The sequence below is a fragment of the Acomys russatus genome, chromosome 12, assembly GCF_903995435.1.
Source record: "Acomys russatus chromosome 12, mAcoRus1.1, whole genome shotgun sequence".
NCBI lineage: Eukaryota > Metazoa > Chordata > Mammalia > Rodentia > Muridae > Acomys > Acomys russatus.
The window spans coordinates 43,835,607-43,951,924 of NC_067148.1; the positions used below are offsets into that span (position 1 = coordinate 43,835,607).

The 116,318-nt window shown below is 51.5% G+C and overlaps 2 protein-coding genes, 1 non-coding gene and 1 pseudogene across 3 annotated transcripts; 2 read left to right on the top strand and 2 right to left on the bottom strand.

Moving 5' to 3' along the window:
• The first annotated feature begins 1,310 nt into the window (after positions 1-1,310).
• Positions 1,311-2,315, top strand: LOC127196083 (endogenous Bornavirus-like nucleoprotein 1; annotated as a pseudogene).
• A 3,383-nt stretch (positions 2,316-5,698) lies between these two features.
• Positions 5,699-5,846, bottom strand: LOC127196781 (small nucleolar RNA SNORA48). The gene has a single exon (XR_007831548.1). It is a non-coding gene; the product is annotated as a small nucleolar RNA SNORA48 (small nucleolar RNA).
• A 2,241-nt stretch (positions 5,847-8,087) lies between these two features.
• LOC127196084 (aquaporin-12) lies at positions 8,088-13,815 on the top strand. The gene is made up of 3 exons (XM_051153672.1): positions 8,088-8,694; positions 10,237-10,353; positions 13,649-13,815. Exons 1-3 carry the CDS (start codon positions 8,088-8,090, stop codon positions 13,813-13,815), a joined length of 891 nt encoding a protein of 296 aa, XP_051009629.1.
• Positions 13,816-20,544: 6,729 nt separating this feature from the next.
• On the bottom strand, positions 20,545-106,043 carry Kif1a (kinesin family member 1A). The gene is made up of 49 exons (XM_051154373.1): positions 105,910-106,043; positions 86,824-86,989; positions 81,461-81,537; positions 80,378-80,557; positions 79,654-79,719; positions 78,846-79,024; positions 77,699-77,810; positions 76,558-76,635; positions 75,771-75,836; positions 75,058-75,075; positions 71,056-71,131; positions 69,510-69,588; positions 68,537-68,679; positions 66,650-66,783; positions 65,084-65,163; positions 64,709-64,784; positions 62,859-62,938; positions 62,338-62,444; positions 61,228-61,311; positions 58,731-58,911; positions 58,583-58,655; positions 58,311-58,404; positions 57,511-57,659; positions 56,952-57,130; positions 55,180-55,317; positions 54,185-54,457; positions 49,421-49,539; positions 46,364-46,449; positions 45,378-45,516; positions 45,108-45,276; positions 44,857-44,947; positions 44,364-44,482; positions 43,472-43,527; positions 42,610-42,718; positions 42,069-42,135; positions 41,887-41,971; positions 39,658-39,763; positions 37,421-37,447; positions 28,735-28,849; positions 27,587-27,720; positions 26,394-26,455; positions 25,868-26,013; positions 25,265-25,465; positions 24,669-24,746; positions 24,024-24,148; positions 23,298-23,450; positions 22,770-22,962; positions 21,879-21,997; positions 20,545-21,396 (listed from the first exon to the last, which is right to left on the bottom strand). Exons 2-49 carry the CDS (start codon positions 86,927-86,929, stop codon positions 21,354-21,356), a joined length of 5,370 nt encoding a protein of 1,789 aa, XP_051010330.1. The 5' UTR covers positions 86,930-86,989; positions 105,910-106,043; the 3' UTR covers positions 20,545-21,353.
• Positions 106,044-116,318: the final 10,275 nt, after the last annotated feature.

Consider the following 116,318-nt stretch of genomic DNA (forward strand, 5'->3'; position numbering starts at 1 on the left):
CTGGCCCACTTCTTCCCCCAGAGGCACTTTCTTCCTTAATAAACTGTCTCTGCTTCTACTACCAGTCACATGCTCCTGTCCTGGTTCTTTTCACAGAAAACAAGAACCCGGAAACCCCAGTGAGTGCTGATCAGATTCCAGTAACCCCAGTGAGTGCTGATCAGATTCCAGTAACCCCAGTGAGTGCTGATCAGAGTCCAGTAACCCCAGTGGGCGCTGATCAGATTGATTCCAGTATCTGCCAGTAGCATGATGGCCCCGTTGCCAGTACCAGTGCCTGCTAGCCAAGACCACTCAGGAGGTCTTAGCAGCAGCAACTCTGGTTTGTTACTTGCTGTTGGAGGTGTCTGAACACCGGGGGTGGGGGTGGGGGAGGAAGGATCCTGGCTACCTGGAGGCTAGCTGTGAGGAGCCTGAGGTGGGAGCCAACAGAGTTGGTGTCTGCTCTGGACTGAGTATCAGAGCATGACTGTTGGACGACAGGTCCTCTGGTGTCTTTGTTGAGCAGGTGGAAAGAAGGTAGGTTGGCACCATCCATGAATGGCATGGTGCAGTTCTTCTCGTGAGTGCTGTCTGTAGCTGTGTCATTTTCTTTTTGGCCTTGTTCCGTCACATGCCAAGAAAGTGTGGCAGAAAGCAGGAGGAGGCCCACGAGAGAAGCTGGGCTGTGTACAAGGTGCCAGCTGAGAAGTGAAGAGAGTAGGCGCCGCCTCAGAGCCCCCTTTTGCCAAGGCCAGTTGAAGGCAAATGGGGAGCACCCATCTGTCACGTCGGCTCCCCACAGTGGGAGCTGTGCTTTTCCTGAGGCCCTGACCGGATGTTCATTCCTCATCCCCTTAGGTTCATGTGGGATCGTTGGCCTGGAGGTCTGCAGGCAGCTAGGTGGTTTTTGTTTTGGTTGCAGGTTGCAAAGCCAGGGCTCTTCATGAGCATTGGCCAACCTTTTCTATAGAGGGCCAGATAGTAAACATTTTGTCTCCTTGGTAACCAGTCAGCTTTGTACTTGCTGTGTGAGAACAACCATAAATCACAAATCATCAGATGCCTTTGAGATCCAACAGACAGCAACTTGCAAAGGAAGCCAGGAAAAGTGCCCGGCCTGGTCCAGAGGTCCATAAGAAATGCTGGGCTGATTCCTTGCAGCCAGTCATAGTCTGTTCTACTTTAGCTCTAGTGTTTAAGTGCTGCAAGCGGTCTCGGCTATAGTTCAAGATCTTTACTTGCGGAACCAATTACAATGGCAACCAAGCAGAAAATGCCAGACACCACTCCTCACGAAACTCCCTTACCACAGGATGACATCAGAGGATATGGAGATGGATGTCCCTGATCTCGAGACTCAGTTCAAACTCAATGGCGAGTTCAGTCAGTATCCCGGAGATGCATCCGACCCCCACCCCGGAATCGGGCGGAAGCCAGATCTTGAGCTCAATGCTCTGTCATGCTCAATGCGGAACACCGCGCTGCCAAGTTCCACTCAGCAACTGCAAGCCTGATATTCATGTGTCACCTGGTTCCGGGACTATGGGATGCCTTTGCTGCTGTCAGTGTTCTGGAGAGGTCTTTCCTCGCATCTCCTGTTGCAGCTAGAGATGGAGCAATTGCTTATGACACACATTCAGTCAGGCTTGACGGCCTCAAGGGTAGAGCCTTGACTTCCCTTGAGATGTCAGCGATGTTGGGCCATTGCTGCACACTAATTATCGGAGGAGTGATTGGCTCCTCAGAGAAAATGAGCGGTTCTGATCAGATTAAGCGGAGATTCAAGACACTAATGGGAGCGCAGAGCATGGAGACGCAGCTACTGCACTGGACATGTGTCAACCAAGTGCAGCAGTTGATTGGATCAACACTCACAATCTTGTGTCGGCAGTTTAATTGTAGGACTGCTCTCCAACAAATTCAAGTCACCCGGGCAGGAACTCAGGGACCAGATAAGGATGGTAGCTTCGGATGCGCGCATGACCACCTTCGCCAGGATCAAGCAATATCTCAGCCAGTGTGTGGATGGGACAATTGCTTTGTCTCAGGTTGCATCTGAGATACCTCTCTTCTCATCTGTTGAGAAGGATCTTTGGGAAACTCTTGGCTCAGTGGTTTGAGTTCGTGGGAGCAATTTGTCACCCAGATGTCATTAAGCTCGCCCCGTCCCAAGGTCGTTTCCGAATCTGGCATCTCCAGCACTCCATTGGAGTAAGAGGGAAAGCACCACAATGACTGCTTTTAAGGCTCCAGTGATCCAGCCAGGTTCATCCTTAACTGAATCTCTCCTTAGAAGAGCACAAGGGCGCATGGTCAGGAATAGGAGGGGATAGGAGTCCAGGTGTCAAGGCGGTGATACTTAAATTAGTGGGTGTTACAGGATTCCAAACTGATCAATGAACCAATCTTATTTAAAAAAAAAAAAATCCTTACTTGGAAAGAAGGGGAAGACCAAGTCCTGCCATTATAATATCTCAGCAGGGATAAGAGGGGGCTGGACTTGCAGAATAATTGGCCTCCAAAAAGGGAAAGGGGGAGGGGTAACCTTGTGGCTACAAAGGACCCCAGGACTGAGAGTAGCACAGAAGAGTAGGGGCAGGAGATTCCTCTCCTTGGCCCAGCAAGGCCTTAGCCAGCTCCTTATGCTAATGAACTTGCCTTTAGGACACAGCTAGATCGAACAGCACATGTTTTGCCCACAGAGGGCAAGCTCAAAGTGTCTTCAATAGAGAGGTTGTGTGAAAATACAAGGTGAGGGGGAAATCTATGCATCACAGGCAGTGAACTGTAGACAAGACTCACCTTCTGAGGAGGGGTGGGGTGGGGGTGGGGCTTCTGTCGCATAGTGATCAGCAAGCTATGAGTCCATTCTGGGTAGGACAGAAGAGGCCCTGGGGCATGGGGGTGCCTTGGGGGAACCACCTTACAGTACAAGGGCAAAAAGAGGATGTCCCACAAGATGGGAAGGGGCTGGGTGCCCTTGTGCTCTGTGAGCTATGGACCCTCAGATTGCAGCTGCAGATGCCCAGGAAGAGTTGCTGGCTAGGGACAGCAGTTAAGAGGGAGTTCAGATGAGTCTCAGCATATATGGAGGCATGGCGAGCTTCAGGGAGATGCATCTCAGAACCTCAGTTAGGTTCTCTGAAAAGGACAGCAAGGCAGCAATGTCCGCTGGGAGCAGGTGGCGACCACAGAGGACACAGGAGCAGTCATGTTCATAAGCAGCTTGACCAGGCACTTCAGGTTGAGATCAGGACTGTAGGCTAGAGGCTGAGGCCTCAGCCAGTTTAGCCCTTGATGCTCTGTGTTGCACTGTACATTGAATACAGAGAAATGAGGAAGCAAACAGCTGTGGGTGGAGTTAGAGGAAGGGATCAAAAAGATGCTGCTCTTGATGGGAGAGGGAAGGCTGCCCTGCCTCCCTAGTGGGTTCTCCTTGTGTCCACAAAGCTTGGCATGCTTTTAAACCCCAATTCGCCTACGCTGGAGCATCAGCCTATTAGAGGCTGTGAAAGATGGGACTGCACCAGCACCCCCAGAACACAATGCACAGAAACCATTCTCTTGATATCAAACATGAAATGATGCTGGGCAGGAATTTAGCCTGCGAGGCAGAGAGAGCTGGGAAGTCCAGGTTGCAAGTAAAATAGGAACAGAAACGGACACCAAAGCAGGCAGGTGAGCCCTGTGCAGGCTCCTCTGATTCCTTGGAGCTCAGTGGAGATAGTAGCAAATGCCAGACTCGGAAAACAAGCCCTTGGTTCTAGCTGCAGGGATGTCAGGGTGTGTTGTGTCGTGAGGCCCACCAGGGTGAGGCGCTATGAGTGTGTGTTTTCTCAGATAATGCAGGCAGTGGAGACATGTCTGTGGTCTTTGTGGTAGCTTCAGTGGAGGCTGTAGCGTTTGTCTATAGAGCTAGAATCTTCCACAGAACACTCAGGCCTGTGGACGGAGACCTGGAGGAAATGCCAGACCTGTCTTCCCAGCATAGAATATCCTTCCCCAGTTGCTGGTAGCTCCAGTTGGGCCATCTCAGTGACCAAATGGACAGTCTGAGGCACCACCTCTATAGGAGAGACCCTCCTCCATATCAGATGAGAAGGCTGCATATCCCCTCACGCAGAGGCCACTATCCCGGAATAATCACTCAGGGTAAAGGAAGAGCTATTTCCATTGATGTGGATTAGTGCCAGCTGGTGTGAAATTCTGACCTTGTTTGTGCTCATGCACGCCTGAGTTCATGATAGCCTTACCCAGCAGCGGTGAGGGGAGGAGAGACAACGCTGGCTCAGGATGCTGTGGCCATCCAGCAGGGTCTCTGCATGTTCTTGTGACTGGGCCGCTGCTCCAGCCCTGCCTGGGAGGAAGCAGAATTCTAAACGGTCCACTCTGGGCAGTTGTAACTGTCACTGGGTGTGGCCAACCATAGCTAAAGATGAGAGTGGAGGGGCCAGAATGAGGCCAGGAGTGAGGGCTGAGAGATGCTCACCTAAAAGAGGAATGTGGAGAGTTCTGGGAGCCAGAGGACACAGAGAAAGCAAGGACAGCCAGAATCCTGGAAAATTTTGGTTTCAGGGCTGGCTGACAAGGGGTGAGTCCAATTTGGGAACACCCCAGTGGCTCCATCCTGCCTAGAGGAAAACCCTGAAGTGTGCCTTGATAAGCCCTGGCTCTGAGATCTGTTTCAAGTGAAGGCTGGAGAAAGGTATTGGGGAGACAAGTGTGGGAGACCAGGTACCAGTCAAGGACCCACCCCAAGAAGGATTTAAGGATAAAGAGAGAAGAGGCAAAGCCCATGACCGTACCTCTGGAGTCACCAGCATGCCAGCATCTGGGAACATTATCATGCAATGTGCTCCCCAGACCACAAACATCTGAGTGCACACGAGTCCTGTCTCAGGAGTGAGGCCATCACGGGCTCCACAGAGCAGACCCATGCAGGCATGTCTGCTGCATCCCTTACTGGCCCCAAGGTGGGGCAGAGGTCACACTTCACTCACAACTTCCCTCCAGACAGGCTTCATTTGGAGTTGCTGTCTTCAGATCTCGGGCTCCATCCCACTTCACAGTGCAGATGTGCAATCACCCTGTGTCACTCCATGACAGCCATGAAGCCAAGTGAGAGGAACTTCGTTTATGAGAGTGGTAGGGAAGCGATTCTGGGTCATTGGAGACTCTCCAAATGATCCACACAGCCGCGAGGCAAAAAAGAAAACCATTTGCTAATAGAATGTTATTAAGCCAGGCCTGGTGGTGCACACCTGCAACCCCAACACCTGGGAGGTAGGAGCTGGAGGACCCAAAGCTGAATGTCATCCTGAGCTACATCGTGAGTTCAAGGCCAGCCTGAATTCTATGAGATCCACTGCCAAGCAACACAACAATTCATATTAATATAATAACGTACATCCATCAGACGCCCTCAAGTCTCCAGTTCTATCTGCCTCCATATGCTCAAGCTGCTCCACTTCTCTCTCTTTCCCATCTGACCACATATTTGCACATTGTGGTGGCTCCTGCTGCAGGCTGGCCAAAGCGACTGGGGGACCCCTGGGTGACGGCCTCCATCTATGCTGCCTGGCACGGCAGCAAGTGGATGTCTATGACCCACCTGTGCCATGCGCTAGAGGGCAAGTCTGTGGGTAGCATGGCGGTCCTCAGGTCTCTGTCTTCCCCCTTCTGAGCTGTGCTGCCTGGGTTTGGTTTGATATGATTTTTATGAGTCTCAGGCATAAGATAAGATACTTTGGCCAACACGCCAGGCATCAAGCTAAGACAAACAAAGGACTGCCATCTGTTCCACCCCTGACTGATATTAAGAACACCGCCACCAACAAGATGTCTCTTGCCCATTGCTAGGGGTGTGTTTTTCAATATTAATTCTCAAGTTCAGTTTCCAGCACCCATGTCAGTCTTCCTACAAGTGCCTGTAACCTCAGCTCTCAGGGATCCATCACCTCTGGTCTCTGTGGAAACCTGTCCACATGGACAAAAAAAAATCACATACAGATACACACATGTAATGAAAATAAAAAATTAAAATATATTAAAATGGGAACTGGCAAGCTTATTTATTTTATGTATGAGTGCTCTATCTGCATGTATACCTGCATGCCAGAAGGGGGCATCAGATGACATTGTAGATGGTTGTGAGCTACCGTGTGGTTGCTGGGAATTAAATGCAGGACCTCAGGAAGAGCAGACAGTGCTCTTAACCACTGAGCTATCTCTCCAGCCCGGCAAGCTAATTTTTAAGTGTGTTTGATAACACAAAGATGTCAGCAAATTATTTTGAAAGAGGTGGGAGCTGGAGACCTTCAACTACCTGGCTCCAGAAGCAAGTGTGTGCGTGTGTGTGTGTGTGTGTGTGTGTGTGTGTGTGTGTGTGTGTGTGTACGTGTGTGCGTGTGTGTGTGTGCGTGTGCGTGTGCGTGTGTGTGTGTGCATGTGTACGCATGCACGTCCACTGTGTAGCATTTATGCTATCAGGACTCAACTGGCTGGAACCATGATATCTTGGGAACACTTTCAGACCTCAATCTGATTTTTGATCATAGCATCTTCTGGAAATGTTTCTTCTGTAGCTGGGGACATGCTTTGTCTGAGCCTGTTTCCTCCTTCTCTCAGGACAGGCATGTGGGAAGGACAGCCCCAGCAGCTCCTTTGAATGCATACTCATCCTTTTGTCCTACTTGTGTCTCTGTGGAGTCTGACAACCGCCACCAGAGCCATGAGGCTTCCTGCTCTACAGCCTGACCAGGATCCAGCACTGAGTCCCCATAGTGCCCACAACTCCTCTGGTTTCCCTAGTCCTGAGAGCCACAGCTCACCACATGATCTCAGGAAGGTCCCTGCCAATGTATGTCTCTCTGTACACAATGAAGGAGCAGGGTGTCCCCCAACAGGTGACACAGGTCCTTAGCCTATCCTGGCCCAACAAATCCTGAGGTTTGTAGGAAGCAGCAGTGCTACCCAGTCTGTCGTTTTGCTCAATGCTTCCTTGCAGCCTTTCTTTTAAAATGCAGTTTGTTTGATGTACATTGTCAGAGGACCCTGCTGTTTGAGGTTGCAGCCCACCAGGTCCAGAAAACTTTTCTGTGTGTGAGCTAAATGGAGAACTCCCTTTGTCAGCAAGGCTTCCTCTTCTCTGCCTGACCTCATCTTGAGAGGGTCCCTCAGCACAGATGCCTTTAGCCTCATCTGGAATATGACCTTTGACATAGTTCGGAATCATATGAGAGGACTCTGCTGCCAAATGCAAATAATGCATTCTTGACACGTCTAGCCCCAGCCAATAGTGTACATTTACCCTGGGGACCCTCCACTGGCTCCCCAAGAACTATATTGCCTTTGTTCACCCCGAATAAAGTTGAGCAGTCTTGCTGAAGCTAGTCCTGATGGTGTACACATTCTGCTTCTTTTGTCCCTGGGGACAGTGACCAAGGATCCTGGCGGGGGAGGGAGGGGAGCCCCACAGTATATGTCCAGGTAGAAAAACCACAGGCACAGTAAGTAGCCCACTTCTGTAGGCATAGTGTCCTGCAGCCCGGAGCTCCCTGTGAGGGGCACTGGTTTTTTGTTTTATTTGTTTGTTTTTTGCAGGGGGTCCTGCAGATCTGAATTTGATGGCTACTCCTTGGCTAATTCTGGGAGTAAATAACCCAGCGTGCTCACAGATCTAAGGGTCCTACCCAGGAAGGGGATGTAGAACAGTTGCAGGAAGATGAGGGGTCAGGTGGGGCACAATGCTGATGTTGGGTTGGGAAAAGGTGTTGTGGTCTTCTTGCAAGGAGGCGGAGTATAAGTCAGACCTCCTGGCGGCTTTGAAGAAGTTGGTCTGTCTCTAGTGCCCCAGGCTGGTGAGAGACAGAGCAGTGTGCTTCAGCCCAGGGAGGGCGCCAAGCAGGGCGGGTTCCTCTGTGTCTGTTGCTTGCAGCACTTGGCTTTGTGACCGGTGGTGTCAGTTGTAAGGAGCACAGGTGTGGTGTTCCCAGTGGCCAAATGTAATCTCTTACAGCCCCTCTGTCCTTGGGCTGTGGAGCCAGGCAGTCTCCCACGTGTCACTAGGTCCTTGCTCAGCACGGCTCCTTGTAGAACCCAGACTGATGGCCAGTCTGAATGTATCGCTCTCTTTCTTTATTGCCACCTGTGCCCTCTGTGAGGCCACTAGGAGAGCATCTAAAGCCCTACTCCCAGCGGGCACCTATGCCAGTTTTGCCCGGGAGGCAGTGGGCACAGCCCAGCTGGCAGCCTGCTGCCTAGAGATGCGAGTGTTGGTGGAGCTTGGCCCCTGGGTTGGGGGCTTTGGACCCGACCTGTTGCTGACCCTGCTCTTCCTGCTTTTCCTGGTGCATGGGGTCACCTTTGATGGGGCCTCTGCCAACCCGACTGTGGCCTTGCAGGAGTTCCTCATGGCGGAGGCATCGCTGACCAGCACCCTGCTGAAACTGGTGGCCCAGGTGCTGGGTGCACAGGCTGCCTGTGCCCTGACCCAGCGCTGCTGGACCTGGGAGCTCAGCGAACTACACTTGCTACAGAGCCTCATGGCTACACACTGCAGCTCAACCCTGCGCACATCTGTGTTGCAGGGCGCACTAGTGGAGGGTGCCTGTACTTTCTTCTTCCACCTTAGCCTCCTGCACCTACAGCACAGCCTTCTTGTCTACAGGGTGCCTGCCCTGGCACTGCTGGTCACTGTCATGGCCTACACAGGTGAGACCTGCTCCCCTCTCTGCTGGATCTGTCAGGACCCCACCACCTTCATTGGGACCCTACAGGGTGGGAGTCTGCTGGCCAAGGGGCCAACAGAGACTGGGGTAACCATTTCTTGGGCTCCTCACAGGAACACAGGGACTGAAAGGCTTGACCTGGGACTCTGTGTGTGTGTGTGTGTGTGTGTGTGTGTGTGTGTGTGTGTGTGTGTGTGTGTGTGAGCCCCATCCCTTATATTTCTCCCCAATTCCCAGCTGCAAGGTTTGTTACATCTGGCGCACCTGGCAGAGCTAGGCATTCCCCGGCTTGCTTGGTCTGGGCCGTGAAGCCCCAGAGTACTCCAACACCCCATAAAAGGTGACAAGTCTTATGAGTTCTTTCTCCTTTGGTCTTCCCACCCTCCTCACTCAGTCCCGAGACAGCAGCAGCCCCTCACACCTGTGGTCTCTGCCCTGGACAAGCTGGCATCCTGACTCGGCTCTTTTGGTCCCTCATACTCTTTTAGAGGCTGCTCTGGGCCCAGCTCGGTGGACGCTGAATTTGAACAAGGCCCAGGTCTCATTTTTCAGCACGGGGATTCACCCTGAGGGAGGCATCCCTAGATAGGATCCCAGGACAGGGAGCATTGTAGGCTGCTGACCAGCTGCTCCTCAGAGCTGCGGGCTCTGTGGATGTTATGTAGGTGCCAGAGTCGAGGTTTCTCAAAGGCTCGTCCCAGGAGGCCAAGGGCCCAGGAAAAGGAACATCGTAAGTAGATGCTGAGCCACTTTGTGACCCATACTGGCAAGAGCATCCTGATGAGATGGGACATGCTGAGGCCAGATACACAGAGAACACAGGAGGGTAATGACTTCTGGGAGGCTGAACAAGAGCAGCTGTACCCTACCCGATGGGCCAGGGTTCCCAGCTCCCACAGCTGAGCTGCCTGTGTCCTGCACCCAGGTCTAGCTCCACACAGCGCTTGCTTTTCTTGAGATCCAGGTTCTGCCCTGGCTGCCCAGTGTCATTGCTCAGCTTCCTGGTGTGGCCTGAAAGATGTGATGTATCTGGCTCAAGAGCTCCCCTTACCCCCTTCTCTTCTGTGGTTGTTCCGCAGGGGAACTCCTCTGTAGTTCTCCCAAGACCTGCAAGTGATGTCTCTGTCACTGTCGCTGGTTTTATCTCACTCCCATTTTCAGCCTTGCGCCCCCCTCCTCTCCCTGTCTTCTGTTCTTGTTTCTTCTTGGTTTCCCCCCTCTGGGACACCTCCTGGAAGGTGTCAGATCAGAGGAATACTGACGCAGGAGTCTCAGGGTGAGGTATGGGGTACTGTGTCCGACATCCTGGTGAGACTTTGGTGACAACTCTTCCGTGACATTTGGCCTTGGCCGCACCAGCCTTGTTTCTTTGCCAGCCATCAACATACAGCTGGGAGGACAGCTGTCCCCAAGCCTCCAGTGCCAAGATCACAGTTCTGTGTCTAGCAGTGTGGTCTCAGAGGCGGGTCTTTCCCTCGCCTGTTCAGGTAGCTTGCCCTTGAGAATTCTGTGCTTTTGTCCACAGCTGGGCCCTATACATCTGCCTTCTTCAACCCTGCCCTGGCTGCCTCTGTCACATTCCACTGCTCTGGGAACACCTTGCTGGAGTATGCCCATGTGTACTGCCTGGGCCCTGTGGCAGGTGAGGAGTCGTGGGGGGTAGGGCTTGCCTGGGTAGTGTCTGTGGCAGGGGTCAGACACTGACACACAGGGCACTGCTGGATACAGTTACACAATGCTGTCACCCTTCCTGGCTCCCTGGGGTCTTGGAGGGGAAGGAGGTTGGGGGTTGGGACAATAAGGGTTTTGGATCAGTTCTCTTAATCTCCACAGTGTGGACAGTTGGAGGAGGTGACAAAGATGGGCATGCACTGGTTTGGATTGTCACAGAGGAGAGGAGATAGTGTTGGGCACAGAGTGGGGTATGGAGAATCGGGCTCTCCTGGGGTTCTGTATGGGAAGAAGGCACAGGCTGCCATAGGTTCCCTTGTGTCTGGGGTTCCCTTTTCCCTGGTGCATCTTCACACACCCAGTTAAAGGTGTCTTTTTTCAGTGCTGCTACTATGGAGACCCTGAGACACAGAGGCTGTGCTTGGATGATCCCATGCCCTCCAGGGCTGCAGACCTGGGCAGTCAGGGCCCATAGCTCCTAGCAAGCAGGTCTGCCCTGTGATTCCTTGAAGCACAGAGGGGACCCTCTCCAGGCATCTAAGCTTTGAAAAAGGAATAGCAGTAAAGTCCCTGAGCTGGAGTGACCCAGAGAAGGCCACCAGATGTCCCTAGCTACAGAATCTGGGCAATTCTGAGGTCTGGCAGCTTTGACCTAGGTAGAGGCCTCTCCTCTCTGGCACTGGTCCCAGGTCTCAATTTTCCCATACTGACCATGGCTTTATCAGATGACTAGGCCCACCGGAACCTTGGAAGCTTTCCGCTCCTTCCAGGTCCACACTTGGCAGGACTCAGGGCAGAGCTGCACCCAAGGGGAAACAGCCAAAAGCCCCGGCTCTCTCCACATACAGACTTCAGGGCTTCTCAGCTTTAATTAATTTGTATATAGGTGTATACGTACATATGTGTACATGTGTTCATTTATGTGAATACACACATGGGAGTCAACCTTGGGTGTCATTCCTCAGGCCCTATTCATTTAACCCTAACCCTGAGTTTGTTTGCTTGCTTTGAGAGAGAGCTCTCTAAGGTTGTCAGGCCAGCACACTCCAGGGATCCTTTTGTCTCTTCCTCCCCAGTGCCAGGATTATGTTTATGTGCCATTGTGCTCCGATTCATGGGGAGAGGAGCAGCTTGGAGACAGGCTCTCTCCGTGTAGCCCTGGCTGTCCTGGAACTCTTAATATAGATGAGGCTGGCCTCAAACTCACAGAGTTCCACCTACCTCTGTCTCCTGAGTGCTGGGATTAAAGGTGTGCTCCAGCGCTATACCTGGTCTGTCTGGCTTTTTATACATAGGTGTTAGAGTCTAATCTAAGGTCCTCTACTTAGCCCCTTACGGGCTGAGACATCTCTTCAACCCCAATATTTCAGTTTTTGGCATAACTTTGAGTAGGCTGCCTCAGTGCTCACCCCTCGTGATGTGGGCTTTACTTTTGACCTGGTGAGCCAGGCCTAGGACTTGTGACTCTCCTGCCTGGTGTGACAGAATGACAGGTGCGTGCTCAAGTAACCATCTTCATCTAGAAGTCAGCAACACAAAAACAAAAGCACCTCAACCCTGAGGAGCTGGGGAGGTGGCTCTGTATTGTAAAATACTTTTGTCACACATGCGTGAGGAACTGAGATCAAATCACCGGAATCTATATGTGCCTGGGCATAGAAACACAGACAGACAGACAGACAGAGACCCAGACCCAGACAGACATACAGAGACAGAGAGGAGAGAGAGAGAGAGAGAGAGAGAGAGAGAGAGAGAGAGAGAGAGACGAGGTGAGAGAGCGAGAGGAGAGGAGAGGAGAGAGAGGAGAGGAGAGAGAGAGAGAGAGAGGGAGAGAGGGAGGAGGAGAGAGAGAGAGAGAGAGAGAGAGAGAGAGAGAGAGAGAGAGAGAGAGAGAGAGAGAGAGAGAGTCACCATTAAGAACAAGGCTGTCGTGAGGTAGCGCCCCCTGGCGGGGAAGATCAGAAACCACTGTATGTTGGTCCTGCTGTTTGGGAGCCCCTGAACAGGTGTCCTCTCTGCCTCTGGACTGAGAATAGCACTGCATATGCTTCAGGGGATGACCAAGGCCAGCAGTGGAATGAGGGCAAGGCAGTTCATTGCCACAGGAGCTTTTCTCTGGAACAAAGCAGCTGACGTGTCACGTGGGTGGGACCAAGGGAGTTTCTAGGTGGGAACACTACACTACACATTCAAACCCTAAACAGAAAAGTCAGATCTCCCCCTCTTCCCTGGTTGCCTGACCCCTTGAGGACTTAGAATCTCAGAGAAAACAAGGATATTGAGCCAGACCCCTACTCCTTGTCCTTCCCAACCCAGGTCTAAGCCTGCTCTTCTCCCCTTGTTTTAGTCAGGGTTTCTATTGCTGTGATGGAACACCATGACCAAAGCAACTTGGGAAGAAGAGGGTGTGTTTGGCTTACACTGTTGTACCAAAGGAAATGATGACAAGAACCTAAACAGGCCAAGAACCTGGAGGCAGGAGCTGATGCAGAGGCCGTGGAGGGGTGCTGCTCACTGGCTTGCTCCCCATGGCTTGCTCAGCCTGCTTTCTTATAGAACCCAGGACCACCAGCCCAGGGATGGCTTCACACACAATGGGCTGCTCTGCCTCCCAGTAAGGAAATGCCTTACTGCCAGATCTTTTTTTAAAAATATATTTTATTAATTTATTCATATTACATCTCAATTGTTATCCCATCCCTTGTATCCTCCCCTCCCTCCCTCCCTCCCTCCCTCCCATTTTCCCCTTACTCCCCTCCCCTATGACTGTGACTGAGGAGGGCCTCCTCCCCCTACATATGCTCATAGGGTACCAAGTCTCTCCTTGTTTACTGCCAGATCTTATGGAGGCATTTTCTTAATTGAGGTGCCCTCCTCTAGATGACTTTAGCGTGTGTCAAGTTGACATAAAACTATGCAGCACTCGCCCCTCTCAACCTCCCCTCACTGATAGCAGCCCTGCCCAAAATGCCACACTCAGAGGTAGCCTGAAAGAGAGATGGTAGTATAAAATTGGACAATGGTGTGGGGCATTTCTGTGGGGCATCCTGAGTCCTGGGTACCCAGAGCACAATCTAGAAATATATTAACGTCCCATGAGTGCTCCCTGGACTCTAGGCAGCTTGTTCTCAGCCCTAAGGGGCAGGGCCAGGGAAAGGGTGTGGCTAAGAAAGAGCCAGACCAAAGCTCAGGTAGGAGGCAGCAGGGAGGGCCTGGGTGACAGTTTATGTTCAGGTCCCTCTATGACCTGACCCCATCTCTTGCAGGGATGATCCTGGCTGTCCTACTGCATCAGGGCCACCTTCCGCGACTTTTCCAGAGAAATCTGTTCTACCGACAGAAAAACAAGTATCGAACTCCCAGAGGGAAGCTGTCCCCAGGTTCTGCGGACTCCAAGACGTCCACAAGAGGAAGTAGTGCCAAAGGGCAGTAGCCTATGCATACCAGGGTGGTAGCCACTGGGGTCTGGTTGAGCTGCCTCGCTCACCAAGGCTTCGGTCACCACCAACCCCACCCCCCACCCCCCACCCTGAGACTTCTGGTCTCCTCACCATAAAATAATTTGCCAATAAACCATTGCTAAAGACACTCCTGTCTCCCTGCCTGATGGAAGCTTCTAGAAGGACAGGTGAGGGTAAATCTTTTTCACCCACTACACGTTCTTTCCTAACTCATGTTTATAGAGTGATAACAAAAAGTAAGGCAGCAAACACTGGCCAAAAGTCCAGGGTGAGATAACCTGGGCCTGGATCCCTGGACTCATGCCTGGGAGCCCACAGTCAGGACTAATACTTGCTGGGGACCCCAAGGAAAGCCGTGGAACCTGCAATGGAGACTTCAGTGAATGCTTCAGGGGTCTTGCTAGATGCATCAGGGCTTGGGGGAGGGCCTCAGAAGCAGAGGAAGCATCCGGGGAGCTCCTTGTGGCCACACTGGACCCTGGGAGGCTGGCAGCCTGGGGGTCCTCATGGCAAGCACAGATGGCTAGGACAGGAATCAAGCACAGATGGCTAGGACAGGAATCCTGCTAGGGTCTTGATGCCCTGATGCCCTGATGCCCTGATGCAGAACTTGGGCCAGATGTACAGAGTAAGGCAATACTACGTTGATGTGGAGGGTGGCTGTACAGGGTGATGTAGAGGACAGATGCAAGAGCTGTGTTATCTGTGCTGTGGTGATGATAGAACACTTGGGAGCTATTCTAGAAGCTGTGTGAGGGTTGCACACACATGTGTGTACGCATACACACGTGCACATACATGGGGGTATCCACACACAGTTCTCAATAGGAATTATTCCCAGAGCATGCACCTAGTCTTTGGTGTGTGGATGTTTGCCGCATCATTGTTTTCAATACTGTTGAAAGCTGATCATTTTCGCTATGGTAAAAATGTCTTTGAAGTGACATGTTGAAAAGTCTCTAAAATGCTATTGATTAAGATTTTTCAAGTCTGGAGAGATGGCTCAGAGGATAACAGCACTGGCTGCTCTTCCAAAGGTCCTGAGTTCAATTCCCAGCAACCACATGGTGGTTCACAACCATCTAGAATGAGATCTGGTGCCCTCTTCTGGCATGCGTGTACACATACAGGCAGAACACTGTATACATAATAAATACATTTTGAAAAAAGGATTTGTCAACAAAATTAGTTTTTTTTTTCCTGGAAAAAATATCTATTTCTAGCCAAAAAAAAAAAAAGTGCACACTTGCTTGTCAGAGTAGCTTCACTTGTCCTCCCCTCTTACTTCTGAGAATCAGTTTGGAGAAGGCAGAGAAACACTGACTTGCTCTCTAGGCGAGAGGAGGTGGGTAAGGGATGCAGGTTAGAGAGGCAGCCTAGGAGAGAGCTGTGTGGCCAGGGGCCATCTCCTCAGGAAACACACCTGGCTGTCTGTGAGGACCATCCAACCCCACCGTCTCCTGCAGAACTGTGAAATCAGGATGTTGGTGTCCAAGCTTGGGAAGTGGGTGGGCCAGGCTGGCAGATGCCCAGCCCGTGTGGCCCTCTATCCCAGTGGGACCCGTCTATAGGGTCTCTCTCTCCCTTCTAGGTGCTGGGACAGAGCTTTCAACATCTGATGGACCAGGAGTAGGGACATAGCCACTCTATAGTGTTTGGTGTTTTGTTTGTTGCAATTTTCCATGAATCTGCCTATTCCTCCAAAGTTGTGAAAATTGCCTTACAACAAATTTGCATTATTGTGTAATTCTTTTAACATGAAAAGGGAGACACGATTCAAGTCAGGAATCTGAGCCCAGCAGAGTCAAAACTGCTTCCTTGTGGCTTGGGGTAAGGAGGAAGTGAGCTCACATTCTCAGAAGGCTTAGCCTAGGCCTGGTATAAGCTCTTTGCTTTCTGAAAAAAAAAAATAATAATAAAGGAAAATGTAAAACTTCAAAGTGAGTGTACATAGCTGGGGGCAGTGGTGGTGCACGCCTGTAATCCCAGCACTCAGGGAGGCAGAGGCAGGCAGATCTCTGTGAGTTCCAGGCCAGCCTGATCTACAAAGTGAGTCCAGGACAGACAAGGCTACACAGAGAAGCCCTGTCTTGAAAATCAAAAACAAACAAACAAGAAGTGAGTGTAGGTCAGTTGTAAGAAGAAACTTGTGTCATTTCTGCTCTACTCCAGCCCCCTGACTCCATTTTAGAACACCCACACTGCACACACAGATTATAAGTGACTGACCGCACACTCTGGAATACCTAGGAGTGGAGCCATGAGCCAGGCCACAGGGTCACTGGATGACCCTGGGCTCTGACAGCTCGAGCCATCTTCTATGTGGCTGTCTTCTGGAGTCTGGGGCCACTCGTGTCCCAGATGACGTTCAACAAATTGAATGCTGCGATTCTGTACCCCTGTGGCTCCTCTTTCTCTTTTTTTGGGCCACGGCCCCTCCTGACTGGACAATTTCCTCCCTGCCCACTTCATGCTGGTTTCTTAGTTTGTGCCCCTGGTGGGTAAGTCCTCTCAGGCCAAGGGTTCAACTCTTTTGACTCTCATTTCTATAGCCCAAGGTAGCTGGCAGCAGACACCCACCCTAACTCAGAGGGAGGCCACTGTCAGCCCTGACTGTGGTCCTCTATTTTGTGCCCAGCAAGAGTCTAGACTATACCTTTCACAGCCTTTAGGACACTCAGGGGAGCAGAAGAGCCCACGATCACCACTCTGAAGCCCCAAGCTACTCAGGCCATCCCAGCCAACCAACAGGGATCTCTCGGTTCCCTTCTGCCCCAGCTCGGCCTTCTCTACCTCCCTTGTCCTGGGCCATCTTCCAGGGCCTGATTTGGGCTACAGAGAGCCTGGTTCTGTTTTGATCCTCTGTGTACAGGAGTCAGGGCCCAAGAGGATCCTGTCACCCATTCTAAGCAGTAGAACCCTGTGCTTAGGCCCCTGCCCCAAGATGACTCCAGATCCTGCCTGGCCCTAATCTATGAAAACACCTGTCACTCTTGATGTCCAGGGACCTCAAAGCTAGCCTTGCTCAGTGTGGGAGTGACCAAGTCACAGTGTAGCTTTCCACAGCGTTAGTGTCCCAGGGCTATGTGGCATCTCTGGGAATCTGGGCCCCAGTTTTGGAGCGCCTGGGAGGGATTCAACAATATCCTCATCACACTGGGACACACTCAGGCCGGCCAGGCCCAAATGAACTCAGCTAGAGGATAACACAGCGACCAATCCACAGCTCAGAAGTGAAAGCAAGGCCAGTCTTTGCCCTCTGAAGCCTTCTTGGTCTCCACCAACCAGGCTTGAGACCCAACACTCCCACAGCAGCATGATGCAGTCCCACCTGCAGACCGGTGCACTACCATCTGCATCCAGAGGGTGGCACCACAGGAGACTCCAGAGCGCATCTCTGCTTCCCCTCACCCTTTCTCCCCCCTCCCCTGAGCATCCCAGGCAATCAGGTGTCCTTCGGTGGTAACTAGCGATCACCTGTAGCCCACACAGATTCCCACCCTCTATAGCAGTTAGAAGCAAAACGAACTCTTTTCTCTCAAAGGGTTAAATAAGACAAAACTTCACCTAAAAAAAAATGTAAAGAAGCCACTTGGCAGAAATCCAAAACTCCTACATGATCAGCAGCACTCTTTTTGGTTTGTTTGTAGTCCTGGCTGTCCTTGACTGGTTGTCCTCGAACTCACAGAGATCCCCCCTGCCTGTCTCTCCCGAGTGCTGGGATTAAAGGCATGCACCACCACGCCTGGCGATCAGCACTTCTTGGAATAAAAAACATACGCTCCAGTGTTATTTCCACCCAGAAACTGCAGCTCTGCGTTAGCCGATCACCTAAGAACGCTAGGAAAAGTGATGGCCACCAGAGCGAGGCAGTGGGCTCTTGACTTGCCGATATGCTTTGGATTGTGTCTTCACTCATTTCTCACACTCCCATGAATTACCAGTGCAATGGCGACCCCAAACTCCCAGCCCAATGAAAGACTAGGGCCTTGTGAGTGAGAGCCTCAAGTCAGTACCTCAGGGCACGCTCTGAGGCCCTGAGGGCTCCACACACCCTGTGGGACAAAGGTTCTGAGGGACCGAAAAAGCTTCTCAGGGGAGAAGTGAGGAACAGGCTGCCTAGAGCCTGGTACTCACAGACACAGATACCTGGAATAGGTTCAGTCAGTACTGAGGGAAGCGAGTGGGCTAGTATCATCTTGCACCTGTCACCCTTAAAGCTCTCTAACCATCTGTGTCGTGGACCCCCAAGAAGCCACCTCCTCCCTTCCTCACTGCCAGGGAGCCAGTACCATCTGTGGTTGGATAGAGGCACCTGCGAGCATCTTTCAGCTGCAGCCAACAGACAGAGACGTAAGTAAGTGGGGGTGTGTTGCATGAGAGCCACGTTTATTTCTTAATTGGACAGAGCCCTAAGTGCACACAAACAGTACAGGAGCCTACAGCTAACACTCAGGTGTAAACAGCAGGATACTAGTCATTACGTCAGGTGGTTATGACACGGGGGAGGGGGGCGCAGGGGTTGCCCACAGCAATCACATATGTACAAGTTAGGGACACGGCCTCTGGGTTGCAGGGGCCCCTCAGTATAGACAAACTACAGGAGGGTCCAGGCTCAAGGAGAGACTCGGGTCAGCCATAGCACACGTCCATCCTGGAGGACTGCACGGCTCCAGTCCCAGGAGCTCCAGTCCCTGGGGGGGGGGGGGCTGTAAAGGAATGTGTCTTCTGAGGTGCCCCATGCTGGATGGAGCAGAGGACCAACACCTTAGCCTTGCTTACACCTGAAACATCAGCTGCATTCAACAATCCCAACATTTCAGGGGGTCTCCAGGGACCAGGATAGACAAGGAGGGTCTTTTAATACAGCTGTCATCTGTTTTGTGCGTGTGTGTGTGTTGAATAAGATGTTGGCATGATTGCTTAGAGAGGGAAGCCTTAGATGTGTTATCCAGACACAAGCAGAGTCCCGTGGGAACCTAACAAGAACTCTCCCAGGATGCAGAAACAGCCCACCCTCCCCAGGAAAGATGACTATCCCAAACTAAATTGAGGCGATAGCCTGGGCAGCATCAAGTATCAAAAGCAAACTTATGGAGGTGGTCCTCTGGATCCATCTCTCTCTGCATTTAGCAGGAAACCGGCCTTAGCTAGGAAGACTTGCTGCATCTGCCTGAGGACATGAGCCCCCACCCCCACCCCCCACGGCATGCCTCCGTGTCACAGCTGCTGGGTGACTGACCATCAAGCTGACATGATATACATACAGGTAATTTTGGGCAAGGAGGGCATGAAGAAACCAGGTTTCCTGAGCTGTGGATGGATTTCTTGGTCCGTCAGTTCTGGTTATTAGGTTCTGCCTCAAGACCTCCCATAAAAACCAAGAGCCCTTCTTGGTTCCCAGGCAAAGCCAGGACAGTACTGGGCCAATATGGAATGGCCCCCTGAATGGTGTGTGTGTGTGTGTGTGTGTGTGTGTGTGTGTGTGTGTGTGTGTGTGTGTGTAGGGGCGCTAGAACTCCCAACCTTTCTCCAACCCCACCCAGCCACAGGTGCTCTGTAGGTTGGCTGGCCTCAGACACCCACATGCTGGGTGGAGCTGGACTCTCCCAAGGCCTCCGCTTCAGGTTGGCTGACCTGAGCAAGCTTGGCAGGCCTGACTACCTCTCTGCCTGCTGGGGGCTGGGTGGCCCTGTGGTCCGGTGGCCCTTGGGAACTGAGATATTTAAGCAACTCTTTCCTTCCTTTCTTTGAGTAGGTCATGAGTGCCAAAGTGAGCTTGCTAAAAACATTGTCTCCCCTCCACTCTAGATCTCAGCCTCTTGCCTCTAAGGTCCATCCGGGGCAGCATGAGTCACCTGGTTTCTGGTTAGGGTTTAATCTTGGTCTTGGATGGGTACTTTGATCTGGATTCTTAGAAGTAAGTCGTATTCTCCGCTTCATAGATAGGGTTTCCTGAGACCTGATGCCTGGGGAGGAGGGTGGCCAGACATCATGGTGACTACCTATATGACATCTGACCCCAGTGATGGGTGAAATCTCAGATTCAGATGGTCTCACACTGGCTGGCAGGTTCACACCCTACTGCCAGCACAAGCCCTGCCACCACCCTGGATCTTTATGTCTGGATGAAGGGCAGGGCCCTTGATGACTATGCTAAGGGACCTTGAAGCCAGAACCTTCTATGCCCTTCCAGTCAGTAGAGATGCTGTGAACACTGGCTTCAAGAGTGTCCTTGTCATGTCAGTGTCATGTGGAGACAGCCTGAGATGGTAGGGAGCTCAGATCCAGCAGCTTATCTAGAATGGGGAGAGGCCGGCCAAGATGGGAGGAAAGGCCTGGAATACTTGGCTGCTCAGGGTAACCGCCTCTGATGAGCCCTGGGGACAATGAGGCTTGGTTTCTGGTTTTCCAAATGGGCCTGTGGTATGAAAATTCCCTGGTAGCCTAAGAGTCCATCTGCCAAGACCACCACAAGGTCACCCTCATCTGCTTGACAGGGACACATCACTCATTGAGTTCTCTTGCTGAGACTTACAGGAGCATGACCCTCTCGGCAGACTGTAAGGGACTGCCGATCACAGAACCTTCCCAGAGCTACATCTTTGCTTCTCTTCTCACTGACACCCAGGGCTACAGTCAGAGACCCCATCCTGAACACCCACAGTCCTGTGTATACGCAGCCACCAACCCCACAGCCTGTATATGCCCAGCTGGAGCCAGTCTGCACTGCCTACCAGGGGTGCATCTTCCTCCATACACCTCACCTGATCCTCCTCAAAGCTGCCTGCACTACCCTTGGCGCTCCAACTTGGGGACTGTCCCCTCAGAAGTACTGCACAACAATTTCTGAGTTGCCAAAGTCCCAGGACTTGCAGACACTCATTCATACACATACCCTGCTAAGGTGGATCTCAGATAAAACTGGCCAGGGTGGGGCTATCCTGTGCCAGCTGTGAGGAGCTATGCCTTGCTCAAACCCCTCCTCCACTCTGCTCCTGGCAGGCTGGAGACATGTGGAAACCAACAAGGCCAGACTGGGGTCAGGGCAGTGTGTTTGGGGACGGGGAGGGGGAGAGGAGCTCCACATGAACCTTACAGCCTTATCTGGAGGCAATTAGAAATAAATACTTATAAACAGAGCACAGTCTTATAGTTAATGTCTCAGAGGACTGTTTCAACGCCACTAACTAATGTATATTAATTATAAGTCTGTCTATGCTTAAAAAAATATTAGAACAGCGGCAATACCCTGGGTCTTGTGCCCTCTGACCTTCCTGGCATTCCAAAGTTCCCACCAGAGCAATTTTGGAAGAAATAACACACACAACCTCCAGGGGCACAATTTGTCCTGTGGCATAGGCCTCCGGCCAGAGGTGGGATTGCTGGCTGGGCCCAGCACAGGTCTCCTGGTGGGGGAAGGGCTTGAGTGGCAGATGACAGGACAGATGGTAAGGACAGGGGAGTGAGTGGTCTGGGCCACCCGAAGTCCGCCCGGAAGGCTTTCAGCTCAGACCCGCATCTGCGCAGATCTCCTTCGGGAGAGCTTGGACCTGCAAGGGTGCAGAGAGGGGTGGGGTGAGAGAAACTGTAGTCAGAATCAGGAGATGACCCCACCCTCAAACCCTCCAGCAGCCAAAGGCAGCTCAGCAGACCTCCATACCACACCGTACCACGGGTGGTCTTGATATCTGATACACCAGTGCTTTGGAGAGGCCCCTTAGCCCCCGCCCCCCCTCCATGGCCCTTCATCAAGTCTGTACATAGAAGGGGTGGGATCTCGGGTTCATCCTTTAGAGCCTGCATTCAGAAAGCCTTCCAGCTGGCTTATTGCATGCTCAGCAATGACACTGACATGGGTATCAGCATGCTCAAGGATGTCCCAGCCCCAAGAACATGGACCCTGTGTGCCCCAGCCCTCCCTCTGAAGGGTTGGGTATCCACTAGGTCTCCATGTGGTGTTTCCTTATTTTTATTTTAGTTTTTATTTTTATTTATTTATTTATTTTTGTCCCTCTTCCTGCCCAGCCCATACCGAATGGTCCCAGCCAGGAGCGGGTTGAAGGCATACAGCCAGTCATGCATGTCCTTGTCACTGTTGGCCTGTAGCAGGATGCCTCGGTGTGCAGTGCACACAGCGAATGTGTTGGGTGTCTGAAACGGGAAGCCACTGGTGAGAAGGCTCTGTGTGATGTGGCCATTGCTACTCCCAACAAAGAGCCCTTTAGGAATGCCTTAAGAGTGGGTAAGTTGGTGAGAAGGCCAAACTAACACAGAACAGCACCCTGAGGGCTGTAGGGGGTCAAGCTTCTGTGTGAAACCCACAACCTGTCCTGACCACCCTGGGATGTAGCTCCATTTTGGAAGCCTCTGAGGTCAGGAAACTAGCTCCAGGCCTTTGTTTATGCTGCTCTATAGCCCTGGGACATGAGTCTGACCTTCGTGGGCTACATCCCTGCCTGGGAACCTAGATGAAGTGCCCCATTCATCTGTGTCCTCTCTATTGGGTGTGCATAGCAACTGGGTTCATATAGCTCCCTCTTACCACAGGGAATAAAGTACCCAGTGGGCACTGTAGCCTCCTTCCTTATGGCTTGGAGAGCCTTTCCTCCAATCAGCTGTATCCCCACACTCCTAGGGCACTGTTTACTTGTGGGGTGCCATGAGGAGTCAATGCCTTCACCAAGAGAGCTTGGTGGGGCTGTGAGGGGCAGCCCAACCTGCCAGGACCTCCAGGGACCCCAGGACAGGACCTAGCTGTTGGCAATTGCATGGACAAGTGGCAATACTTGTCATCACCAATAGCTGTTACTAGGAGCTTTGCTGAGGCTGAGACAGGGGCAGGTCAGAGGCTATAGCCAAACAGGTGGTGCCTCCCTGGGGCGCGGCGCAGACTCAGTACATCAGAGTTGGGCCCTGGCCATACCTTAAGCATGGCCTGCTGGTCCTCGCTGTACTCCACCTGGGCAGTGGAGAGGTTGAGCACAAATCTTTCCACGGTGTCCTTGTCACTGTTGTACATGTAGGCATAGGGACGCCTTACTACCACAAAGCGCTTGGCCCAGCCAGCTGTGTGTGGCTCCAGGAAGTGCAAATACCCCTTCTTGGAGACGATTGGGCTGTGAGACAGAGATGCATAGGTTGACTCAGGAACCCTGGGCAGTCAGGTATGGCTGACAGATCTTGCCTTGGGGTGTCCAAGAACACATCTGCCAACCCGTATCTAGATGATTTCCCGAGAACTTACCCAGTGCCCAGGGTCCACTAGATCCCTGTCTCTGCACCATTCACCCACCCACTACTCTCCGATTACCATCTCTGTCGACCAGGGTCATAGGAGCTTGCCTTGTAGATAGCTGAGGGGTCCCTGGCACCAAGCTCTGCCCTGCACATAGGTCAGGGCTGGGTACCTGTTGTGAGAAAAGCTTCTAATTCAGGCAAAGACCTTGCATACCTGACTCGGATCTCTTGGATGTCGGGGACCAGAAGGCGCTGGGGCTCCTTCTCTGCCTCTGTTGCCCGAGCAGGAGAGGGGGTTTTCTTGGAGTCAATTTCTGGCAGGAGCTCGGGCTCTGGGCTGGCGGGCCGCGAGCAGGGCTGGGGAGTCCTAGAAATAGAAGGTGGCATTGCTTCTGAGGAGGTGATCTTCCTCAGAGATCAGGGGGTGTCTGGCTATGTCTGCAGGAGGAGTTTCCAGGTCTCAGAGTCCACCCAGCTCCCAGGCTGCTGGGTTGTGTGAGGAGGCTCCGCAGTGGCTCGTAGCCCAGTCAGGGCAGGCTCTGCATTGCTGCACCTCCTCCAGGGTGTTCCCTAGTCTCTGCCCCGTAATAAAAGCCTACGCAGCTTTCTTTCCTCTCTAAAATTACTGGTGGTGGCTCACTTAGTATTTTATGAGCCCAGCCCCTGAAAAGGGAGTGTTTCTGTTGTTGTATTTCAGTCACTAACATACCTTTTATTTGTGCTAGCTGGGAGATAGCGGGCACAGCTAGATGAACACACATACTCCAAGAAAGCCAACACGTTCTTCTGCCATACTGGACCTTTCCAAGTCCCCTGAAGGGCCCAGAGCCCCGTCCCCCCCCCCCCCCCAGCCCACTTTCTCCATTCCCAGAGTCCCAGAAACTATCACCAATTGGCTTTTGGGCTAGAAACTTCCTTCAGTAGTACAGAACTCACTCACCTCACATCAGAGGCACCATAGCGTCCTTCGATCAGAGAGGGGCAAGTGGAAGAGGGAGTAAGCGTGGCTGCACCCAGAGGAGACATGGATGGGTCCCGCATCAGGGTGACAGACATCTCAGAGAGCTGCAGGAGACACAAAGTCTTTCTCAGATGGGTGTCCAGGCCTCGAGGAGGGTGGGGTCGGCCTGCATTTCACTTTCTCTTATTGCATCCTTGCTCCCATTTTTTCCCCCAGCTTTTGTACCCCTGGCTGCCTCCTAACTCCTAACCAGCCCTGACTTATTCCTCCCAGGGCATCAGACTGCCCTGACGCAGGTGGATTCTCCCTTCATAGGCTATAGGGAGTGGGGCGTGAGCTTCTGGAGTGAGTAGCAGCCTGCAGGATGATGGTCCCAGGAAGAGATGGGAAGAGAGCAGGAGACAGTTAGAGCCTGGGTAGACACTATGAGATCTGGACTAGGCTGGGACCGGCCCTCCCTCATACCCCCAGCCTCCTCAGATCCCCAGGCCCAGGGAAACCAGCTGTTTAGCTGTGAGCTATATCACCAGGCCACAAGACTTGAGATCCTAAGGAAACCCTCCTTGTGTCTGCCTGACAAGACCAGGACTGACCCTGACTGTAGTTATCCAGGGTCTCGCTCACCTTGCTCTCGCTGGCGCTGATACAGACATGGCTGTGAGTGTACTCCCTGTTGAATGTGTGCATGAGGAGTCGTAAGCACTGTAGACAGAGAACACCATACCAGTCAGGCCTGAACTGATGGCAGCACAGGGCTGCCCATCCACCCTGCCCCAGACACTGTCAGATGGAAGTTGCTGAAGAACAGCAGGTTGACAGGGGAAAAACCTCCACCCAACTTTGGGATGGGACAAACTAGGGAACTCCTACCCAGTGCTCTCAGGAAGGCATGAGGCCTTCATAGTGGCCTGTATAGCAACAACAAGGGTTTGCTCTCAATGGAGACAATGAGCTAACTCCCCAGCAGTTCAGGGGTTCAAGATATGGTAAGTCACTGCTGGGGGGGGAGCCTATAAAAGGCCTCAAGCTAAGGCTTCTGAAGGAGGATATGGTGGGGTGAGGTAGGAGGCAAGGGACTCCCTGGTCCTTTCTTCTTCCCCCTTCAGCTTTTGGCAGCTCTGCTTGGAGCTATCCATAGGCCAGGCTAGACCACTGGGGCATCCCGGAATGACCAGGGCAAAGACAAAGCCATGGCCACAACACCCACCAGCCCAACCTACCTTGACTGCCAGCTCCCTCTGCCTCTCGTTGGGAGCCTCCAGAGGTGACTGCTGACCCTCAGCTGACAGCGGGGAAGATGCCCCTGAGGAGCTTCGAGACTCCGAGTCCTCACTGGAGGCTGGGGACAGTGCCTCAGGGCCAGGCCGTTGGGTGGTCTCCAGCTTCTCCCGTAGGAGCAGATAGTGCCGTGTCTTTTCCACCTGCCAGGGGGGCCGGGGGTGGGGGACATGACCAAGGTGAGTGATTGCACCAGTCAGGCCAGGTAGCCAGCTACACTGCACAGCAGCAAGGTCCTTTGGTAAAAAGTATGGGAACATCTGCCCTGCCTCAGTTATGGCTGGTGACCTGAGGGCTGGTGACACCCTGCTGTCAGAACTCAGCCGTGAAGTATCTCCAGGATACTCTTGGGCCTTGTAGTGAGCAGTGGGGGACCATGCCTCTGCACCCTGCTTCCCATGTACTCCCCGTTGGCTAGACCAGCAGTGTCAGCTCCAGTGGGTGCTACATCCACTTGGGCTTTGTTCTGAGTCTCAGCTGGCTAGCTGTTCTTACTCAGCCCTGCTGTCCTGTGTCTTTCGATCCCCAGTGGCTCCTACACTCACCTCCTGTAGGAGGCTCAGTTTCTCCAGTTCCCACTGGTGGTCCAGGATCAGGCTGTCACTCCGGGGCCTCCAGCCAGCTAGGTTCTCCTCACCCCGGACGTAGGCAACTGATGTGTCCAACACCCGCCTGCGCCGGCGTTGCATCCCTGCATGGGGACCGACGCTCTAGCATTCTGACAGGCAACACAGCCGCCAAAGTTCTCTCCTTTCTGGGTTCAAGACTGGCTCTACTGGGCCTTGGTCCAGCTGGAGGCCACAGGGCCTCGTGGACCTTACCCACAAAAAGCTGCCTAACAGTCCCTCTTCTGTGGGACTACGACATGGGTGGCCACAGCAGGCAGCAAACCTGATTCTTCCTCTCTAACCTCCTACCTGAGGATGCTCTGGAGGCTGAGGGGAAAGTACTTATGCTTTGCAGGTAAGACTCCCAACTTAGCAGAGGTCAAGCCAAGGGAGGCTAAGCAAGCTAGGCATCCCAGGGCCCTGACTCTTGCCCCAGCAGAGAGTAATCAGGGCAGGCTCCTACCTGGGCTGCCTGCATCGGCCACGTGGCAAAGGCTGAGCTCATACACGCCAGTCACACGGTTGCTGAGGGAGCAGTGGGAGAGGACACATCAGTACTAGGCACAGCTATGAGGACAGGCAGACAGACAAGGGGACAGTTCACCACCACTGACACATTCCTGGGCACAGATCTCATCACAGGCCTGAGGCAGGTAGCCCGTTTCATGGTATGGCAGGTCACACCATAAGCTGCAGTTCCCATGCCGGCTCTCAGGGCCCACTTGGAGGCTGGAGCTCCTTGGGGGAGTTGGGACACACAGAGGCAGCATCACATTTGTCCCCAAGTCCTCAGCTCCAGGCATCATGACTCCCCTGTGGTCCTCACATTCCACCAAGAAGCCCTCCTGTTCCTACGATGCCAATTCCACCAAGGTCGCAGCACAGCCCTCTAGTGGAGATGGGCCTCGCTGGTCACTGGGTCCTGATCTCCAAGGGCCTTCCTTTTGGCTGTGCCCAGCGTGGCCCAGACACTGCCTCCATGTAGTAGATTAGTGGCCTGCACTAAGCTGCAGAGGGCCTCACTGCCCCCTTGGCTTTAGCCCAGTCCCTCCCACTGAAGCTACAGGAAGTAGTGAGAACAGAGGAGGGAGGAGGAGGATGGGTCCAGTGTCTGAGGTCCAACTTCCTTGGGCTTCCCCGTGTCCTGCAAAGTCGCTTAATTCACATCCTACTTGAAGCTCTGTCCTGAGTCCTCCACTACCACTCCTACCCTACCACACTCACCCAGCTTCTCCGGGCAGCTGCAAGCAGTTCTAAGGGCAGAGATGCCTGGTGTGGGGATACAGCACGCCCATGGGGAGGCAGGTGTCCATAGGCCTTTCTACTTCCCATGGGGAATAGAGACCTCCCCCATGCCTGCGTTATATGACGAATGTCACCTATGTGTCCTTCCACTGACCAGCGAGGGTAACTGAAGGCAGGGAGCTGGAGGGTAAGAAGTTGAGTCTTCACCCCATCACCCTGTGCTATGGAGGTCAGGGGCTTCTTGACAGAGGAGTGTCAGTCTGTTGTGGAGGGGGAACTCAAGACTGTTCTTGAGCCCACCCTAGCTCTCTCTATGCCCAGAGAGGGAAGAGGCAGCCCTCTTCCACCCGCTTAGTGAGCTCCCCTCTTTGAAGCACAGACTCCCTCCTATGACCACCCCAGTGAGCTCACCCTTCTGTGGCCCGCAGGCTCCCACTGCCAAACAGGTTGCGGATGGAGCGTGAGGCGGGTAGCTTGGCGTCACGAGAGTAGAAAACCATGCAGAAGTCCTTGGTGATGACAGCTGGCTGGGTGCAGTTCTCCATCTGTGACATAAGACAGAGGTCATGGGCATAGAGATGGTCCAGTGTGCCAGGCCCCAGCTCAGCCAGACTCACTCACTGCGCATCCCTCCATCCCATCCCTTCTTTTCTGATACAAGAGCTACTCACTGAAGGCTGCTAATAATGCCTGTTCCCGACCCTGGGAAGACTCCTAGAGGAGAGCGCCAGGGGCTCAGCCTGAAATCTTCCTGCAGATCTGACAGTCACTCGACTCTAAAAGGCCACAGCAAATTGCTTTCTGCTGATGCTTTCCAGCTCCAGCTGTGCACCGTAGACAGGTCACAGCAGATGTGCCCTGAATATAAGGTCAGAGCCCTGCCAGCATTTCCCAGGCTGTGTCACTGCCCCTGAGGCAGCCCACACTTGATGTCTAGGGCAATATGGCTCTGTGGAGAAGTGGTGCCCTTTATGTTGCCAGGATCCTACTACCACCGGAATCCTCCCTTGCTAATGTACCTAGAGAGCACATTCCAGTCTCTCCCTGTGCCTCAGAGAAGGGCCACAGCCCACATCTGGCCATTGCCTGGTGCCTGCAGGCCTGAGGGTAGGAGTGGCAGTGAAGGGCTTCTATTTCTGTATTTTCTGGGATATTGACGTAATGTCTGGTGATGATGCAGCCATCTTATAGTCTCAGAGCTGAAGTCCAACACACTAAAGATACAGGCGTGTACTAATTTTGAGCACTGCCATTAAAAGCCTATGGGCTGGGGCTCGAGAGATGGCTCAGTGGTTAAGAGCACTGCCTGCTCTTCCAAAGGACCTGAGTTCAATTCCCAGCACCCACGTGGCAGCTCACAACTGTCTGTAACTCTAAGATCTGACACCCTCATACCAATGCACATAAATAAAAAAATTTTTAAAATTATTAAAAAAAAGCCTATGGGTTTATTCACGGATTTGTGGGCATCCTCCGAGAAGAGAGTGGGGTCCCTGGACCTCAATGCCACTCTGCAAGACCCTCAAGTAACACGGGCACTGTGAATGCGGATGCCTTGCCTCAATGTAGGCAGAGAGGGTCATGTAGATTTTCTCCCGGTAAGGGGTGACACGATTCAGCAGGAGGGAGTTATGCATGGAGCTATCCCAGGCTGCTTCAAACTGGTAGAAGGTCCTAGAAGAAAACAGATGAGGTAAAAAATAACATGTGAGGTTGCTCTCGGTCGGAATGGGAGCATGCAGACAGACACAGATAGAGGAGAACCGCGGGGAGATCACTGGAGTCACGGGTTTGGGAAGCTTGGGTGGCGCCAAGAAGGGCAGACCCCCTCCTCACTCAGACCAGGGACCACGCAGGGGCCTGCATGGGGACCTCTGCCTGCCACCCCTAGCTTCCTCAGCTCCAGTGTGGTCTGGGAGGAAAGGAGGGCACACCAAGGGCTAGGCAGGGAGGAGGTCAGAGGAACTGCCCCAGCCTTGGTCTGAGCAAGGAGGCATCACTAGGGATCTCCCCGAGTTAGCCACGCCCTCCTCAGGCCACCCCTTCCATTAGGACTCACGCTGCCAGGGAAAGGCCCTGAAGGAGGATGCTTGGAGTGGAAACAGCGGCCTGTGAGCAGCATCTCATGGGCTCCTGAGAGCAGTCCCATAGGAATAGCAGCCTCAGGGTGGCTACCAGGAGCCCAGGACTTTGCATCTACCATAGGGAGCCCTGCACCACAATCCCCGTAGGCCCCTACTCTAGAAGATGGCTGCTGTGTGACAGTATCTGTTCCATTCACCCTAAATTTCCAGGGTTCCCCAGGGGAGAAATTTGCCTCAGTTCACAACACAGCCACCCACAGCCCACCTCCATCCAAGCATCCTCACTAAGAAAAACAGTTCACAGGCCAGGGGGGCAGCATACTCTCGCACCACTTCATGGCCAGGCCTTCCAAGGGCACCAGCAGGCTCCCCGAGGTGCCTGGCCATGTGAGAGATTAGCTAGTGCTGCCTTTCTTCCTGTATGACACTGTCCAGGGGATAGGGTATGGGGGTCAATGGGTCAGGGACATGGTACAAAGCAGGCTGGACAGGACCACTGTCAGAACACATATCACTAAGGAGAGGTCTAAGGCAAGTGGAGACAGCGGGTGACCAGAACAGGACAAAGAGCAGGCAGCATTGGAGATGGGAAAGGGACAGAGTAGAAGGGACGGAGCAAGCGAGGGGAAGGGGAGAATGGTGCCTGTACCTAGTGTCATTTCCGAAGGAAACGCTAAGGGCGCAGCCAGGACACACGCACACACACAGAAGAGAGCGAGACGTCAGAACAGGCATTCCATGGCCAGCACAGCTGCTGAGGGGCCCCCTGGAGCCCCAGCCCGGTCCCACACATGCCCCACTTCCTCATGAAGCTGCTTCCACCTCAGACCCCCAGGGTTGGCTATGTCTCTGCACTGTCTCCTTTTGGTGCACAGGGCAGTACCTATCCCTATTCCATCAAGATGTCCTTCAGAACCAAGGGCTACCACGTGACTGAGGAGAGCATAGAGGTTGTCATGGGGCACCTTAGAGCCAGTGTCATCATTACCAATGATGCCAGGGTGGGACCAGCTCTGTCACATCTTGCTTGGACCTTGCACCTGTATCTACCATCCTTTGCTTTCAAAGTCTCTGAAGTGGCCTGACGTTCCTGAGTGGTGCGTGTGTGCATGCTTGTATAGAGAGGGTTTACTTTCTGCCTTTGGAAAGACTAGTCTTCCAAGCCTGGAATCCCCCTCAGGAACTGAGCCCCAGACCTGTCCTTGCCTCTCTGCCCTGAGTGGAACACCTAGAGGATTGAGTGTGGTCAGACCAGTGTGGTCTCGGAACTCATCTGGGGTGTTCCTGGAAATACAGTGGGTTCTGTCAGCTGGGCTTAAAGTGACCTTAGCCCAGGCCCAGGTGAGAGGAAACAAAACCGTGGCCCCTGAGTTCTCAGAGGACTCTTCAAACGCCAGCAAGCTGAAATATCTCTGAAGGTTGGAGCAAGGGGTGCCTATTTGAGGTAGGTGTGACTCCATTTGCACCATTTTCTGTACCAGGTCTGAGCTTTTTCAAACATTGCCCCATCTTGCAGGGGCCAGGAACCAGGCAGGCTCCAATATCAACACAGCCATGAAGCTCCTTGCAAGTCACTTCCAAGTGATGGTCAGTCCCTGGCCCTGGAGGTCATCTGCTGTCCTAAGGGGGCTGTACACATGGGCCTTGTGACCAGCCTTGCCCTCCACCAGCCATGACTTATATGGCCATAGGATACAGGCTGTGGTTCCCCAGTGAATGGAGCTTCCTTGTGCCCCTTAACCCTCTGCTGAGGGAAGTCACCCTGCCCAAGAGTGGGCAAGCTGGGAGAAGCAGAGGGACTGCCACTTCTGTAGGACCCACCAAACATGCAGGTCATTGTATGGGACCCATGATTTATCACCATCAGTCATAAGGCAGAAAAGCAGAGGTGGCCTACATGGGAAAGCCCAGGACAAGGACAACGGGGTAGTCCTTGGAGGCCAGAGTAGAACCTCACTTTCATATGGAGCACGAAACCCACTTAGGATCACTGAGCATCAGGTACCCCCAGGGGAAGTCTGCCCCTCCTCCACACAGCCTTCCACTCCTTCCAGGCTGACGTTTAGCCAACAGCTTGGAAATAGGTACCCCAGCATCCCTTGGTCAATTTTTGTTCTTGTTTTTGTTTTTCAAAGACAGGGTCTCTCTGTGTAGCCTTGGCCGTCCTAGACTCACTTTGTAGGCCAGGCTGGCCTCAAACTCACAGCTATCCTCCTGCCTCTGCCTCCCGAGTGCTGAGATTAAAGGCATGCGCCACCATGCCCGGCTCCCTTGGGTCAAATTTTAAGCCCTATTGTGAGGCATCCACAAGGTGGTACAGCATATACAGGGAGGAGGCCTTCAGGAGTGAGTAAATTAAATAAGGTTGCCAGGAGATCTCCATGACTGAACTCGGATGGCTTCAGAAGAAGAGACAAAGCATACAAAGTACCTCCTGCTTCTTGTCCCATGATGCCTTTGTGCCACTTTAAGTCTGCAGCCAGAGGCCTTCTTCAGATGCAAGTCTCCCAACCCTCCTCCAACCCACAGTGGACCAGAACCACCAACTCTCCTGTAAGTTACTTAACCCCAGATACTTTCCTGGAACATCAGGAAATGGGCCAGTAACACTCAGATACACCGAGAGGGTCAAGGCCGGTCATAAGGCAGTCCCAACAGCCATGACCCTATTCCAGAGGCACCCAGGAACTTAAGACATGGATTCTTGAGCTTTACCCCAGACCGCTGAGTGGTGTCTTCCCGTGAGCAGACACCCTCGGGTGGCCCCAGACGGCCTTCGCTATCTGCTCTGCTGCTCATCATCTTGCAGATCATCCAAATATAGCTGAGGAAATGAACCTAAAGAAGGGAAAGTCCCTCTGGGCACCAACTGCTCTTGCTGCTGTCCCTCTGGTGCCACCTGAGCCCCCGTCTGCTGTGCTGTCCCCGTAGACATGGCATTCCTTGGACTCCATTCCAATGGAAGGGATAGGAAATGACTAGCCTACATTGTGCAGAGGATGGGGCAGGTACCAGGGTCCTCTGAAGTAAAGGGTGCACAGCAAGGCTCCTTCTCAAACCAGAGCCCAAGGGCATAGCAGTTTGGCCTTCCAGGCAACATGCTGCCTCCAACTTGCTCACTTGACCTGGAGGGACACCAGGAGACCTACTGGGTGGTTCTCTTCTCTCCCAAGGGGACAGACACAGCTGTTCTTGCAGGCCTACAAACAGGACAGCCAAATCCAGACCTGTGATACAGCGAGCACAGTGCTCGGGCAGAGGATGGCTCATGTGGGGAGTACTGCAGACTCACTATACAAGTGTTGCCCACAGAGGGGACAATGGGACATTCTCAGTCAACTTCTATCATCATCACAGACAGGCTGCAGGGACCTGAGCAAGCGATCCCATGCCACCACGTGTCTGTAAATTAGAAACACATTTTTCCAAGTCTGACCAGAAACGGTGAGTCAGCAATGGATGCCCAGCTCCAGGCCTAGCCTCTGATACCCTTATTCCTGACTTGAGAAGATCAGGTCATGGGCACATCTAGTTGCACAGAACACCAGATCCTACTGTCTGTGATGTTATGAAAGGAAAAAGGACACTGAGGACACTGTCAGGCTGAAATGCATTCCCTTGTGTCACCTATGACAAGGATAAAGCCAGGAGGCCTTGGGGGGAGGCTTCTTGCCACAAATGCCTGCAAGTTAACTGTCATGAGACAGACAAAATCATGAGCTTGCTTATCCACTCCTGCAAAGACAGCTTCCTGGCCAGGTGTGGTGGCCCACGCATTTAATCCCAACAGGTGGATCGCTGTGAGTTCGAGGCCAGCCTTGGTCTACAAAGCGAGTCCAGGACAGCCAAGGCTAACACAGAGAGACCCTGTCTCGAAAAACCAAGATATTCACCCTACTACTGATGTCTTTTGGTATTGACCACTGTGACTAAAGATGACTGGTTTAAAATACCTGACGTGGGCTGGGCAGTGGTGGCACAGATCTTTAATCCCAGCACTCGGGAGGCAGAGGCAGATGGATCTGTGTGAGTTCGAGCCAAGCCTGGTCTACAGAGTGAGTCCAGGACAGCCAAGGCTACACAGAGAAACCCTGTCTCAAAAACAAACAAACAAACAAACAAACAAATAAAGTAAAATACCTGATGTAATAAAAAAAATCTTTAAAAAACTTCCTCTTGCCTCATGCTCTCTGAATATGCCCATGTGTTCCCATGCAGGTTTGTAAATAAATGTTGTCTTTGGCGAAGCTCTCTGCCTGCTGCTGAGCAGCCCCGTGCCTCTGACTCTTACATCTTGAAGGCGTTCCAGTCACAGAGGACAAACAAGGTGGGCACCAATGCAAGCAGATTTCCTAAGGATCTAAATATAAAACTCCAGGCCTAAGACTGCAGCCAGAAACCCAGGGTGCCCTACCTGGGAAGTCTGTTTCTAGAGGGGGGAGGCCCAGATCCTCCAAGGAAGCCATCTCACAGGTTGACTCTCACTAGTCCCCAGATTACAATAGGGCAGTTTATTCCCCTATGGGGCTTGATGGCATGATCGGTGACAAACTGAGAGCAGGGGAAGTGGCCCAATGCTGGTGTTGGTCTAGATGTGACAAGACACACCGCCATCAAGCACAAATCCCACACACAGTCCCAGATCTGGGTAGACCAAGACAGACAGTGGCCACAGACATCTGAACCCTGTCCCAGGACTGAAATGGCAGTAGCACAACCAGGCTGAGTGGCTGCCAACCAACACAACACCCTGGGGGAGGCTGGACCAGACACCTTAGCTAGCTGCACTCCAAACTCTCCCTGCAGGTTCATGGTGGCTCTCTACCTAACTGGGTCCTCGTCATCCTTGCCTGCCCTCTTCACTCTTCGAGGTTACCTGTGGCTCCTTTGAGGGGGTTCCCGTCCTTTGGGGGAACCAGGACACTAGAGCCTGCAGCCTAACCCAGAGACACGTTCAACAAATCAAGACAGGGAAGGGAAGACCAGAGATAAGCAGGTGAGAAAGGCATCCGAGAGAATGGCGGCCGAGCATGAAGCCTGCCAAGGACGCGGGCGGAGGAGCTGGGATGGCAAGCAGGCCAAAAGGAGGGATGCAGTTGCAGAGAGTTGCATCCTGCTACACAGACCATGGGAATGTACAGGAAAACAGAGTGTGACTCTATCCCAGATCCATCTGGTAGGTGCTGGGGCCATAGCCCAGCACAGGTGGCCAGAGCTGGTAATGACCTCTGTCCCTGGAAGACAGCCTTTATTTCATGACTCCCCAGTCCACATTGCTATCTTTGGAGGAGGAGGACTTTGGCCAGATCTACCTTTAGGGAAATTCTGGTCAGTTGCTCAGGCTGACCAAGAGAGCAGCCAGCCTTTTGGCCCTGACTTTCCTCTTTGTATTCACAGGAACACCTCCTTCTCCCAGTCTGGATGAACTCCTCCATCCTGATGTCATTTCTCCGTTGGGCCCACCCCTCATCTAGGAGGGTCAAGAGCTGGATCCTGATACAAAGCCCTTTGCTACCCTTTGGGCCTCAAGGCAGTCACAGAGCCTGCCCAGTCAGTAACTGCAGTGGGGATGGAGTGAATGACTATCCAATAGGCTTCGGGTCTCTGGACCTCCAATTCCTAACGCCAAGCCAGATGCAGCTCACGGGACTCAGGGATGCCTGGAAGAGTGAATGCTATGAGTTCACAAATGTATCAAGGGAGATAGACAGGGACATCGGCTTCCACGAGACCTTTCCCCTGGCCCTCCCCAGGAAACTAGAGCCCTCAGAATGAGTGCTGAAGCCTGTTAGATGATGAGAGCCAAGCCCCAGATGCTCTCCTACTCCCTGTGGAGGCTCCACGAGGACCTGTTGCCCCTTATACCCACCCAGGTGAACCCCATAACTCAGGGCAGGTGGGTGTGAGGCCATTGGAAGGAGCTCACGATGGGTAGAATGTCAGATCGAATGTTTTCTGAAGTGTGGATAAGTCACAAACACACCACGCTAACACTCCACAACTCTCATGGAGGCTCCGTGTTCGACTCACAGTATCTTGGTGTGATTCCTCAGTGGTTTGGATAGAAGCCATCCCGAATTTGCACAGGAGCTATGCATATTTTACACCAAATGCCACTGTCGGGCTCCACAGGAGGCTCCATGTTGGGTCTGAGTTGAGAGCTTTGCATGAATCAGCTAGTCTCCCCAGCCTGTGGCTACCATCACTTCCCATCCTCGGGGCAGAAGTAAACTCCAGAAGGTTCTGGCACTTGCCCATCTTTACTTAGCAAATGACTCAGTCAGGCTCAGCTCAGCTGTGCAGTCCCAGGATCCCATGGGGTAAGGTTTCTCCCCTTCAGACCATGATGGTAGTACTGGATACTACAGTGGATCCCTGTCCAGTAGAACTGAATTTGGAAGGAAGTTCACGTTCCAGTCTAAGAACCAACCTTCCTTCCTTCTTTCCTTCCTTCCTTCCTTCCTTCCTAAGAGGCCAAACCTTAGGCTGGTTACTAACAAATTTGCTTTTAGAATGGGATGGACAATTACAGGACAGTACGACCCAAGTGCATAATAGGCACTGGTGAGACCCATCGGCTGGCGAGGAAGAAGCCCCAAAGAGGAGATCAGCTCCCTCCTTTGTACCATGCCAGTGTCTCCTTGCTTATTCAGGAGCTTCCTGGAGGCAGTAGATGTTTATAGCTGGAGCTATCTGGCCCAGTCAGGAAGACCTCTCAAACACACAGAGGCCACCAGCAGGTGGGAATCTGGTTCTATATTGGTTTGAGCATAGATTACTTGCCCACCAAGCTGATCTTGGTAGGGAGAGAGAGTGAGAAGTGCTCAGGTTTGGCAGAGCTACGTTTCCTGCTTGAGTGTGGCCACCACTTTAATTGTGCTTCGATGAAGTTCTGCCTTATTTAGCCCCAGGTCCCCAGGGAGGGTCCACATGGATTTTGGGTCACGGTAGCAGTCTGTGTCAGTAATTCAGATGTTTCTCACACCCATGGCTCAGGGAATATGCTTCAGAGTGCCACAGCTCCATGACCCTGTAGGGTCTCCTCCTGGGGCCCTCACCCCCGGGTATCGAAGCCAGGTAGCAAATAAATGCTATATGCATTGACCATTATTACAACCATGACCCTACAAAGACAGCCTGAAGTTCTGGCGGTGCACCCACTCTATCTAGAGCTCCGTCTGGGTGGTGCAGATTAAAGGTTTTAAGCATTCATAACTTTAAGAAAGCTGACCCATGAGACAGATGACCACCACGAAGCTCTGGCCACCATCCTGCAAGTGCCCAGAAGGCGACACTTTGGCTTTCCATTCAGAACAGCTCCAAGTTCTTCCTGGACCCAGTATGGACATGGGACTTAGAGGTTGTCCTTCCCCAGTGATCACTGAGCCCCAGCATAGGCCCGTGTGTGCAGGGACTTCCTCAAGCCAGGTGAAAGAGAACAACAGCAATCTCCCCTACCACGACTCAACACTGATATTGAGTCTGAAATGGGCACAAGTCACGTTCAAAAACCCGCTAGTCTTCTCATGGACTTATTGCCTGCCACTTTCAAGACGCGAGGCAGAGGCTATGGCTAGGGTAGTGAGGCTACAGTGATGTCCCTCTTCTTGACTTGGCCTGGAAAGGGCTCCTGGGCAGCTGTGGAGCACATGGGAGTCTCCTGGCAGTGAGTCCTGTCTGCTCTTTCCCCATGCTCCCAGCTCTGCCTGCTACGGCCCCTTGCAGGGAGTGGCTGGCCCTTGCGAGCTGGTGCAGCCCAGCAGCCGGGTTGTCCAGCCTGCATGCAGGAGATACCTGTACCCACTCTGGCCAGGGTAGAGGTTGGCATAGAAGGCAAGGCTGAGGTGGGAAGAGCGGGAGGCCAGCCAGTGTCTACAGAGGCAGAAACTATAAAAGCAGCCGGAATCAGGAGTGAAGGCTCAAGGGAGGTAGGAGAGACTCAGCCAGGTAGATGGGGCTGGGGGGCGGGAGGAAAATAAAAATAAAACCAGAACAATATTCTAAGGAAATGAAATGAAATGGAGGGAGAAACAGGAAGGGGAGGTGAGCAAGTTATGAGTTGAAAAAGCTAGAAATTAAAACTTCAGGGTTGTGTAGGTGACCAGGGAAGGAAGGAGGGAAGGTAAGAGACTGAAATCAAACCGAGGGACAGAAATGGTACCTAGGTATGTCCGAATCAAGAAACTGCCTGCAAAACACAAACAACCACACGTTAGTGAAGGGCTGCGGGTGGGCAGCGGGACAACAGGGTAGCAGCAGCAAGCGGCAGCAGGGACAGCCGCCTGTAGCTGGCAGACCCACTCAGGGTCAGGGAGGCTGCAAAGCAGGGACTGTAGAGCAGGAAGAGTCCCGGGTGTGGCAAAGCGCATGGTAGCCTGAGGCCCTGGGCAGAGGAAGCCAGACCCAAGCCTCAGCCTCTGTATAGTGGCTGGTCTCTGAGCAGCCTGGCCCTCAAAGGCTCCTAGGATGTCAGCCATGTCCAGGGAACAGGAAGCTGGCCCCAGTGGGCCCTGGGGAGGTGGCCATGGGCTAAGGAGCGTGCCTGAGGCTTTTCTGGGATAGGTAGGGCTGGGGTTGCACCAGCAAGGAACAGCAAGAGCAGGAGCCAAGCGAGGGGCCACATTTGTGCTCCCCTACTGTCTTCCCTCCTCCTGGCACCCAGGGCCTCCAACCTAGGTGTGGGGTTGGACAGAGAACAGGACAGAAGCGAGTCAGTCCAGTGCTAGGGCTGAGCCTGCTTAGCCAGAGTTCTGTCAGCTGAGTGTACAATGAGTGTTGGTCTTCTAGTCACCCTCTGCCTAGCCAGGGTCAAGGACACATCAACAGCTGGGCTGGTGAGGAGATGACAAGAAGACACCAGCGACAAGGTCCTTAGTGCAAGGAGACCACTAGGAACAGAAGCCCAAAAGGCTCCTACTTACCTACTAACCTCCTAGTCCCCCCCCCACTCCCCCTCTGTGCCCAGAATGTCTTGTAATGGATGGTCAGAGGCCAAAGGGGTTAAGTAATTCTCGGACCCCAAAGTACCTCTTAGCACTCGGTGGCAGACAGGCCCTCCCATCCCCGACCCTCGCTTTGTGGTCTTGACCTCCCATGCCCAGGCATAGTGGCCCACACTCACTGCCAGCACCCACATTAGGAATAGTAGGCCTCTGCCTCAGAAGGCTGCATCTGCAGAGCAAGAGAAGATGGAAGGCCACTCTGGCTCACAATATAGCCTGGCTGCCCTCCTACTCCTCCATGTGAACTCAGCCTATCCCTCACAGTGCCATCTTCCTAAGAAAACACCCCCAGGAGTGCGAAGTGAGGACGAGTCACACGTGTATACCCTAGGCCCTGTACTGTCCTGCCCACTGTCCCCACTGATGCCCAGCTCTGTTTTGCCCTTGCCTGGCTCCCATTGACATTGCCTATGGTACCAGGGAGAAGCTCTTCCGGACCTTCCCCTGGTGTCTGTGAAGAAGTGGAGCTCCGGACTCAGAAGTTGGAAGAATAGAGGCCACTCCCAGGACTCTGGGTCCACACAACCCTTCCCGGAGGTGTGATCCACCCTCGCCTCCTTAAGGTGCCATACACCTCAACTAATGCTTCTCCACAAATAGCCTCAGCTGGAGCTCCTCGGCACCACACCAGACTGAGTCATGGGGAAAGCCAGGCCTGGGCCCAGCCCCTGCCAAACATTACCACAAATCCTTGGAAGACTATGTCCTGAATAATTTTGTCCAGTTGGGCATGGGCATCCTCCCTGGTAGGATGACTCTTGCAGTGTCTGGTCCTTGGCAGCCTTTTTGCAGTCTCTGTCATACTCGTGTACCCTGGCAAACCTCTCAGGGCTGCCGAGGACATCTTAGGGCTCCATTACCCCTCTACTGTTCAGATAAGGATGGGAGGTGGGACAGTCTGGAGCTGTGACAAGTGATGACTGACTGTCATACCTCTACCCAAGCTGCTTGACTGCCAACTCTGTGGTCTCTGGAATGCTTTGTTTATCCCCAGCCATCCCTGCCAGAGACTTCAGACCTATTCATACCAGTGTGGTCCTCAGAAAGATGACCCCTGTGTTAGTCTCCCATTCCATACCACCAGCTATCTACCCATGAACTCCCAGGGGTAAGACTTGACTCTTGTTCTGAGGCCATGCTGGCTGCCTATCAGGATGACATGAGTGTGTAAACCAAAGATGGAGGACATTCAACCAAGTAGATAGAGAGACTTGGAAGCCATGGGCCACCACTCATGGTACTGTCCCCTTAGGTGTCAGAAAGAGGGCAGGTAGGCCTGGAGCTGGCCATGGCATGAGTAGTTGGGTCAGCGGACGCCATGGTAGGCTGGTGGTTGACCTATGTGGGAGCTGGTCAGCAGGGTTTGCGGTCCTCCCACCCTTCTTGTGGTACTCACCGGTCATCCTGGGCTGGGTGGACGTATCCTGATGAGAGGATATTGAGGGACAAGATGTTGGGGTCAATCAGAGATTCGTCAGTTTCTGGAGTGTTTCGGATGCGACCTGTGGGAAGGGCAGCGGCTGGGCGTCACTGCCCAGGAAGGCTAGTGGTGGAGGTATGCTGAGGCCTCTGGACAGAAGCCAAGATGGCAAGTGGACTCTCTATATGACCGCAGGCCATGCTGTAAGAGGCACCAGAGTGGACAAGGAGGCTGATGGGGTGGGTCCTGGTGGCCCCTGTAACATAGCCATTGCCTTCTTTCTCTGTCACCTTCTATATTTCAACCGTAATTACAGTTTCTGGTGGGTCTCAGCTGTCTAGTAGGCCTTTCTACCTGTGGGACAAGGAGACCTAAGCAAGATGAGGGGACAATCCTACCCTGTTTTATGCTTAAAAGAGCAATAATGAAGGGAGAAAGCAGCATTGTCCGTGTATATGCTCTGTGCACTGGCCACTCTTCCAGTGCTCGAGAGATGTCTACTTTTGGAGTCCTTTTGTCTGTCTGTGAGAGAGACGCTTTATTTTGACAATTCCTCATGCTGGAAGCAAATTCCTGCTCATTTGAAGGAGCACACAAATGGCTCATAAGTCCTCTCCTCCAGCAACAGTGACCAGCTTCCCCTCCCCTCCACCACAGTCTTGCCTAGTTCCCTGTAGCTCTGCAGCACAAAGATTCTGGGAGTAGGCAATTTGAGGTCTCTCGGTCAGTCCTTTCTTGATGCCAGACTCTCTCTGGAGCTTGGAATACTCATGGCAGGGAGGGGCTTAGGGCAAAGAGAGCTCACCCGGAGCAGATGCTCAGCCCTGGGGAACTGACTTCCATAGAGCTCTCTGCCTGAGGATCTGAAGGGCATATTTAGTCAGGACACAAGAGATGGGCTACAGCCATCTGTATCCCTCAAAGGGTCTCTTGTCTTTCCTTCATTTTGCTGGCCTCTTCCCACGGTGTCCACTTCATAGGGCCTGAAAGATCGATGCTTTCCAGGGAGAGATGCTAGGCTTAGGGATCACCTATAACCTGAATGGCACCGTGCGTTTGCAGCAGCATCTCCCCTACTTCCTTTAAGTCCCCAAGCCCAACCAAATCGGCAGTCTTTGGTATCTGCATTTTTAGAAAAGAGGGGAGAAAGAAAGCAAGGCTTAAGGCAGGCTGGGCTGTCCATCCGAACAGGAGGACATGGTGGGCGGGCCACCACTGGATGCCAGCATGGGCAGAGCTGCCCAACTCCAGGCGTAGCTTGGCTCAGAAGCCAGGTGTTAGGCCTGACTTTGGTCTCTTGACCAAGAGAGTCTTCGGACTCTCCCTATAGGGTCCTCTGAGCACTGGTTTCATGCTTTTTCTGATCCCAGACACAAAATGTACAAAATGCAAGCATCCACCCTGGTATCCAGATCAACTATCCACGGCCCCACATGTGGTGGTGATGCCAGATGGTAGACCAGTCTAAAGACATCACTCCTGAGCTCTTGTCTACTTGTTCATCAACGCCAGGACTGGGAGAAGCGTCTAGAGAGATATGCCTCGGCCTTAGGGTAGAGGGAGCCACATACCGGAATGGATATCTATCCATGACCCCAGATGAGAGTGTAGAGGACATCTCGGTAAAGCCGAGTTCAAAAGAAGAGACCACAGAGAAAAGACGGTGTGCTTGACCTCCCTGACGAGGTGTGCTAGGACCCTAACCCATAGAACTGCCTCCTGAGCAGACAGGGTGCTGTAGTGTCATTAGCCAAGCTGAAGTCAGTCTTGAGTGAGTGTGGTAGCCCGGCTTCTCATGCATGGTACCATCAAAATGCATGGAGCCTGCCCTATAAAGCAGAGGATTGGGACAGTCTTGTATAAGCTAAGGACACTCAGTAGTACTTCAGCCACCTCCCAAGGCCAGGCAAAGCAAAGAAGTACCCTGCAGTGTCCCAGACAGCATGCTCATTGCTGGCACCCTGATTTCCAGAACTATGACACCTGATCACTTTCTGTTGTTTCAACAGAAACATTTTGCATTTTGTTGTGGTTCTGTTTCAGTAACTCTAGAAGGGCAGCACAGATTAGGAAGAAATGTGGGTGATGGGCTGAGGCACAGAAAGGCGTCATGACCTAGCCGGAGTCACACGGCACAGAGCAGAGCTGTGCTTAGAACCCAGGCATTTGTCCAAAATAGTCCCAACCCCTGCCTGTCCCACTCACCCACAACCAGCTCTCGGACTTCCTTCCAGCGGATGTGGCTTCCTGTCTCATGCAACAGTGTCACAGTTATCCGTCTCTGGATGCCCTGCCACATGCCAGGAAAGGGGACAGTCAGCAGGCCCTGGAGACACAAGGGCTTTGGGGGAGGGTGGGGTGTGAGGTGGGCAGGTAAGGCTTCCCACCTGGTGGAGAAGGAAGGTCCCCATACATGGCATGCCGCCACGGTGGTCTACCACAGCAGGGATGTAGCTGGGAGAAAATGGTAATGGTGAGATGCGAACACTTTCTCTATCCCTCCCGTAGCATAGAACCTGGTCCCAGAGTCAGCAGAGATGAAAACGGGGGTATTGACCACCATTTCAGGAGAGCAGGTAGCTCAGTCCACAGAGTCAGGTCATTCTGGGCTGTCTCTCTATGTCAGCTCTTGGTGTATCATATTTTCACGCTACCCCGCCTACACGTCAGAAATCTATACCCAGTGACCTGGTAACAGTTTTGTCAGGGCTCCTGTGCTATGCCTTGAGCTTGGGACACTCAAGGAGAACCTGGTCCCAGGCCTCCCCAGACATCAGCTCAGAGCCCCATAACCCTCCTTTTCCAAAGTAGCCACTGTGGATTCTCGGCTGCATCCAGAACACTGTCCCCAGTGCCTTCTATCCTTTAATCACATACTCTTGGGCTCCAAGCTGGTGCCCAACATATTCGCTGTGAGTACCCACTCACTCGCCATTGGCTTCCAGCTCGCAGATCTCGAAGTAGACCAGCAGGTCATATTTGCAGTGGCAGGGCCCCGGGGAAGGTCGTGTCATCGTGCTGAGCTTAGTGGCAGGTACTAAGAAGACGAGAAAGCAATTTTGTGATGGGGTACTGGGGAGAGGGCAGGAAAGGCAACTTTCCCAAACATAGGTGCCCACCGGCATACCCATGGACAGGTCACCTCTAACTCTGGCCTATCAGGCATGAGAAACGTGGCACTGGTGTCAGATGTGTGGCTACTTATGCTCTCTATACCCAAGTATGAGCGTCTAGTCTTACAAACCTGGGTATGAGGGTGGTGGCTTGAGACTCCAAGTGCCACTAGGTCAGCAGAGACACTTGCTCAGGGGAGAGGCCCTATCATATGCACAGGACCTCTCTGCCTGGTCCATCATCTGACCTACACTTGACTATAGCAAAACGTTATCAGTCCAAGAACATCTTGCCAGCACCCATACCTCACCCAGCATACCCTAAACTCAGTTCCACTGGCCCTCCAGTATGTATATCTCCTGTACTCTGTCTGCCTCTCAGTATTCCTGGGCCCAACCATGTCTGTCCACAGCCCCTGCTCTGAACCCTTCCTCCCCTCTGAGTGCTCGTCAAGCCACTGGTCACGGGGTCTAAAGGTCTCCCTTGTTGGACAGGGCTGAACAAGAGTACACAAAGCTAAAAGCTCTACTCTCCACAGACACGAAGCAAGACAGAAGACACCTGCTATCGCATCCGCAGCCTGGAAGGCCATGACATTCACGGCAGGTCCAATCACACTTGCGCCCATAGTGTGGGCCTTCACTGCCCCCACCAGACTCAGGAGAACCTCACCTACCTGGCTTGGACAACGGCATGACCCTGGGGAAGTGGCGACGTGAGGGCCTCAGGGGGCTGTGGAGGAAAGCTGGAGTGAGCAGACCTAGCCTGGCGTCTGTGAGTCCCAGATAGAGTGGGCAGCCCAGGGCAGGGCAGGGCACGTCAATCAGAAGCTAATCCATGTGTCCCCTATATTCATGTGTCCCCATACCTATGTGTCCCCCATATCCATGTGTCTTCCATATTCATATGTGCCCCACTCCCCTGTTCCACAGACCCAGGATGAGCCCAGGTCTCTGCACATGCTTAGATGGAAAAAGAGAAACCCTTAGGGTCCCTGCACCCATCCCACAGGCTCTACAAGACCCCCAGGGACTCAATGCCCCAAATTATTTCTGCTGCCTCTCTCTTCTGTTCTCATACCCTGGGTATTCCCAAGCTGTGAGGTCTGCCCAGCCAGCCAGAGATAGAGGTAGAGAGGAGCGAAGGCTTGTCAACACATCTCCAGGCCTCAGGGTGGATAACAATACTGTCCCAACTTCTGGACCCAGGGTAAGATAGCTTACAGGTACCTGAGCCTCACACTGCAGCCCCTTGAGACTTCCATCTGTCCTCCCCTCCCCCCAGCTTTCTCCTATGAGTCTTCACCCTGGGAGACTAAAAAGAATGAGGGAGTCAGGCAGAGGTTCCCATCCCAGACGTGGCCAGTGAGCAGCAAAACCAGATGCTTCCTGTGCATGGCTGATGGTCAAAGCTCTGATGCAATGGTCCTTAAAGAGCCTAGTCCCATAAGGGAAGAGGCAGGCACAGGCCAAGCTCTGACCCTCCTTTGTGGCCAAGGAGAGGGCATCAGAGGTACATGGGCTCTGTTGCCCAGAAACAAGGACACTCGAATGACCTAGGAAGCTCACCTGAGCACATCCTTGCAAAGAGGTGGGAATGGATGCTGCTGGTAGTGGCCAAAGACCTCAAACACAATGGGCTGGCTCTTGATGTATTCGATGAAGGACTTGGTCACCTCCACTGCAATCTAGAGGGAAAGTATGGATCATATCTGAGAGTGCTCAGTGTCCATGAAAACTCCACACTCCAGGCCCAGCCCTCAGCACAAACTCTAGCTACGACTTCCCGGGATGTTCTGTGCTGATGTCTGCCCAAGGCTCATTGTGAGCAGCTTTCAGGAGCTCTGTTCTTACCCCAGGCTCCAATTTTCAACAGGTTACTGATCCCTGCTACCTAGCCATGATGTCAATATCCCAACATGGCACTGAAGGTTCTACAACCTGGTGCCAGACAGCCTCCAGGACAGTCTGTTCAGAGGAGAAAGAATGAATGCAAAGGGAAGACCCATGCTTAGCCTTGTAGAAGGACTTTGGGTGTTCGGGGGTAAGGGCAAGCACTTACGTTTTGGACATGGTAGAAGCCAAGAGGGGGTCCCCTGCCGGTGTTCTTCAGGGGCTCAGTGGAGAAGGCCTCATCATGGCGGTGGATAAAGCTGTAGAGAAAGAAGAACTTGGGGCAGTGACACGCAGGAAGGACCTGTGGCCTCACTGGGCACTGAACAAGCCTGTGTGATCCCCCAGCACAGACTATGGCCCTCAGGAGAGCACCCTACTTCCTAGAATAGAAGCCCAGGGCATAGAGAGCAGGCTCACTTGAACTGGCAGAAGATGTCGGCATATTCAGCAGAGATACTGGACGCCTGCAGGACTGTCACACGGAAGGTGAAGGTGCTGCCTAGACGGAGGTGGTCCAGGGCTGTGTCCAGGGGTCCATCCAAGGCAGCCTTCTCGGGGCTATCTAGGAGGCCTTCGGGAGGCACAGCTGTTGGGAGGCAGGGCAGAGTGCCATGGGGTCCCTAGATTCCATGCTCTTCCAGCCCTGGTCCCACACAGGCATGCTGCACACAGTGGGGCTGCACTCACCTGAGCAGGTGTTGTTGTTGACCTCATCCGCTGAAGGCCCAGCATCAGCACCCTGACCCTGGCCTTCTACAATGCGCAGCTCCTCCTGGGAGGTCCCTGAGCGGGACATCCCTACCACAGGGCAGGACTCAGACTGAAACTGTGAAGACACAGAGGTAGAGAAAGCCGAAGCTGCCTAAGCTTAGGCCACCCTGCCACAGGCTGTAGAGAGCTGTGCCCTCGGGCCTGGATCTCTAGGACCCTGAGCCAGATTTGCCACAGAACCCCTAAATGAAGCACCCACCTCACTAGGCCTCCATTCCCACTGCCACGAGTGGCCCACTTTGACTCTCTGGGATGGATGGGCTGAGGTGTGAACTGCCTGAGAGGAACACTCCACCTGCCTCAGTGCAAGAGACACAGTGAAGGGAAACAGAGACCCACTCCTGGCCTTAGCTCTACCCCCAGGGCAGCAGGGCACTTCCTTAGGGAGGTCACGGGCAGACTCTTGGATATCCTCAGACTGAGCAAATACACCCATCTGGGGAGGGGCATTGCATGGAATCAAGCCCTCTACTGTCTCCTGAGATAGTCTTCTCTGTGAGGTGGGTGGCCTCAGTAGGGTCACCCTCTCCCTCCCCCCCCCCCCCGGCCTGTTCTCACAGCTGTTGGGGAAGGCAGGAAAAATGGTAGAACATATAGCATGCCGTGGGAACTCCAAGAACTGCTGATCCAAGAGAAGAGAGAATAGGGCGTGCCTATCTTAGAAGCTGGCTCTACTCAACAGCTCTACGCCTTGCTGTGCGAGACTCAGGAAGACGGTTGGACAAATGGGACAAGTGACTTTGTGTGTTTTAGACAGCAAGGAGGTGGGATGGACACAGTGCTCGGTGCTCAGGGAGAGAGAAAATACTCCAAGCCCATGGGACCCTGCCAGGGCTGTCCCTTAAGAGCCTAGGGATCAGTGGGAGGGGCTCCTCAGTGCACAGGGTAAGCCTTCATAGTACCTTTTCAAAATGCTGGTCATCAAAGGAGATTTTGGCAGTTCCTGACTGACGGACACCTGAGCCATAATCCGGAGCCTCTTCATCAGCTGCAAGAGGGGAACAAACAGGTGGTTGGCAAACTTGTTTTCCATAGTAGACAGAGCCAGGCCAAGGCCTTAGAGAGAGTATAGGAGCTCGGTGACCAGATTTCTAACTGCACTACGTCGGTAGTCACACTACTACATCAGTGGATACACTGACCACCAGCCTGTGTTGCCTGAGGGACCAGAGGCATGGTCCTCAATATGAGGTACAAGCCCCACACAGGCTGATCCTGACCTACCCGTGCCTGCTGCACAGAAGTGAGCAAGAGGCTCTTGAGACACCTCCACAGCCCTCTTCAGAGCCCATGGGCCCTACTACGTCCCCTCCAGCCTTGTGGCTACTCCACTGCTACCACCCAGTCAGCCAACAGTATCTGATGGCCAAGGTCAGTCCAGTGAGGCTCAGTGAATGAGCTGACCCCAGGCCAGGGCAGGAGTGCCAAGGCTGTGTGTTTCCTAAATTCCTTTCTTCCATTGACAGATAGGAAAATATTAGTTGCACCTCCAAATACATAAAAATCCAGTTGTCTTCATGTAAGATTTGGGGACCATCATAGGTCAGACTTCATCATTGCCCCTTTCCCTGAGATATGACTTGGGGGGAGGCAGGGCTGTGGCTGACTACAGGCTTGGACTCTGAGCCCTATACACCTTCCCTACTAGAACTCATCTGACACATGGAGGCGGGGCATGAGTCCCACTGAGTTGAGAGCATAGCTCCTGGAGGTAAACTTCAGAGATTAAATTTGGAGATAGAGGCATTCAGCAGCCCTCCTAAGGGTCCCCTAGAGGGCCCCCAGCCCGTCTCACCAAGAACAGAGCAAAATAGTGACTGTCCCCCACAAGGGCGGTGGGCGTGGACATATCCACATGAACAAAATAGAAATTTCTACCCAGTGTGATTGGGAGCCGCTAGATCAGACAGGAGGATGGTCTGGCAGGACGGGGAAGGAAACCCTCCCCCCACCCCCACCCCCTGCGCTCCGGAAGGAGATTGTTCTGGGTGTTCCTGCGCCCCTAAGTGAAGACATCTCGGTAACACTCACTTTCCAGAGTGTGGCCAGGGTGGTATTGAATGCAGCCTGGCTTCTTCTAGTTCAGTATCCACCCACTTCTGGCTCCCCTCGCTAGATGGGACCTCTGGCCCAGCGCTGGGGGAAACCGTGACTGGAGCACCCCTAATCTAAGCAATCATGGGCACACCATGACTGGCGATAGGTGGGATTCAGGGTAGGGGAGAGAACATGTAAGTACTCACAGACTGAGGAGAGCTTGGACAACACAGCCAATTAGTAACTTAATTAGTAGAAAAAGTCAAGTAATGTGACCAAAATACCAGGGGAGAAGTGATTGGACATTCCAGAGTAGAGAAAGAGGTCAGAGGTCAGAAGGTCAGAAGGTCAGAGGTACGAAAACTAAGAAGTATGAGAACCTGGGGTGTGAGAACCTGGGGTGTGAAAACCTTGGGGTATGAGAACTTGGAGTGTGAGAACCTGGGGGTGTGAGGACCTAGGAGTGTGAGAATCTGGGGGTGTGAGAACCTGGGGTATGTGAACCTTGAGTGTAAGAATCTGGTGTGTGGGGACCTGAAATGTGGAACTTGGGGTTGTTAGAACTGGAAGTGTGAAAACTTGGAGGTGTGAGAACCCAAACTGTAAGAACCTGGGGGTGTGACACCTGGGGGGTATATGAGAACCTGAGGTGTGAAAACCTGAGGGCGTGAGAACCTGGGGTGTGAGAGCCTGGGGTGTGAAAACCTGAGGGTGTAAGAATCTGAGGATTTGAGAACCTGGGGTGTGAGAACTTGGGGGGAAGGCAGTATGAAAACCTGTGGCACATAAGAACCTGGGGGCACACATATACTGGTGGTGTTTGGGGCATGAGAACTTGGGCTTATGGGAATCTGAGAGTATGAGAGTGGGGGGCATAGCTAGGACATAATAACCTGGAGGTAGGAGACCCTGGGCAGTCTGGCTCTTTAGCGTATATGAGACCTGGAAGTATATAATACACTGGGGTGCTGGCCTTCTCCAGACCCTCCAGGTGTCCATACTGAGTGCCCCAGCCTAACCATGCTTAGCCTGTAGCACCCCACACTGTTCCTTTGTCTCTCTCTCTCTCCCCCCAGGTGCCTGGGAAGCCAAGGACTAAAGGCAGTGAGTAGCCCTTGAAGGGAGACCATGGTCTAGGGCAGAGAGAGGAGTCTCTGAGCTGCCATTACGGCAGACACTACCACCGACTTGCACATACCTTTTGAGCCATGACCCTCACACTGTTCTCAGTGGCCCTACAAACATTCTCACCATGCAGGAAGTACATTATAGACCTATAGGTGAGCAAATTGAGGCCCAGCGGCTTCTTCAGCTGGCAAGTCCTGGTACTTCCTGGCCATGATTGAAGGAGAGGGTAGTGGAGCCTCTATCTCCAGGCCTAAAAGGAGAAGAGTCTATATCTTCCACCTCAGGTCTATGCCTAAGACCAGGAACATGGAAGCGACTCTGAGGCAGCTGCTGAGAGCCACTCTTGGCAGGAACTAGCAGTCTGCAGGCTCTCTTGGCTACGGAGAGAGTGGGTAGTGGGCTGGACTGGCAGGCAGGTCCACATGGCTGGGAGGCAGCAAAGCAATCTCTGGGTCTCCCTGAACTGTTTGATAGGTGAAGACTCCAAGCCAGACCAGCCTCAGGCTTCCTAGGCTGAGCCTACATGGCTGAGATGCCCCTATCTAGTCCAGGACTCTAGGAAGCCAGAGGCAAGGGCTCAGCACAGGAGACTTTCCTTTCAAGCCCCAACTTGCCTGAGAAGGTGGAAAAAGTTTCATGTTGGCCATAAGGAAGCTGGGGGTCCTAGGTGAAGGCCAGCTTCATATTGGTTCCTAGCAATATTATTCCTCCCATCTTTGTCTGCAAAGGCAGACACCCCAGCCCACCCTCACCTCTGGGACTCAGAGTCACACACCACCTGGACCCACACACACCTGAGATGGCCTGCACCGCCACACGGAGGAAGCCTTTCACTTCTCCCTTTTCGCTGACGATGGCCACGCGGTGCACCAGCGGCACAGGGTACAGCAGGTTGCTCAGGTATACGAAGGCCCTGCAGGAGCAGAGCCATAGTCACAGGCGTCCCTCAGGGTGTGCTTCGACACCAGTGACACCAAGGCCGGCTCACACACAACATGAAGCTGCAAAGCAGAGCAAAGCGGCGAGACAGCCAGGGCGAACGCAGCGAGGTGGACTGGGAACAGGCAAGGTGGGTGGGGAGGAGGGTTTTCAGTGCTCGGAAGAGACAGGAGGTGGAGGCACAGAGAGAGGGGGATGGGCCTCAGTGAGTAGAGGGCACAGCCCAGCTCAGCCTGGACATGGCTGTCTGAGAAGAGAACAGTCGAAGAGAGGGGTTCCGCCTACTTCAAGGGCTGGAGGTCCTGGGCTGAACACAGACATGTTAATAAGCCTCAATCCATAGAGCACCAATGCCTACTTCCCACAGGGCAATACCAAGCTCTTTATTCCTGGATCTCGTTCTACAGTTAACCTGGAGGTCAGACACAACCTCTCCCTAAGTGGCCCCCTTCTCGGAGTGTGTGCCCATCACTCAGGTGCCTGAGCACTGCCCTGGTCCTCCCTTCCAGCCAACACCTCCTGTTTCAAGAGTCTTGCTGCAGCTCCCTCAATTGGTCTCACCACCACCCCGCCTGTTTTACTTTCCCTAGAGGGCCGTAGGGAACCTGTCACATAGAAGCCCCCACTACCTCAGCAATGCCTAAGCTCCTTACAGAATCATCCAAGCCCTAAGAGGCCCAGGATGGCCAGCCCCACCTTACTGTCCCCAAGTGCAGCCTCCTTCGGGCTGCATGGGCCAATGTGTCCCTGGAATGTCTGTCTACTCTTACAACAACAGTCCATTTTTCAGTTTCCTCTCAGCTCTGCCTTCTGACTTTAAGAATCTATCTGTAGACTTTCTGGTAAGCTGCGCTTCTTTGTATATGGCAGAGCCTCACTCAGCAATTTGTTCTATTAAAGTCCTCCAAGTCAGGCCTCAGAGGGTGGGTGGTAGCTACCTTCAAGGGTCCTTAGTGGCCTCCCTGGGGTACCTCCCTGGGGCCCACTTTCCCTAGTGCAGCACCATCGCAGGAAGAGTACTGGCCCAAATTCCTTTGTTCCAGGTACCAGTCAGGGAAAGGTTATGGAGGGCAAACCAAAGACTGTGCAGTAATATCCACGCTGGGGGCCAGGTGAAGGCCCTGTGCTGGCTGGTTAGGGTTCCAGAGCCAGGCTAAAACATATCTCTGCCATCCCAAGGCTCTGACAACCTAGGCTGCCCCTCTAGAGGGTTCAGAGGCAACACTACAGAGCCTGACTGGAATAACAGAGCCCAGGTTCCAGGCCATCCAGATGTGCCCTGCTGGAACCAGAGGTCACCGCAGCTCCATGAGCACACATACGGAGGCCCATAAGTCTTACACACTCACTGCTTGGCCCTCCCCCCACTGTCCAGAACTAGGAGGTCTGCAGCAGTACCCAGGGAGGCAGATTGAAGCAGGGTAAGGCCCTACCTAAGTCATATGGTAAGGCCACAGCAGGTGGCCATTCAGGGTGTCTTACAGGGACTATGGTAAAATGGGCTGACCCCAGAGACTGCGGGACCCAAAGAGGAAATACACGTCCTGGGACAGCTGCTACTCTTCAACACCTAGAAGGTAGCGTACCAAGTATGTCCTAACAGTGATTACCCTCAATTCAGCTAGCTGTGCTCGCCTCTTTATAGACCTTAGAGTCGATGGAATGGTCAGTTAGAACTGGTGGAATATGGTGCTCAGGCTTATATCACAAAATATCGGGCAGGCTAGAGAGATGGCTCATGTTAAGAGCACTGGTTGCTCTTCCAAAGGCCCTGAGTTCAATTCCCAGCAACCACATGATGGCTCACAAAATATCAGGCAGAAGTGAGGGCTGGCAGCAAGGGCCCGAGCTAGGATGGGAGCTGCACGTTGCCCTCTAGGTCGCTCTCAGGCCTGTTGCTCATTGGTCGTCACTGCAGCTAATATTGTATCTCCATCTTTAAGAAATTCCTCCCATTAGAGGGGGAAATACAGGCTGCTGGGACCTGCATCCAAACTGTAGGAAAGATGCAGCCCACATCTAACCCCAATCTCCCGCTGGAGGCTAGGGTTAGGTACTGGAGAAGACCCATTTGTGGCCCAAAACTCAGGATGCTCCCTGACCTCCTGATCCCCAGATGGCTCAAATGGGAACTGGGTAGGGGGTGAGGGGTGGAGTCTAGCTGCAGCTGTGGGGGTCAGATGCTGGAGAAGGCAGAAAGGATGCAATGCCCACCCCCATCTTCTCTAAATGACCAGCTCAGTCCACTTGGCACTGTAGTGGGGTCATTGGGCTAGAAAAGATCCCTGGACTGCCTCCCAGGGGCAGTGCTGGTTTTCAAGGAGCCACGGCTGCATCTGGAAGACTTCTGTACCCCACTCTGTGTAGAACTCACTTGGCCAGCACACCTGGGAGACAGACATCCAGGCACATGTTGCTCATGGTGGGGACAATATACTCTAGTCTTCATCTTACCCATTCTCCAGGTATCAGATACGACTAGAATCTAGTGTCAGCCACTGCAGGGTCAGAGCACAGCCCTAGCCAACCTTGCCATGCCATAGCAGCTACACTGGCAAAGACAAAAGGCCTCAGCATGGAACTGAGAGGCTCAGGGTTGCACAGAGCTAACATGTGTAGTCTCTTGCTGAGTCAATATCTACCTACCTGGTACCCTTCCTAGCCCCTCCCCTAGGCCTTTAACTCTTGTTCTCCTCTCTGTACTACCTGTCCCCCAAACCCATCTTCTGGAAGTGTGTTGATCAGGCAAAGGGAATAGGTGCCTCTGGGCCCACTTAGTTAACTCACCCATGTCTCCAGGCCATCTGAAACCTGACCATCAGAGAACTTGGATGTGAGGAGGGGCCCTGGCTATGCCTATGAGAGAGCTGCCCAGGACCCAGAGCACCTTGAAGCAGACTAAAATGCCCAAAAGAGCAGAACGGGCAGAGCGGCACGCGTGGCGAGGCAGGAGGGAGGAGGCAGCGCTAACCACAGATTGGTGAGGTGCAGAGACGCATGCTGGGACCCAGGAAAGCCTTTCCAAGAGGGGACAAGAGTGGGCACCCCAATTTTGCTTAAGCTTTGGAGAGAGAGCCAGCAGCTACCCGAGGGTAAAAAGAAAACCAAGGTGGAGCCCTCCTCAGGGCTAGGCCTGCATAGCTGCTGCGCAGAGAAGCCAATTCTTGCCAAACCAAAAGGTCAGGGTGTTGCCAAATGAAGCCTTGCACAGACCACCCCATGATACAGGGGGCTGGGCCTCTCACGAATGACTTTTTTCTAAGTTTGGTCATTTTGTGAAATCTCAAATCCACAAGAAGGGAAACAACATCGGAAGGACCCAGCTCTTTTTGTGAGACTGCAGAGCCCAGACCCCATTTCTCCTCATGTCATTGTCCCTTGTGTCTTCTGACCCCTTGGCTACCTGACACGCAGAACCCTAGGGCCCAGCAGGCATGGGGGGGTGTGCACGTCTAGTACTATAGCCCAAGGCTTGGTAAGAGAGGCCTGTACAAAGCCTGCACTTCTTGAGCAGGCCCAGTGGGGTGGAAGTCCAGACTTAGGGTATCTTGGAGGCAGATGCTACCCATTTGTCTAGCTGGCCAGCTACCTAATGCCAGCTGATGACAGTTAAGTTAATCAGAGTGGATCCTTGCCAGTGACATGGGACCTGCTCTCTTCTGAAAGGGGGGGGGGTGTCTCATGCCATCACCTGCATTCAAGCAAGGAAGGAACCTCACAGGAAGGACATAGTGTGCAAGAGACCATGCTGAGCCTTCAGCTTTGAATATTTGTGCTCCAAGAGCAAGGGTTCTGAAACTCCCATTGCCCTAGAAGCAATCTTAAACCCCAGGGGAGGGTGCTGCTAAAACCGTCTGCTGCTAAAACCGTCCGCTGCTGTTCCAAGCAAGCAGACTACACACCATAGTACTTCTGAAGTCATTTGCCTTACTGCTGTAGCTGGCAGCTGGACCTACCTCCCTGTGGTACACCCCCCCAGCCCCCCAAACTCAGCTTCTCTCACCTAACTAAGTGGCCAGGGCTTCTCTGCAAAGGGCACCTACCCATCTCATCCCACTAGCCTGGGAGGTCAAGGCCTTGGAGCTGCTCTCGCCAGCCAGTCTCCACAACATTAAAGGGAGGTGGAGGCTCTTCCTCCCTGCCCTGCTTCTCTCAGAACAAGGTGGCACTGAGGACATAAAGAACCTTCTCTCTGGACTACAGTGGAGTGCACAGAGCCACCTCAGCTGAAGAAAGCTAATTCCCAAGACAAGGGTTTGGGGCATCCTGCCTGGCAACTTCTTCCCACCTCTCTCTCAAATACCCCCTTGAGCCTTGGGCAAATCATTAGCGCCAAGTGCCTGAGTCTTGGCTGCTTCCTATGGCCCCTACAGGAACTATCCCAGCCACCTGGGTGGGACAGTTCTTGGCTAGAGTTGTGTGTTTCCTAGCCTGAACCTTTACTGCCACTGGACCCAGACTCTTCCCCACTGAGTCTCAGCCCCCTCAGGGGCTAGCCCTAGCCTGCCTGGCCCAGAGAGTCTGGTGTCTACCCTGATACCCGATCGATCGTGCCACAGCAGTGCTCCTGTGCAAAAGAGCTGGTTCCTCCCCAGCATGCGTGCCTCAACCTCACCAACCTTCCTACTAAACTGAACAGGGGGGGCCGGTCGTAAAACGGGTCCCGGCCGTCGCACAGCGTGTGCTCCGGAAAGACGTCGTCCTCCAGGTCCTCCTCCTCCTCCTCCTCCTCCTCCTCCTCCTCCTCCCCCACGCTCTGCTCCTCAGCAGGCTCGGTGGTGGTGGTGTCGGAGTCGGGGCTTGAGAAGGTGGGGGAGGGGGTGAGAGCAGCCATGCGCTCGCTCATGCATGTGTTGAGAAGAGGGTAGCTGTTGCAGCCAGAGATGACTGAACTGAGGTTAGTGCGACAAGACAGAGAGAAGTTAACACCAGCTACTCCAGGGAAGGTGGGGCAGGGTGGAGAGGGACAAGGAGGACTTCTGATTTAAAACCAAACACCAACCATCAAGAAACAAAAATGAACCCGGCCAGTCCCTTGGCAGGGGAGAGAAAACAAAACAACAAAACACCCCAAACTAACAACGACAACAAAATCCATGCTCAGTAGAACGTTCTGGAGAGCACCGCCAACAGGTATGAGTGAGAACAAGGGTCCAGACTGGCCATAGCAAAAGCTCTTTGAGGACCTCTTTGACTTACGTGGGTGTCAGAGGCTAGGTGCAGACACCAGATGGGAAAAGGAAAACAAGAAGGAGGTAACCTCTAATCTTGCCTCTGTGTCCCCACCCCCCAAAAACCAGTGACCTAGAATGCCTGCTCTAGGCCCCTGGGTACTTGGGCAACACACACACACACACACACACATGCACGAGGGCACACACACATGGACATGTGGTACAGTAGGTATAGGCAGTGGTGACAAGATGGCACCCTAGGTCTCCTAAAAAGTTTGGGCCTACAGGTAACTGAGAAGGAATGACAAGAGTGGAATATGGATATGGTTCCTCCATTACTTAAGGCCAGGGCAGTTCAGGGTCTAGGCTCTGACCCTGCTGCCATCTCTCTCTCTCTCTCTCTCTCACTTTCTCTACAAGGAAAGGGAGGAGGTGCCCACCTGCCCACCAGCCGGAACCAGGGAAAGCGGTCATAGAAGGGGTCTCCACCGGTCACCACGTTGTCACAGTCCTCAACGACGCTGGAGGGCACCTCTGCCGCTCTGTCGTACATCTCCCGCATCAGATCCAGGCGTTGCCTGTCAGGGTTCAAAGGCCACATGAACTCAGACCAGTGCCCAGAAGCAGCCTGGCACCCCATTCCTTCTTCTAGGACATGAGACCTGGCCTGGCTCCATCTCCAGTGTCTGGCTAGGGTCACTGGCTCAGAGGTCTGCAAGCTAGAAGCCCTCCTGTGGCCCTCAGAATTCAGCATCCATAGGACACTTATAAGTGACCATGGAGGTGCACCACAAATGTGTGGTGACAGCAAGGTGACCTGAACAGGCAGGACAAGCCCAGAGACAAACAATAACAGAGGGCTGAATGACTCATGGGTGCCTTTTGGTAGCTGGGGAACTGACAGAGAAACAGGAAGACTCCCTGTAGTAGCTCAGAAATAGGATTTGTATGCCAGCCCTGAAAGCTCTTGTAGTGAGCGTGGATGGGGCAGGAAGGGATGGAGAAGATGGTGGCTTTTAAGTTCTTACCCTCCAAGTAAGACAAAACGGAGGAAGAATATGAGATTGTGCATGCTCAGAGTTTGGCTTCCGGAGGGCTAAACATCCACTACTGATGGTGGTATATTCAACCTGGCTTCCTGGGAGAACACAGAGGGGGTGTGTGGAGGGCGTATAGGCACATACAGACTGAGCAAGAAAAGGGAATGCCTACTAATCATGCTGTGTTGTCCATATCTGCCATCTTCAGGAGGCCTGGCTGACCGAGAAGAGCCCTCTCTACCTACCTCAGTGGTCCTCAACCTTCCTAATGCTGCAGCCTGTAGTACAGTTCCTTGTAATACAGGTGTGGTGACCCCCCAGGCATAAAATGATTTCACTGCTATTTTATAACTGCAATGCTAGCTATGAATCATAATGTAGATAGATATTTGTGTTTTCTGACGGTCTTAGGAGACCCTCACTCAACTCCCAAAGGGTTGAAAACAGCTGCTAGTAAGCCAGCCTTCTACACACAAACCAATGGATCCCAAGTCCACACCCACCTCCTCTCTTCCTAAGGTCTCACACACCTGACCCTGTTGTCTCGGACTTAAATCACCCAGGACAGCAAGAGACTAGGAAGCCCCCTTGTCCAAGGCAGCCTTATTCCACGGAGCTGGTCCTTAGAGACCTGGCGCTCCACATTTTCCTCAGAAGTCCAAGGAACATTCTAGCTTTCCTACTCCTGGCCTGCCCCGGTGTCCAGTCATGGCCCTGCAGGCTCCTATTCCCAGGGCTGTGAGTCCATTTTACTCTCTTAATGCAGATGCCTATGACATCACCCAGTCACCTTCATTAACTGAAGACTTTGCAAGAGTTAGAGGAAGTGTCCAAGGAGGCGGAAGTGCTCTTACAACACACAAGCAGTGGAGAAATGTCACGATGGAGGCACACTGCAGTCACTCTTCCACCTGTCCAGGCCTTTAGCCTTCGGGTGCTGAGGAGATGACTTCCCTCAGGCATGCAGTGTGGAGAAGCCCGGGGACCCCCCTGTGTCTGAGGCCCTTGGCACAGACCTGGCTGGGGACACTGAGCCACCTCCCAGGCCCCTCTGCTGCCTAAGTGCTCCTTCAATGCCAGAACAAAAACATCACACCAGGGGACCCAGTGCCATCTTTGTGAAGGCCAGCCTGTTTCTCTCCTTAGAGAACACCCCTGCCCATCATCTGCACCTGAGCTTCTCAAGCGTCCAGTAGTGGGTGGCCCCATTCTTCTGGTCCTGGACCTCCACTGCAACAATGGTTCTGGGGAAGGGCCGGGTCTCTCGGTCTTTGGCAGCTTCTGGAGGCAGCAGGTCTGGCGGCAGTGGGGAGTACAGAGTGTCTGTGAGGAGGACAAACTGGAACTGGACCTGGATGGGGCAAGAGATGACCGTTCATCCACCCTTTGCTGAGTGGAAGTCAGGTAGGTCCCCAGGGGGCTTCTCTTGCACCCCTTGAGATCTCAGTTCTACATTCCATAGTTCACCAAACCACTCAACAGACCTCTGGAAAAAAATGGCTGCCCACCCTCATTCTCGCCACTGCTTGTTGACTCCCAAGCAAAGCCAGAGAGGGATCTATGTTAGCCAGGCCCCAGTGCCTCCTTTAACCTCTCACAGTGGGTGCCGAGTCCAGACAAGGTCCCATGTACGCCCTCTGGTCAGCTGGGTGCTGATACTGAGTTGTGACTGAAGGCAACCAGACCATCACTCGTAGGAACCCCCCCCCCCCCCCCCCCGATGGCTCCTACCTTCTTCTTTAGCTCCACGCTGATGGCGTTGGCCTCTTTCAGGAAGATGGCATTGCCCCACAGCAAGTCCCGTAGAGAAGTAAACTGGTACCACTTCCATTTCCGGAAGGCCCACAATGCCAGCTCACACTCCCTCTCTGTCCACTGGACTGTGAGAGAAGCCGTGTTGGTCATCAAAGAAAGCCACAATATAGCCTACCACAACCTGCCCTCTGAAAGAACAAGACGCTGTGGGACTAGCTGAGAGGGCCCTGTAATAAAATGATAAATAGCCCCTCCGTAGCCACTGTGGCCAGAGGTAGATGTTCAACAGCAGGCTAACTTGGAAGACTTGCTGGGTTCTGGCCCTCTCTTCCCAGCTAGAGGCTCTGAACAGCCCCTCCCATGCTAGGCTGGAGCCCTGACACTTACATTCCAAATTCCACACGCAGTCCTCTTAATGTGGAGTAGACCCTAGCAGAAAGACCAGCCAAGCAAGCAGTGTGGAAAGGCCCAAGGTCACCCCAAGACTAAGTAGGCTCCTCAGATGAGCTTTTCTAATATGTTGAAAGTCAAAGCAGCTCTGTGCGCCACCATGATGTCCATAGTGGACCAGGTCCCACACAGTGGTTCTGGCTCACCCCCATTAGCAAAGACGTGTGGCCACTTGATTTAGTACAATTTCCCAAATCCTGCCTATACAGTAGTACGCAGGATGAAGGAGGGCAAAAGTTCACATCCACTGACTTCCAGTGAGCTACCTGGGGTCTGCTTTTTCAGGCCCTGTTGGTGGGAAACATGCTGTCTCAAGAGTCTCTTACCTTCATCCTCTGGCTCTTCCTCCTCCTCGTTAACCTCTGGATAGTACCTGGAGTCCATCTGCTTCTGTAGGGCTTCCAGCTTACTCTCATAGTCCTGAAAAGACAGTCACGGCCTGTGGCTCCACCACAGAGACTGCGACGGCCTCACTCCAGCCCAGTGGAGTGCAAGAGAGGGGCCAGGCCAGTAGAGAGGGTGGCCAGAGGGAGCAGAGGTCCACTCTCCCGGTGTGATAGAGCAGATAGGGGCCTGTGAAGTTGGTGGGCATCCTCACCAGCCTCTGCTGCTCCAGCAGGTATGTGGCCTCCTCCCGTTCCCGCCGGTACTGGTCCTCCAGCTCCTGAAGCCTGTGAGAGAGCGAGCATTAGGTGAACACAAGGCCGTCGGACTTGGCAGGCCAGCAGCCGGCCCCTAGGCCTCACCTCTGCTCCATCTCCTGCTTCATGTCGATGCCTTGCTTCTCCAGCAGTTCACGCTGGGCGAAGGCCCAGTCCACTGGCTCAGCAGGTGTCTCCGCACAGGGTGTCCGCTCGCGCTCCTGGCGGGCCTGCTCAGGATGGTTAAACCGGAACACGTGGCTTTTCCCCATGATGATGCGGTTTCCTGGGAGATGGAAGCAAAACCAACCAGTGGATTCCAACAGAGAAGAAGTATGTGTGTGTGTGTGTGTGTGTGTGTGTGTGTGTGTGTGTGTGTGTGTGTGTACAGGCACTTCCTCCGCCTCAGTATCCCAGTATGACCCACCTCAGGAAGAGCATCCAGGCCCCCAAACCCTTGCTCCAAATCACCTTTCTCTATGGAACAGGTACCTTTCTTGAATCTCAAACCCAACTCCTTCACTATGTGGTTTAGGCTTTGCAGGAGGCATTTGGTAAAGTTTAAAGATACAAGCTATAAAGGCCCCATGATGCCCTAAGGACAGCTTAATTCAAAGGACAGAAGTTCAAAGGATTAGGACACTGATATGAAAGCAGATGTCAAGGCTGCTCATGAGGTTTCTGACGAGAACAAGGATTCTCTTGGGGCTTCAGGCTTGAGGCTATGCACATTACATTCTGTCAAAGAACACAGCTACATTTTGTCCATGTGCTAATATGTGTGGGAGGGAGGCCAAACTTCAAAGTGTTAGACTAATTTAGTGGAAGAAATTTCAAAGCAGCATGGCATCCAGGTAGCGGTGGTACGGGCTTTAACAGTTGCTTTTAGTCAGGCTTATAATAACAGTGTGGAGCAATGACCAGAGCAGGAAGACTTGAAAAACTTGGAAGTTTTAGTGGGAAAAAAAAAGCACATGTAAAGGTAGAGCCAAGGAAGGTCTGTCTCAGAGAGCGCTTCCTTATAGCCAGTCACTCAGGCATTCATTGGCCACTGCAGCCATGAGCCAAGCAGGCCATTACCTCTCAAGCTGGCAGTAGGCTTAGCATTGCCTAAGTGATGCTGATTTTGCAGACACGTGGACCATTAGAGTGATGTAGTACTAGGTTTCCAAACAGATCTCAAAGGAAGTTCTGAGAGTCCAGGCTATACATACATACATTCACATATAATACATACACATAAACGACCCATATATATGGGTTAAATGTGCCCGTATGTATTATACACACATATGTATATATACATACACACACACACACACATATATATGTACACACACACTCACACACACACAAACCAGGAAACAAACCATGTGGGCTATGGCTGGGGAGGCTAGGGGGATGAGGCTTTCCAGGTCTTTGAAGGTCACATCGTATCGCCACATGCCCTTTCTTCGAACCATGGGGATTAGGATTTCATATTTGCCGTTCGGCCCCATTCCTCCTTACTGCTCTTCTATTTCTCCCATTCAGAATGAGAATGTATACCCTGCCTCACATATACCAGAAGTGTGTCATTTCTATTTTGGGTTTACAAGGGCTTGCTACAAAGTTTGCCCTAAGTCTAAGAGGACACTAAATTTGGGCTCCTATGCAATGCTGGAACTTTAAGTATGCGAAGACTCTTGGAGACAGATGGAATACACCTTGCATTATGAGATAGGCACAGGCTGGGAGACTAGGAATAGAATGCTATCAGTTCAACACGGTGTCTCCTTCAAAGGTTCATATGTGGAAGGCTAAGGGCCCAGCCAGTGGCACTACTGAAAGGTGATCAGATCATGACAGTGCTAATATCACTGATAGATTAATCTATCAATGAGTTCATGGTGGATGAGTGAGTGCAGGGTGGGGCCTGTTGGAGGAGGTAGTGGGAGTGTCTTTGGAGAACAGGTCTTATTTCCAGAACCTTCTTGTTCTCTCCTCTGCTTCCTGGCTACCAAGAGGTGAGCGGCTCTGACCCACAATGATGCTCTATCTCACCACAGGCCCAAAGCAGTGGCGATGAAGTGATGCTTCTGAAACCGAGAGCCAAAATATATCCTTCCTCCCCTAGATTGTTTTCTCGGGTACTTTGTCACAGCAACAGATGAACTGTAAGTCAGTTCCTAGAGACGTCTCCTTATATGTGTTCTTACAGTACTCAGTCCCAGGAAACTGCTACTGGGTGGGTGTTAATCTGTCCCGCACTGACTTCTCTGTAGTATCACCATTTGACCAAGCATCTGTCTGGCTCCGACCCTCTCCCCCAAGCCTAGGCCCAACAAAGTAGCCATTCAGGACTTCCTGCCCCGACTTCCCACTCCGCACTAACTCAGTATTATTCTGTGAGTGGGGCTTCCTCTGCATTTGAAGTCTCAGGTCGAGGCACTCCAGTCCTCAAGTGTCCAATCTGGGGACTACAGGGTCTCAGGGGGCTGAACAGGTGCCCGTAGCAGAGCTGCCTTTTGCTGGGAACAAACTGTGCCCAAGAGAGGATGTGCACAAAGCCTTTGCCTCGTGCCTCGTCTACCCGGAAGTCCCCGAGTTCTCCTAGCCGTACCTGACCGAAGGATGCTGGGCTCAGTGACTTTCTTGCCATTGACATATGTGTCTGCTCCTTCACAGGGCTCCAGGGTCACCACGGCTACGAGAGAGGGGGGGGGGTGGGTCTCTGTGAGATGTCATTACTTCAGTGGCTCAGTTCTCCTGGCCCCTGGTAGGTACCAGTCCGGCTCCTCATTGCTGCTGCCCATAGAGCCTGGCCGCGAGTAAGACACCTGGAGGAGCCTGAGGGTCCCATCCACTTAGTAAAGGAGAAAAATGTCAAGAAGGAGACATGTGGGCCCAAGCCAAGGCCAGGAGGCAAGGCTGTGCTTGCTTTTCTTCAGATCTGTAAGTGGACAAGAGTAATAAATAGTGGCTAATATGTCCCCAAAGAGGTCCTAGACCCCTTTGACTCATCTGCACAGGAGAGGAAAGAGGATCTGTGGACACAAAAATCTAGGAGTGACAACTGTCCCAAGCACCATTTAGGGGCCACCATCCCAAGGTGGCCAAGATGGACGGATTCGCAGGCTACCTGAGGATGTCAGATGCCGTCTGTCTTGGGCACCGGCCCTGCACTCACAGGCATGGGCACACTGTCTTCATATCAACACAGCAGGCCCAGCATGGAGACAGCACCATCTTGTGCAGGGCAGCGGTGGGCAGGCAGAGAAAACAGACTCGCTGCCCCTCAGCCAACAGGAGAGCACGCTCTCAAAACCACTTCAGTCCTACACTGGGCTCAATCCATGTGACCCACTGGTGCTCTTGCCCACACAACATCCCTACCTACTCCCATACATACTTAGCACCCTCCTTATCCCAGCAGCCCACCATGTCCCCGAGCTCTAGCCTTTAAGGAAGCTGGCTTCCCAAAGCAACGGCCGCTTGGCCACAGGAGTCACTAGGCCTTTCGCAAACACCTTTCTAACAAAGGATGTCACTCAAGCTGCCCTCCAGAGTCACATGATCACATGGTTCCTGTACAGAATCATGATTCAGGATCCACTTAGGGCTGGGAAGCTGGGTGGATGGCATGTGCCCTACCTCAGCCCCCACTGAGCACTGATGCCTGGTCAGCAAGATGGCAGCAGGACGGGTAAGGGGGGAGGCGGAACAACACTACCTTCTCCGCCTCCTCGGGAGTCACTCCGGAAGATGCAGTGCTCCTCCTTGATGAAGTGCCCACTCAGGACGATGTCTTGCCGCCTCTCTGCATCTTCTCTGCCCACTCTGTTGAGGAAGCATGGGGCAGTGGGGCAGCAAGGCCCCAGCATACCCACTCTGCCGGCTCACTCCTGCATGCAGCCTCCCAGGGATGCTCAGCTGATTCTGTTGTTGTTTGGTTTGGTTTTTTTTTTTTTTTTTTTAAACACCAGGGTGTATGTACCATGGAATATTGGGAAGTGAGAGGGGTCAAGACACCACCAGTGCAGCCCAGCTATAGAGAAACCCAGGTAGCTCCCAGCAGCACTTTAGAAGAAGCATCGCATCGCGGGCCACAGAGGGCTGATACCCAACTCAGCTCTTACAGGGCAGTGCAGGATGGTGGGAATAGGGGGCCCACACTCCCCTACCCACTAGACCCAGGCTGACCATTAACTTGTGACCCCCACCCCGTTGGCTGGTGACCCATCTAGCCCCTACCTGGTGACTCCATCTTTGATGTAGTAGAGGAGGCATTCGGACATCAAAGGATCCTCATTCAGGTTGACGAGATGAGGTGTCTGGGGAGAAACAGAAGGATCACTCTCCTGGGGAGGAGCAAAATTCTCAGAGTGGCCATTCTGCCTGTCCTCTGCTTTTCTATACCTGGGCTTGTTGAGAACATACTGCCCTCCCCAACCTGTCAGAGAAGAGACATGGAGGACAGGGGTCGCCAGGGAACCTTTAGTAGAGTACTCAGAACCCCAGAGGCCCAAGCTCAGCTGGCCCCACTACATTGACAGCTCCTTGTCAGGAAAATGAAAGAAAAAAAAAAAAAAAAAAAAAAGCTCTGGGCTCAGGCTCAGCCCATCTTGACAACAGCGGGCTCGGTGGGGCCAGCGTCTGAGTATTTGGGGTGGGGGAGCCTGGCTGCAGGGAGATCTGGGAGACACTGCTCCCGGTTTTTGGAAGGCTCCAGGTATAAGGCTTAGATGGGATCTGTGGGCGGGGTCCTGGGTGTGTAGGGTGCAGGCTGGGTTCTAGGACTGGTCCTGCTCTCTAACCCAAGAGTCTTAGGCTCCAGAAAGCTCATTCCAGGGAACAACCTGGCAACTGAAGGCTCCCTAATGAGACTGTCACCAGGCGGGGTGATGGAGGACCCTGGCCAAGGAAGGGTCCCTTAGAAACCTGGGAAAACCCAGCTGACAGTCACTCCTGCACTATCCAGGCCCTGTTTGTTATATTCCTAACTCCAGGTCAAGGTGTCTACCTTCTATCTCCCACACTCATTGATAACTGTCTTCTGCCTCCTATTTCTTGTCTCAGTCCCCTCCCCCATAAGCTTCTTAGAAGCCACTGTATACTCATGTCCCAAACGAGGATCCTGAACTGGGGGAGAGGTACCAGGATGGAAGTGCTTCTTATTTCCCCCAGGACATTGTGGGGTGAGCCACTGCCACACTCAACTATAAGTTTAAGTGCACCCTTGAGCAGGGGTGTAGAGGTCCTGGCCATTAGCACTGACCGTCCTCAACTAGTTCAGCCAGGAAGAACTTGGTACACTAGGCTTGCAGGCCATGGATTTGAGTAATGAAAACAAAAACAAAAACACACAAAACCAAACCAAAACAAACCAAAACAAAACCTCTCTGGGCATAATGTATCTCTTATTTGGGCAAGTTTACATGAGCACCTCTGTGCGTGCACAGTGAACCAGCCTTGCATGGTCTAGCTAGAGCTCACAGGAACACCTATACACCTGGGCCCCTCTGCATGCTCCACAACCCGCCACCTCCAGCTATCATTGGATACATTGTTCCTAAGCAGCCCCAGTCCAAGGCAGGATGGCAGAATCTAGGGAGGTTGCCAAACAGACCCAGACCTCTAACTCCACTTCCTCCAAGGCGGCCTCTCTGACACAAAGCAGGGCATGGAACCTGGCTATGGCAGGGGACCAGTGCCGGCTTTATGGACTTTCCGCTTCTCTGCCTTGCAGCCAATGGAGCTGCTCTGGGGAGGAAGGTCAGAAGCTTCCAGGAGCAGCAGAGACTCAGGGAAGAACTAGGTCCACCAAATTCAGCTCTCCAGTCTGGGCATCACCCCCAAGTTTTGCTCCTATCTTGAGGAATCCAATTAAAACTTCAGGCAGTTCAGAGACCCATGCCACGTTACCCAGCCACCAGGACACCCCACCACACAATGGACAGTCTGAGTAAGGCTGATCCATGCCTAGGCCAGAACCCCATCCTGCTATATCTCCCCCCCCCCCCGGGAACCCCTGACGCGTTGACATCCATCAGAGGTAGTGCCACTTTGTCCACATTGGCACAGGACCATGACCCAGTTCCTACCTTTTTGGGTGAAAACACACCCAAGGTGCCGCCGTCTTCCCTCATGGCCACACCCATCTCAGCCAGCAAGGCTTCCCTGAAAGGCAGGGCTGAGGTCAGTACAAGCTCTGAGGCTTTCAGGACTACTCCCACCTTGCCTGACCCACCCACCAACCAGGAACTATCAGTAGTGCTTGGGCGATGTCCACTGGTAAAACCGTGCTGACTCGAAGACCTGTTCTCCAAGGCCTCAATAGCCAATGGCCAGTGCCACGTGTTAGCTGCCTAGGTAAGACAGCACAGATTTGTCCCACGGCTGGAATGCAACCTCCCCCAGGGTTTAGGTTTCCAGGCATGAATGTTCCCACCCCTTGAGTCTGTTCCCCCAGTACCCACCTCTCCATCCGGATGGCTTCTGTCCGCCGCAGCTTCTCTTCCCAGGTCTCATTCAGTTCAGCGATGATCTTCTCTGTTTCCTGGGGAGCGAGATGGACCACAGTGAGACCCCAGGGTGCGTGGTGGGGTGTCAAAAGACGCACGGGACGCCTACTCTGATCTACCCATGGACAGGACATTCTCCACAGTTATGCAAAGAGCAGGGACTGACTCTGACATGAACTCTGGTGTCCCATATCTGACCACCTCCCCTTGGTGGGGAGGCCTGGTGACACTCAAAGAAAGAATAAGCAGGCTACCAAGATGGGACTTGATAGCCTATGACCATATAGTAGGGGAAGAGGTCCCTCTCAGTCTTAGACCTAGGGGAAGGGAATAGGGTGAAAGCAGGAGGGAGGGAGAGAGGGAGGAATGGGAGGATACAAGTGACGGAATAACAATTGAGTTGTAATCTGTATAAATTAATAAAATTAAAATTGGAAAAAAAAAAAAAAAAAAAGATGCACAGGAGCCAGGAAAGGGGCTGCAGAGCACTAGGGCGTAAACTCCCAGGCACCTGCCAGCAGGTCCGATTCTGAGGGATCACGGTGAAGTACAATAGACATGATGCTTTCTGTGGGCGCACCCAAAACCATGACAGCAAAATTAATCAGGAGGGGAGAGGAATCAAATACCCCCTGGAAGGCGCTGGAAGCAACTCCCACACGGAACAGTTCCTTCTCAGGACATGACAAACACTGTCCCTCGTTTCCTTCCCACTTACGTCCAGAGGGACCCCTGTACTTCAGGTGGGCCCTCAAGTCCCAAGTAGGAGGCTTTATGCCTCTTGCTCCTTGGTCACCCTACATTATTCCTCATACGAGCCTCTGTCCCTTGTCTCTTTGATCCCTCAGCACCCTGGGATTTGGGCTCTCTGTTATGGGCCACACTGCATTCAGAGGACAGTATGAGGCTGAAAAATCCAGAGGTAGCCAATCCTGGTGTTGGCAACTAGGGAGCACATAGGAGAGGAAAAACAGACAGCCTGGAATGCCTACCTCCCTTCTTGATGAAGACAACTCTGCAGGATGACAAGCAGAGCTGCCAAAACCCGCAATGGCACCATAGAGGTGCTGCTGAAATAGGGCACCCCTACCTCAGCCACTGCACGACCCATTATTTCTTGTACCAGTGCTAGCTCACCCAGTTCAAGACTCAGTGTGAGCCCTGTGCCTGGCATTCCTCACTCGGGCTTCCGTCCACTACCACTCAGGGTCAAGGTACAGGAAGGTTCGAGACCCTTCAAAGGCACGGACTGCCCAGAAGCTCTGTTTATTATCCAAACCTTGTACAGTCTGATGCCTGAATGTGCTATCTATTCCGGCGGCCATGGTTAGGCTGACATGGTGGCCACATGCCAAAGGCTTCCTTGATTATCTCACTCTGATCCTAGAAGGTAAGGCTGTACACAATGGGTGTTCCAGCATTCACACGCAAGAATTCCCTCTTGCTTCTCTAAGTCTACCTTGTCCCAAAGGCTGATGCCCATCACCCACCCCCGAGTGCCCTGGACCAATTGGCCCTCACCTTCAGCCTTTCAATGGCCTCCTCACTTCCTGGAGCAAACAAGATACGCTCGTGGAGACTGGACACGGAGGCCGCACGACTGGACAGGGCTGAGAGCGAAGACGAGGGGCTCATGCCTACCAGGGCATTGGTCACTGTGGAGAAATTGTTAGGGGCTTTGCTTAGCTCCACCCCCACCACGGTTACAGATACTGTTCTCAAGGTCAGACATGTCTAAGGCTTGAAGGGAAGGCAAGATAGAAGGAGGGAGAGAAGAGAAGGAAGCAGTTGGGGAAAGCAAGAGGCGGGGTCAGGGGAAGGCAGGAAATGGGAAACACAGGCAAGGCACAGCAGCCTGGCCCAGCTGCCCAGGACAAGTGCATGCGAGGTCTCCTGCTATCCTCATCCCTGCCACTCTGCCTGCCTGACCTGCAGGTCCTCTTTTCCCCTCAGCAGCACCCACAGCCCCTCCGTCCCACATTCCACTCCACTCTCCCTTTGACTAGAGATTTTTTTTTCAGCCCCTGTACCTGCAAGGCCCATGCTTGCTAGTCACCTCACAGCACCCCTGCACCTGAGGCCAGGAGCTCACTTAAGCTCATTCAGGCATCTGCCCTCCCTACACCCCAATGTCCATTTTCATCTTCTGTGGATTGTCTGCACCTCTGCTGCCGGCCAGGCTGCATTCATCTTCCCACTGAACCCAGAATGGTACCAAAGACTGCCTGGGGAAGGTACATGGAGAATACTCCTGAAGGAGCCCCTACTCTTCCACCACCCCAGAATTCTATCACCCCCTAAAGATGGGGAGTTGGGCTGTGACACTTGGAGAAGTGCCAGGCCCTTCCCAGTAGAAGCAGACACAGAGCAGGGCAGCAGCCAACACAGGACAGCACGGGGCACTGGGGAGGCAAACCCCAAGGATCCAGGCCCCCTCAGGATAGAGGAGACACTGTGGGGCAGGACTTGGGCAGCAACCATTGCTATATTCAGGCTCAGGAACCTTCCAGGGACCCAGATGTGGGAATAACTGGGGCAGGAGCAGGCAGAGCTAGGTCTAGGTCAGGAGCCAGGATAACATGTCCTCTGGCCCTCCAAGTCCTTGGGCTCTAACATTTGACCTTTCTAGACCCATGTGCCCAGGAGTCTAGCTCCATCTACTTTTGGCTGCACTCTGCCTACTTATTGCCTCAGGTTCCCACACGGACAAGGATGAACCAGGAATGTGGCTGGGAGGCGGGCACAGTCCCCCATGTACTAGTAGGTACCCCGATGGGGGGAGGACTGTTGCTTTACAGCCCTGAAGTAAGGGAGACAGAAGAGGTGGTGGGGTCTCCCTCCCCACCCGTGCTGCCCTGTGCCCCCCATGGCTGGGATGAAAGCAGGGGTACAGAGCAGCAGCAGTGGGGAATACACACATTTGGGTCCTCCGGGCACAGTGTTGGCTATGGGGAAGGCAGGCAGGGGAGGAAGAGACAGAGAAACAGAGCAGTTTGTCTCCCAAGGGTCCATGTACCCATCTCACAGAGCGAATAGCTTAGAATAAAGGAGTCTTCAGTGTAGGGGCACAGGCCTCGCCGAAATCCCAGCACCTGCAGCTGGCCTGTGAGCTTCCAGGAAGCATCCTTGGCCGTCTTGGGCCAGCTCCAAACCCAAACCATGCAATCCATCCAGGCCAAGGCCAGAAACCCTGTCCTTGCCCGCCCAGCCCTCCCACCCCGAGGCATTCTGCCCAGGAGCTGGAGGAGGGACGAGGCTTTGGGCAACTTCAACATTTCCCGACATCCGTGGGTATAGCCATCAGGATATAAGTAGGAGGCAGCCCCAGAAAAGAGGGCATGGGGCCCCAAAAGGTCCCTAAGCCTGAGGCCCCTGCCCTACCCAGGGCAAGACCACACAGACACTCACTGTCAGTGATATCTCCAAGACCTTGGGCATACAGCAGGTCTCGCAGCCTGGTCACCTCATCCTTCAGTTCTCGAATGAGCTTATTGTTGGGATCTTCATTGATAACGGCATTACAGCGGATCTGCTTGGCCCGGTCTGCATATCTGGGCAACAAAGGGACTTATGAGTTGAGGGATGGTTCCATATAGAGGGCCCAGGGGTGCTCAGAACTCTGCGTGGTGAACAGCTAGGGAGAAAATCTTTCACCTAGCAGAATAGGAAATCACACCACTACCCCAGGGGATGGCCTTTAGGACTGCTGACCAAGGAGGACCTGCAGGTAGGACAGTCCAGCCTGCCTTGTCTACTAAGGAAACTGAGGTGCAGGGGCCGAAGGCACAGAGTAGTGTCCTACCCCATACTGAGACCCCTGGATCTGAATCTCATATTCCAGGGTAGAGAGGGTAAGTCTAGAACAGATGCCTGTGTATGAATGTGAGAACGGCCACACACGTGTCAAAGATCAGCATGCTATCTTCTGTCCCAGAAGCACACGTGAGTGGGCCGCAACACAGACTCCACTCCCCACAGAAAGTGTGCACTCTATAGAGGCCAAACATTCCCAATCTGATCGATCCAGCTGCCTTCCGCACCCAGGCTTCCCATCCCAGCATGCCCACCCCATAATGGGAGATTCTGGGGAGAGCTCCTTGGACCCCATTTGCTAACGTAAAGGCCTCCACTCCCACAGACAGAAGTATGGCTTTCCCAGACTGGTATCTCAGGGCTCGGGGCCACCTGCAGCCCTGAAATAAACCCTAAAGGATGACAGGAACACAACAGGGCCCCAAACACCCTGGAGCTCCAGAACACTTAACTGCAGGCCTCTGAGTTCCTGGAGAACGCTCACCAAAGGAACACCTTTTTACTGGTGTTTTTGGTTGAAGCATAGAAAGATGTGTTCTTCCCCCAGGGCGCCCCCTGCAGAACGTACCTCAGTGTGCTAAGGGTCTCATCATAGTTGATGTCCGCAGGGCTCAGGGCTGCCACCATAGCTGTCCTTGAGTTGCCACCTGTGGGAAGACAACCAGTTTGTATGCAAGGTCCACTTATTGCAGCTACAGGTGGAGATGATGAACTCCGAGGAAGGGGGGAAACTGAGTCACAGTCCTGTGCTAAGTAGACAGTGGCAGGTTAGGCCTTCCTTGGCTACCCCTCACTTCTCTTTAGCCATTTTCCAACCTTGGGCCTCCTTTCCCCTAGAGCAGAGCTAAGGCAGGGAGTTTGGGCTTTTGTTTGTTTGCTTTTGTTTGATATTCTAAGACTTACGGACAATATTTTTTTTCACCCATTTTTTTAATCATTTCCATTTGAAATACTTTCCTCACGATTTTAACATCAGCTTCCTGGCTTAGAGTAGGTAATAGGTAAAGATAGAAGCAGAGGTTATCAGGCTCTACGTGGCTCGAGTGCTGGGTAGCTAGTTAGGGTCAGTTGGCTCAGCAGGTCAGGACAAAGTCAAACGCTGAGCCTGCTTCCGTCAGCATGACTGCCATTTGTCCCCATACTCCAACTAGGCTTATGCTCTTGCCTGCTTTGCCTCAGAGAACTGTATCCTTGGGGCCACATCCCAGAGGTGGGGCTCTCCAGGGAGTCTCCTAAGGAGATTGTGAGGAGAGAAAGGCTTGGGCAGAGACCCCAAGAATGGCTATATCAGGGGATTCTCCCCAAAACACTCCTCCAGGGCGAAAACTGGTTGTGGCCTTGTGAAAGAGGCCTGTTTCTTTCCTAGGTCTAATCTCAGGTGAAGGAACAGGCAACTGCGCTGACACTCCTGTCCTCTCTCAAGGGCCCATCTACCCCTGCATGCTCTTTACACACGGCTGCCATTACACATGGCGCTGGCCTGAGCCGGATATCAGCGTAGGCAGCTGTGGGGTGCAGAGTCATGCTGCCAAGGAAGCCAGGGGTTCTGCCTAAGACTTAGCTTATCACCCTGAGTGTCAGCTTTGCCAGCTATAAGGTATCCAGAGAAGACCCTGAGGTCATTTCGGAATGGACGGGCTCCATGATGTACATCCATCAGCCTTCATCTCTCTCCATCATCTCTCCCAACTCAGAAAGAATTCAGGCAGCGAGGAGGCTACCGTCAGCCCCTCAGGTCCCAGAGGGTAAGCAGAGCTCCCAGAATCAAGGGCCACATCCCTGTTATACAAAACTAAAGGTCCAGAAAAGGGTGGGGATTTGTTCAGGTGTCATAAGCAAGTTCACCCACAAAGGTAGACACCAAGGCATGTGTTCTCTGGGCCCCAAGGGTCATTCTGGCCCTCCAGGCTTGCTTTGGTTCACCTACCCTTGCGCCAAGCCTTCCAGAAAGGCTGTACTGAGAACCAGCTGGCCCTGCCAGGGCTACTTAGGACTTGCCCAGAAAGGGCAAGAGAATGCACCGTGGTGTAGCAATATTTCTTTTCCCACAAGGAGATGGGCCTAGCTCAAAGCAGGAGTCAAAACTTGGAACCAGCAAATTGGTGCATGCTCACCCAGGTTTTCCCGGAGAAGCCAGGTCAATACGGAGTCTCTGTAAGGGATGAAATCTGTCTTCTTCTTTTTCTTGTTCTGTGGGGACATTCAAGGTCAACACTGAGTCTACCAGAAGGGAAAGGAGGAACAGAGGCCAGCACCATGTTCTCGGTGCCTCCCCACACCTCCTCTGAATCCTGGGGTGCTACCTCCCTGCAATTGCTATCTGGGCTGAAATCGAGGCTGTGCTAGCATACCCTTCCAGCGCTCCTTCTTCACACCCCACTGTGCCTGGGCCACTTGCTGGACTCAAGCCCAGGAATGCTCACATTACAGGCCCTGACCACTGTGTCTTCCCCCACTCTGCCAGGACATCAACCTCTTCGAGCAGGGAGAAATGGCTTCGCCACTAACGAAGCACCGCCAGTGTTCACCCAGCCTCTATTTCCCCCACAAAACTTTCTCCTGTCCCTCAGAAGTCACCTTGGAGGCCCTCCCTTAATAATCTGCTGTGCCCACACCTCCCCACAGCACAGAATCCTCCATCCCCCTGACCTTCGCTTCTTCTGGACATTCTGTGAGCCAGTTAATCATTGTGTAAATTATGGATACATAATTACTGTTGGTGTCTATTAGTTAACGGTGCATTTGTCTAAGAATTGTTTGTTGACTGGCTGCTGTAGCCAGCAGGCACAGCCCTGTCCCCTGGAGCCTCCACGCTGAGGGAACCACACAGATGCCATCTCAAGGGTTGTTACATGTCCTCAAAGACACAGCTTATCATTATTCTTAGGATGACCCTAGGATACGCTTTCACTGCCTCACAAGGGTAGAAAATTCTAGTACTCTTAAGTCACGCTGTCTGCTGCAGCAGGTAAGAGGGCCCCGAGCTCAAACACTCAAGTACTTTCTGTTTTGCCTTTGGAAACGCAATACGAGGGGAGAAAATATTCCTGGTTTGGTTTTTAAACTTCTAATTCCTGAGGTTGAGTTTTCTGTCGGATGTTGTATTTCCCATTTCTGCAGCATAAGTTCGTCACTCGCACAGCCACCTTAGCCAAGGAGCCAGCTGTTCTATGGGGACATAATTCCTCTGATCTCCCTTCTTCCTCTGGCAGCCCCTGTCCAGTCATCTCTGCCACCTCCCAGAGCCATACTCCATTTGCTCTCTCTCTCTCTCTCTCTGCCATCTCAAGCCTGAATCACTGCCACATCAATTTTCTATTCTGCCAACTCCCGTGCCAGGCCGGCCATCTCACTCCCACTCTACATTTGCGCCTGAGCAAGGCTCAGATTAAGTCTGACTGGGCCCTGCTTTCCTATTAAATCACAGTCAGCCAAACTCTGAGTGTGGACCAAAGACCTCACAGCCATCCTTGGACCCCTGTAGTGTCTCCTCACCTCCAACTGCTTCCTCTCTTGGCTCTGTTCCCCCAACCAGAAACTTAAAATGCACTGCATTCCTAAAAGTTTCTGTTCTGTCCCCTCACACTGTTCTCACAAGGTCCTCTACCGTCTCCCAGCTCCTCACTCCTGGCCTCACAGCTAAACACACCAGTCCTCAAGTAGTTTCTCACAGCGGTGCACACGGATCCCCAGAGTTCCGCAGTTTCATTCATGGCTCCTCACACAGTTCTCACAGTCCTCCCAGTGACTCGCAGTCCATCACACAACCTTTTCCTGAAAAGTTTTTTTTTTACTGTCCCTTAAACCATTTCCTTACAGGATCCCTGATATGTTTCTCCACTTTCCAGTTTTCCCATACAGTCTTCACAGTGATCATAAGACACACACACACACACACACACACACACACACACACACACACACACGTGTGTATACACCATGCACACACACACATGTTTACACACACATGTTTACACACCATGCACACACACCCCACACTGTTCCCTCTACACAGTATTCTCACCACTTTAAACATCTATTTATGACTCATCAGTTTCTCTATAGTCCCTGCACAGTCCACGTAGCTCCTCACAATTCTTCCAACATGGCCACACACATACTTCAGACACCATTTCCTCACCAGTTCTACACCGTTTCTCCTAAATCTACATTCAGCCCCTCACAATTTTCCACATAATTCCCCAACCCTACACAGCAATTGTGCAATTCTGTAACCTCCTCCCACAAGCTCCGCAGTTCATTTTCCCTCAAAAGTCTTCACAGTTCCTCAAACAACTCTTTACACGGTTCCTCACATAACTTCCCCCACACACATTCTCAAAGTCCCTTTACACACTTCTGCACGGCTCCCATTACTCACCCAGCTGCCCACATAATTAAGTTCTCTAAAAGTCTTCACACAAATTCCCAAAAACCCTGGCCACATTTCTTCATGTTGTTCCTCACATTATCCTCCCAGCTTCTCACAGCTCCTCACAAACTTCGCCTCTCCCAGACCGCAGCATGATAGCCAATACTGTCAACTTGAAAAAACTCTAGAATCAGAAGACAAATCTCCGGGCTTGTCAGTGGTGTTGTTTCTAGCTGAGTTAACTGAAGTGTGAAGACCCAACCCAAACGTGCGTGGCACCGTTCCACACATGGGTTTGGGGGGTCCTGGACTGAATAAGAAGGAGAGAGCTGAGCTAGTGTTCATCGCTGTCTCCTTCCTAAGTTCCTGTCATAATGTCTTCCTTGGTGTGATGGATTGCGTCCTTCAACTGTGAGCCAAAAAGAGCCCTTCTTTTCTCTATCTAAAAACATGCATGTATTTATTTATTTACATACACACTTGAGCTCCACTGTATACATATGGCAGTTATTTATTTTACATACACACATGAGCACCACTGTATACATATGGTGGTTATTTATTAATATTTGTACACACATGAGTACCACTGTATACATGTGGCGGTTATTTATTAATATTTGTACACACATGAGCACCACTGTATACATGTAGTGTTCAGAAGACAACTTATGGCAGTTGGCTCTCCTTTCACCACACAGGTTCCAGAGGTCAAACTCAGGTGGCCACACTTGGTGACAAGCACTTCTATGCACTGAGCCATCTTGTCGGTCCCCTTCCTTTTTCAAGTTGTTGTTGAAACGAGAAAAAAATTAACATACACACACACACGTTTCATTTCAGTTTCTTTAAAATTCTTACTCTGTTTCAAAGCCACTCACACACTTCTTAGAGTGCCACAAAATTCACGACCCTGATGATTCCTCACACAATTTCCACGTAGCTCTCCAGTTCCACGATTTCATCTCACGTTTCCACAACACATCATACACCCCACACTAATTCTCAAAATTCACAGAATGTGTCTGTCCGTCCCTGGCAGAGTCTACCACCAAGTTCCTTGGGCATTTCCCACAGGGTTCCTCATAGTTCCTCAAACAAATCCCCAGATAGTTCCTCACAGCTTTCTGTCATCTCCACCCAGTGCGAGTCTCGTTCACTCTCACTTCCCCACATGCTTCTTTGGAGTCTACTGAAGAGCGTTTCCCTGCTACAGTTCCTTGTGTTTCCCTCATACTATTCCTACACCTTTTCTGTATTTCCTCTCACATCGCCTCTTAGCATCTCCCACAGTCCTTTGTGCACCTCAGCAGCTCACATCAACCCTTCCAACGGCATGCCAAACCCACTCGCCTGCCTGGCTTCTTGCCAGTCCTCAGATCCTCCACCTGAGGCCATGTCTCTCTAGAAAGCTTTCTATCCGTTCAGATGAAAGAATTTCCCTTTGGGACCATCATTGAAGGCCATTTTTTCTTCTGTGTAGAATTCATCCCAATTTATAACTACATGTTTGTGTTTCTGTTTATTGTGCCTCCCCAAATGCGGAGCCAGATTTGTGCTGTTCATGCCAAGACCCCCGGCTGCCAGCCTAGGTCCTGGCTCTGAAGTACACTCATTCACTGCTTCCTCATTAAGTGAATGAGTGAGCTGTGGGCCTTGGTGCTGAGCCTTGCGTGGTAGGGAGCTGGAGTCAAGATACTCTGCTTCCAACCCCGCCCCCTTGAAGTTATAGAGATCAGCTTACCTTGTTGGGTCCAGAGTCCTGAAAAAACAAAGGATAGAAAGACTCTAAGAAGCTGGAGCAAAGCTAGGGTCTAAGGGTACAGTGGGCAGAGAGGACAGACTGGCCCCAGAGGGATAAACTGTACGCAGAAGCCCAAGTGCATGCTAGGAATCTGTCATTCACTGCCCAGACGCAGCTGGCCACTCTAAACTGATCGTGACAGGCAACTCAAATAAGAGTGTGACTTCTTGGGCTGTCGTCACACAGCAATCTTTGCGTACTCTTACGAATTTCAGACCGGGGATAAGGTCTCTCAGATCCTTCCCTGGGTATTTTGGTGAGTAGACACCATAGTGGCATGTCAAAACCAGCTCTTCACTCCCAAGGACTGTGAGCGCCCTCTAGAGGATGTCTTGTACCAGACCAACAGCGGTCAGAGCTAACCACTGTACTACCCATCCACAGTTGAGGTGGTAACCCTCAGGAGGGTGTGATGAAGGAGGCACGTAGCCTCTGTTTTTACAGGTGAGGAAGCTGGGGTTTTAACAAGACTTTCTACTTCATTTTCAGCTTCATGGCACCCTCCACATCTCTTTGAACTCTAGTTACTTCTTCAAAGACAGAGCCTAGGAACATGTATGAAGGACAGCCAGCTTTTCCTTGGCAGCAGGTGAGGGTTACATCCCTGCAATCCATCCCACCAAGGAAGCCCCAGAAGCCTGACACCAGCTCACCATTTCAGCCAGAGCAGAGATGACCTTTCCCAGGGTGGTCAAAGACTTGTTGATGTTCGCTCCCTCCTGTGGGTAGAGAAGATGGTCAGGATGGGAGGCGGCCCCTGGAGCTCGTTGATCTAGCGTGACCCCCCACCCTCCCTGGGGCCTGGTCTGTGTGGCATGGTGCTGAGGCTCCAGGTCCTAAGCTGATCTCTGAGGTCACTAGGCACAGAGGATTCTGGGGCAAGCAGCTGGCCAGAGGTCCAGGCTTTCTGCTCAGCTCCCATCAGCACCCTAGTTAACCGCTCACACGTCCCCTCACAGGACATTACAGAGGTCCATCCCAATCAACAGGTCATGGCCTGGGCCAAAGTGGGAGACACTCAGAAAAGTAAAAATGCTCCTTCCTGACATACATGGTGATTCCTGGGGAGGGTGTGCCCTTAGGACACCAGATAGCAAGCTTAACCCACTGCCACCCCACATCTGTCTCCTCCAGGGTGGGAAACAGAAAGTACTGAGTATGAAGTACAGCGAATGGCACTCTGAGCTCACTTTGGACGGTGTCTGTCTTCATTTTCTAGATCTGGAGCACCAGGCTGATATTCTGTCTGCTGCAGGTCAAAGGCTCTAGCCCATGTACTCACCCCACCATTCCTGTCCAGGCTTGCCATTGGTGGGGCCCCATCCTTGCTCCATCCCCAAACAGACCTCCTGTCTAGCCCTCCCTGGGGCAGCGCATACTTAGACACTGGGCCTCTGACTGAACCCAGTGCTCTTTCTGGGTGTGACAGCCTGGCCCTACCTTGAGTCGTGTGCCCTTGGCTCCTGTGGAGTCGGCTCGTTCGCTGCCAGCCAGGTCCACCAGGCTGATTTTGCTCACCTGAAATGGAAGAGGCATCAGGGACAATCTCCTGCAGCAAGCCCCTGATGGCAACATTGCTGCAGGGGCATCTTGTCTCTCTGGAGTCTCTCTGTACCCTTCATGATCTACTTGAGGCGCTATGGCCACACCCCTTCCCTGGCACCCTCCCATCTTTGATTCTCCAAGTTTCCCTCTTCATCTCCATTCACAGCTTTTTTTTTTTTTCCTTGTTCTATCCCAGGGAGGCACCACACCACCTCTTCAGAAGCTGCACACACTTCCCACGGTCTTGCCTCCTTGGGATGGGCACTCCATACAGGGACAGATAGACTCAGTTAGGTATTGTCACCCATTGTCGTAGATGCCTCTAGTCATCTGGGATGGAATTTGAACCCAGGTCCACAAAAGGCCTTAGCTGTTGCTTTGCTGTTTCACAGGGCCCTGGCCAGGCTCCCTGTAGGGAGGTAGTCAGTCAGGAAGTCACCTCATCTGACCAATACTGGACACAAGAGGGACTCTCTCAGAGAAGCCCCAGCAGTTTAATCTTGTCCTATCTAGTGGTCCTGACCCTCCTCTGCCTACTATTTCATGGGGACACAGTTGGGGGCCTCTGCACTAGGTCCAGGTGACCCCCAACACTGTCAGGAACTGACATGGACCCTACTTAGCTCCTCTACCGAGGTTTTGTTGAGAAGCTTGGAAAGAATGTTTGCACAGAAGGACCTTCAGGCAGAGGGACACAGAGACTGACAAGAGGCTCAGAAAGACCCTGCTACCTTCCCAGGAGACTACAGATTGAATAAGTAAGATAAAGATCCCAGGAAACAATGTCCAGGCAATGTCCTGACCCACTGAGAATGCCAAAGTGTGGCTTGCACGTGGATGTCTGGAGCAGGAACTGCCAGGGCTGCACACTCATGCTGAAAAAGATACTGCCCACCACATGTGCTGGACCCCCTCTCTCCACAGAAAACCTGCTCTGCCAGTCTGTATAAACATCATCATTACCTTCCACCCCTAGCCCAATTCCAGGTACCAACCTAGATAGACCCTGCCCACCCAGACCACTCCACGTGCTCACTTTCTCTGTGGTAATGTTGGTCTCTGCATCATGGCGCTTCTGGGTGAAGATGATGTTGAAGACAGCATGAGAACGGCTGCTGGTCTCGTTCATGTTTGTGGCCGCCACAGTCCTGAGAGCAGGAAGTGGCTTGAAGTTGTCTGTCCCTTACCCAGTGGCCAGGCATGAGAGTTCTCAGTGGTGCCAGTGTGCTCACCTAGGTCACTGGAACTCAGACTCGTCAGCCTGGCTGTGACCACACCTCCTGCCAGAACTCAAGCCCCGTTGCCACCTGCTAGTCAATCATGGAGGTGCTCAGCCCTCAAATGACATCATGTATAGTGGGGTTAGTGTCTCAGGTACTTCCTGCATCTGAGACTCAACATCACAGGAGTCCCCACAGGCTTTGATGTGGGAGCACCCCTTGGATGGGGAAAGTATCCATCACCCATCTCAATGTTCCTCCAGGCACTCTGGAGAGCCCAAGGAACGTACCATGTCCCCAGTAGCCAAACCCCACAGAAGGTAACAAGGACCAACCATGTGGCCTTTCAGGGAAAAGAGCCCAAGGTTGCCTGAGACTGGAGGGGGTTGGTCCCAACACCGCCCTAACCTGACAAGAACCTCACAGACTCTGCCAAGGTGGAATTCCCTGCGACAGCTCAGAACCTGCCTCTGGCAAAGGTCACAGTGTACTTCACATGCACTGAGGGGCTTTATCATGAACGACCCTGAGGGGCTGTCAGGGTAGTTACACACACACACACACACACACACACACACACACACCCTCAGGCACTCAGTGTTCCAAGCTAAAGGGGATGGATTGCTTATGGCCACCATAATGACCCTCACAGTTTCTAGACCTAGGCCTGACAAAACAGCTGCCCTTGGGCATAGAGACTGACTCCAAGCTATTGGTATTGCTGTCAGAGCCCTGTTGCTGAGGGGACATGGCCCATATGCTCAGCCCACGAGCAGCCTTCATGCATGTGGGAGCCAAGATCTCCCTCAGGCTAACACATGTCCTCAGTGGCCTGGCATATGAGGCCTGTACCTTCTTGGGAGCCACTACACAGACCTACCAAGGGGTGAAGCCAATAGCACCCCAAGGACCAGGCCAGAGGTGAGGATGTGTCCAAGGAGAACAAGAAGTCATCCCGCATACCTGGCCTTGTTCCCTGAGTCCATGAGGTCTTGGATGTCATTGTAGGAGGTTACAGCCAGCTTGGAGAGGTCCTCCACATAGGGCCCCAGCAGAGGGTGCTCCCTCACACGCAGGTTGCCTTTGTTCTTGGGGTTCAGGAGGTCACGGACCCGTTCACAATAAATCTCCATGTAGCTGACCTGCAGAGCAATACCGTTAGGACCCCGAGTGAGGCTGAGCTGCACTGTCAGGATCCCATGGCAGGGCAGAGGGTGGATCCCTGGGTAGGGCACACAGAGCACCCAACTTGTAGCCTCTGTGTGATCATGGGTGCCAGCCCACCTCTAGCTGTCCAGTCCGCCTTTCATGTATCTGACCTACAAAACCAAGCTACTCTATGAAGGACCTCAAAGCAGGACAGCGGCTGCCTGATGGGCAGGCCACACAGAGGGCCTTCAGCCAGGGTCAATCTACCTCCACCTGTCCTGCCCTCTCCCACTCAGAGCCATCTTGCAAGTAGCCACATAGCACAAGCCCCTGTGGACACCTTGCGGCTACCTCAGCCACAGTATAGGCCAGAATTTGCAGCTCTGGTGCCTGTCCCTACATTGGCTAGAATAAGCAGGTATGTAACAAACATCTGCCAGGGGTCAACTTCCCAGCACCCCTGAGCTCTGAGAATCTCCAAGTCCCATGTGGCCATCTGGACTTAGTCGTCATGTTGATGGTGGCAAAAATAGATGCCCATCTTGGGTCAGAGGACATCAACAACTACACTTAGAACTCCCCAGATGTACACTTAGAAACAGGGCCAGACAGGACGTCCTACCTCCACGGAGTAGGACATGTTGTCATTGGTTGTGTCATTGATTCGAGAGAAGAGGTCCTCACAGAGCTTCAAAGATGGAAGAAATCATGTTAGATGATGAGGGCTGGTGGCCTGGACCCCTGTCCCTCATGGTGCTATGGGCAGCTTGTACCCAGGCAGGGTACTGCTTTGCCAGACCCCCTCTGGTCCCTCCAAAATGCATATTCCAATGTAAAGGCCTGAATCCAAGCAGCCCATCTTCTCATTTTAGTGCCCTTTCCTGGACTATCTATCACCCTGTGCTCATTTGCACAGAGGCTGGGGGACATTGTTCTGCAGATGACCCGGCAGTCCTCCTTCCCTGACCAGGACAAGTGCTGGCCCAGCTTGCATCCATGGACCTCCTGCTGGGAGGAGAGAAGAGCTGGGAGAGGTCAGACTTAACAGTGGCTTCTGAGGAGCCATCTGTATTTCAAGCCACCTGCCCCTAGTCCTCACAGCCCCCACAGAGAACACCTGCCCAGCCAGTGCCTTATCTTGTGGATAGGTCCCCTTTGGGCACTTTCTTTTTTAATATATTTTATTAATTTATTCATATTACATCTCAATTGTTATCCCATCATTGGGCATTTTCAAAGGCTGACTTCTTCTTGCAGCCCATCCCAAGCCATTAGGCCTCCCTCCTTCCGTCCCCCTTCCTCCTCTCAGGCCACTTCCCACTCTCCTTTCTAGGCCCCAACCATACCTGTGGGATGATGCCTTGCTGGTCTTTCTCTTGCTTGCCCATCATGGTGTAGGACTTGCCAGCCCCTGTCTGCCCATAGGCAAAGATGCACACATTGTAGCCCTCAAAGGCATGCTGTAGCATCTCTTCGCCGATGTCCCTGTAGACCTGCTTCTGAGAGGCATAGTTGATGTCCTCGGGCTGCAGAGAGAGGAGGTGCAGCTGTAGGAGGCTATAGGCTCTGAGATTGTCCGTGAGGCCTCGGAGCCAAAAGGGGGACAGGGCCTTAGGGTGAAAAGCCAGACTACAGTACAACCTAATCCTGACTTGGGAGTGACTTCCTGAGGGGTCCTCTGAGTGACAAATGAGAGACAGAGAGTGGCTGAGCAGTGGAGGGGACAGGGCAAAGAGATCACAGCAGCACGTACAAAGACCCAGAAGTAGAAGCTTGGCTCAGTCAGTTCATGTGACAGTGGTGGGTTTAGCAATAGCTAGAGCTGAAAGAGGTGGGGTTCGGGGGCTCGGGGACATCTGGACTTTACCCTGAGGGCAGATGGTTCCTGAGACAGAGAAACAGCATGGTCAAGCTAAAGGAAGAAAGACTGGATGGGGGCAGGGCAGCACTAGGGAACTCTGAAACCACCTTCAGAGAGACGGAGGCCAGGAAGATCGAGGGGATGGACTGCATGCTTCCAGAAGGATCCAGGGAGAGGTGGAACCCAGGCAGGGCTTGATGTGGAGTGGACGTGGGGGCTAGGGAGGGAGAAGTCCAGAGTCCTCCCATCTCTCAGTTTGGGGGATGCTGGAGCTCATCGGACAGGCTCAGCTTTGGGATTTCTTAGTTTGGAATGTCTGGGAAAGGGGAGAAGGCACAAGTGGATGGTCACAGCTGTGATGCTGGGACCGTGAGCAAAAAGATCAGGTCCTTATAGGCTGGCGCTCCAAGTCAGTAGGGTAGAGCCTTCATCCCATCCTATAGGGGAACATGCGCTCAGGGAGACCTCAGGACTCCTGCACGAGGGGGGGGGGGGGATGGCGGTCGCATACTGCAACCAGAGCTGGGCCAGGTTTCACACCAGCTGCCTCTTCTCAGACGCAACTCACCGAGGTATGTGACCAGTAGGAGTAATCAAAGCTGAAGCTCTTGGGCGTCTCCTTGGGCTGTTTGGGGTTGACAATGGCTGCAAGGGACACATGATAATGAGGTTGGTTAATTCTGTGTTATGGAATCCCAGCTGTCCAGACTACATCCTAAAGTAAAAGCCTAATCCTCAGGGGGTCCCAGGCAAGCCAGACCCCAAACTAGATGGGACCAGAGACCCACTTGCAGGCACCCAGGAGTCTCTGCCCCTTTTTGAGGTGGACTCAGAGGGCATCACCAGGCCAGATCTGTCTCCTGGTGACTCCTTCCTGAAGACAATCACACTACAGACTCCAGCTCTCCTAGTCCAGGGTTCTACAGCCTACTGGTCTACCTGTCCTACCTGGTACACGTGTGTCTCCAAAGTACCTATAGTCTAGGGCACCCTGTGACATTTCTAGCTCTACCTCTTGCAGGGACTCTCATGCCTGCGCAGCTCATCTGGACGTTTGCTGGGAGTATGTTCACTGTCCTACTGGGAAGGTACACATTGTCAGGCACATCACAATCTTTTCCTCTCTTATTGTCAGTGAGTGCCTTCTAGCCTTGTTATAACCCAAGCTCATAGGTGTATCCCCTGACTTGAGGTATCACAGTGTTTGCTTTCTCCTCCCTCCTCACAGAGGCCCCAGCCTGACCCTAGGGACCTAGATGACTGAGTCATCTTTTTTTTTTTTTTTTAAAGATTTATTTATTATGTATACAGTGCTTTGACTGCATGTACGCCTACACATCAGAAGAGGGCACCAGAACTCATTATGGATGGTTGTGAGCCACCATGTAGTTGCTGGAAATTGAACTCAGGACCTTTGAAAGAGCAGCCAAGGCTCTTAACCTCTGATCCATCTCTCCAGCCCCAAGGTAGCACATCTTAATCCTACAGCCAGGGATGAAGTCTGTGTGAGCACTGACATATCCCCCATGTCAGGCCAGGCCTGAAATTTCCCAGGAGAGACCCTCAATAGTCCAGGAGGTCTGCATTGCCTCCCCCCCCCCACAACAGCTTACAACGTTCATCCTCAGCAGTTCTGACCCACAGCACCTGTGCTCAGTGGCCATAGGTAAGGGATTTAGTTCCCATACCCTAAAGCTGTGTTCCCCAGACTGCCAGAAACAAAACACCTGGTTAATGTAGACTTGAGGACCCAAGGCCAGATTCAGACACCGCCCTGGGTTCTCACATCCGTAAAGGACATGGGTCAATCATAGTCACCATCAATTCTGGAAAGCAAAACTCTCCCACCCCCAGGACTCTGTCAACTTGGGACTAGTTTCCCTTAGAATATGCTGGGCTACCCACCAGCCTGTATCCAAGATGACTTCCTGCCATGTGGGAAGGGACAACACACCTCTTCTCAGTCATGACTGAGCTCTCCTCTAAAACCTGTACCAACATCAAAATGATGCACCCCTGGCACATCAAGACGGCTTTGCTTGGAGATGGGAGTCGCTGCACATGGAGCTTATTAAAGTGATGTCATCAGAGTGGGCCCTTCTCTGATGTGATTGATAACCTTACAGAACGGGGAAATTCGGAGACACACATGCAGGGAGGACACTGCATCCCTGTAATCTTTACATCTTTATCTTAAAGCTGAAGAGCGGGGCGAGACCTCACAAGACCAAAGTTGCCAGCAGCTCAGGAGCTCAGCAGGGCCTTGGGAAGATCCTTCCTCCCGGCCTCAGGAGGCCTCAACCCAGACTACACTTGGCCTTCAGCCTTCCGGAGTGGCTGGGTGTACATTCCTGAAGTTAAACCAGCCTTCCATGATTGCTCGTGGCAGCTCTAGGGAGCTGAACACCCTATGGCAGTGCTAGCCTCTGCCGCTGTAAATGAGCTTGATGACCCACAAGGCTCAGGCCAAGCATCTGGCCCAAAGCATCACAGGAAGCCGTCTCTCCTCAGACCTTACCTACATGCCTAGAGTGAACTTCTCCCAAGTCCAGGGCTTTGGGGAGGCCAGTGGGAGAACACAGTGACTGGCCATTTACCCCCTACCATGACTGCCTAAGGAGACAGCAAAGCAAGCTGACCTAGTTTCATGTCCTTCTAGGACACAGAAGCACTGGCTGCAATGCAGTCAGAACCCAAGCACAGATGAGGTCAGTGCCATGGAAACAACTGTCATACCTTCTTCAGTGCGGCCTGAACTGGGCCTCTGAAATCCTGATGAGGAGGCCAGGACCTGCTTCTTTACGCCACCATTGCCCCACCTTTGTCAGCTCTGCTCCCTTACTCCTTGCACTGTGTAATCCTAATTGCCCGGCCCTGGCCCCACTCTCGCTCTGGAACAGGCCAACGCTCTGTATCCATCCTTCAACGTCCCCATCCTCCCTGACTCTGACAGGGTCCTGGCATTGGAGTCATCATCATACCCCATATAGACCCTAAGCTCCCCAAGGTGGGGGCCTCCCAGAGCATAGGAGGTGTGCAAACTCAGTGGGGATCGGGCAGCAAGCAATGAGTGAGGATGAGAGGTCTTCATTCAAGCTATAAGGGGAAAGTCCACTGTGGGGCCCACCTAGCATAGAACTCTGGGCTTGGACCCTGCTTGCTCCTGCCCCCTACAACCTGCCTCCTTGATTCAGCATTACATGTTAATCGAAATACTTTCTGTCATTGTCCATGGGGCCTAAGACCTGAGATGAGGGAGATTCCCTGCAGTTCGCACAGCACAGAAGGCCTGGATCCCAGAGTGCACCAGGCCTGGCTGCCCACCCACAGCTCCCAGCCTACCCTGCAGAGGCCTGTTTTGTGCCAACAACCCTTCCCTCACAGTCCGTTTCTCATAGAAGCAGAGCCCATTAGGCCAGAAAGCGATTGGCTCTCCTGTGGAAGCAGAAGGGAGAAATGGGGCCACTCAGGCCTAGAAGCCAGTCCTCTGGACCAGCTCATTAAATGCTCCACCTCTTCTACCCCTTACTTTGCCTGGGCCCCTGGGAACCAGGCTCTTTCAAGAGAAGTTACACAATACAAGGCTCATGGGGCCTGCACAGGGGTGGCCACCCGGTGGGGAGGACAAAAGTGGGGGCAGGGGCCGTGTGGAGAGTGGCAGAGGGAAAGAAATGAACCGAGCAGTTTTCTCGGCATCAGAATGTCCCGCAGCAACCAGGAACACTGAAGAGCAAGCAGGGTGTGTGCTGAGCAGATGCAGGGGCAGTTGCATCCTCACCCCAGGGGTTTCTCTATGTGGCTAGGGGGTTCCGAAGTAACCCTGGATTGGGACTGTGGGGAGGACCCAGCATGAATCACCGCTATGCACAGGTGGGGAAACCGAGGCCTAAAGCGATGACCCACCAAGGTCGGTCACAAGTAAGCAGAGTCCCTCCCTCCAAGGCTCTTTATCTCTGGCTCTCCTGGAACCCACTTCAGGGGCACAGCCTGGGCTGATTCTTTGATATATCCTGGGGATCTTCCATCAGCCGCTCTGTGGCCTTCACAGGGACACAGCTGAACCAAAGCCCATACCATCTTCTTGTCCTCTGAGTATAGAATATGACTTAAGGAGAGCAAAAGCCAAGAGGTGTAACCTACCCCATTGTGTAGCAAGGATACAGCCCATGAATAAAGCATACAAACCCCCACTGTGACAGACCCAGGCTGGCTGTGTCAGTGACAGACAGATGTAGCGCCGATGATTTGATTGCTAGGTCCAGAAGGCTCAGACAATGAATATTATTTACCCAGATGACAATTACAGAATAACAGGACCTAAAGGTGCCTGGAGCACCCACAGTGATTCCAACGTCCTCTTCCTCTCTCAGTAGGCCTAGTGGCCACCCAAGGAGACAGCCATGGACACATCTGAGACCCTCAGCTCTAGCAGCCAGATATGAGCTAGGAAATGACAAGAGCAGGTGTGTGAGTCCTGAGGAGGGACCAGGTATCTGTTGGTGCCAACCTGGGTGCAGTTTGCACCAGCAGGAGCTTATGGAAGACATCGGATAGAACCCCCATAAGACCTAGGCTCCCATGTCCGCCAAGGCCAGACAACCCCAAATAGAGATGCTACCCAGTTCTTATCCTAAGACCTAAGCTTTTTAAGGTAGGCTGTCATCAGCAAAGTCCACTCAAACACTGGGCCGTTTGCAGAGGACCCCAAAGTGAGCCCACCCAACCTAGGGAGTCAGAAGCAAGGCTGACAGCTCCCCTAGTGGAAGAATGAAGGGACTGCAGATGGCCCTGCTGAGGATGGTTTCCAGTCTGGGTGTGGTCATCAGATCTTGAAAATCTTGCAAGCCTCCCACTGTGATCTGCCTACCTTCCTGCCTGTCTATCACATCTCATTAAGAAATCTTCCCCATAAAATAATGAGCAGAGAAGCACCTCAGAGTGGGGGCCCGTCTCCCACCCTAGCAGTCAGATCCTGCCTGCTTTGGGGCAGGTCTATGGTTTACTACTTCCTGTTCCTCAAGGTTAGACCACACTTCCCATGTCAGAGTCCGACAAGACCAAATGAGAAACACAGCAAAGAAAAGACAAAGTGGGGAGCTGGAACTCCAGAGCTGTTTGCTAAATAGTGTTGGCTTCCACCCCTCAAATTCATATTCCTGGAATCTCAGGGTGTGGTCCTATCTGGAAACAGCATCTTTTCCCCTCTTTGGCTGGATCTCATTATGGTACCCAAGCTGGGCTTGAGCTCCTAGTCTCGGGTAGTGCTCCCGCCTCAGCCACCTGAGTAGCTGAGACTATAGGCATGAAAACAGGATCGTAAAGACACGGTTAACTGTTAAAGTGGAGTCATACTGAATTAAGTTATACCTTAAATCCTTATAAAGAGGCCACCCCAAGACACAGAGGTATATCCAGGTGTGGTGGCACACGCCTGTGTCTTGGGCCAACCTGGAATTACAATATATGAGACTGAGGCAAGAGCTCAAGGTCAGCCTGGGCTACAGTGTGAATAGGAATCCAGCTTAAGACACAGCCTGAGGCTCCATCCTAAACAAACAACCAGAGCACAGGGAGACCAAGTAACAATGTGAGCAGAAGTGAGAGCAACGTGGGCACCAGCTCAGCCAGGCAGCAACCACCAGACATTGGAGAGGCAGAAAACACGGTGCCCTGAAGGGAGGGGAAGCACCCTGCCCACATTTGATTTTGAATGTCTGGCTTCCAGAAGATGAGAACAAATTTCTGTTTCCACAAGCCGTCGTCTGTGGCCATCTGTTATTCGTGAGCCCTGGGACAACCCCCACCACCCGTCACCCTCGTAGATAACGAGGACAAAGGAAGGTTCGGGGCTCTTACACCTAGACTAGGCTGGCTTCGCTCTTAGTCCTGTGTGACCAGCAGTTGACGGTGTAGCCGCTAGGGCGTACTTACTGGTGGTGCTTCCTGACATCTGAATGATGCACTTGGAGTCCCGGCTCATTTCCCGGGAGTTGAAGGGGCGCACACGCACCGCCACCTTCACAGAGGCCCCGGCCATTTCTGTGGAGTTTGTTGGTAAACTCAGCAGCTGTGGTTGCCCCAGAGAGGGCAGAGTCACCTAAAGGGGGGGGGGGGGAGGTAAAGGGAAACACATATTAGGAACAGTATTCAAAGAGCCAGTACACAGGAGGATGGCTGTACTCTTCTTCACTCCTTTAAAAAGCCTCCCCCCAGTGTGGTGGCCAAACTACAGGAACTGGGGAAGCAAGTAGCTAAAGATGAGAAAGGCACTAATTTTAACAGCACAGAGCTAAGCTGAGTGTAAGGAGGCCAACCACCCTCCACTGAAGGAAACTGTTTCCCCTCTCCCAGCAGCTATCATTGGCAAGTGGCCTTTGGTTATGGATGAGACTCTGTGCCCACTTCCCCTTCCCAGTCTGGGATTTTGTATTGGTTGAACTTGTACAGATTTTGAGCATGAATAATAGTAGCATATCAGCCTCGCCCCAGAGAAGGCTGCATGCTCAGAAATAGTTGGCCGACACAAAACAGCCTCTGCGTTATTGTTTTGTTTGTTTGTTTGTTTGCATGTGTGTGTGTGTGTGTGTGTGTGTGGTGGGTGGGGGGGTATGCTTTTTCTTTTTGTTTTTTAAGAGAAATAATATGATGTCGGGTGGGTAGAGATGAGGAGAGAGCTGGGAGGAACTGGGGAAGGAGAAAGAATATGACCCAAGTATATTGTATGGAAAATCCTTTAACTGAACTTTAAAAAGAAGAAAGTGGTGACCCCCTACGCCTACAGGGCTCCTCGGGCAAGGCTTAGAAATGGACAGGTCTCAATCTGGGCCTGGGCCTGCCTTTCTGTGGTCATGTGATTCACCCCTGGGCTGGGTGATCACATGTGCTGAAAGGGCAGGGTTGAAGCCAGTGACCCCACTCGCAAGCTGGAACTGGGGCTTGACGGACCCTCAGTAAACAGTCCTTTCAGAGGCTGCAGGAGAAGGACGGAACTCCCTGCCACTGAGGGTGAACAAATCCTCTTAGAACAAAAACTGGTGGGAGCTGGACTTCACCTCGCTCCTTCATGGCGGCCCCTGAGGCCCCAAGGCACAGTGTCAGCCACTCTTAGAGAGCATGCGACACCTTCCCCAAGTCGATGAGTGACCACCCAAGAACTCTGTTTCATTGTGTTGACATCCTAGCTATGGAGGAGGGTGAGGCACAGGCAAGCCTCCGAAGCCCCTGGAACCAGAGTCCTACGCAGCATGCACGCTGTAGCACACCTTGTGGCCTATAAGGTGGTATTATTCTGTGACTGAGTAACCCCAGGCCCAGAAATAGCAAAGCATTAGAGAGGAAGAGATGTTTATGAGAATAGATGACATGGTAAGCTTCTCACTCTCCTCAAATTTAGTTGCGCAGATGCTCAACTCCTGTAACCCAGATATTCCAAGAGGATTTTCAGTGAAATCTGGCAAGATAAGATTTTTGGGAAGTGAGGACAAAGACTGGGCTGCGCCCCCTCACAGCCATCACATACACTAGAAAGCTGTGCTCATTTAAAGACTGGCAATGGCGTCTGTCCTAGTTTTATTTCTGTGGCTGTGATAAGACAGACCAAAAGCAGCATGGGAGCAAAGGATTTATTTGGCGGATATTTCTAGGTCACGGTCCATCAATGAGGGAAGTCGGGGCAGGAATGCTGCTTGATGGCTCACTCGCAGGTCAATACCCCACTAGCGCAGGTATACAGCCAATGGCCACCTGCCTAGGGAATGGTGCCACTCATAGTGGGCTGATTGCTGCCATCAGCTCGTAATCAAGACAGTTCCCTACAGACATGCCCACAGGCAATCTGATTTAGGCAATTCCCCAACCCAGGCTTTCCTCTCAGTTGACTCTAGGCCAGTGGTTCTCAACCTATGGGTCGTGACCTATTGGGTGTCTAACTACGCTTTCACAGCGGTCGCTTAAGACCATCAGAAAACACAGATATTTATATTCATAACTCATAACAATAATAAAATTACAGTTATGAAGTAGAACAGAAACACTTTTATGGTTGGTGTCACCACAACATGATGGATGAACTGTATAAAAGGGTCCCAGCATTACAAAGGTTAAGAACCGCTGCTCTAGGCTGTGTCAACTTAACAATTAAAAGTGACTAGATCAACATCCAAAAGGGTGCTCTGTGGAGACAGAGCAGGTCCATAGATTCTGGCACACACACAAATACACACACACACACACACACACACACACACACACACACACACCACACGCTATCTCTCTCTCAATGGATATAGTAACATTTTATAAGATCAATATTGGAGGACTGAAGAGACAGATCAGCAGTTAAAGAGTACTGGCTACTCTCTCCGAGAACCCAGGTTTGATTCCCAAAATTCATACAGCAGCTCACAAGCATCTGTTGCTCTGACATTCTTTTTCATAGGCACTGCATACATGGGGTACGCACGCATACATGCAGGCAACGCACTCATACACATACGATGAAAAATAAATTAAGGTCATTATTGGACAACTGACTATGCCACATTTAGCCATTAGCTGGAACTCTCTTTTGGAAGCACAAACACACAGAGCTGTTCCCACTCTGAAACAAAGAACGCAGCTTCAGGAAGCCGGCATTCCTGTCCCAGGGAAGCTGGTGCGAATAAAAAGTCCAAATCTGCAGCAAAGGATTCAGAAAGTCACTGAAGCAGTGTGAGTAGCAGGCCGAGGTTCTAGGGCAGTGGCTGCAGGGGCTGCTGGGACAGAGAGGAGTACTCAACAGTGCTGGCTTCCAGCCCATTTGCATTCTGGACACGGGGTGAGAGGCTGAGAGAATGGAGTCTTTCCCGGCAGAGAGCTGTTGCTGGGTGACAGAAAAACCTGCAGGGCTATGGTGGAGAAACAAACAGGAAGCCAAGGTCTCAGAAGGAAATGGAATGACAAGGTGGCCACACAGGACATCTGGAAAGTTCTGAAGCCAAGGTATGGAATTTAAGAGTCCAACCCAAGAGCATCTGGAAGTAAAAGGCTTTCCCAGTGTTAGGCAAGCACTACAGACTACAGGGGTCATGGAGGCCCAGACATGTACAGCAGAGCCCAGTAGACAAAGTCCTATTGATGAGACTGCTACCGCCTGGTCTCAACTGAACTGAAACTTCCAGAAGAGGTGAGCCATCTGTAACAGGGCACAGCAGTGTCAGGCTCTGGATGGCATCTCAGTCAGCAATGTGAGCCTTCAATAGTTACAAGGCTTGGGACTGGAGAGATGGCTCAGCAGTTTAAAAAGCTTGCCGTTCTTGCAGAGACCATGGATTCAGTTTCCAGCACCCACATGGCAGCTCACAGCCATCTGTAATTCCAGTTCCAGAGGATCCAATGCCTTCTTCAGGTGTCATCCAAGAGCCCCGGACATGCTTATAGGGCACATATCTACCGATATGCAGACAAAACACATATACACATAAAATAAAAACAAATAAATATTTTAAAAAGAGTCAGGGAAATTCCATTAAAACAAAAAGTTGCAGGGCATAAAGGGATGTTAAAAGGAAACCCAAAACTTCAAAAGGTGGCGTGGGTTGGGGGGGGGATGATGGTGGATCTGCACACTATACAGACTTAGGAATTATCAACACGGACTTTAAGATTATCATGGCCAGTACTTCCAAAACACGGGACAAAGGGGACAGGATGTCAAGGAATAGAATTTTACCCGACGATTAGTTTTTTTTCTTTGAAGTTCAAAAAAAATATTTATCATATGTGCATGAGTGTTTTGGTGCCCCTGAGGCCAGAAGAGGGCATCAGATCCCCTGAACTTGGAGTTACACGTGGATGGTGGTGAGCCACCGTGGGGATGCTGTGAACAGAACCAGCGTCCCTTGGGAAAACAACAGGCGCGCTCACTTCAGATCCATCTCTCTAGCTCCAGGATTGGAAATTACAAAGAATCAGAAGGAAATTCTCAAACTGGAAAAAAAAAAAAAAGGCCAACCATAATGACTGAAACAGAAGAGGTCGTGACAACGCTGTGTAGAACTGAGTAGACAGACAAGCAGCAAAATGGTATTCAGTGGAATGTATGTGGTAGAAACCCACAAGATAAAGAAATAAGAGCTCAGGGAGGTGGGGGGCTCAGTCTAAATGTCCCTCTCAGATGCCTATGCTAAGACCCTCAGCCCCAAAGTGTTGGACCATCTGGAAAACAATTGGGTCAAGAGGGTGAGGCCTCCATGCTGGCCTAGCTCACTTATAAAGGAGGCCTGAGAGAGAAGCCAGGCTCTGTCCTTCATGTGAGGACACAGCAAAAGGTGCCAGAGAGTGGGCCTGCCTCAGACACTGAGCCTTCCAGCCTCCAGAACTGCAGGAAATGAGCTACGGTTCAAAGTAGCCTAGAGATAGCAGAAGAGCAGCACTTAGCGCAGCCATGAGCCTCAGCACTTAGCACAGCCATGAGCCTCAGCATTTAGCACAGCCATGAGCCTCGGAAGCTGCTGCTGACAGAGCCACTTGGTGCCACCTGCGCTTGGTGATTGGTGGTTCCTGGATGCTCCTGCTGTACAGCAGCCAGATGGCTCCCATTGGCCTATGGTTGCTTTTGCTTCCTGTACCCTGGGGTCTTCTCTGAAAACTCCTTGCTGATCATTATGTCCAGGAGCACTGCTGCTATGTCCTCAATACCTTCCCATTCCAGATTTTACACGTACGTACCGGTTTGACCTGCTTGGAGTTACTTATACTGAGTGGGAGACAGGGTCTGGCTTCATTCTTCTGCGCATGGACAGCTGACTGTCTGCGCACCACTTATGGAGGATTGTCCTTTTCCGTGTGTGTGTGTGGTGTGTGTGTGTGTGTGGTGTGTGTGTGTGTGTGTGTGTGTGTGTGTGTGTGTGTGTTGGTGGTGGTGGTGTTTGCTTGTCTTGTTTTGTTTGAGACAGGATCTCTTTGTGTAGCCCTGGCAGCCAAGCGACTCACTCTGTAGACAATGCTGGCCTTGAACTCACAGAGACCCGCCTGCCTCTGCCTCCCGAGTTCTAGGACTAAAGGTGTGTGCTCCCATCCTCGGCCCATTGTGCAAAGCAGGTGGCTGTAGATGTAGGGCTCGCATCTAGCTCTCTGTTCTGTCCCTTTTGCCTGTGCATCTGCATTTATGTCAATGTCCTGCTGTGTGACTGCAACAGATGTGCAGGATATTTTGAACTCAGGTATTATCCTTTCTGCTTTGTCCCCCCCACCCCGCCCCGCCCACTCCAGATAGCCTTGGCTATTTAGAGTTTGTTTTTTGGTTCCAGGTAAATCAGTTTTAATTTTTTTTCTAGTTCTTTGAAGATGCTCATTGATGGGTTCGTTTTGTTTATTTTTGAGGCGGGGTCTCCTGTAACCCATGCTGGACCCAAACTTGCTACGTAGCTGAAGATGACCTTGAACAGCAATCCTCATCCTCTTGCCTCCACCTCCCAAATGCTGGGGCTACCGGCTTGCACAGCTGTCCTTTGCATTTAGATGGGGTTGCATTGAATCTGAATTTCTTTGGAAGATATGGACATTTTAACAATGATTGCTGTTCCAATAAAATAAATAAATAAGGTGTCCGTGTGTGTGTGTGTGTGTGTGTGTGCGTGTGTGTTGGGGTGGGTGGGCATGGGCATGTTGATATTGTGTCCTCTTCAATTTCTTTCATCAGCACTTTGTAATTTTCATACTAGAAAGTGTGCCCAGCATCACACTGTAAAGTGATGAGGATGGAGAGACTGCTCAGTGGTTAAGAGCACTTGTTCTTGCAGAAGTTCAGTTCCCAGCACCATACTGTGGCTCACAACCATCTATAACTCCAGGGAATCTAGCACCCTCTTCAGACCTCAGTGAGCACCGGGCATGCATACAAGCGAGCGAAACATTCAAATGGCTAAGATAAAATAAACCTAAATAAAGAGAAAAGTGTTAAAGATGGGCATCTTTGCCTTGTTCAGAGCTTAGGCGAAGCTCCCAGCTTTTCCCCATTAAATGTAATGTTAGTTGAAAGCTTATTATTAAAGGTCTTTATCATGTTAAATTATGTTCATTGTGTATCTAATGTGTTCAGTATGGTTTGTTTGTTTGTTTGTTTTTCATAAAAGGAAGTTGAATTTTATCAACTGCCTTACCTTATCTGTTGAGAGGAGATTTTGTCCTCTGTTTTGTTGATGGTGACTGGCTTTGGTGACTTAAATATATTGAACCATCCTTGCATCTCTGCAAAAAACGTCACTTGACTATAGTATACTGTCTTTCCAGTGCTGTGGGGTTTGGCTTGCTGAATATTTGTTGAAGATTTTTATTTCTATTTTCATTAAGAATCTTTTATTTTTAAGGATTTTTCTTATGTAGTTTTCTTCTTTTCATGGACTGCTGTGGTTCTCTGTCCTCTCCTGCTCCTTATCCTCATGGGAAGCCCAGCTCCTTTCCTCATGCTAGTTTACTTTCTTTTCCAGTGGAATTTCAGGATAGAGAGCATGAATGAATGAATCTCCAAAACAAGACATTAAAATAAAACACAAAGGGTAAACACCTTAACTGTCTTTATACAATGTTTAAAATAGTAAGAATGGATGGAGTAGGCCTATTATTTTGTTAAAGAAAGATAGCCTCAAAAACAAAACAAAACAAAAACCCTACACAGGTAAAATAAATTGAGACAGGAAGCAAAAACTGGTGATTTTTCTAAATAACTTTGGTACATCATTTTGTTCCTCTGTATGCTTGTTAATGAAAAAGGAATTATTTTTATCCTGGGGAGGCAGAGTCTTTATGAATTCAAGGCCAGCCTGCTCTACATAATGAGTTCCAGAACAGCCAGGGATACACAGAGAAACCCTGTCTTGAAAAGCCAAACTGAGTGTCATCACACACACACACACACACACACACACACACACACACACACACACCTGTAGTCCTAGCACTTAGGAAGCTGATGTAGGAGGTTTGGAGTTCTGTGCCAGCTTCAGCCATATGTCTCCAAGCAAACAAGGACAAGACTCATTTTGGGTCATCAAATTGTGTGTGTGTGTGTGTGTGTGTGTGTGTGTGTGTGTGTGTGTGTGTGTGTAGACAAGAGTTAAGTTTTCTCATTAAAATGGACATTTCTCAGTAGAGGGAAAAAAAAAAAAAAGAGTAGAGGAGACAGCCACTTCTATCCTACATTACAGAGTGCCTGGAAATCCAGGACAAATGACACATATCAGAAACAGGAGCGACAACTACTCAGGAAGCAAAAATGAATGAAAAGTGCATAAATAGCACTACTGAAATATGGCTGCCCTGTCAGCAGGAAGGTAAGGGCCTTTGCTGATGCCAGGCACCAGAGAACTGGGACCACATGGCAGGAAGCAGACCACTCATGACTGCAACAAGCATCACCACAGGATAGGCGATCCTTCAAATATACCCTCAGTGACTGCAAGGCTGGGAAGATCAGTACACCATTAAAGGGACACACACACACACACACACGATTATTTCAACAACATTCAGACACAAGGACACAAGGAACGGCAAAGCAGGAGTTTCTAAGACTCTGAGGCCATGTCCTGTCCTCATGGAGCTGCAGTTTAAAATTGAGAATTATCTGTGTGAGCCGTGGCACCCGAGCTGACCTCAGCATCAGGTCTTGAGCCCCAGAGAGAACAGCCACAGGCCTTCCTTCAAAGTACCACTGCCCAAGTTCCCCCCTCTTACATCTCTTCAGTGCAGATGGTCAGCCACGTGCAAGCTCAAAGTCATAGATTGCCAAGCAAATGGAAAAGCAATTAATTTCACTAGAGTCAAGGGACGAGGGAGGGAGGAAGCAGGCAGGGATGACACCCTGAAAGACGTCAGATTTTTAAGTGTCAAGACACAGTTACCTTAATGCTTACTGAAGAAAGCAGTAAATGAAAACAACACGCAAAGAACCCTGTCTTAGTTGGGTGACTCTGCCTCCCTAGTCTACTCTAGAGAAGTTTAATGGGCTTTGACAAACAAGGTCATCCTCTAGAGAGCTGCCAGCCCACCAGAGCAGCATCCATCCTGTTCTAGAGGTAAAATGTATCACTCAGACCACAGTGTAAAAACCACCCCTAGAGCCAGTAAATATTAGCTGTGCCAAGCAAGAAGCAGGAAAGCCTGTAACTAGGGGAAAGACAGTTAGCAAAAACACATTTTTCCTATATTATTAGATTAAATTGAGCCAATTTTTAAAAAATTTACCCACAAGCCAGGCACCATGGTGTGTGTCTGCATTTCCAGCACTGAAGGGACTGAGGCAGGAGAATCATTTGAGGCCAGGAGTTTGATATCAACCAGGGCAACGAGGAAGACTTTACCTCAAGAAATGAACTAAAGACGGGCATGGTGGCGCACGCCTTTAATCCCAGCACTCAGGAGGCAGAGGCAGGTGGATCGCTGTGAGTTCAAGGGCAGCCTGGTCTACAGTGTGAGTCCAGGTCAGCCAATGCTAACATAGAGAGACCCTGTCTCAGATTAAAAAAGAAAGAAAGAAAAGAAGCAAACTAAATAGTAATTATTATAATTACTATATAAATATTATAATTATATATAATAAAATATGAATTTGCTAAAAAAAACTAGTACTACTTTATAAGTGGATTCTACCACACATTTTAAACATATTAATTCAAATTTTATATAGATTTTGCAAGAAAAAGGGCAAAAAAGAGGAATGCAGAGAGAAAGTGTACAGCTCCAATTTATTCACTGAGACTAACACAACTTTGATGACAAATTAATCAAGAATAATTAGAAGAATAGACATTATAGGTCAATTTCACTAATGAACATAGACTCAGGAGTCCAGAAGAATTAGTACCAGAGATGGCAAGATGGCTCCTGGGGTTACGGCCCCTGCCACTAAGCCTGTCACCTGACTTCAATCACAAGCACCCACATGGTGGAAGGAGAAAGCCAAGGAACATAAGTTGTCTTCTGGCGTCCACAGACACAACCATGGCTCTCAAGCACACACAGCACACACACACACACACACACACACACACACACACACACGTAAACAAATGTAATTTGTAAAATGTAATTAGCAAGGAAGCTTGGAACTCCTGAAATGGTGGCACAAGTCTTAACAAGGGCTGTCTGTCACTGTGATTCATCACACACCCAAGAAACAGGGAAATGTATGACACCATCAATAGATATTAAAAGCAAACTTAAGTCAGTAGTCTTCCACACTCACATAAGATAAATCTATGAGAAATATTTGAAAAAAAAATGATGTTTAGATTCCAGAAGCCATCCACTGAAACCCACCCAAACATTCCACTTGCCAGTGACTTGGAACATAATGTTCCATCTATAAAAAATTTGGGGCCAGCCCAGGATGACTGCCAACACTTCTGCTTAACTGTTACAGAGGTCCCAGCCACACAGTAAGACAGGAAAAATAAAGACAGTAAACAAAAACGAGGGTGGGGGGAGAGGAGAGAGGGGGCCAACGGTGGGGGGAGGCACAGATAGCACAGCTAATCACCACACTGTATATTTGCTCATTTGCATAGACGCCACAATTTCCCACAAATCGTGAGCAAGCGCAAACTTCAGCAAGATTGTTGGACATCTATAGGTTCTATGTTATATGTTAATACACACCAGGTCACAGAATTAGAAACATTTTACAATACCATTTAAAGTAATAACCAAACTACAAAGTACTAAAGATCATCACTAAAGATATCATGAAATTTTCATGAAGAAAAATGTAAAACTTTACATAACATGACAGAAGATCTAAATAAAGAACTATGACCTTTTCCTGTCTGTTTTTGTGTCATGAATGTGTTTGCGCACGTGTGTGTGTGTGTGTGTGTGTGTGTGTGTGTGTGTGTGTGCGTGTGTGTGCACGAGCACACATGTGGTGCCTGCAGATGCATGCTGGGCCAGCCATCTCACCGAGCCTGGAGCTCAGCCATGCAGCTAGGCTACCCAGCGTGCCCCAGGAGCCTTCCTGCCCCTACCTCCCCACCACTTGGATGACAAGCAATAGCTCTCCATCCCTATTGGTGCTGGGATTGGATTCAAGTCCTCAAACTCGCCTGGCACCAACTGAGCCACCACCTCCCTGACCTGACCTATGACCTTTTGTGAAAAACAAAAATCTCAAAAATGTTTATTTTTATGTAAATTAATCTAAAATGTCAGTAAAATTTCAAATGAAATCTTAATCTCTCTTTTAAACTTGGCAACTTGCTTTTTAAAATGCATGTGGGAGAATAAGGTACTGAGAACAGCAATATCAAGTGGGAAGGGAAACAGACCACGGATTCACTATCCCAAGGGCTACAGTTTGGATCTGGACACCCTCGGTCCATGTGAACCCAGCTTACACTACAGGGAGGTGATGTGACTTTTAGGAGAGGACCTAATGGGTGGTCTTCCAGTCACTGGGGACGTATTTAGCAGGAATAGAAGGATCTCAGCCCCTCTCTTCCTCTCCTCTAAACAGATAAAAAGTGGCTTTGCCCACAGTGAACTCCTGCTATGATGTCTCAACACAGGCCCAAAGCAATGGAGCCAGGCAACCTTGGACCCAAACTCTGAATCTTACTAAGCCTTCTCCCTTTGTAAGTCAGTTCTCTTGAGTGTCTGTTGTAAGAACAGCTAACTCACCTGGATTCAGCACACCTAAGGGTCAACCATGACCTAAGACTATTAAATGAAATTTTGCGAAACTAAGCAGTTTCTAAGTTTTAAATTTATCAAGGATTATTATTCTAATAGCTCCACTTTATTATGAACTAATGTTAACCTCTCACTGTGCTCATCTCACAAACTAAACTTTATCAGATACACATGTATGGGAAGAAATAGTCTCTGTGGGGTCATGTCCTACCATGGTTTAAAGCATACACATTGAGTATTGGAATGTGTCCCATGCAGATCAGGAGATACAATGCACTGATGGGACTGCAGTGATGGGAGGCTGGCTGTGATGAACCCTTTCCTGTGATCCTAGCATTTGGGAGATAGAGACAAGTGGATGAGGGGTTTAAGGTCATCTTCCACTCAAAGCAAGTTCCAGGATCAGTCTGAGCTACATGTGATCTCAGATGGATGTATAGATCATAGAGATAGATAGATAGATAGGTGATAGATGGATAGGTAGGGTAATGCGGAGAAGGATAGAAATTCACCCATGTAAGCAGAAAGGATCAGAAACAACCCTATGTAAATATAGCCCTTTGCATGTGGTGTGTAGCCACAGCTGGGGAGATATCTCAGTGGGCAGCAGCACTTGCTAACCAAGCATGTGAACCAAGCCCATATTCCCAACATCCATGTACGAAGCCAATACACTTGTAATCCAAACAGGGGTTGAGGAGGTAGGTAACAGAGACAAAAGTGTCACCAGGGCTTGCAGGACAACCAGTCTAGCTGAAAAACGGTGAGCTAGAATCAGTGAAAGACTTCTTACCTTAAAAGAGTAAGATGGGGGAGGGAGAGGACAGTAGAACAGGACATTCAAAATCCTCCTCTGGCCTCTGCATATCTCTGCATGTGCAAACATGGTCACAAACACCTGCACACATATGTACATGTACACACATATATACGCATTCATACAAAAATTAAATTTATATTTTTATTATATATACACATGCATATGTGTATGTATACATATACATTATATATATTAGGGTAGCAGCAACAGCACACTACACTCCAGAGGATGAACTCTCTCAGGGACAGAGAGAGTGTGTGTCACTGCACAGTGGTAGGGAAGGCTAATGTGAAGTGTGGCAGTGGCGGAGTTAAAGGGAAACTGAGCTGTCTTGGGGGCTCCTGAGCCAGGAGGGCTCCATACTGGAGCATCAGAGGCACTGACTGCTACCAGTGTCTGAGAGTGGCATGGACCAGGATGTGTCTGTATACTTCAGGCTTCTGCGTCAACATGGGACAGTGCTGTGCACAGAGAGAGCAAGCAAATGCCAAATCCCCGTGGGCAGTGGGCAAGAGACAACCATGATGCAATGGCTAAGAATGCAGCCATGGCTCGAACCGACTCCCCAGAGTCATGTGTTAACAGCATCATTAGGATGAGGAAATGGACCATTCGCGAGTTCGTGGTTTAATGGCTCATCCCAGGAACAACTTTAATATAAAGGCAAGCTGTCTGACACACTTACTCCATCTCAAGTGGGGTAGTTTTGGTGGCTAGACGCAGTTTAAGTCCTCCACCATAGTGGAGCGAAGGCAGGCACCTTGTGTTCTTTGACTGTGGGCCAAATAAGCCCCTATGTTTCGTGAGTTACATGGTCTCAGATATTGTGTGAGAGCTACAGAACCTGGATCAAGGCACACGCATAAGGCAGGCAAGTACGTCTGGGTGAGTATGAGCAGCAGGTGCTCTTGGCCACCAGGGAAGGATGGGACTCTGCAGAGAAGACAAAAGGGCCTCCCTGGCAACCTAGAAGGCTTTACCTAAGGATCTGTCTACCTTTAAGATAGGTCAGTGGGCTCACACACACGCGCGCGCGCGCACACACACACACACACACACACACACGCCAGGGACATTGAAGAGCACATCAAAAGGTTCCTCTTGCTGAACATTGAATCATTACAAAGAATGTGAGAGCGGAATCTGAAATGAGTTTTCTTTCTATCACAGTGACAGAACCACAGCAGGCCAGTCCACATCCAAAACTCCCAAAGAATGAGAAGAGGACCCTCAGACAACTGACAACCAGGCCTACCAGTCACACTGAGATCTCATAAAATGAGAGAAAGAGCACAGCAGAGTCGCCCTAGTGATGAGAATAACCGGCATGGATGTGTTGATGCAGAGGGCGGGTGCTCATGTGGTATTCCTCCCAGGGCTCACATTTGGGCACCCAAAGAATCTAGAGGAAGGTAAGAGGCACAGAGCTAACCAGGAAACTCTACTCCACTGCCACCATCTCCTTCAGAGTAGGATACACTCCTGGGACCATCAGCAGGCAGCTGAATGGTTTTTTCCACAACCTTCAGGGCAGAGGCTGGGTCCAAAACTCTGGTCCTGGGTGGGTAACCTGGCAGCAGACACCCATCACCTGGGCCTGCCACTGGTTCCTGCTCCAGTCAGAGCCCCACTCACAGGAAGCAGATGCATCACTCCTCCATCATGAGGTCTCAAGACAGTGGGTACCAATGAGGACTCCCGCATCTATGAGTATAGCAAATGTGCAAAGTGAAGAGTTTGAGGAAGGCAGCGGAAAGTAAATGGGCCCCGTGGGAAAGGGAAGCCACCGACAAAACAAACCAGCACACAAAACCTCAAGTCCTTTAGAAAGAGCCATCCTCCACTATAGGAGCAGGACGCTCTGAGACAGAAGGAGTAAGCATCAATGAAGGCAACAGTGTTAGAGGCCAAACACGGAGAAGGGACATACAGAATTTCAGACCAAGAACCGTAAAAAGAAGTCTAAAAGTCGCCCATGAAACAGAAAAGACAAGGTGACAAATGTGTGTGGGAAGCAAGGGGTTAGGGCTAGGTAAGGCAGCAACACAGGAATCCAAGAAAGAAAGGAGAAAAAAAAAGTGGGAGGACTGTAAATCTATGAAGAAGAGACCTGATCTTCCATTCCAATGGCCCACAAGCATCGTTACAAACAAAAACCCACTTAGCCTATCCAAATAGAATCCCATGGAAAGTGAAGATTCCAGAGACAGGAGAGTTACAAATGAAGGCTCTTATAAGCACCTGGATGCTCAGGCCTATGAAGCCATAGCCTCCTGAGTTCTGAGGAAATGACTCACAGAATGGTGAGGATGGAGCCAAGGCCCTCACGTACACGAAGATTCATGCATCATTTTCAATAAGTCTCCCAGGGAGGTGCCCCAGCAAAGCAAGATAGAAAACCATAAACAGACAGCCCAGGGGGTGGGGGGCAAGAGTCAGAGACTCAAGGCAGACAGAAGGCAGTGACCAACAGGCAGAAGGTGGTGAGGTTTGGCTAATTGTAATCAGCCAGAGAGAGGGAGGTGGCTCCCAGGCCTGGGGTGTCAGAAAAGAGGGGTCTCAACAGATCTCCAGAACCATACAAAAGAAAGCCACTCAATTAAAGAAAAGAATATCTGAGGTCTAGAGAAAAGAAATCCCTGACCAAGAAAGTCTTGCCAGGGGCTGGGGAGATGGCTCAGTGGTTAAGAGCACTGGCTGCTCTTCCAGAGGACCTGGGTTCGATTCCCAGCACCCACATGGTGGCTCACAATCAATCATCTGTAATTCTGGGAGAGGTTCTGGCACACTGTCTTCTGGCCTTCTTAGGTGCCAAGCATGCACAGACATACATACAAACAAAACACATGTACACATAAAAATAAATTTTAAAATACGTATTTTTAAAAAAAAATCTTGGTGATGCACAAGCAAGCAAAACTCCAGGCCAACATTCCTCCATGCCCTGGAAGCACCAGCTGTAGTGGCTACAGCTCTGCCCCATGCTGGGGACCTGCATCCACACCGTCCCTAGACTGAGAAGCAGACATAAAGTGAGAGCTAAGCCACACAAGGCAGCTGAGTTTTCCCCTACCCAGGACAGCAGCCTGGGATGCTGGTACCCACTGGCCCTGTCTCTTACTGTCTTTCTTTGAACTGGTGACAGGTGGGATGGGCAACTGAAGCCCACTTGAAGGTGACTGGCAAGTGGAAGTGAGGAGTCCTGGCACCCCTCTAGGGCATTTCTGGGCATCACCATACACAGAGGGCATCTCAAGGGGAAGGGACCATAGGGACAGTCAGGGGCTGTTGTGACCCCTACAACTCCACCCGAAGGGAAGTTCTGCCAAAGGAGCCTCAAAAATTCACAGACCCAAGACCACCTCAGTGGACAGTGTAGCAGTTGCTTACCCTGAGCTTCTGATATCATAGATGGTACCCACCGAGTCTTACTGGATGGTGGGAGGTGACACTATGCTGCCTCCTGGAAGGAGCAAGGAAGGGGGGTATAAGAAAAAAGGGGGGCAGGGAGGACAGTGGGGAAGGATGGATGACAGACAGAAGGCACTAAAAGAGCAGTGATTGTTTGGAACCTGTGAGAGTAAAAAATGACTTATCTGGAGCCTCTGTGTCTGCATCTGAGTAATGGGGATGGAATTATTTCCTCACTGACATCTGAGAGCATCAGATACAGAATGCACAATAGCGCAGTGCAGTTTTTGTCACATAAAGGTCCACTGCTTCCTTCCCCGCCCTAAGCCTACAGGAGAGAGGAGAGATGTGGAGTGGGGTCTGCATCCTGTGTGCTGGTGACTTACAGCGAGCTTTCTGAAGGAGGCAGCCCCCAAGAGGCCTTTCAGGAAGATCTAGGGCCAGGAAGAGCTAGCCAGAAAAGAGTCAGATGGGAAAAACAAACAAAAGCAGGGGTCCAGGGACGCTGAATGTATGTGTCCACATATGTGTATCTGTGTGCATGACTGTTACCTGTGCAGATGTGCACACGTGTGAATTGCTATGGTGTGTTTGTATCTGGTGTATATGTGGGGAAGATAAAGCTCTTAGGGTCTCAATGGCCCTGACTGCTTCTGCAGCCCACTCCCTTTGAGCTGACCTCTGCTCTGTCCTGGCACAAGGTTAGTGGTACCCAAGTAAGTCCTATACGGGTGCCGGAACTCCTGATTCTGTCTCTGCCAAGCAGCCTTCCCCGCTTACCACCAGCTCAAGCCAGGATGATGAGAGGTGAGATGATATCAGTGGGAACCAGCTTCTAAGGGCATTTGCAACCTGAGCAGGAGATACGGCTACTCAGTGTCACTGGCCCTAACACCCCACCTGCTTCTAGAACCAGAGCTGTTGCTGCTGCAGGTCCCTGGCATTGGCTAAGAGTAAGTATATCTGGGTAGGTGGGCATGAGTCCTGAAATCTGAGCAGGAGACAGCACATGGGGGGACCTCCAGACCATCTTAATGTCTTGCCCTGTCCTGGCATAAGATTAAAGGTAGCGGGGCTGGAGAGATAGCTCAGCGGCTAAGAGCACAATCTGCTCTTCCAAAAATAAACAAACAAACAAAAAAAAACAAAACAAAAAACAAAAAAAAAAAACAGGTAAGTACCCACACGGTGGCTCTCAACTTTCTGTAATTCCAGTTCCAAGAGATCTGACACTCCCACACCAATGCACATTTAAAAAAGGAAAGTAAATAAATAATAATATTTCTTAAAAAGATTAAAGGTAGGGTGTAAAGGCTTTGCTGAAGACAGCTCAGGAACCAAGTGCCAGCAGGAGGGGCAGTGAGAAGAGTCAGGAGGCAAAGGAATTGGAAGGGCCTGACTTTGAACCGTCCATCCTTGCAGTGTCCTCACCAGCAGGCCTAGCTCAGCCAGCCCTGCCTCGAGTCACCATGACCCCAGGAGAGGAGTGTGGTCACTGAGGCCAAGTGTGGGGCCATGGCCTTGGTTGGGCTCAGAAACAAAGCAGCAGGCCAGCTTCATCAGGTGGGGCTAAGGAGCCTCTGTGCTGCTTCCAGTGTCGGCTGTGGGAAGCTCTCTCCTTAGATCTGAGAGCCCTGGTTTGGGCCACGCTCTGGGAAACATGTGGACTGCAAATTATATGCTCATCTGCAAGGTCAGTGGCCCAGGACCATGGTTCTCCACAGGTGTTCACTGAGCCCCTCCGGGTTCTTAGAGAGATGGACTCTGTCCAAGGGCTTGGCCAGGGTACAGTTTTGTGCTGGATGACCCTCCTTGAACTCCAATTTTGTCCTCCTGGGCTTTTCCTAGGGCTAGTCAGCCTAACCTGCTACCCTGTCTTTGCTGCCCTTCCCCCCAACCCCCCCCCCCCTCCCCGCACAAAGCCCGCAGGAGAACTGCCCTGTAACATCTGCAGACCACACAATCAACAGAAGAGACAGAAAAAATGGGCGCAGAACTGGCGGGGATCCTGAGACGACAGACAGACCCCACCCCACCCCCCTCCTGCCTGCTGACCTGGGCCTGAATCCAGCTTAGCCGCCCATCAGCTCTGTCTTTGTGCAGAGAGCACAGGTCTCCACCTATCTGAGGCTGGTCCAGTCTGCAGGTTCCGTGCTCTGTCTGAGTAGGGCATTGGGACAGCGGGAAAGAGGAGAGAGGCATCCAGCCTGAGCAGTTGTGGGGGGGGGGGGGTGGTGCGGGAGGAGGGCGGGACCCCGCAGGCATAGTGCAAGCTCTTACACTAGGCCCTCAGAAGGCAGCCTCTCTGACCAATGGCTCACAAACCAAGAAGGGCAATCTGCCCTTCAGATCCATCCTCACTACAAGAGAAAGCCACTAGTAGGGATCCCTGTCTTGAGAATAGAACCCTCCCCAGTTTCATACCCAGAGGACGCTGAGCTTCCTGCCACCCTCTGCCTAAGAAGACCTGGGTATTGACCCCACCCACCAAAAGCAAGGAACCTCCAAAGGACCATGCTTGTGCAGAGCAGGAGCAGCCCTGAGGCCTGCTTTAGACCCTGCCGAACCCCTCACCCTGCTGCCAGTTCCACACCTGCCCTGCCCACCTCCTCCCCACAGCCTGACTAGAGCAGGTAACCAGCCACACCTGCAAAATGGCCGCCGCAGGTGCGGTCCCAGCCCCCGGCACCCCACAGCTTCCCTGCAGCCGACGTTGCCTCCTAAGACAGAGGCGCTGGGCACGTTGCCCTGGCAGCCGCCTTCGTCCAGCACGATGTGACCGCGTCTTCCGCGGGAGCCTGCGCTGAGTCTCTGGGTCCCCGGCATTGGACTAGCACCATCCCTGCGCGCAGCAGGAACTCTCCGCACCTCCTCCTCCCGCAGGCGCGTGATCCAATCCGCTTGCCTAGCAGACCTTTAATCCCAGCAATGAGGTCCCCTCTTAGGAAGGCTAGCCGCTGGGGGACAGGTCCTCTGGCCTCTGGGGAAAAGTCCCCATTCCTGGGGACGTGGGCGCGCAACGGGTCCGCGCCCGGGCGACGTCGCGCCGGCGCCCAGCAGGCCCTATGACTTGGCAATCCCTCTCTCCCCTCCCCCTCCCGTGCCTGCGGCCCCCAGCAGCCGGCACCTCACAGCACAGCAGACCCTCCCTCTCCCTTAACCAGAATGCGGTCCCTGCCCCTTCGGGAGCTGAGGGCGGTGGCCTTCCCCTGGGAAACAGTTGAGGCGAGGTGCAGCTTAATAAGGGAGAGTGAGGGTCTTCATAGGTTATGTTACTCGAGCTATCTGATGTCAGACGCCTGGGGACCTCTGTCAGGCCAGAAGACGCGTCCTTCAGCCTCCTCCCCCCTCCCGGCCCCGGGACCACACCTGTTACTGGGGCGCTGGCTTAGTAGCCGCCAGGCGTGTCTGCGGGTGGTTCCTTCCGCGCTGTGTCTTTCTGGGAAGAAAATGGGGTCTCTAGAGGGAGGAGCATCAGGAGTTCTAGGAGTGATGGGCAGTCACCAAGTGCGCATTAAACTGGTGGCCTGGCCGTGGCGCCGCATCCCCCGCCCCGCCCGCCTGTTTTGCTATCGGCTCCAGCATCTGCCCTCCCCCAACGGGGACCAGAGCGGCTACCCCGCGCACCCTTCCCTAGGGCCTGGATCAGCAACCGCGCCCGGTCCCGAGGCCCGGCAGCCTCGTCCTGGTCCCTACTGGGTATCTCTTCCTCCCCTCCCCCGCGGGTCCGTCGCATCCCTCTAGGTAGCTCCTCTGCAGTGGAGGGATACAGGGAAAAGAAGGCTGTACCCAGATCTGCTTGTCCCTCTCTCTCTCTCTGGCGACCTCCACCTACACGGGCCAAGGGTCGCGCCTCAGCAAAGGAGTCCTTTCTGAGGGCCCTGAAAAGCTTCGCAGGGAGCAACGATACCCCTGAATTCGCCCCTTTGTTCTTCGAAGAGGCGGAGGAAGGTCGGGGGAAGGGAAGCCGCCGCTCTCAGCCCGCGCTTCGGGCTGCGACAAGGACATTGGCGCTGGCCCGGAATCCCCCATCCGAAGCACATTTAGTGCGGGTGCCATCCAGAGACAGGTGCCGGATGATGGTCGCGGATGTCGACAGGCCGGCTGGCCGGTAGCCTTACCTCTCAGGAGTCACTAGCTATGGCCCGGCATGGGCACTGGCACCGGAGAGGGTCCCGGAGCCTGGAAATGATGCTGCTTGCTTGCTGCTCCTGGTGCTGTGACGGTGGCGCCGCGTGACGAGCTCCGCGCCCCCGGCCCGGCCCGCCCCAAGCCCCTCCCGATGCGCTGGTTGGCTGCGCGCTGCGTCCGAGCCTCAGCTGCCAGCTGGTTTGTCGCGCGGGGAGAGGGACGGGCATAGCGGCCGCAAAAGAGACGAGGTTGGAGCAGGAGGGGGCTGGGGCTGGGCTGTGACATCACCAATGAGGGTTGGGGGGACAGACGCCCGGAATCGGATGCAACATCCCCGCTAGCTCATCAATGCCTTTCATTCCCAAGAGGAGAGGGACACGGTGGCGCCCAGCTGAACCTGCCTGCAGACCCCATCCAAACCCTTCCTCATGATGACTGCTTTCAACTGAAATAAAAACTGTAAAAACATCCATCTGCCAGGCCGGTAGACATCAACACAGGCATAGCCTAGAGGGCCAAAAACAAAAAACAAAAAATGGGTGTGGGGTTGGGGAGCATCTTTCACTGTAGAGGGTATGTAGGGGCGGCTTAGGGATCTGGGCTCCAGGGCCTTAACAGGTGGGGCTTATAAAGCGCCTCTGGCATCTGGGCCAAATAACCAGAGGAAAGCCAGAACATTGCGGAGAGCTCTGCTCACCGGATGACGCCACAGCTGACAGGCTGACCTGCACCTCTTTCCCTCGCACATCTGTCAAGTGGAGACCTCCACCTTGTCCCCTTCTCTATTCCATGGGTCACAGACTGTCACCACACACTGTCACTCTAGCCTAATTTCCTGGATCAACCCACATGATTCTCTGGATCTCCAGTGGCCAGCCCCAGCCTTCACCAATTCTCCTCCGGCTTCTTTTTTCAGTAGGGATTGGCTGGCAGCTATGGGGCCAACCACAGCCCAGGGCTGAGTAATTCTGATAAGACCCATGGTCAGGTCACGCACCAGGACCCCCTCCACCCCAACCCCGCGCACTGCAGAGGGGGGTGTGATGACGTCATGTTACCATAAAAGTAGGGTTCCAAGCTTCCTCTTTAAAGATCCCCTGTCCACAGCATCCCTTGCTCCTGGCAGTTGCTGGTCACTTTAAATTGTTGTCCATTTAATCCACAGCAGCTTGAGGGAGGCGGTACAGGCACCTCAGTTCTCAAATTTGCAGGAAGAGCCCTGTCAGCAGCACTGGCCAGACCCCTCCCTCCATCTTATGGCTGAGGCTACCCCAGCTCCCACCAGGCCCTCCAGAGCCAGGAGTCAGGGGGGGGGGGAGCAGGGGGGAATCTTCCCTTTTTTCTGTTCCACAGTATCACCCGAATAAGGAAGACAGCTGATCTTCAAGGATGGCAGTAACAAAAGGCCATGGTGTTTATGACTCCATTTTCACTGTGCTTGTTAATCTGGGCAAAGCTTTGTCTAGGCGTTCATTTCGTTTGAATAGTTGAATTGCTAGCTTTATTATAGAGGTATGTTCATTTTAAAAAAAAGAGATTTTAATTTATTTATTTTAGAGGTATGTTCATTCCTTTGGCTGCTGCTGTGACAAAAGCAACAGAAAGAAAGGGTTTATTGTGGTTCAGGGTTTGAGAACGTATACTGTCCATCGTTGCAGTGGGAAGGCGTGTTTTTGGGGAGGATATGTTAGCAGGAGCCTGAGGCAGCCAGTCATGTCCTCACATCCACAACCAGGAAGCAGAGAGAGATGAACGCCAGCCCCTGATCACTCTCTCCTTTTCATACAGTTTAAGACCACAGCCGATGAGATGGGGTCGCCCAAGTTTAAGGTGGGTGGGTGGGTTTTTCTCTCCTCAGTTAAGCCTTTCTGGAAACACCTCATACACAAAGTCCTCCAGCCAGGGGTGGTGACGCATGCCTTTAATCCCAGCACTCAGGAGGCAGAGGCAGGCGGATCGCTGTGAGTGCGAGGCCAGCCTGGTCTACATATCGAGTCCAGGACAGTTAAGGCTAACGCAGAGAAACTCTGTCTCAAAACAAACAAACAAACAAACAAAAACCAAAAAGACAAAGTCCTCCTGGTGATTTTAAATCCAGCCAGGTTGACTGACAAGGAAGACTGACCACTACACTGTTCTTACACCTATTGTTTCCGGTCTTTCGATTTTTAAAAAGTCTGTATCTATTTCCTTCCCCTTTGTGGTGTGTGTGTGTGTGTGTGTGTGTGTGTGTGTGTGTGTGTGTGTGTGTGTTCAATGTGCAATCATGAGACCACGTGTATGTGTGCACTATATGTGTGCACATACATGTATGTAACAGCCAGAGGTTGACACTGTGTATCTTCCTCAGCCATACACCTTACTATTGAGGCAAGGTCTCTCAAGTAACCCAGAGTTTGCTGATTTGGCAAATCTATTCCTTCAGCTCTATCCAGAGATTCCTTGTCTCTGCCTCCCAAGCAGCAGGGTTGCGGGTGGGCCACCAGACCTACACCTTCATCGCACAGATCCTGGGGGGTCTGAACTCCAGTCCCTCACGCCTTCAAAGCAAACACCCACTGAGCCATCCTCCAGGCCCCAGCTCTTCTCTTAAGTAGGTTTTAAAATATTGTCCAAGGTCCAACATTGGTTTTTGTGACTCGTCTTGGTTTCCCCTTTATTTTACTTATTTCTGTCATCATCTGTCATTCCCTTTGAGAGTCTTTAGATTCTGTTTGTGACTCTTTAAGCCTTCAGTATTGTAAAACTTCCCCAACTATTTAAAGCTACAGAACTCCTTCTACAGTCCTGCATTGGACTTGTCTAACAAATTCGCTCTCCTATGTTTTCATTATCATTCGGACCTAAATGTTTCTTTGTGCCCCAGTGACCTCTCTTTAATAATTTTACTTTCCAGTGGTGTTTATTTGTCATCTCTCATTACTACTTTCTGGTTAAACCACATTGCAGTTGGACAACAAAGTATGTTCAGTCAAGGTCCTGGCCGGAAGTAAATGTATGTATGCATACCATGCGCGTGCAGAAACCCGAAGAGACAAGAAGGGTCCATTGGATCACCTGGAATTGGAGGTACAGAAGGGTGTGGCCTCCATGTGGGTGCTGGGAACTGAAGCCTGACCCTCCATACCACAGCCAGCAAGCCACTTCTTCCGTCCCTGCTAGCTTTTTTTTTTTTTAACCTATTCTTTGTTTAACCAGTGAATACACATTCTGAAATGCTTGACCTTTTGTTGTCTCATTCTTCATGTTTGACTGTTTTGAGACTGAGTCTCAGCCCTGGCTGCTCTAGAATCTGCTGTGTCGCCAAGAGTGGTCTTGAGCCTCTGATCTGGTGTGTATCACCTTGCCTAGCTCCATTCTTCCTGAAGCTTCTTTTATATCTACATTATTTATGAAATGTAAAGTATTCTAACATGGATCCTGGCTGGAAATTATTCTGAAGTCTCATGAGGCAGGAGAATTGCAGTGTTTCCAGGCCAGGCTAGGCGATAACAGTTAGTTCCAGGCCAATTTGACCTACATATATGTACACATATACTTTACAAAGGAAGAAGAGGCAGGGAAGAAACACTGCTGACTGTTGAACTCAAAAAAGAAAAGAAAAGAAAAAAAAACAAGAAAAAGAAAGAAAGAACATAGAAACATAAAATTAGAACAAAGGAGAAAATAACCAATTTAGAGTTAGAGAAACACTCTACACAAATAACTTGAAAATATGTATGAAATGGACAGCTTTGTGAATAAATCACATTACCCCAAATAAATGGATGCTTTCACAGTGCAGCACCCCACAGGCTTGGCTGCAAGATTTTCACATTCTTTCAAACATAAAAATAGTCCAGACTCTTCTGAGGTTGACAAAGTGATCCTACAGCTATGAAAAGGAAGATGCTCATGAAAATTTTTTTTTTTTTTGAGGTCACAAGGATGCCTGGTTGTAGCAAAAGTTTTGTTTTCTTTAAAAACTCAGTTATGCCATGTAAACATGCTTTTGTTTTAATCCCAGGTGTGGGATATGGGGCTGATTCAGACTGTCTGCAGCAACAGACTATTTGCTTCACACGGGCTCTGAGAGGGGCATGATCTACAGTTTAGTTCTGGGGACTCAGAGAGGGAATAAAGGCCAGAGCCCAGAGAGAGATGGGAAGCTCCAAGGAAGAAGGCTGCTGCTGCTACCCACTGCTGCTCCTAGATGCTGTTGATGCAATTTGATCAGAAGAAGCAACTGAAGATATCCTGACTACAAAGATTCGACTTGCCTCCAAGCGACCTGACATCCCTAACTAGCAGGAAGTAACTAAAGAGATCTATACCCCCTCTCCCCACTAACCTTCTTTCTCTCCTACGTGGTGTTGGGATGTTGGAAGGAATTAGGATGGAGAATAGATTCTTTTTTAAGCCAACACCTGGTGGGGAGGCCTTAGTGAACTGCCAGATGTTTTCTGGTAATGCTAACAGGCTAGCCACTCCTTAACTGGGCAGAAACCAGTACTAAATTACACACTACAATGTGGCTAAATTCTTTGGATGGAAGTAGTCAAGGCTCAGGGGATATAGCCTAGTAGTCAGATGTTTGCCTACCTTGTATAAAGCCCTGGCTTCAGTCCTCAGTACAAAAATAAATAAATAACCTACCCCTTTGGGAAAGGATGGCTTCCTCTTCCCTCTTCTACTAAAGAGAAGAAAGAAGCTCTCCAGGATCTCATTGGACAGTTTCAGCCTTGGGACAACTGGGGCAGAAGTCAACCCAACCTTCAATTGTGTGACCTCTACAGGTTCTCAGCCCCTGTGCTAGGCCTCCTCTGCTTGTGGGAGAACAAGTCTAACCTCAGACAGCAGTTGTAAGAAGCAAAATGAATTAGAATGAGTGAATGCTGAGCCTTGGCCTGGGCTCACAGTAAAACCCACATAAACAAGACTTGCAATAGTGAGACGGCAGGATAACTCCCATTCGGAAGACCCACTCTCTAGTGCCGCTTATGGGGGGCTCGAGTCCTTCTGCTCAAGGCCCAAAAGAAAAAAAAATAACTCCCATTGCCATAAGAATGTGCACTCTTCAAGTATCAGCCTGTACAATTAGAAAGAAGAAAACATGAAGATATTCATATCCATCTCTTCCCCCCAAAAGTTTCTAAAATTATTATTTATTGAATATAGGACCATATTTCATTCCATATTTTTCTCCTAGACCAAATCTTTGGTTCTAAGACTGGGCTTCTCCTCTTGAACCTCCTCTTGAACATGGACTGTCTTTTGTTCTGATGAGCAAAATTTGGTGGACTCTGGACAGTTTCCAGCCCAATGTTTGTCATGGAAAGCTTAAACCATGACCAGAAGCTGGGAACTTTCAACCTCATCCCCTTATCCTTCGAAGTAGAGAGACGAGAGGTCAGTTCATAGAAGATCACACCTACTAGATGAAGACAATGGACCAACTGTCCTCCCACCCCACCCATACATACCTTTTTAAGGTATTCTGTTATAGCATCCAGATGGACTTAATCCTCAGTGAGATAGAACTGAGAAGTCTTAGGAGGGAATTAGGTCAGGAGAGCAGATCCCTCAAGAATGAGATTTTTGCTTGGTACCATTTAGCATGAAATGTCCCCTGAGGCTTCATATTTGAAGGTTTGGTTCCTGATCAGTGGTGCTAGTTTGGGAGGTTATGGAACCTTCTGGAAGAGGGGTCTAGCTGGAGGAAGTGGGTAGCTGGAGTGAACCTGGAGGTTTATAGCCTGCCTTGCTTCTTGTCTGCATACAGCTTCTTGTTGTGGTGTGGCTTAGCCCTAGTACACACTTTGTATATTTGTTGTTTTGTTTTGTTTTTTGAGACAAGGTTTCTCTGTGTAGCCTGGGCTGTCCTGGACTAGCTTTGTAGACCAGGCTGGCCTTGAACTCATAGAGATCCTCCTGCCTCTGCCTCTGTCTTCCTGAGTGCTGGGATTACAGGTGTGTGCCACCATGTCTGGCTGCTTCCAGTTTCTTATTCAACTGGGACATGGCTACAGACTCCAGTCACCAAGAAACCACTTGTTCGAATGCCTTCCTTGACATGTATTCGCTCAGCTTATAATATGTTCTGGTTTGAAGAAGACCCCTCCTCTGTCAGGGAAGGCCATCCTATTCAACTAAACACAATGTTTCTAGAGGCACAAACAGAGTAGTGAGAGAGTTCACTGTGTCACTGGCTGGTTTTGTGTGTCAACTTGACACAAACTAGAGTAGTCAGAGAAGAAGCAGCAGCTGAGGAAATGTCTCCATGAGATCCAGCTGTAGGGCATTTTCTCAATTAGTGATCAATGGGGGAGGGCCCAGCCCATTGTGGGTGGTGCAACCCTGGGCTGTGGTCCTGGGTTCTATTAAAAAAAAAAGTAGGTTGAGAAAGCCAGTAAGCAGCTCCCCTTCATGGACTCTGCATCAGCTCCTGCCTCCAGGTTCCTACCCTGTTTCAGTTGCTGTCCTGACTTCCCTTGGCGATGAACAGCAATGTAGAAGTGTAGGCTGAATAAACCCTTTCCTCCCCAACTTGCTTTTTTGTCATGGTGTCTCACCACAGCAATAGAAACTAACTAATACAAGCTAATACAAGACATCCAGATCAGCTGGATTAAGTATCATGAACAACGAGACAACAGATATTACAGCAAGAGGGCCCTTATCCACATCTTTCCTTCTTTAAATTGCGTTTCTTGCCTATTTGGCAACCAATATGGTGCTCACGTGGAAAAGAATGAGGGACCACTTTCCACCATATGAGGAAGTCCCCATACATGAGAATCAGGTCCTCATCTGACACAATGACCCTTCTCACATTTCTATCTCAGACTTCAAGTCTCCTAAACTGAGAAAAAAATTGTTTTGTTTATAAATTGCCCTATGTACTGTTACAGCACCCCAGACAGACCAAGGTGGGAAACATCCATTAAATTCCTAAGATACATGACTGGGGAGCATGTATGTTGGTAAACAAATCCATGTGCCAGGAGGACAGTACACCCTAGCCTATGAGGGCAGAAGCTCCTGAATCTGAGGCTGTTCTAGACTTACCCATGACCTCTTTACCTGGCTTTGTACTATGTCCTATTAACACATGGGTGAACCTATATGGTGCCCTGAATTCTGTGAGCTGTCAGAGAAAGTTACCAAAGCTCTAGAGAGGTATCAGGAGCCCCTGTTTACAGCCAAGTCATAGGTTGAGTGACATGGAACTTGCTACTGTGTTTGGCATCTTAAGCAGGGACTGCATCTCAAGGAACTGAGCTCTGCCTGTGAGGGTTCACTGTGGCGTAGTTAATTTGTGACAAAGTTGAGCTGTGGGACACTCAGCTGGTGGCAGGAATGCTGAACTGTTCAATGGGGGCAGGTAATCTCACTTCAAACTCAGGGCCAGAGATGTTAACTATGAAGAAAAACATTTGATATGCCAGGCTTGGTGCTATCCATGAAAGGCCTGTCCTTTTCTGAAGAGAAACGGAGGAGGAGTAGAAGCAGGAGGAGGGGTAGGGAGGAGGGGCTGGGAAGACAGGAGGGAGGGGAAACTGCAGTCAGGATGATAGATAGATAGATAGATAGATAGATAGACAGACAGACAGACAGACAGACAAGAAGGGGAGAAAAAGAAAAACACGTAGGTTGCTTTTTTAAATTCCTATTTAAACACTAGATAAAAACACCAGAAATGAAGAAAACAAAATTTCTATTTGCAGATGATGCAATGATCTATCTAGAAAACCTGATTGACAAGTGGAAAGCTACAAGAGACAGCAAGTCCATCCCGGTTATTTGCAAATATAGAAAAAAGTCAGAACCTTCTGGAGTTATCTTAGTGAAAAGGAGACAATGGCACGAGAAGGTGGGACTCCCCTAAGCTCAGAATATGTGTTCAATGCTTTCCCAGCAAAAAGACCAGCCGAAGTTTACCCCGGAAAATAATAAGGAAATTTTTAGGAGGATTTGCAGCTCAGATGTCAAATCACAGGCTAGACGTGATAGCACACATTGCCATCCTAGCATTAGGGAAACAGAGGCAGGAGGATTGCTTCAAGTCCTAGTCCAGCCTGGTGTACACAATGAGCTCTAGGCCAGCTAGGGCTACTTACTGACAGCTCGTCTCAATAACACACAAATGTGGGGCTGGAGAGATGGCTCAGAGGTTAAGAGCACCGACTGCTCTTCCAAAGGTCATGAGTTCAATTCCCAGAAACCACATGGTGGCTCACAACCACCTATAATGAGATCTGGTGCCCTCTTCTGGCTTCCAGGCAGGATATTGTATACATAATAAATAAAGAAATTTAAAAAAACACATACACACACACACACACAAATGCTATGAAACAGAGTAACAAAGATGCTAAAATGAAGAGAGAAAAAAATCAAATTTGTATGATGAAGGTGTCATTTTAAACAGTTTGGGGAAATGGATGGAACTTGTATGAAAATATGAAGCTGGGTTCCATCTGATGCTTGACAGGGAGATAAATCCCTGATGGAAACATTTAGGAAGCTGGATGGAGTAGATACAGCATGTAACCTGAGCTCTCTAAAGAAGATAGATGGGCTGAAGGGGAAAAAAAAAACCCTGACCATATACTTAACAAGAACAAAATCCAAAAAGCAACCCCACACCAGAAAGTCTGTTTCAACACCCATGAAGGTGAATTTCCATTGTAAGAAAAGATTGCTCAGGCCAACAGCACACAAAACAAAAACACATGTGATGCGGCAGCTACATAAAGAAAATAAGAGGCAAAAAGACAGTCACAGAGAAACTCAGATCAAAACAGCGAGATCTGTGCGGAGCTATCTGGCCTCTTGAGATGAGCGCGTCTGGTGACAGCCATCTGTCCGTCATGGTCACACCGGGCGGAAAAAATAATGCCAGGCCCAGAGGAAGTTTGTCAAGAGGCGTCTGCATTCCGACTACGCTTACAGCCCCATCAGTGTTCTGTGCCTGTGTTCTATGCACACAGGGCTTTGCAAAACTAAGGAGACAAGAACGCTTACCACCACGTTGATGCAGAAACCGGAGTCGATGAGGTGTTCATCTTTGGGAACTTGCTTGATGAATTGTGGCAACATCCCCAAAGCTCCTGGAGAGAGAGAGAGAGAGAGAGAGAGAGAGAGAGAGAGAGAGAGAGACAGAGACAGAGACAGAGAGACAGAGAGACAGAGAGTTGACATGTATGATGATGGAGAAAGACGGCCAGATGTTCTAGTTATCTATTGCTGTGATAAATAACAGGACCAAAAGCAACAAGGGGAGAAAAGGGGTTTACAGTTGTAGTGCATCATGAAGGAAAATGTACAAACAAGAGAAGTCAGGGCAGGAGCTCAAGGCAAGAACCTGTGTGTGGAGACGGAAGCAGAGGCTACAGGAGAACGTTGTTCAATGGCTTGCTCTCCATGGCTTGCTCAGCTTGGTTTCTTATACAACCAGGAACCACCTGCCCAGGGATGACACTGCTGACAGTGAGCTGGTCCCTCCTCCCTCCTACGTCAATCATTAATTAAGAAAATGCCTCACCAGATGTGCCCGCCAGCCAGCCTGATGGAGGCATTTTCTCAATTAAGGTTCCCCTTCCCAGATGACTGTAGTTTGTATGAAGCTGACAAAAGCTAACTGGCACACTGGGGTGTTTTCGGTAAATTATTTAGAGCCAGGTATGAATAGGTAGACCTGCTTGGCTTTTGAGGTTGGCAAGACTATGGAACCTGCTGGAGGTGAGGGGTGGGGTTCATTCTCTGTTTCAGTTCCAAACAAATGTTCTTCCCCTTTCTGTAGTTTGAATTTTTAACTTTTGTTCAGATATAACACTTTCTCACCAGTAGAGTTTAGAGCGCTGATGAAAAGGGGGGGGAAATGTCACCTTCATTAATTTTTTAGTAATGTTCTGAATTTACACTACTTAAAAAGATCTTCCAATAAAACAAGAAAAAAAGGTTTGAGCGTCTTGCTAGGGAGTTAGACGTCTAGATAAAACCAAGTCATGCCAAACAAAGAGCAGGTTAGATCATACGGAACTCCTGGACCACAGAAGTTCATCCACTCTCGGCAGTGCTCCTTTGCTGGTCGTTCTTGCTACAGATTGAGGCCTTGAGGACTCTCCGCCATCCACTTTGGCATCTCTGTTGTTGTCCTTGGTCATGTTGGTGAGACTGTGGTTGCAGTGTCTGAAACCCATAGGGGACAGCAAACTCTCTGGTCCTCTGGCTCTGACGGTCTTTCTGCCTCTCTTCCACAATGCTCCCTCGGCCTTAGGTGTGGACATGGTATTGTAGATATATTCATTGGGACTGGGCTCAACAATTCTGCATTTTGATTGGCTGTGGGTTTTTCTGTAACGGTTTCCATCTGTTGCAAAAAGAGGTTTCCTTCGTGAGAGTTGGGTATAAGGAC

Coding starts and splice junctions, on each gene's coding strand:
- LOC127196084 (XM_051153672.1), top strand. CDS start 8,088: ATGGCCAGTCTGAATGTATCGCTCTCTTTCTTTATTGCCACCTGTGCC. Junction 8,695..10,236: donor CACTGTCATGGCCTACACAG/GTGAGACCTGCT, acceptor TTTTGTCCACAG/CTGGGCCCTATACATCTGCC. Junction 10,354..13,648: donor CTGCCTGGGCCCTGTGGCAG/GTGAGGAGTCGT, acceptor CATCTCTTGCAG/GGATGATCCTGGCTGTCCTA.
- Kif1a (XM_051154373.1), bottom strand. CDS start 86,929: ATGGCCGGGGCCTCTGTGAAGGTGGCGGTGCGTGTGCGCCCCTTCAAC. Junction 46,450..49,420: donor GGCGGTGCAGGCCATCTCAG/GTGTGTGTGGGT, acceptor CCCCTCTTGCAG/CTGATGAAGAGGCTCCGGAT. Junction 26,014..26,393: donor GGCCGATGCAGGCAGCCCAG/GTAGGAGCCTGC, acceptor GTCCCCATGCAG/GGATGCAACGCCGGCGCAGG.